This window comes from Equus asinus, chromosome 20 (genome assembly GCF_041296235.1).
Source record: "Equus asinus isolate D_3611 breed Donkey chromosome 20, EquAss-T2T_v2, whole genome shotgun sequence".
NCBI classification, from domain to species: Eukaryota; Metazoa; Chordata; class Mammalia; order Perissodactyla; family Equidae; genus Equus; species Equus asinus.
Window position 1 is genome coordinate 45,010,292 of NC_091809.1, and position 140,803 is coordinate 45,151,094.

The 140,803-nt window shown below is 54.6% G+C and overlaps 1 protein-coding gene and 1 long non-coding RNA gene across 6 annotated transcripts; one reads left to right on the plus strand and one right to left on the minus strand.

The window, feature by feature from the left end:
- The first annotated feature begins 6,971 nt into the window (after positions 1 to 6,971).
- On the plus strand, positions 6,972 to 98,808 carry NECTIN1 (nectin cell adhesion molecule 1). 5 transcript variants are annotated; one of them, XM_070490082.1, is made up of 9 exons: positions 8,491 to 8,831; positions 57,509 to 57,859; positions 58,414 to 58,716; positions 59,108 to 59,225; positions 60,708 to 60,859; positions 95,965 to 96,112; positions 97,172 to 97,247; positions 97,746 to 97,862; positions 98,166 to 98,808. In XM_070490082.1, the coding sequence occupies exons 1-9, from the start codon at positions 8,753 to 8,755 to the stop codon at positions 98,253 to 98,255; spliced, it is 1,434 nt and encodes a 477-aa protein (XP_070346183.1). In that variant the 5' UTR covers positions 8,491 to 8,752; the 3' UTR covers positions 98,256 to 98,808. The 5 variants fall into 5 exon arrangements, with proteins under 5 accessions (XP_070346181.1, XP_070346180.1, XP_044607666.2 ...); XM_070490080.1 differs by lacking the exons at positions 8,491 to 8,831; positions 98,166 to 98,808 and adding an exon at positions 6,972 to 7,281 and having other exon boundaries at positions 97,746 to 98,100; XM_070490081.1 differs by lacking the exon at positions 98,166 to 98,808 and having other exon boundaries at positions 97,746 to 98,052.
- Positions 98,809 to 103,175: 4,367 nt separating this feature from the next.
- LOC139041086 (uncharacterized) lies at positions 103,176 to 109,960 on the minus strand. The gene is made up of 3 exons (XR_011495667.1): positions 109,926 to 109,960; positions 104,067 to 104,259; positions 103,176 to 103,573 (listed from the first exon to the last, which is right to left on the minus strand). It is a non-coding gene; the product is annotated as an uncharacterized lncRNA (long non-coding RNA).
- Between the last annotated feature and the right edge of the window lie 30,843 nt (positions 109,961 to 140,803).

Consider the following 140,803-nt stretch of genomic DNA (forward strand, 5'->3'; position numbering starts at 1 on the left):
TCATCCCCAACAGGTGTGAAGATGGTGGAGTTTACACAATGCATTTACAAAGCTGCTGGAAGTCATCAACACCATTTTACAAATGAGGAAACTGAGGCACAGAGAGGCATGGTGGGTCATTAATAGGATGACCAACTCACCCCAGGTTGCCCAGAACTTTCCCAGTTTTAGCACTGAAAGTCCTGTGTCCTGAGAACCCCCTCAACCCCAGGCAAACTGAGACAGTTGGTCTCCCTTCTTGTGCAGTTAGTAAAAGGTGGATCCGGGACATGAACCTTGGACTCCCGACTCTAAAGCACGTGTCCTCTGCCAGCTCAGCTGCCTCCTGAGGTTTCTCGAAATTCAGTGACCCACCCGGGTGTGAGTGTTAGCTACCCTTTGGACGTCACCTCCAGGCCACTTGGCACCCGCCTGGAGCTCGTCTCCCCAGAAGCATGTGCTCAAGGAGTACAGAGTATTAATATCAACCTAAATACAATATAATTCAGAAACTCTGTTCTGGAGGAAAAGCACTTTACATAATATAGGAAAAGATTCAATCTATTAGTAAAGTAACTTTATAATGATATTAAAGTAAATTTTAAAATAAAAATCCCACACCCACAAATTGTTTTCATTTCTCCATGTTGCCTTCACAGTTTTCTCTCTCTAGGTGCATATTTTTTTTACAGAATTGCAATGCAGTGTGTGTATCGTGCTTGTTCTTCTCACTTCACATCACAGAAATCTGATTTAGATTTCCCTCATTCAGGCTCCTCCATGTCAGTAACATCCCTCATTAGCCCAGATCGCAGGGAGTCTGGGCTCGGGGCCGCCTCCCCCGTGAAGGACCCCTTCCACAGCAGGCCTTCTCAACTCAAGGGCCCGGCCAGGCTTCTACAGCCTGCCGGGTATTCACTGTCCTGTGCATGTGTGCCGTCTGCAGGGCACAGGGACATAGTTTTCATCAGACCCTGAAAAGGTCTGGGGCCCAAACAGGTTAAGAGCCACGGCCTCCCAGGGAAGGAGGTGTGGCAGCGTCTCCATGCTCCCAGAGCCAGCAGCCACCGGCACTTTCTCTGTAGGGCTTGGGCTGACCCAGGAACTTTGTTCCTCCCTTACAATAAGTTCCATTTCTTGGCTTCCATATGGCTCTCAAAAAAAAAAATGCCTGGTTCCCCCAGATGAGGAGCCCATCCTGACAATTATCATGACCACCACACCCCCGTCCTGGACCCACAGGACCATCGAAGGGAAGAGAGCATGGGAGGAAGGCTGAGTGTCTTCCTCTCTCTAAGTCCTTTTCCCTCTCACCTCCTCCATCGGGGATGCTCCGGGCTGAAGCCCTAGCCAGCCCCTTCCCACCTCTTGGGCTAAGCCCCCTGGTCCATGCAGATCCTCACTGAAACCCTCTTGTCAGTACCACCGTTGAGTTTTAAGTATTCCCATTGCAACTCAGGAATGCTGCCTCCAATCACATCCAGAATTCCTTAGGACTTTGGATGTGGCGATTCACAGGAGTATATGAAGGGCCTTCTGACCAGAGCAGGGCGTGGACCAATTTACCTTCTGGAATCCCTTCTTTCTGGAGAACTAGGTGATTCAAGATGGAACTGGGGCCTTTCTGTCATTGCTCAGAGCTCCAGCCCCAAAAGCCATGGAGATCCCTGGGACACGATGGCCCACAAGGGAGAGGCTGGCTGCCTGCTGGCCCTCCTGGTGTCACTTTGACATGGTAGATCATTGGACCTGGGGGGCAGCTGCGTTCAGCTCATCCATTGTCCCCAAGAGCAATGATCGTGGCAATAGGAAGGCTCTGCAGTGATCTCCGTAAGAACAACAATAATTAACAGTTGCTAAGCACTGTGGGATACAGAGGCACCATCATAATCACCACAGCCACCAGGGCGATGATAACAGTAATTAGGTGCTGTGGTTTCTCAACTACCCCCAGGAGCACAGCCCAGGGTGAGGTAGGCCCGTGAGGTTAGGGAAAGGGGCGCCCAGGCCAGTGGGTCCTCTCGGGGGCTGGGAAGGGCTTTGGCCTTATCTCCTCTGTGGGATTCCCCCTCCTCCTCTCCCCTTCCCTTGACCTCAGCCTCAACTGACCCAGATTGGGGCTTGGGGACCCAGGAGAGGGTGACCCCACTCAGCGTACCATTCTAATATATGTTCAAGTTGATCTTCTATCCACAGATTTGAGGCGATTGGGGAACGTTGGGGATTTCTTAATAGGGCTCCCCTCACATCAAAGTGAGCTCTATTAACCAATTACTGAATGACACAGAGGGGCCTGGGATATGGCCAAAGGGGAAGTCCTTATTGTATTGACTTTGGGCCTCTTCCAAGGCCAACAGCTGCCTCTCTGAAAGAGCCTGTGGAAGCGGAGGGACGGCTCGGGGACAGCTTCCTGGGGATGGCACCTTCCTCAGGGCTGGACTCTGTCTGGTCACTGCCGCCAGCTGTGGGGTAGGTGAGAAAGGTGAGGGCAGGTGCCTGTCCTGTGCGGGTGGTCACTCCGCAGTGGCGAAGTCTCAGAGCCAGGCGGGAGTGTGGATTTCATCTGGTCTACTCTCGATGCCAGGGCAGGAATCCCAGCCACAGCATCCCTGATAAACGGGGTCTCAGTCTGAAAGGGACGGGGAGCTCATCCCATTGTCGATTCCCCGACCAGTCTTCCCCAGGCTGAACTGCAGTCTGCTTCCCCAACACATACGCCCGTTGGTCCTGACTCTTCTCTCTGAAGGTGCACAGACTAGGCTTGTTCCTTTTCCCTTCAGGTTTTGGAAGATTGCTAAGCACGCTGCCCGTCTGTCGCCTTCGGCCTCTCCTTTATGAAATCTGAAGCCACCTTCTATCTTCTCTGCAGGTGACTTCAACTCCTACTTTATTGCCATGACCTTATTATTAATTTCCCTGCTTTCCACCCCACAACTTCCATCTTCACCACTCTCTTCACCTTCCCTCCAGGCTCAGAGAAAGGTGTGTCGTCTCCTTTCCAAGGCTGACCCCTCCTCCACCCTAGTCCCACCACCCATGCCTCCTCCAGGGCCTGGGCCGTGAACGGCACCCTGTTTCACTTCTTATACTTGTTTCTCCATCCTCACTGCCCATTAGCTCTGCTCCCTCTGCCTACAAGGTGCTCAGTAGGCCTGGATTGGGCCATGAAAGAAGGGGAAAATAAGTCCTTGTCCCTGTCATGCTAAACCTCTCTGAGCTTCTGATCCCGTTTGCTCATTCTGTCCGCCACCAAACTCCTCAAAAGCAAGGGGACACCTGCTCCTCTGCTTTTTCTCCTTCCATTCGCTTCTCTTCCCCTTTGATCTGGGTTGTGCCCCTGCTCTGCCACCAACACCACTCTCTCAAAGGTCACTGGTGTTTTGGCCATTGTTTCCTAAGATGCTTTCTGATCCCCACCTGCTTTCTGCAGCATCAGTCACTGTAGGCAACCTCCCCCTCCATGAAATTTGCTCCTGGCTTGGCTTCCATGACAACCCCATCTCCTCGCTCCCCTCCTCCCTCACTGACCATCCTCTTCTGTCCATGCTGCCCACGTTATTGCCAGACTCGTCTCCTAAAAGCACAGCTCCGACAGCTCCCAATAACTGCTTCTCTGTGCAGAAACCTTCAATGGCTCACCACTGCCTGCAGAAAAAAAGTCACAGTCATAAAATAATGCAACTATACACAATACACAATATCTAACGCAGTAATATGTCAGAGGGTTCAAACTTTTTTAAGCAGCAGAATCCATTAAGAAGAATCTTTCTCAGAGGCCTGATGTTTAAAAAGCATTAAAACAACATGCCCTTTAAACACAGCTCCTATTGAAGCAGGGAGTGGGGAACCCAGGAAATTCTAGGGCTTTCACAGCACAAGTGGAAAACCATGGAACAAATTAAACTTCTTGGTCTGCAGAGGAGAAAAAAGGCCCAGAGAGGAGAAGCAATTGGTAGAAAGCAGCACAGGATGCAAGTTAGTCAATCAGCACATTTTCATTAAATGCCTACTGAGTGCCAGGCACGTTCCAGGTGGGAGGGATAAAGTGGGGAACAAGACTGACATGGTCCTGCCTTGGGGGCGCTGACAGCCCGGTGGGGAATGAATCAACTATTATAAGGAATTACTGATGTGGTTACAAAGGGAGCTGTGAGAGCATCTAGGAGGGGACTTTCCTGGTCTGAAGGGCAGAGTGGGCCACCTGGGGGAAGTGACACATGCAAACAGCCCTAAATGATAGATAAGTAGCCAGCCAAAAAGAAGGGGAAGAGCATTGGTGCAGATGGAACAGCTTGGGTGAAGGCCGAGGAGGTGAGATCGTGGGTGGAACCTCAGGGAAGCCCAGCGGCTCCCACCAGAAACCCCAGAGCTGCATGGACAAGGCTGCAGACGCAGCAGCCACATAGGCCTTGCTGCGGACCTGGCACCGGCCCCAGAGGCTGGCAGGCCATGGGCGGGATCTCAGGGGCGGGGGCCTGATCACTCGCATTAGAAGACAGTCCATTGCTAAATGCAACATGGAATCGTGGAGTGGATCCTGTGACATAAAATAGACATTAGCGGAAAAATGAGAAATCTGGACAAATTCTGAAGTTCAGTTAACAGTGTTACAGCAATTCTGATTTCTTCATTTTGACAAACGTACCAAGGTTATATGAGACATTAACATTAGGGGAAGGTGCATGAAGGACATATGGAAACTCTGTACCCTCTTTGCAACTCTTCTGTAAATCTGAAACTGTTTCCAAGTAAAAAGTTTTAAAAGTACATATATCCCTCTGGCACAATGGCAGAGCGGAGCAAAACTGGATGTAGGGAGAGAGAGTACAGTAATAACGATGACTAACACTTAAACATGCTTCCTGTACACCAGGCAACTTTCCAAGCACTTAATGTGTTTAATGAATTTAATCCTCAAAACAGCTCCATGAGATAGGTGCTATTATTTCCCCTCCTTTTACAGATGAGGAACCTGAGCACAGAGAAGTTAAGTCACTTGCCCAAGAACACACAGCTACTGAGTGGCAGAGCTGGGGTTTAAGGATCCCAATCCAGGCAGTCTAGCACCAGAATCCCGTGTGCTTGACCATTACGTTTTACTCCCTCCCCTCAGTGTGCGCTGGCCATACTGTCAGAGGATATGGCAAGGATCAGGCAGAAATCATGAGTGCAAGGACAAGGGTGATAACAGTAAAAATGGAGCAAGGTCATTAGACTTAAGACACATATTGGAGGCAGAATCACCAGCGTTTGCTTTTGAATTGGGACATGGTGGTTGGAGAAGAGAGAAGCAGCAGGAATGGCTCCTGGGCTTCCAGCTTAAGAGCAGGGAGCAGAGCCTCGTCTCCCGATGATCCGGCCCTTGCTTCTTTCCGCCATGGAGGGAAACCTTCCAGACCTTTTGCCACCAGGCTGTACTTACCTGTCCCTTTCTCTTACACATCCCCACAATGCAGAACAAACCAGACCGCCTGCTGTTCCCGCACAGGCCCCGACCTCTGCCACCTCCATGTCCTTGTTGTACAAGCTGTTCCCTCCACCGAAACTCTCTCCTTGGCCTCCCTTCGTCCAAATCTGATCCACCCTTCAGAGCTCGGTCAGATGCCACCTCCTCCAGAAGCCTCTCCTGCTCTCCACAATGAGAAGCACTCACTCAAAAGATGCCAGCATTTTTTGGCTCTCTTTGGCAGTGGACAACTTCCATCCTATAATATAGTTATGTGAGTAGGGTCTTGGCTGTTGCTCACTTTTGTATGCTCAGTAGCTAGCACAGGAGGTACTCAAAAAGACATTTGTTGAGTGACTCGTCTTTCTGAGTAAACAAGTTCTGTCTTATTTTCCTTTGCTCTCTCTCTGGCTCCTTTTTCTGTCTCCTGCAACCCACGACAAACACATACACACAAACACATATACCCCTTGCCTGACACCCATGTTGGTGGTTTGCATGTTTTAGGAGCTTGTTTAAAGATGGTGAGTGAGTGACCATACGTGGCTCTATCTTCTCCACTAACCCATCCCCAGGCTGCTGTGCCAGCCCAAGACACAACCTTTCTGGAAGCCCATTTCAGAGCAGAAGATCAAAGAAGCCTTATCTAGGGTGGAGAGGTGGGAGGACATGAGCAGGGAACTAGCGGGCATTGGTCTATCTGGAATTGCCCCCTCAGACCCATCCAATCGGCTCCTAAAATATGCCAGGCAGAGTCTGAGACCAGAGCGATGAACCCAACTCAGCCCTGGCCATTGAAGTACTGAGGGCCAGAGAGGAGGTGCCTGGCTGCCAGACGGGGCTATCACAAGGCGTTCCCCAGCGTAAAGCCGTCCTGGTGGCTACCCAACCCGGCATTCACCATCTGCAGGCCTCTCCCTTCCCCAATCTTAGGCTCAGGCCACAACCAGCCGTTTGTGGGCCCTGTTCAGTCGGCTGTTGCTGGTCTTTGTGCCTTTCCTCAGCTGACCCGGGCCACCTGAAATCCAGTCCCCTTAATGCCTCCCCCTCCAGCACAGGCCTTTGTCTGACAGATGACTCAGCCAGTGGCCCCCTCTCTGCTACCTGGAGGCTGAACTGGGCACTTTCTCCCAGACCCACCAAATCCTGTGTGGGCATCTCTGGGACACACCACATATTAAGCGCTTGTTCCCAACATCCGTTTCTGTGGTTGTCTTCCTCCCTGCCCCCCAACTAGAATGAGTGCCTTTAGGGTAACGATGATGTCTCTGTATCCCCAAGCCTGGCACAGCGTTTGGTACAAAGAAAGCCCGGTTACATTTGTCAAATGTAGAAGATGTATACTCGAGTGTGTGAGTATTCATGTGAATGTCGAATTAGATCACTTCAGAGAAAAACGGAGAGTCTCGCCCCTCTCCCTCCCCAGATCCCAAAGAGTGGGAAAGTGGTGCCCTCCTGCCCATCCTCATGCTCCTCCTGCTCCAACTTACTTTATCAGGAACAGGCCACTTCCCCTCCGCACCTGCCAGCTGGGCAAAGGGCAGCAATGGGCAAAGGGAGCATTGTCTTGTCAGGCGTCTGGGGAGGACTAGGTTCTCTTTATGGGAAACCCCGTCTGTCTGTCTGCCTCATTCTGGAGGAGACATTCTGGAGCGGTACGAGGTCCAGAGGGAAGAAGCAGAGGACAGGCTTCGGGCTGCCAAGGACCCAGAGGGCCCAGCCGCCTTGGCAGGAAGCCGACCACACCCGGATGTGGTGGCTGGTGATCAGGACTGAGGGGAGAGTGCCTGCTCGGCCGCCGACACTGGCTGGATGGGTCACTTTCGCGGGAATCCCACAAATCACTCACAACAAAGGTGAGGGCGAAGGGAGCAGAGCTCGGGTTCACGCTCTATTCGGAGAGAAGAGGGGGCTTCAGTTTTCCGAAAAGGAACCCCCGAAGGGAGCGGGGATTAGAAAAGACCAGAAACCTCGGTGGCCCCATCTCACCCGCTAAGGCCCACCGCCCACTTCTCCGGCCGCTTCCGGTCGGTCCCCGCATAGCTGTCTTTCCATTCAGCGTCCGGCCGATGCAGAGGAGAGGGAGCTCCCGCTACTGGGTTCTAGTCCGAGCTCTGCCACTCTCTGCCCTTGTGCTCCTAGGCGAGTCGCCTTCCCCTTCTTTGGGCCTTTGTTTCCTCATCTGTAAAATGGGGCCAGGGTTGGCGTAGAGGGCCTCCAGAAGCCCTTTCAGCTCGGACATGGCTAGATCCAGTATTCTCCATACTGCACGCTCGCTCCTCCACTGCCCTCCCCATCTTAACTCCACCCCCACCCAGAGGCTTCTCCCCCGACGCCGGCCGCTAGGGGTCACTGCCTCCCTTTGTCAGCGACAGAGGAGGGCGGCCGGCCCTCCAGCCCTCTCCCGGCCCGAAAGGCGACCAGAGGAGCATCTCCCGAGCCAGCGGGCCTGAGCCGGACCCCACGGCCCCCGCTCGGGATCCGCCTCTGCCGCGGGCCGGAAGGTGTGAGCGGTCGGGCGGAGGCCGGGGCCGGGCGCGGGCCGCGCGCCGGAGCCACGACGGGGTTAACGCTAACCCCTCCCCCTGGTCTGACATCACGGGGAGAGCGGGTGAGAGGCTGGAGCGGGGCGAGTGAGAGAAAGAGAGGGAGAGGAGCGAGCGCGGCGGACTCGGCGCCCGGGCAGCTCCACATTGTTGCGATCGCCGGGACCGGGCGGAGTGAGCGGCGGCGGCGCGGCGGGGACGCGCGGAGCCCCCGGCTCGACCTCCTCGCGCGGAGCCGCAGCGCCCGAGCCGCCGGGCAGCTGGCCGCCGAGCCCCGCGCCCGCCGCCTGGGCCCCGAGCCCACCGCGCCGCCCGCCCGCCGCCTGGGCTCGTCCCGCCACCCTCGGAGGACGGCCGGCCATGGACGCCTGCAAGTTGGAGCCGAGCGGGAGGGTGTGAGCTCGCGGGGGGCCGGGAGCCCACGCCGCGCAGCCGGGCGGCCAGGCGCGCCGGGGGTGGGTCCCTCTCCTCAGCCCGGCTCTGCGTGGAAGAAGAGGGCGGGGACCGGCGCGGGGAGGAGAGCGGAGGAGGAGAAGGGGGCATGACTCGTGCAACTTGCGGCGGGCATCTGCCGAGCCTCTGAGCCGGCGGCGGCCCGGGGCCCGGATTGCGGCCGCGCCGATCGCACCCAGCCCACCCCGCCCCGGCCGACGGCTGCGGCTGACCTGGATCCTCGGAGCGCCCGCCGGCCGGCAGTGATCTACCTTCGTCTTCCGGGCTGGTTTCTGGAGCGCGAGGAGCGCTCTCCTCGCGGCCGCTCTCGCCGGAGCCCCGGCCCCCGATGGCTCGGATGGGGCTTGCGGGCGCCGCTGGACGCTGGTGGGGACTCGCTCTCGGCTTGACCGCATTCTTCCTCCCAGGTAAGCGCGTTGCGCCTATGCCTTTTTTTTTTTTTTTTTCATCCAGTGCTTCCCCGGGGCTGGGAGCTGGATGGCAGGCACGTCTGGGTTGTAGAGAGTGAAAGGAGCCAGAAAAGTTAGGTCACGGCTTAGGTAAGGGGGCGGGGGTCGGCTGAGAAAGAGAGGTTAGGAAGCCGAAGAGCCTGCCCTGCAGGGAAGCAGTCGGATGCACGTCTCTATGTAGCAAGAAAGCACTTTCCCCGCTCAGTTTTTCACAAAAATAATAATATGTAATAGCGTTCTATTTATTTAATAACCAGCTCTCAGCTCGGGAAGCAGTTTGGAAACACTGCATGTTACATAAATGCAAAATAATCACCATAATCACCATCGCGGGGTAAGAGACATCAGCCCCAGGGGGAGGGCGTCAGTCTCGGAGCTGGTGGGCTGTGGGTTTGGAGGATGGCAGGGGTCTGCGTTGCGTTCGCCGGCCCCTTGGCCAGACGGTCCGGGCGCTCGGGCCGCTCCCGCCCTCGTCGCCCCACGGCGGGAGTGGAGAGCCCGCTCCTGCGGCACAGGCGGCGCTCCGCTCACCTGCGGTTCCTCTCCCGGAGGGTGAGCACGGGGTCGCAGTCTCCCGGCCTGGCGTGAGGCTGGGCTTCGCCTCGGGACTCTACTCCCAGTTCGGAGGGCTGTCCCCGGAGGAGGCTCCGCGGGCTTCGTGCCAGCCAGGTGGCTGCACGACCCACTTTCCTGAGAGTGCCCCGCGTGTCCTCCCTCGAGATGCCGGCCGCCGAGGGGTTAACCCGACGCCGACCCTGGGGTGGCCCGCGGTGGCCCCTCTGACGGGTGGGGTGGGGGCGGAGGCTGGGACCGGCCGCCGTATTGTGCTGGGGAATGAACTGGAAAATGCGTTTAGGAGGCAAATCCGACCGAGTCCCCTCGCCTGGATTTAACCCCTTGTGTCCCTGGGGAAGCTGCCCGCCTCGCACGGTGGCTGGCCACGCCGACACGGGTCCGGGTGGGGGTGAGGGTGCACCCAGCCCTCTGGGAAGAAACCTGAGACGACCTCCGGCCCAGCTGGATTGGGGTTTTGGGGAGAGGGTGGGGGCTAGGTTGGAACACGTGGTCCTGGCCTGAGGGTGGTAGAATAAGGAGTCAGAGTACAGAGACAACAGCTCTGCGTGGGGTGAGAATATTAGATCGCAGGCACCCTGGCAGCGACCGGTAGGCAACACCTTCGATTCCGCAGACTCGAGGGGCAGTTTGTGATCGCGGGGCCAGCCTGGCTGCTGACTTGGGGGGCTGGAGTGCACTCCTGGAAGGACGAAACCTGGCCTCATTCACTTCTCTACCCCTCTGGACCAGCTCACTGCCAGGACTCCGTGCATCTCACTGAGTGGCCCATGGCGTCCAAAGCAGTTTGTAGGAGCCAAGCTGGCCCATGGTGCCCCCAACCCTGCAGCCTGTGGGTGCTGCTCTGCTAGGTGCTGGGGGAGGGGGAATTGCAGGGCACACGGGTGTCACTGCCCATTTTAAGGCGGCTTGACAGAGTCCCTCCCCAGAGGGTGGTCACGGTGAGATGGGGAGGCCTTCCTCTCCCATGGCACCCCCTGGCAAGCAGGCAGGAGATAGCAGAAGCTAGGGATCTAGTACCTGTCTGACCCTCCCCCCCACCCCCCCCCCCCAGTTTGGGCTTCTGGGAACCCTTCAGTTACACAGTGTCTAAAGCTGGAACCCAGCAAGAGAAGAGCTTTCTTGGGGGCTCTAGTTGGTCTGGCACACTAGGGGTTAACCTGATCCTGGGTGGACAAAGAGGGGGCAGGTTGGGGGGGAGGATCTACTCACCCCCATTTCCCCCTCTTTTCGTTTTCTCTTCCCCCAGCTTGGTAATGCATAGTGGGTAATTCCTTCTTTGGGGGGCTGGAGGCCTGCCCTGCTCCACCCTCCTCAGGAAGTGGGGGCAGGGAGGTGACGCTCTCACCTGGCTCAAGTGTGGACACTCCCCCCGCAAAAAGTCCAGATGGAGGGAGTGGGATGCAGAGAAGGGACCACAGCTCGACGGCACTTAGTAAAGCTCCTGGAGTGATTGGTTGCTGTGGCTCGGTGGCATCAGCGGCAGCCAGAGTTCCTGGACTCACCAGCTCCTCTACCCAGTGCCTGTGCCCCTGGTGCCTCTGTGAAGGGAGGCAGGTCAATATGGTAGTGCCCATCTGACCCTTGGGCAGAGGCTGGTAGGCCCAGAAGTTGCCTGCCCATGCCGCACTTTCCTCCACCCGCCAGCTCCCTCCTGATTGCCCGCTGCTGCTGCTTCTCTCTGGGGACTTGACAGCCGGATGCTCTTTTCTGGGTTCTCCTGGGCTGTGGCAGGGAGCATGGAGGGATGAGGAGAGGAGCCCGCTGGGGGGAATTGGGGGGCGGGAGCGCCTGGTGTGTGTGATGGCCCCCTGACTTCAGAACCCTCCAAATCTGGCTATTGAAGTGTAAACACAGAAGTGTATTTTCGACAACACAGACTTTACCAGTCAGGGCAGTGAAGGCCCACAAGCCTCTGAATTGACAATCTGTGGTTCCTACCGTTAACTCAGAGGAGAAGGGCAGGGGCGACAGGGGCTGCATCCCAAAGATGGACAGGAGGCGCCTGGGGGAGGAGGCAGAGAACCTGCCTTAGCAATAGGTACACTGGGCTGGTGTCCCGCCTACACCACACCCTCCCTAATTGGCTTCCCCAAACCTTTTGTCTGGAAAGAGAACACACACCCCAGGTGTCATGCACACCCTCGGAAGACCTGTTGGGCTACAGCACACCCCTTCTCTGCAGTCTGTGCAGAGCTCGCTGCCATGGTAGTTTCCTTTAAAACTCGGAGTGTCAGGGCTCTTGGCTTATTTTCCTTTCTCCCATTTCTCACAGACAGTGGTGTGCTTGGGCTGGCTGGGCAGGATGTTACAGCAAAACCGATTCTGCTGGCCTGGGTTTGCAGCGTATGTAAAGGGGAATCGCAGGGTCCGTTTTGGAGGCAGCACTGTGGAGCATGTCTCAGAATCCGATTCGAGGCCTAATAGTCAAGGCTGGAAGGGAGGAGGAGATATTGCAGAGCTTGGGCCCGGCACCCCGGCTGAGTGGACTAGAAGGTATCTCTGAACCTGCACGTCTGCGGCTCAAAGAGCCATGATGCATTGTTCACTCTGATATCAGCTCCCTTCTCAGCTACTCAGCTTTGCACAGTGAATCCAGTTCCTTGGCCACTGCCTGACCCAGGACACAGCTGTATGCTGCCAGGATGGTTGCCAGCAAGCACCCTAGTGCTGATGGCTAAGCAAGAAGGCCAGGCCCAGGGGACAGAGGCTCGGCCCCAGTTGCTCTGTCTACGATACCGCCATTGTCTAGCAGCTGACTAATGTTCATTGTTCGGCACAAACAAAACACCCAAGGGAGGTGTGAATGTACCTTCGATTTTCCCGATTGTATCTTTCCTGGTTAACCTGGCAAATTAAATGGCTCCTACCTACAGGAGGCACAGACAGAGAGGGTGTCTGTATATTCACCTGTTCTGCTGATTTTTTTTTTTTTTTAACTTCGAATGTTGGTCAGTGTGCCAGGCTAAAATGGACATTAGCCAGCCGTGGGCCTCAGCGTATAACATTCCTGACCATCTGCATGTAGTCTCACCTTCAGTGTAGAGTGGGTGTCTGCACAGCCGTGTGCAGGGCTTTGTGTGTTTGTGTTGGTTATCTACAAATCACTGTGCACGTGCAGACCCATGGGGACTAGGACAGGAGGTGTGTGCACTGGTATCTGTGAGTCACCATAGGACTGAGGCCATCACCATGTACCAAATGTATATTCACGTATAACTGGTTTCTTAGGGCTTTCCCACTAGGACTTTGTGAGTGGCCTTGATAATGCCCATGTTTATGTCAGAGTGCCAGTGAGGGTGACTTTGGAGAGACTTAGGATTTGCCCTTAGCCAGCCCCTTCTGAGATGAGCTGCTGGGTCCTTTGGGGTGGGAAGCTGGGACAGTGCTGTCTCTTTCTGCTCTGACCTTGGCTTTTGACTGGGCCTCTGCATCCTCACGGGGAGATGCTCACCTGGAGAAGCCTTCCACCCTCGTCAGCCTCCTGTCTCCCTGGCCGACAGAGCAGCACTGGAAGCTGGTGTTAACTAGGGCCTGACTTGCCCCATGGCTTCTCATGATCTCTGAACAGCTGGGAGGGGCCATGGGAGATAGGTTTTCAGCTACTAATTAGGAATCTTTGCTTCCTGCATGAGTACTGGGGGAGGATATCATCCGGGGAGAAAGGCGACATATGCAGGGCATTTAAAAAGGGGTGCATGTGTGGGCTTTGGTCCTCTGTGAATAACCCTGCAGAACCACGTGTGTGCCCAGACCGGCAGTGTACGTGTACCTAGAAGCATTCCGGGTTCATACAGCAGAAAGCGGGAGCCTCCTTGTCAGAAAGGAAAGTGGGGATGAGGGGCTGGGGGGGGGGGGGAAGAGGGCAGTCCTGGGAGCCCAGCACCCTGTGCCCAAGGCCAGCTGGCAAGTGTTTTCTCCCCGGTGATGCCCGCCCCTCTCCATAGAGACCAGGTCCGCAGAGCCAGCAGCAGATGTGCTGGCTGGGGTAGGAGGTAACTTAAGATCTGAGTAGGGATCACCTTGCAAAGGGAATGCCCTGAGCTAGAGATAACACCCCTTCGTCCAGTTAACCCTTTAAGCTCTGGATTCTGTTATGCACTTTAGGGCTGGGAGATGAGGAGAGGGAAATGGTGGGAGAAAACCCATCGGACCCATTCCACAAGGAGAGATGAGGTCAGGGCGACAGAAGAAACCCAAGAAGGACACAGAGAAAGACTTCCTGGCAGCTGAATGTAGTCTCTTGAGGGCAGTGGAGAATCCCAAGGTTCATCCTGGGATGGGAGAGTGGGGGGCAATAAATATGAATTCTCAGGGGCTCACAGGATCTGTGCGTTTCAGCCTTCCAAGGCAGAGCAGCAGTGGTCCAAGGCTCCAGTCAAGAGGGAGCCACAGGTATCTTGGTTCCTCTCCCTACAACCTGGAGATGACCCCATCTTGGCAACTCACCATAGTGAGACCACAAAGAAGGGCCCAGTGGACTGGGTTTGAATCCCAGGTCTACCAATTGCTAGCTGAGTGGACTTTCTTAAGTCACTTTGTGAGCTTTGGTTTTCCCATCTGCAAAATAGGTTTCTGTTAACACAGATTTCAAAGGAGCTTTGTGAATTAGATCAAGAATAACGTAAGCAAAGTGCTTTGCACATTGCTAGGCATGTGATAACTGTGCAGTAAAGTGGTAGCTACTCCTATTTCCTATGGCTTTCCTCTAAGTGGTCCTGGCCCCCTCTGCGTCTGCCAGCTGGGCAGTGCCAACTTTGTACTTTGTACTCCCTTGAGAAAGAGCCACTCAGCTGCCTGCCCACTGCTGACCTCACTTCCCTTGTCTCCAACCAGGAGCTGTGCAGGCCGTGAGCCCCTGCCCCCACCTGGAAATGACGGCAGAGGCTGTGGCAGCCCTGGGGGCTCAGGTGGCCTGGTTGGCTGCGGGCACCTGCACGAGCCGGCCCTGGTGGTCATGTACTGCATGAGCAGCAGGTGCTGTGCGGCCTTTGTTCTGCAGCATGTCGCCGAGGGCTCTCCCCGGCACCCGCCTCACTCCCTGGCAGCAGCCCAGCTGGGCGCCATTGCCCATCTGGAACGCTCGCTGTGGCAGCAGCCTGGGGCCGGCCGGGAGGGCCTGGGACTCAGCCCTGCCTCCCTTCAAACTTCCACGTTTGGGGGAAGGGTGGGCAGCAGGACCCTCTCTCCAGCAGTCCGCTCATCTGGTGAGATGGTGCAGCCAGAGAGATCGAGATAGTCCTTCTTTCAGTTTCTCCTGTTACAGATTGAATCTTTTTGCCAATAATAATAATAACATTTGTGGCACTCTTTTCAGCTCATAGTTTCAGCTGATCCCCTCAGTAACCCCCTGTGAGTGGTATTAGCACTTCTTCTATTTTACAGATGAGGAAAGTGAGATTTGGGTCTAGTAACTGGCTGACCATCTCATGCCAGTGCAGCCAAATTAGATGCCGGGGCTTCTGACTCCAGATCCAGTAGATGAGGACAATGCAATGGGCTAGGATGGACAGATATAGAAGAGGCTGAGCCGGGCCACGGTAGAATGTCCCATGAGATGGTCATTCACTTCACCAGCCACCACGAGCTTTTGCTCTCCCACACCAAGCCAGAGCGTGGCAGTTCCCTGGGGAAGTAGGTTGAGGACATAGGTTGGAGAGGGGCCCAGGCAGAGCTGACCACAGAGCCCAGGTTGGCACAGAGTAAAGACATCTAATAACACAGCAGCTGAAGGGTCAGGGGAACAATGTCCTTCTGGATGCTGGGGTTCTGGCCTGAGACGTGGGCAGGGCCCCTGAGATGTGAGCATGGAGCCCCAGGGCACAGGCAGGCACAGGGCCAGGACGTGGGCCAAGCCCAGGGGCAGAGTGGTGCTCAGAAAGCGTTGTGGACCTGATGGAGCAGCAGAGAGGGGAAAGGGGACGAGATTTGGCAGGCACATTAGACTCCCTCTCCTGGGCTCCCCCCAACCCGCTCTGGTCTGCACAGACCCTAATTTCATTCCCAGTTTATGAGGAGTCTCATTACCAAGCCACAGACAATAAAACCCACCCGGCCACTCCGGCCCGGATCTCATTAGAGGACATTAGTTCCGCTGGCTGGTGGCTCCATTGGGACACAGCTGCAGGCGTGGCCCAGGCAGCAAAACAGGCCAGTGGCCATGGGCACCAGAATGGCCCATTGGGAGTTTGAGTTCGATCTGTGGGCTTAAATGGAGTCCTCCCCCCACCCAAATTCCTGGAATGCTTGTTCCCCAAAGCTGGAAACATGGAGTCCCTCCTGCCCCCTTGGACCCTCTGTTCTGCCCCCTGCCCTAGGGAGAAAGGGACACAGCTCGCTCCAGGGCTGTTCATAGGAGTCCACCTTCTCTGGGAGGAGCTGGCTGAGAAGCTCAGCAAATCGTCATTCCATGGAGGAGGGCCTTTGGGTATGGGGGACAGCATGCCCACCCACACCTGAGTTTGGGGGTGTTCTCAGAGACATGTCCTAGCAGTAGAGATGGAGTCTGGAGTCCTCACGGCGGCCTTGGCCTGAATTTTAGCCCATCTTTCTGTCCAAAAGATAGGGGTAGAGACCTGGGGACCCCATGGTAGAAGCATTTTCCCTCCCTTGAAGATGCAGTTTCACCAGCTGGCAGCCTTGGCGGATGCTTCCTGGTCCCACCCGCGCCCCAAGGAGGAACAGCTTGCCCACAATCACTGTGATGGAACCTTGGGTTCCTTCCTGGGGTTCTTCCCACCAAAGACAGGGTTATTTCTCTTAGCAGATTCCAGTGCCTCTTGGCATTCAGCCTCCTCTCTGTCTGTACCCTCCCCTCTGCTTGATCTTTCTTCCCCTGCAATCCTGCGTACCTGCTGGTCACCAGCATACCACCAGGGCTCAGTGCATGTCACCATGGAAGAAAAGACGTGGGTGAAGGAAGGCATGCCCCTTCTTGTGCCTCCGTCTTATGGAGGAAAGTAAGTGCCAGGCCCCAAAAACTGGTCCTCAGCGTACACGGGCTCGCTTGGTCTGCTCCCATGGATGGGTCACACAGGCCAGCCCACGCTTTTGGCGCATGAGCTGGTGTTCCCGCCAAATGACTCAGCGGAGATGGGAGCACTGATCTGTTGGGGCAGACACAAGTCAGCCCTGCTCTGGAGAAAAGGGTAGCGGAGACCTATACTGCCCCTGGAGCGCCCCTTGTCTGCAGCTTGGCTGGAGTACGAGCCCCAAGTGGGATTGGCGAGGCCGCCCCGATGGGCTCCATTCTCTGGCCCCCGAGCAGCACCCTGGCGCCCCCTCCCTCCCTCCTGGTATCTTGTGAGCAAATGTCAGCTGCTAGGACAAAGGAAATAGAGAAGGTGCCACCGAGCCAAGCCAGCCCTGCCACTGCATGTGGGTCCCGCTGTGGGAGGGGCTGGTAGTGACATCCTCATTCATGGGACTGCTGCAGCAGCCTTGGCTCGCTTCTCTCTCTGACTCCTGGCTCTCTAGCTCCAGTCTGCCCACCCTGCTTCTTGGATGAATGTAGCTAAAGCACACCCGAGAGAGACACTCTCTGGCCCCGCAGCATTTGATGGCTGCCCTCTCCCTGGCTCATCTCCCACCAGCCTCCCCTGCATGCCAGGCCCACCCAGCCACATATGCCTCTATACATGCCCCATGCTTTCTCACCTCAGTGCCTTTGCACATGCCATTCCCCCCCCACAGTTCTCCCTTATTTCCCATATGTAAATACTGAGGTCGAGAGCCACTTCCATCAGTCTTCATGTACCCCACAGCTAGGGATGACCTCTCTCATCTCAAAGCCCCCCACCCCCCAGCACCTCATCCATGCCATTCTGTGGCACTAACCACTCTACATCTTGCAAAATAGTTATTTGGGCCTGGGATTTATCTTCTCCCCAAGACAGAGAGCTCCAAAAGGGCAGGGTCCATTGCTGATGGGGTTTGGTATCCCCAGTGTCTGGCACAGTGTCAGCCTCATCGTGGGCTGGTAGTACATGCGAGATGGATACATGGTTGCTTATTCGGACAGTTGATGATGACGATCATAGTAGCAAACTTTTTTCAAGAGTTCTTGGACGCTCAGACACTGTTGTAAACATCTGACATGTAATAACTTATTTAATTTTCATAACAACTCCTGTGGGAGGTACTTCTGTTCTCCCTGTTTTTACATAGGGAACGACCAGGCCCAGGCAGAGGTTAGGTAACTTGCCCGTGGTCACACAGCTAGTAAGTGGCAGAGCCAGGATTCAGATCCAGGAAGTCAGGCCCAGTGTGTGTGATCATACCACTTGGCTAAGCTGCCTCTCTTTTGGGTGAGTGGCTGATGGAGGAAGACAGCTTACTAAGCCGGGGAACCCAAGGCCTTGCCTCCAGAATGCCCAGCACCCCTGCGTGGCACCTTGTTGCCGCCTCCTCTCCTGCGCACTCTGATGGTGCAGGAAGAACCTGGTGCACCCCTGGAGCCTTTGGGGAGTTATTAGTGCTTACCATCGGAGAGTCTCAGCAGTCATCACTCCTGTATCTTTTGGATACTTTCCAGTTCTAGAAGTACGATCGTTATGCTTCTGGTATATTCCGCCACTGTCACTGTTGTGTCTTGGGAGTATTAATGTGGCTGTGCTGGAGGGAAATGTCTTGATAGTCATCACTCTTTCATCCCCAGAGCCTTTGGGCATCACTGATGCCATTTGGGGGCCTCCTACCGTGTTTCATTGTGAGTCTAGAGGCAGGTGTAATAGCTTCTCCCAGAGACTCTGCCTGGAACTGCCTGCAGCGGGTGTTCCCAGGCTGGCCCAGATTCTGGGTGGGTCCACCGCTCAGCAGGCTGATCCTATGCCAGGGCCTGTCCTAAGCTTCTGGAAGGTTCTGGTCCCGCGCTCACCCAGAGATCCCAAAAGATGGCGGGGCAGGGTGGGGGGGGCCCCGGGAGGAACCCTCCCTGGGGGTTTGGGGGTGGGAAGAGGATTTAAGGTGTTCACCTGTGCCGACTGCTTTGATCTCCTGGGTTGAAAGGAATGCTGCTTCCTCGCCCCAGGCAGGTTCAGGACAGGGAGCTGGGACAGAGAGGCCCCAGAGGCCCGGCTGGGGATGGAGAGCTATCTCAGGAAAGAGGGTCGTGGGAGCAGGAAAGTCAAAACCCTTTCTCGACATTGCGGCTGAGGAGCAGGTGAACCCCAGAGGGCCAGTGCAGATTGTCTCTCGAGGGTCACCCAGGGCCAACGCTCCACTCTGCATCCCTGACCCTGTAGGTCACCACGTGGGCTCAGGCCTCACAAACTCCATTGCTTAATTAGGAGGGTAACTCGGCTGCAAAACAGTCATCTGATATGTTTCGACGCCAAAGAGAAATTCCTCCTAGACCCTCTGCTGTTCTAGATTATCCATGCTCCGTTAGCTTGAATTACGGTGTGGCCTCTGTGGCCCAGACACAGGCCAGAGCTGTGCAGTCGGTTCCTGGGGCTGGAATCTGCCCTGCACCCAGGAAGAGCTTGGAAGCAATAGGAGGGCGGAGGGCATGAGACCCACCTGACCCCCATCCAAACCTAAGGATCGCTTCGTCAGCACAAAGGGACCAGCTTTGCCCGCAGCCTGCCTGCCCTGGGGCCTGCAGATGCCCCCGCCCTGTGCTCTTGAGCTAGCCACTTTCATGCCCCTCGTCTCTGCCCTCTGGGCCAGGTTTTGAGTCAATGGCAGGGGCTTTCTGCAGGGGCTCCTGGGTAAAAATTGGAATGGAGGCAGGGACAGGCTTCTACCCAAGTGTAAATGAGATCAGAGCACAGCAGCCACACTGCACTAGGTTATTTTATTGTGATTGCCCACCTCCCCCGCCCCCAAACTGTCCTGATCTCATTGGCCTAGATTGCTGCATCTCTCAGAGTGATGGATGGGCCGCCTCTCCCTTCCCAGGCAGGGTGGCCAGCCCTGCTCCCGAAACTCCCCCCCACTCGGCCCCTTCCCCGATTTATTCCCTGTGTTTATGGTGCCCAGAGAGTAATCAGTGTCCTGGGCCGGCTGAGCACTCTGATTATCTCCACTCGGTTGATGGATGGGCCTTTGGGGAACTCAGGCGACAGCCTCCTGCTTCCCTGTTCCTGCCGCTGCCAGGGCCCCAGCACCCTTCCAGCCCTCCTCGCCTCCCAGAACTCAGATAATGGGCCTCAGTACTGAAGGGGGGCGGTGATGGGGGAGGGGATGCTGCAACAACCCTGAGCACCTACCTCTCTGCACTGCCGCATGGGTAGCTGGGAAGGGACTGTGCGGCTCCCCCGTCTCCCCAGGGAACCTGGGGCAGGGGCAGACAGACCACCAGGCAGCTTCTCTGGAGACCAGCCCCCCAGCTCTGCTCAGAGACACCCTTCCTGGGAAATGGCCCGACTATCCTCCCATCTCACATCACTCCATTACTCCTATCCCCTCGGCACTTGTGTACACAGTTTGCTCTGTAATGATAATTTGTGCTGGTTTATGTGTTTCTTTACAAGTGTTTTTATGTCCTCTGTGTGTGTATGAGAGAGGTTTATGTTTTATGTGTTTGTATGTGCACATGAGGTCACGTGCTCTGTGTGTGTGCATGAGGTCATGTGCTGTGTGTACCTGCTCCTGATTAGACTCTGATCACTATCTTCTCCCCCAGGGAGGTAGGGGGCTCTCAGCCAGCTCCCTAGAGGGGGCAGAGCCTGACACTGGGGGACAGGGCTGGGGTCATGGGGGTGGAGGGGGAGTGGGGAGGGTAGGCAATCAGTGATGACTGTCCAGGGCAGGGTCCACACTGCCCGCCAGTTAGACAATGCAGAAGGTCAATCTTAGATAATTGTTTTGTCTATAGGATCACAGACAACTGGTTTGACTATTTTTTTCCCAGCAAATTGACTGAACCCACTGATTGTTTTGGAACCAAGTGGTCTTCGCCGTTTATTCCTTACACGTGCGTGTATGTCTGTGTCTTGTTTTCTCCAAACTTGAGTTGCCTTCACTGTAAAATGAGGAGGCGAGAATGGGAGGTTCAGGAGGTGCATAATCGTGTGGTGTGGTTAGCGCTCTGCCTGGTACAGAGCAAGTCTTCACACCGCTTGCCTGCTAGCTGCTGCTCGCCCAGGGACCCAGCATCCCAAGGATGCTGAAAAGCCGGGCCCAGGAGCCCTCCCAGCAGGTCATGACCTAGCACGCTTGGGGGAGTCACTCAGCTGGGCTCCTGACCTTTCCAGGGTGATCACCCCAGGCAGGGTACATCAGGGGCTCAGGCCCTTGGTCTCCTGGAAAACCATCCCCAACCCTAGATGGTCACCTGGGAAGCTGCCTGGTGGCTCTTTGGAGCCGTCCTGTGCTTCCTTACAGGTACTTGGAAGCAAGTGTTATATGCCCTCCAACAAGGAACCCCAGGTGCAGCATTCCAGCTGCCCCAGGTGCCCAGTGCTGGCACTCGTGGGAATCCCACTGCCCTGGGTGTGGTGCTGGGAGAGGGATGGCCACTGGTGCCTCCTGTGGGCCAGGCACTGAGCCGGGGGCAGGGGCTGCAGCAGTAACCACAACGTCCCAGCCCTCCCAGAGCTCCCAGTCTAGCATGGGAGGGTGTCCGCCCTCTGACATCACACACAGCAGGTGACACCTGAAAATGCTGTCACTTAATGCCCGCAGGGCAGTGCCTGGCTGGGAGGTGGAGAGGAGCTGGGGCCTTGTGGGATCATGCCCGCGTGAGCCCACACTCTCCCTACACCCTCCCTGCTGGACGTGAAGGGGCAGGGGTGGTTAGGCCGGCGGCTGCCTTCTCCTTTGCCCTTGAAGGTGGGGTCAACAGCTGAGCCCACTTGGTCCCCTCCCAGCCCCACGTCTGGAAGAAGCTTCCTGGCCCTGCAGGGGAAGGCGGGAGAGGATAGAAAGAGTAAGTCTGAGGTTCCTAGATTCTCCGCATTGGAAGGGGAGTCAAATAATGTAGTAGCCACTTACTTCTTAAAACCCCTCAACCACATCCCTTCCAGTTGGCTGATCATCCAGCTTCAGCATGAATACCTCCAGTGATGGGGAACTCACCACCCTAAATGGAAGCCTGTACAGCTCTGACTGCCCCAAATTCTTCCTTGCACTGAGCTGAAATCTATATCCCAGAAGCTCCCACCCATTACTTCCAACCCCATTGGAATTGTGTGAGCACAACTGATCTTGCACCTGATCCCTCAGGCATTTAAAGAGGCCCTCCAGCTGGCTCCCAGAGTCTTCTCTCCCATGAGCTCATTCAACAGAAGTCTGACACACCTCACCATCTCAGATGCTCTCTTTGGGACCAAGTTGCCTAGATCCCCAATAACAGGTGTGGTCCTCCAGATGTGGGCTGACCAGCCAGGGGATTTCGGCGTAGATTCCCTGGCCGCCACAACTGTCCAGGATCTGGGCACAGGCAGAGGGGGCTGGCTTCCCTCACCCCTCCCCACCACTGTTTTCCTTTGGATTAACAGTAAATTGCAGTGAAAGATCCGCTTATCTCCAGTGGGAATTAAGGAATTAAGTTGGTAATGTGGAGAGAGGGGCCTGGGAGAGGGAGCATATTGCAGAGATTTCAGGGCATGGTGAGGACAGTGGGGAGGGCAGGGGACAGCAAGGGCCCTCTGCCTGCAGTGCCTTCACCCTGGAGGTGGGGGAGGCAGCCCCCTAGTCCTCCCAGCAGCCTCTGCCCTAATGGGGATGGGTGGGGGCCGCTTGGAAGGGTGGGGTCACCTGGTGGGTGGCAGTGCCCCACAGAGATGCGCTCCTGGGGTGATGTCCAGCAGCCTCTCGTGTCTCCCATTAGTGCTCCATGACATGGTGCGGCGGCTCTGTGGCATGTCACGGCACTGGGAGAGTGAGCCACGGCATGTGGCCGGGTCTGTTTGACGCTGTGATACAGCGGCTGTAATGCAGAGTCCACAGCTGGAAGTCCACCGCTGAGATAACTCCTGGGCAGACTCTTGTGGCCCACTGTGGTTCTCTGGTGAGACTGACTTAGCCATGGATTCCTGTGGCCAATGCTTGGAGAGTCTGGGCTTCCCTATATCCCAAGGGTAACCTGGAAACCTCCTTCCTGAACCCCAAGGGGGTCACTCAGGATCTGCCCCCAAAACGTGCCTCCACCCTACTCAGCTCCAGGGCCGCTGCCCCCAAAGCCCAGATGGCTCTGCCTGGAGTCCTTCCCCCATGTCCCCAGGCTTGCTGCTCCTTGCCACCCTCCCAGGCATCACCCCTCCCTAGCAGGGGGTTTGGGGCCCCCCTTCGGTGCCTCCCCTTTCCTCCTCCAGGCCCCTCTGGCCTCCCCTTGCCAAACCCTGAGGCTGACCAGGGAGAGATAAGGAGCTGAGTCAGGTGAGAAGTGAAGAGGGGATGGGTCTCCCGGGCAGGGCTGCCCCAGGTCACCCAGACCTAGGTGGGGACATGCCCCAAATACTGTTTTACTCACTGTCATCCTGCTGTCTCCTAATACCCCCTCCCCAGGGCTGGGAGCATGAGTGGATATTGATCTTCAATGGCAGCAGCCACTGGGAAGGGCAGGGCAGGATAAAGAGCAAGGCCGGCTGGAGAGAGTCTGCTAGCGGGGGAGGGGCAGAGAGGGGGTGGGGAGCTCCAGAGGCCCTCGGGATTCAGAGCTGGTGAAGGGGTGAAGCCAGAAACTGGGCCCTCAAGTCCAAGCGTCTAGCTGGTTAATAATTAGTAACTCTAGTTAATAAATCAGTGGTGTTTTTTCCCCAATTTCAGATCGCCCACCTCCAACCCAGGAGGTCCTTCTAGGCTCTGCTCAGACCTCTGAAAAGAAGCCCCCACCTCCACTCCTGCCCTGGGCCGCCCCCTCCCCCTCTCCTCTTCCCCTAACAGATTCCTGGTCTCTGGAGCCAGCCTGGTGTTTAATCTCTAAGAGAGATTAGCGACCTGCTTTCGCTGGCCTCCCCCCACAGGCTCTTTGGATGCCCCTAGATATCTCCAGCTGGAAGGGCAGGCCCTGTGGCCACCCAGAGAGCGTCTCCAGGTACCTATTCTCCTTGGCAGTGCCCCCAGCCCCCACTGACTCACTTGGCTGGGCCCTTTCTGCTGGCCAAGTGGGGCCCTGGGGTGACCCTGTGGGTAACTCTTCCCTAATCCTCTCGGTGAGGTCGCTTAGTCAGTCAGCAGATGTTCTTTGAGCCTCTGCTATGTGCCAGATACTGTGTACCAAGAAAAAGTACTTTATGCCACTCAAATTGAGGTTATAGGCTTTAGTCAAAGGCTGATGTGCCTTGGGGAGACCAGGTAACTCCCAAGGTCGAAGCAGGATTGGAGGTTTGGGGTGAGGAGGAAAGGGGGCTACATGTCCTTGAGGCCTGGCCTGTTGGTGGGCATTTTTCATCTTCAGGGGCTGGAACACTTCCCGTTGGGGGCTGCTGAGGTTTCTGTGCCTCTTCCTCGGGACCCTGGGTGCGGTCCCATCCTGATGGCTGTCAGAACAGTTCTTTCTAGAGCTGTTTTGGACCCTGTGGTCAGGGGAGGGGGAGGTGGCAAAGAAAGGACGCAAAGGGAAAGGAGGCAAGGGTGGAAGCAAGGAAGTGAGGGAAGCGGGGGGAGCCCCCTTGCTGGTTTGAGCACTCTGCCAGAGCCAGGCTCGGCCAAGTAGTGGAGTACTGTCCAGAAACAGGGGTCACCCCTCTCTCAGGTGATGCACAGAGCGGTCCAGAGGACTGGCCGAGTTGCCCGAATGTGCACAGGGCTGTGAGCAGTCACCAGCCTGAACCTGGGGGAGGCTTCCCTGGGAAGTGACCTTGATGCTGACACCTGGAGGCTGAGGAGGAGTGGCTGGAGGGTGAGCAGGGCAGCCTGAGGGAGGCCAGACTGGACACACACGGAAGAAGCTAGCGTTTTCTGGCTGGGGAGTGGGGTGTGGAGGCGTGTGGCTGTGGGAGGTACTGGGAAGGCCATGTGGAGGATTTTGCACTTAAGAGAGCAATCCCCCAGTCTGTTCTGTCCGATTTCAGCCTGACTTGCGCCCCAGGCCAGCTTTTCTGACCGCCAGCTGGACATTCCAGCGTCGTGCCCTGTGTGGGATCCAAAACCGCCCTCATCCTCCTCTTCCCAGGATGCAGCCCTCGCTGGGCTCTTCCCGGTTCTGTACTCAGAACCCCAATTCTGCCCTTCACTGGGGCTGTGGCTCCTTCTTCTTCATCCTCTGCCTCTGATTTGCTGTCAGTTCCTATTGGTTCCATTTCGGCGGGACCCCTCCCCCGTCCCACTGCCACTGCCCTCTGAGACATCCCGGGGGCCTCTCCCCGTTCCTGTGTAGCCTGCACACCTCAGTCAGAGCCAGAAGAGGTTTGCGTATGTCACCCTCCTGCTCCGTCTGAGGCCCTCATGGGCTCCCCAGTGCTGCTGACTTAAGTACAGACTCCGTGATCTCGGCCAGGGGTTCTCAACCCCAGCCAGCACTCCTGACATGTTGGGCCAGATAATTCTTTCATGTGGGGCTGTCCTGTGCACTGTAGGATATTGAGCAGCATCCCTGGCTTCTACCCAGTAGATGCCAGTACCATCCTCCTGCCACCCCCCACCATGGGACAACAAAAAATGTCTTTAGACATTGCTGAATGTCCCTGGGGTCAAAGTCACCGCCAGTTGAGAGCCACTGGTCGAGGCTCTCGCTGTGGCCAGAACCTTCTTTTCCAAAGATATCTCCCACTACTTGACATGAGCACATTCTAGGTTCCAGCCAAGGCTAACTGCTTCCAGCTCCTCTGCTCTGGGCCCTGGGCCTTGGCTCCTGCTGCCCGCTGAGCCCAGAGCCCCCACCATACCTACCTGTGAAATACCTTGTTGCCAAATGGCCCCCTCCCATGAGACCTTCCCCCTGTCTCCTGGCCCTGTGTTGTCTGGTACTTTGTTTCTCTTCTCCTCTTCTAGGCCCTAAGGTCTGTGAAGGAGAGGACTCAGCCTTAAAATCTCTGCAGGCTCTTGTCAGTGCCTTGTACACAGTAGGCGCTCCATAAATGTACAGGAAACTGAGGGGAACTGGCTGGCTTCCCCTCCCTCTCAACCCCAGTAAACTAGAGGTTTCCTTCTTCTGGGCGCCTCTCTGTTTTCTTGGCATTTTGTTTAACCTCCGTAGCCAAGATGTGAGAATTTCTGACGTGTGCCTCTCTCCTGACACCTCCCATCCCCACCTCATGTTGTTCGCAGCAAACAAAAGCATCTTTTTCAGCCAGTCAACATTTACTAAGTACCTTGTATGCGTTGACTCCTGGGGACCAGGGGGCTCTGTGGTTGTGCGTGTGGTTGTGCATGGATGTGTGGTTTCGCAGGCAGGTGTGCTGGCACATTTCTAGGTGTGGGAGTTTGTGTTTGAGTCAGAAATTAGACCATGCGCGCCAGGGTTTGCTCTGGGGTCTTCTCGTCCATGAGCTGCTCTGCACTCCAGACCCCACTCACACTGAGCTTGTCCCCTCTGCCTGGTGGGCCCGATGTCACTGCCTGGCAAACTCCTACTCATCCTTCCAGGCCCTCCTCCTCTAATCCCCAACTCCCTCCCCGTATTGTCGTGGCACTTGTGAACTTTCCTACCATAGCACAATGATCATGTTATTAGCTAATTTATCCTGTGTCCTTGAGCCTGGGACCCTATCACTCGTGTGTGTGTGTGTATGTGTGTGTGTGTAATCCCTACTTTTAGGCACCTGATAGATTCTTGATACGTGTTTATTAAATAAATGGAAATAACTCGCTTATTTTGTCTTCTAAAGCCTTTTCTTTGTGCTGTTCTGAACGTGTCTCTGATTAATGACTTCGCTTCCCCTTCTGCGCGTGCGCCCCACGTTTCTGTGCATGTCAACCTGCACACACGTATACATATATACGCGCACAGCAGTATGTAGTTGCTCACGTGTGCTTGGGTGTACATGTCTGCAAGCACGTGTCTCTGTTTCAGTGTTTCTGTAGGTTTAAATGTGTGTCCCCCCAATGCTGCCCCTCTCCAAGGTGGCGTTCCCTCACCTCCAGCCCCCCGTCTTTGAGAATTGAAGGGGTGAGGGTGGGGGGGACTGGATGGTGACTCCCCCTGGGCAGCTTTCTCCACCCACCTGAGAGACCCCCTCCCAGGATTTCCTTCTGACCCCAGTCCCTGGTCTGCTGGAAGGGGTAGCCAGGGTGGGCAGGTTGGGTTAGGGGGCAGAGCCCTCGGTGGCCTAGTCACATCACACCCGCTTCCAGATCCATCTCTGCCCTGTTTAATTGGAATTTGGCTAGTGGAGACCATCTGTTCTATTCCGGCCTGTTTCTATGACAACCAAGTGGCTTGAGACTGAGGTTTGTGGTGAGAGAAGTGGCCTGGGGGATGCCGGGAAAAATCAGTGAAGTCTTCCCCCTCAAATCTGCTCTGCCTCACCTTCTCCTCTCCACCCTGCCCTCACCCCCAAGCCCAGAGTAAAAATAAAGCTACTGCTTGCCAGGGAGTCGGAAGGCCCCCAGCATCACTCTCCCGTCGCAGCCCTAGCCTTGCTCTCTCCCAGGCTTCTTTGGGCTTCCCACACACCGCTCCCTCTCTGTTCCATTCATAAGCTCTTGCCACCGAGCAGACTGGGGGGCTGGCCCTGCCTTCCACCCACACCTAGGATCAGCAGGGAAACCTGGGGCCATGAAAGCCAGCAGTTTTTGCCTATATATTTGAGCCTCAGCCACCCCTGCCTCCAAAGTCACCCCATCTGGGCATCTCAAAATCTCCTTCAACCAGGGATCTCACACACACACACACTCCACTTTGCAAGCATCAGAAATGTCAACCTCTGGTGACAGCTGATGCATTCCCCCCTCCCCCACCCCTGTCCAGGGAGCCTCAGTCCCCACTGACTTTCCAGGTGACAGGCCTTTGAGAGTGGGGTCCTTTGCTTCCCTCCCCTGGGAATGAGTGCCACCTCACAGCCTCATTACAGATACCCAGGACCCCACACAAAGGACTCTGTAGGAGCCCCTCATCCCCCAACCTGGGGCTCCCCACCCCCCCGACCCTGGTGAACAGCCCCCACAAGTGGCGAGTGCGTAGCAGAGAGAAGAGCTCTGAGCCCAGCAGAGAAAATGTGGCAGCTCCGCAGCTGGCTGGTCCCTGGATCCGCAGGAGCTCAGACAGGCCCTGACACACAGGCACGGGAGCGAGGCTTTTTCTCTCCTATTTCTGGACAAACAGTTCTGTTTTTGTGGTGTTATTTTCTGCCCTAATTTCCCCATCTATGGCAAAGCGTCTTCCGTGCCTGCTCTATTACCAGGGGACCCGCCTGTCTTCAAAAATAAGTGATGTGGCTTGTCAGGTGACCTGTCTGTCGCTCTTGGGTCCCAGGCATTACGCGCCGGCCATACCTCCTTCATGCAGGGATGGAGGGGGCCTGCCCAGAGGTGAGGGTCCCAGGATCTCTCCAGTGCCCCCTACCCCAGCAGAATCACTCCTGGGCGGGGGAGGGAGGAAGAAGACAGTCGCGGACCTCAGAATCGGCACTCAGAGCAGCGGTGCTGAGCCAGGGACCCCCATATTGGGGGGTGCTGCAGCCTTGTAGAGGTCTCCTAGTGGCCAGCATGCCTCCATCGGGGGGGGTCTAGCTCCCCACCATCCATCCTTCTTCACGTGCCTCTTTTTTTATTGAGATATAACTCACATACTGTAAAATTCACCCTTTTAAAGTGTACAAAGCAGTGGCTTTTAGTATATCCACAAAGTTGTGCAGCCATCACTGCTTCCTAATATAAAACATTTTCTTCACCCCAAAAAGAAACAATGTGCCCATTTGCAGTCACTCCCCATTTTTCCCTCTCCCCAGCCCCAGCAGCCTCTCGTCTACTTCTGTGTCTATGGATTTATCTGTTCTGGACATTTCATATAAATACAGTCATATACTGTGTGGCCTTTTGTGGCTGGCGTTTTTCACTGAGCATTCCCTGTGCCTCCGTCCATGTCGCTGTCCTGCCAAAAGCACATCAGTGGCTCCCAGTCACTTCAGGTGAAGCACAGACCCTTGTCCGGTACAGAGCCCGTTTACATGGGTGCCTGCCTTCCTTCCATTCACCTCTGCACCAAAGAGCCAACGCTTCAGCCACAGCCGTGCTTTTAGAGACGCTCTCTCCCCTTCCTGTCCCCTCTTCTCTCTCTGAGGGACTCCGGCTTATCCTGCAAGACCCAGCTAAAACTCTCGCTCTTCGGTGATCCCTGTGTCACCCTCAGAGTCACTCCTCCTTCTGAACTCCCATCGCTTCTGGTTCATACTTTGAAAAAACAAACAATAATACACAGCACTTACCACTCAGTAATTATTTGTTTTCATGTCTGGGTCCCCTGCTAGACTGAGCTTCTAGAGAAAGAGAAAATGCCTTGTTCTTTCTTGTCCCTCTGCCTTCCTACCTCTTACCACCACCACCATCAACTTCTTCTCCCCAAGTGAAGCTGGCATTGTGCTTGGCACAATAACGCTTCATAGATAAAGGCGGGGGAGTAGAAGAACCAGAGCCAGTGGGTCTCATCTGGGAGAGGTGACCCTGGAGAAGGACCTGCAGGGAGGGGAGGCTTTGGCATCCTGGTACGGCAGAGACTAGGTGGGTATGGCTGGGTCTGGGAGCTGCCTTTACGGATGCTCAGAGGTGAGAGAAGAGGGGAGGGGTGGTTCCCTCAGTTAGATGGCCTTTGTGGAGTGCCTAGGTGGTCACTAGTGTGAGAGACGGGGTGGAAGGTTTGGCACGGGGAGAGGCAGGCATGGAGCAGAATAGGGGAAGGCCAGCAAAAGAGAGAGTGGGGGTGACCTTTTTGATGGGGACAGGAGAGGAGGGTGCTTCCAGCGGACAGAACAGCTTGTGCCCAGGCCCAAAGGCTGGCCAGAGCCAGTGCCTAAAACATCCTGGAGGAGAGAGCCCAGCCTGGGAGAGGGACAGGGCAGCCTGAGGCTTAGGCTGGTGCGGCGAGCAGGAGCCCAGCTGCCCAGGGAGGGGTGGATGGTGGCCTTTACACCTGTGTCTCATGAAAACCTCCCCATCCTTCACATCCTTCAAGGGTCACTGAAGGATGGATGGGCTTTCCCTGACCACCCCAGCTGGCAGGGCTATCAGTGGTCCTCCTGTCCTTGCCTGATGGAAACTACTAGAAGGCAAAGGATGGATTCTAAAACCCTCTCCTTCTTCACCCAGCCCCATGGGGAAAGAATCAAGGGACAGGGATGGACTTGGGTTCCTTGCCACATACTGCCTTTGTGCCCTTGGACCAATGACACCACCTCCCTGACCCTCAGTTTCTCCTCCTGTAAATATTGGCCAGCTGGGTATAAAAGCAGGGTAATGATACCTCCTCTGAGGCTCCATGAGGATGAAAGGAGATGGGGCCCCTGATGCTCTGAAGGGGCTGCGTGAGCATTTCTTCTCAGAGGTACCGTCAGCAGAATGTGAGTGAAGGAAGTGGAGGCCCAGGGTCTCTCGTTTGAAGAAATTGCCAAGGCCCCTTCTCTTTTCTTGTCTTTTATGTCATTTCCAAGACATTAGAAACCCTGATGGGGGCAATTCCACGCTGTTTATTTGAAATAGGCTTGAAAGCAATAGTACTGTATTTTCTGGGGTGGGGGTGGGGGTCAAATTTAGCTTCCACTCTTACTCTGAGGGTTTGGGTTTGCAGAAGAAAGATATAGTGGTGCCTGGTTGGGGGATCCCTCCCTCTTCCTGGGCACCCAGCTGTCCTGGAGCAGAGGGAAGTCTGTCCTTCCTGCTGCTGGGGCATGGTGAGGGGCTGGGGGCCAAGGTGGGGTGGGACCGAGGTGAGGCCAGCAGCCTTCTCCATGGGGAGTCGCCAGAGCCACTGGCCCTCCCCACAGTGGGATCCAGTTCCCAAGGAGGGGCCCAAGCGGACCTCCTGCCCCTGCGGAAACAAAGCTGCCTAATTGCCTTTTAATCTGGGACATCGGTCCGCTGGTGTTGCTGCTGAATCCTAAGGGGAGATAATATCTTTCCCTTTGAGTGAAAAGTTATTTGATCTCTGTGTGTCAGAGGAAAGCCTGTGCCCAGGGAAGAGGTGGGGACGGAAGGGAAAGGTGGAAGGAGAGAGAGGAGCGAGGGCCTGGCTCCCAGCCGAGTGGAGGCATGCTGCAGAGGCCTTTATTTCTCCCAATAACAATCGTAAATAAAGGGGAACAAGCATCTCTCTTGTCTTGGCTCAAGGCCATTATTTTGTGCAGAGTCTCCTCCCCACCCCAACCCTCCCCGCCTCCCCTTCAGGCCCAGGATGAGGAAGACAGCTTGTCTGCAGGGAGAAGGGGTGGGACACCAGCTATCTCACCTGGAAAGGCAGGCGGAGGTGGGCTCCTGAGACCTGGTGGCACCCCTCCCCACCCCTGGGCCTCTGGCCTTGGCTCTCCCTCCCCACCTTTGCAGAGGCTGCCAAGATGTCTCAGATGATTGCAGTGGCCTCCTAACTAGTGCCCCTGCCTCCACTCCCTACAGTGTATTCTCAGCAATTGTCAGCAGTCTTGTTCAAACCTTGTTCCTCCTCTGTTCATGCTCTCTAAGGGCTCCCATCTCGCTCAGAGGAGGAGCCTAGGTCCTCCATCATCTGGCCCCTGCATCTCTCCTCTCCAGCCGCACCAGCCAAAGCTGCCAGGCACACTCCTACCTCAGGGCCTTTGCACCTTCTACTCCCTCTGCCTGGAATGTTCTTCTCCCAGACAGCCACATGGTTGGCACTTGGTTCTTGGCTCAAATGTCCCTCTCAGTGAGGCCTTCCTGGCCATCCTTGATCTACAATTAAGTAGTCCTGTCTACATACACACACACACACACACGCACACACACAGTCTCTGTGAAAATCCTGCTTGCCACAGCCTGCTCCAGGAGCTGTCCCGGCAGCACACCCTGATTCCTCTGAGATTTCTCCCCTCCTGCAGGGCCTTACAGCATCTGCAAAGTGCTCTCACCTCCTCCTCCAGCAACCTCTGGAGGTCAGGGTGGTTATCCCTGTTTTACGTCTCAGGAGAGTTCAGAGAGAATCCCACGTGTGGGTGGCAGGCTCGTGGCCGGAGCTGTCCGCATTTTCCGCAGAAGCTCCCCCTGGGTGTGAGTGGAGGAGTGTCCGGGCCCTCCCCAGCCTCAGGTCTGACACCCTGGCCTGGGCTGCATGCTCTCTTGTCCTGTGAGCAGCTCTCTGCCCACAGTCTTGGTGTTGGTCTGGCTCCTGCTGACCACCTGCTGCCCCGTGTCCCAGCTCATCCAGGTCCCCTCCCGCATCTCTCATCCCTCGATGTGCGCACAGGCATAGCTGACCTTTCAGCCCTTTTTCTGCATCTGTCCACCAGGCTGGACAGAACTTCCTGGGGTGTGGCAGGGCATTCTCAGTGCCTCCGGGGCCTGCCCTTACCCCAGGGAGGAGAGTCAGGCCTAGCCCTCACAATGCTTAGTAAACCAAGTTATAGATGGGAAGGTGGACGCTGGGAGGGCCCGAGGGACCTCTTCCTATGCTCGGGGAAGCCCTCTGTTCCCAGAAGTCCTTCTCTCACAGCTCTGGGCTCTCTCCATCTTGAGAAGCACTGGGGTAGTCCAGGAAAGATCTAGAGGGACGGGGGAAGCAGCCCTGCCCTCAGCCGGGGAGTACCAGCTGTGTGGCCTCAGGTGAGCTGCCAGAGGCACTCCTTCCGCCCCAGATCCATGTCCCTGGGTGCTGAGGCAGGGTCCCTGAGCCGGGAGCTGGTGGGGCTCACTGGAGCAGGCTTCCTGGAGGAGCCAAGCCCAGGAGGTTTGGGAGGAGCATTGACTGGTTGTTAGAAGAGGCACGATGCAGTGGAGTGGACAGTCTGCGAGGGCCGAGCGCATGTTTCATTACCTGGCAGTGAGCTACCTTGCACTGTACATGATTGATCCTTTTGGGCCCTCACTTGGAGCACTGGAGGGGGAGTTCCTTTAACAATAATCCCGGGCGACAGAATCAACTGCAGGAGTGAGGAAGCAGGATTGCTACTGTGGGCCAAATGGCTTTGGGGGAAGAGCATCAGCCTCGGAGTTAAGAGTGGCGCCTCAGCCACTTCCTGGCCAAGTCACCCTCTGGCCTCAGTGTCCCCATTGGTACAGTGAGAAGGTTGGAGTACTCGTTTCTGTGCGGTCTCTTCTAGCCCATCCTTGGTGCCCCGTAGACGTGTGTGGGACCAATGACTGTATTCCACCACTTGGCCCAGTGCAAGGCACTCAGAGGCCCAGAAGGGCACAAGAGAATGGGTGCTGGGACTGCCCAGGGTGCAGCTCTTCTCTGAGCTCTGGAGATGTCCGACTGCCCTTGCCATGAGACATTTCTCTGTCCCTTTGGTACCCAGAAGGAAGGCCCTTCTGACTATCTTTGGGCCTCAGAGTGGAGCCAGATGGGAGAAACTTGTGGTTGGAACTAGCCTCCTCTCTCCTTGTTCAGGAGCATTTCTCAAACCTGCCTGGGTCCCCAGACCCTTTCCCCTGAGGGGAGAGGGGAAGCTTTGAGGCCCCTTGGACAAGTCGTGCCAGGCATCAGTCAACTCTTGAGTGACTGATCACCTGCGTGCAGGCCCTGGCAGGACGCTGGGATCCGGCTTGAGCGGGCAGGTGCCGTCCGTGTTCCCATGGAGCCGATGGTCTGGCGGGGGACAGACAACAAGTTCTTCTGGGTGTGGCAATGGCCAAAGGGGATGACCTGGTGGGGACACACAGCGAGGGGGTTTAACCCAGTCTAGGGAGACCTAAAGGATGACAGAGCACTGGAGAAAGAGGGCAGAGGAAAGGGAAGAGCATGTGTGGAGGCCCTGCATTGACAGAAGCCATAGTACCTTTCGGGGCCAGGAGGCATGGTGGGCAGTAGCAAAGGCTGACCGTGACTGACCACTTCCGCCCAGGTTCTGCTCTCACTGCTTTGCTTATAGAAATTCATTTCATCTTCCCAGCAACCTATGAAGAAGTTACTACTATTGTCCCATTTTTATAGATGAGGAAACAGGCAGAGAAAGTCTGCAGTCACACAGGTAGCCAGTGGCAGGGCTGGGGTTTGAACCCAGGAACCTGCAGCCAGAGGTCCTTTGCTGTACAGCTGGAGAGAACGTGGTTCTCCAGCAAATGCCCCTGATGAGGTAGGACCAGGGTGGGGGCAGGTGGCAGGGCCAGGCCAGCGCAGCCAAAATCGAAAGGGGAGATACAGTTTCTGCCAGCGTCAGACTGGCCTGGCAGTACAGCAACAGCCTCTTTCCCCAACCCTGGACTGCCCTGGATGGTGTCTAGCAGTGGTTGACCCTCTCCTGGGCTCTGCATGAAAAGGCATGGGGAAATACACTTGCTTTTCAGCAAGAGGGATCAAGATCAAACAGCAGGAAGAATTTCCCAGCTGTCATGACCATACGCTGTTAAAACAGGCAGCCAGGGGAGGTGGAGGCCCTCGGAGGGAAGGTCAGTCCCTCGGTTGCTCAGAGCTGCAGAAGAGGTGACTGGAGGCCGAGAAGGTATAGGATGACCCCTCCCGCTGGGTCTCGGCTCGGCACTGAAGGTGAGGTGATGTCAGACGAGCAGAGACACTGTCCCGCAGAAAGAGGAGACTATCAGCCGTCCCCGTGCTGGGGCCACCCTCTTCCTGGGACCCTGTCTGCCCCAGCCCTGCCATTGGACTTCATTAAATTGCATTTTCCCAGAGCAGGGCAGGCCGGTGACAGCATGAGTCAATGCCAGCTTGCTACAACTGTCGCCCCTGGAGCCGGCGGGCATAGAGAGAGATAATTGGGAGTGGTTTGACAGCTTAATGTCTGGGTCGGCTTCCTGCAGCAGTGGAGGGTGGGGTGGGGTGGGCGCGGGGAGCCAGCCAGGAGGAGGCCGGCAGATTTGGGCTGCGCCTGTCTTCAGACTGACTCCAGCACCGCCACCTTTCCCCTCCTTTTCCCTAGCAGCAGCTTGTTGGGCAGGAAAATAAAGCACGGGGAAGGAAATTAGATCTGGAGAATAAATTAGGCTTTCTTTATTAATTTGTCAGAACTAATTAACATCTCCCCCAGATTCATCTCCTTTCCAGACGCCCCCCTGAGCAGGAGAAAGGGATGAGTCTGGAAGAGACCAGACTTTGGGCTTTGGGGTCCTATTCTAGGGACTGCAAGCTGAGAGGGACCCCACAAAGTCATCTTGTCCACTTAGCTGGGGTGCTGAGTCCCATCATGGATGACACAGCTCGGGGGTGGAACCCCAGAAAACTCCTAACACCAAATCTCAGTTACTTCACCTCTGAGCCTCCACCCCTTCTCCATGGTACTGCATCAGTGCCCACCTCATCCAGGGGCTTTGGGAGAATGTGAAGCAACGAGTCCCTGCCCGGCTCAGAGTCAGCTCTCTGTGTTATGTTGGGAAATGGAACTTCAGTAAAGCACATTTGACCTTGTGTTTGACCCTAACCATAACCTCAGGAAGTGTTAAGAAGCCGTCATTTGTATTCCCATTTCAGATGGGAATGAGGAAGATGGCAAATGAGGACAGATGATAAAGAGGAAGTACAGAGTGGTTAAGTATGTCATTGAGACCACACAGCAAATTGCTGCAAAAGCAGGATCAGAACTCAGCTGGGCAAGTGCTCTGCTCCCCGGCCTGTCCCACCCCACCCCATCCCTGGGCTCTGCAGAGACCTGACTCACTGCCGGAGTCTCACTTACTAACAGACACCTCACTTCCTGGCTGTGAGTTCAAGGTCTCCAACCCGGGAGCCTCCTCCAGCTACCAAAGCTTCTACAGGCTGCCCCTTGGGTTAGGCAAGAGCCTGGATTCGTTTTGTAGAGTTGGTGCCTTTCCCCAAGCACCCGCCCCCTCCCAAAACAGGACTCAGCTCTGCCCTTTCTGACAAGAACCAGCTCTGAGAAATGCCTCTGCACCAGGCACATGGGAAGGCCTGGGGAATCGGCCACGCCCTGTTTGCAACGCCTCAGAGAGCTGCAAAATCTCGTCTGCTCTCTATCCTGCCATGCTGTGATGGAATCCTCAAGGTTCCATTTCTGCCACCCTGCAGTGTCACCCTGAGCCCAGGAGCTTGTTGCCTTCTGCACCTGGAGCCTGTCTGGGGCTGGCTGCAGAGACTCCCAGACAGGCCAGGCCAGAGGGAACGTGCAGGAAGCGTCAGCTGACCAGCTCCTGTATTTTAAATGAGGGCACTGAGGCCCAGGAGGAGAAAGTCCCGCCCCTCACTGGCTCACGGCTGCAGCAGGATCAGAACCTGGGTCTCCTGACTCCAGCCCAGGCCCCTTTCGTGAGCTAGGTGTTAGTGCTTAGCAAATGACATCATAAAATGTATTTGTCACATCAGGGACCCTCAGAGCCAAGAACAGGCTGAGGGGCGGGTAGCAGCCAGACAATGCAATGTCCCTGGGGTGCGGGACATATGCCCAGTGGGGCCAGACTACAAAGCCCAGGTCCAAGACCACTACCCCCACCCTCTCCAGGCCTCCTGGCAAAGCTCTCAGGAGGGGCTTCACCCCTCGGGAGCATGCGGTCCTGTTCCATGACCTCAAATCCCAAAGTGGTAGTAGCTGGGCACCTCCTTGCAGGTAACACAGTTCTCTTTTCAAAGCTTGTCTCATTTGATGTCCCCAACAAACCTGCAAGTGTAGGCGTGGTAGTGGTTGTGATTCCCACTGTACAGAGCAGGGACCAAGACCCAGAGAAGCTCTGGGCTTTCCTGTCGTCGTGGACCTGAGAAGCAGTCTCCTCATTCCAGAGGCCTTGGAGAAGAGGAGAGAGCCAGCGAGCAGACCTGGGTTTTTGTCCTGGCTCGACCGCTAACTGACTTTGGCAGTCCTGAGTGCCTCTGAGCCTTGGTTTCCTCAGCTGGCTCTGGAAGGTCGTGCTGAGGACTTAGGAGCCAGGGCAGCCAGTGCCCAGTGAATGTGGCCAGTGTCTTTCACAAGGCCCTACCCCAGGCTCCGGCCACTCTCCCTCACACATTTGTGGGGGACAAGGGAGCAGAGAGAGATGTCGGGATGGGGCCCTCCCAGCCATCCTGTGACTCCAGCCAGGCCCAGAGGCCTGGCCACGCCTGCTTGTCTGGGGTGCCAGAGTGCAGGGGTGTGGCAGGCAGCTGGGATGGGGGCCTCTGCTCTCCAGGACTCGGGGCTGGGCACTGACAGAGCAGGGCGTGGGTAGCCCCGGGTGGTGGGGAGAAGGACGAGGGGAGAGGGAGGAGCTGGCAGTGTTGGCGTCTGCTGGCCTGACGTGGGAAAGACTCCCAGAGTTCCCTCAAGGACGCTCAGAAACTTTCTTAGACTCCTGGAGCTGCGGAAGGAGGTTGGGGGAAGCCCCTCAGCCCATGTCAAGCCTCTGACACCTCTGGTCCTTTTCTCTGCATCCTCGGCCCACAGTGTGAATGCAGGTCTGTGTGGGCACCCACCAGGAGGCCGGCTGGTAGAGACACAGGGCACTGCCCCTGACCCTCTGCGGGGAGCACACCCAGCACTTTGCTGAGCTCTCCTGGGTCCCTGGGCGGCTTGCCACAGGACTCTAGGACCAGGCCAGGCACCATAGGCCAGAGTGAGGATGCTGATTGGGGGTTGGGGAAGGGGGTGCAATTGAGCATCTGAGACCTGTTGTGGAGCTTCGAGGCTGCCCATTCTTCTGCAGGAGGGCACAGGGAAGCTTCTAGAATCCAGACAAATGAGAGTAGCCTTGACCTTTGGGGAAGGCCTGGAGCCCACTTTGGTCTGAGGCATAGTCTCAGCTAGCTGGCTCTGTTCATGTCCCCAAGGAATCTACATACCAGCTGCTACCTCATGAGCAATTACTCTATGTCACACTTACCATGTACATATATTATTTTATTGAATCCTTATAGCCATTTTGTGATTATTAAGCCCATTTTACAGATGGGGAAACTGAGGCTCACTGCCAGTGAGTGGAAGAGCTCAGCCCCGGTCTGTCTGCCACCCAAGCCCCTCCCTACCCTCCTGGTCCCTCCTTCAGAGGAGGCCCTGCCTGATCTCCAGCTCTGGCACCTGAACCCACAGGCCCTGGCACCCAGCAGAACAGAGTGTGCTTCCGTCGCAGCGAGGGGAATGGAGGACAGACCTCAGGAAGAACATCTCCGTCAGTGAAGGGTGTAGAACATTTCGCCATTTCCTAGGGGAGATGGTGGGATCTCCTGCTATGGAGACCTTAAAAGAAGGAGAAGTGATTTATTTAGTCACCCGAGTGGAGTTGTTTGGGGTAAAACCTTGTCAGAGGCAGAGGGTAGTTAGTGTATGACAGCCCCTCGCTTTCACCTCTGGTGTGCAGGTCAGAGCCCAGGCCCCAGCTCTGGCTGGGTCTGACTGACCTCTGCTGCTGCCACATGGCCGCGGGGTCAGGCAGGGATGTCGCCTTCCCAAGGGCGTGCTTCCTTGCCCAAGTCCACTTGGGAGCCCTTGCCAACTGGCGCCTGGGGTGGCATGTCGGGCAGGGCAGCGCCTGGGCCTGGGCAGGTGTGGCCCCATTTACCTGTCTGAGCACCAGTTGGCTCCACAGTGAGAGCTTAGCCACCCCTAAACCCCAATCTTTGCTCCCTTTCCCTTCCCTGCTCCCAGAACGGGGCCAGGAGGAGACCCGGACAGGTAGGTCACTGAGGGCTTCGGCCTCTGGTGCCCACGCTGTCCTCTGGGGAAACCCATCCTGTTCCCTTCAGCAAATCTGAACCTATGAATGTCCGCCGGAGAGTTAGGCAGCACCCTCCTGGAAAGCTGGAATCTGGCCTTGGGGGAGAGGTTCTAACTGAGCAGACAGAAAAACAGAGGGAGCTCTCATTCTGAAAGCGAGTACAGTGCACAGAAGCCAGGAGACAGCAGCTCAAGTTCTGGACCCGCGGCTTTTTAGCTCTGCACCTTGGTGAATTCCTCAACCACTGGGCCTCAGTTTCCTCCTCTGTAAATGGGAATATCAATATTTACTCTACAGGATGGAAGTGGAAATGATATGGGATCCTAAATGGGAAACACTTCCCAGTGCCTGGTACATAGGAGGTGTTCTATCAATATTGGTAGAAATAAAATCACTTGCTGCTAGAATTCTAGGGGACAGGAAGCACGAATGCCATCCACCAGTATTTATTTTTAGGGATGAGGGGCCTACAATGGAGGGAGATGAACTGTGTAAAAATTAGGGACACACTCAATCTGTCTAATCACTTTGAAGATGAAAAGTTGCTGTGAAATGCCCACCATTCTGATGGGACCAGGGCTAGAGCAAAGATGAAGAGACACAGCGGGGCAGATTGTGTAAAATAAAATGCATATTTTTAATTGCTTGAGTTCACATCTCATAAAAGAAAAAAAAATAAAGCACAGGCCCTGGCCATCCCCCCTTTCTCTGCCGTGAGTCAAGAACCAGGTCCCACCAGTCTGTCTTGGGTTCAAAGCGTCTCTCCACCCTAATCCTCACCCCAGCCTCCCCACCCCAACATCCACTGTGGGCGAAAGGGCCTTCCCCTCCCGGGCGGCCTCTACCTGCGGTGGGCAGCACCCAAGTTGTCAGGCCTGATGGGAGGCAGGGAGGGGGCTGTGAGATGGGAGATAAAGGCAGCTCCCCAGCTTCTGCCCCGCCAGACCTCCTGTTGATTGTCGCTCGTTGTCAGGGTGAAGTGGTGCAGCCATCTGACTATTATCGGGCCTCAGCGTGGTTCTTCCCCAGACAAAGGAGGCTGGCTGCCGCTTCCCACCTTGCCCCTATCTGCAGCCAGCAGCCTGCTTCCAGGACCTGTCTGAGCCTGTAACCAAGGAGGCTGGGGCCTTGGGCCAAAGACCCGCTGAGCCAACACTGTTTCCCTCCCACCCTGGGAACCCACCCTTTCCCTGGTTCCTGCCAGCCCTGGTCCCCATGTCCTCTGAGGGGGGAAAGACCTCCTAGCCCCCTGCCTATCCCTCTCTGTCCTCCTCTGCACTCCCCCGCCCCAGCCCTGACTCACCCTCTCACTTCCCACTCAAGCAGATCTCTGGGACGTGTCAGGACAGGGCGCCTGGGTTCTGGTCCTACAGGCTCCAGCTCTGCCCGCTCTCATTGGGGGTGGGGCACATGGGAAGGGTTTGCTCTGACCTGCTTCTTCAGGCTTCCCTCCCTCCACCACCCCTACCCCAAGGGGCCAGGTGGGGGTGAACTCCGGAGCACCTCCTGATTGCGCCCACAAGGGGCCCAGCCTGGGGCAGCTAAGGCCTAGCGTGCAGGGGGAGTAGGGAAGAAGGGTGCTGCCCGTCTTCACCTTGACTAGGCCAGCCTGGGTCTCTGAGCACTGGGCACAGGATGCCATCCTGCCCTCCAAAGACGCCTACCCAGAAGCCTTCACTCACCCAGGGGCTGTTTCTACCGCATCCCTCTTCCTCTTCCCTTTGGACCAGGAATGCAAAAGAAGGTCGAGAGACTTGGATTCTCTCCTTGGCTTTTCAGTTCCTTTCTTCTATCGCCTCAAGTAAGTCACCTCACCCTTCTGGGTCTCAATTTCAACATCTAAAAAATGGGCGGCACCTTCCTTTAGATCATTCTAGAATCTAGGATCATCAGGGTAAATGGGGCTGCACCTGCAGAGGGATGGGATTAGCGCTGGCAGGCTGGACTGGGTAGTAAAGGAAGGAGGGTATCTCATCTCCCACTGGGGCTAGAATTGGATGCACCTCCCATGTAAGGGGCCTCTCAGCCTCTTTCCTATAGAGAATTCGTCCTTTTTACAAATAATCATGACGTTCTCCAGGGAGTCTGGTCGTCCTTTGATCACGAGCTTCCTAAGAAGTCTTGATTAAAAGATCTCGGTGACTGGAGAAGCCGACAGTCCCATGTCCCCGAGTCTGTTCTCTGAGATTTGACTCTCCGGCCTAGCTCGCAGTTCATTGAGCAAAGACGGATCCAGGTCCTACCATTGCCAGGCGCTGGGGCCTCAGAGATGACGAGTCCCCTGGCAGAGCCCAGCACTGTGCTCTGGGGAGAGCTGGTTGCAATGTGGGACCTGAATGTTGGATGTGGGTAGGAGTTTTCCACAGGGGCTGGTGTGGAGGGTGGGGACATGGGAGAGACGGAAGAAGAAGCTGGGAAGACAGGCAGGGACAGATTGTGACGTCTGATAAGCAGCTCAGATTTACCCCAAGACCATCAGAGAGCTGGGACCTGTGTGACAAGATCTGATTTATCTTCACATCTACCTGCTGGCACTGTGGCTTCAACAGACCACTTCACCAGCCTGAGCCTCAGTTTCCCACCATTAACAGTAGGATCTCTCATGGAGGATTTTTGTGGGGATGAAATGAGATCCATTACCTAAAAATGCCTCTTAGATAATGAGTGCTCATTAAAGGTTCACTATTTGTTATTAGTGTTATTGGTGCCAGGATTCCAGATAAGAAATGGTGGGGCCCTAAACTCCCAGTGGAGCTGCAGGAAGCCTTGGGAGTTCAAGGGCTGTATTCTGGAAATCAGGGGAAGGAGAGTCAAATGGATATAATGAAGTGACTGATGTGGCAAAACCCTGGGAGGGACGGGGGTGAGGGAGCAGCTGAGAGAGAAGAGTTCAGTGTGGGCACGTGGAGGGCGAGATGCCCTGTTGGCAACTAGACACGTGGATTCGGGGCCCTCAGCATGAAGGCATCATCAAGGCCATGGGGGCATGTGGGCCAACCCTAGAGTAGACCAGATATTCACCAGTCCTCTCCCACCCCCTTCTCATCTCATATTCCTTCCCCCTGTCTCCTGCCTCCCCAGAATAGTACAAAACTTAGAGGTCACCATGGAGTTCAAGGGGCGAATGTCTTATCCACCTCGCCCCCTCCCCTCCGCATCGGCTGAGGCTGGTGGGTATGAGCTAAGCGGGAAAGATACAGGAGATACCTTAAGAGACACCTGGTCTGCCTTTTCCGTATGGACAAGAGAGGTGAGAGGTCACAGCTGGAGGTGGTGGCCTTCTTTCCATGTCTCACCCACCATGCTCTCTGTGTACACCTGGCTGCCTCCTGGCCTCATCTGCTTATCAGCTGGGCCTGTGTAACCACAGCAAGAGAAATAACCACAGGCCTTGTCTGTGGGCTAGTGTCTGACTGATAACCATTCCCCAGGTGCTCTTGGGTCCATCATCACATGACTGAGCCAGCCAGGCAAAGTCACACCTTCCCACCCCTTTCTTCCACGGCCCAGTGCTGCCAGCTCCTCCTTCCCCATCGCCACCACCTTCTTGGCAACCTTGGGTGAGTTGCTTTTCTCTGCACCTTCGTTTTCTCATGTATAAACGGGGAGCTTAGGCTAGATGGTCCCCATGTAAGGGACCCGCCAGCTGAAGGATTCTCAGCCTAGTCCTTCTTCCCGCCCCAGTGTCTCCCTGGGTCTCATTCTGTCCCTTTGACTTTCCTATCTATTTATACACAGAATTCACCCACAACATTTCAGTTTTCCAATAGAATCATTAATTACCCCAGTAATTAAACCCAATTAGCAGTTGTAGGGGCCTTTCTGAGCGAGGAGCCATTAGCCAGGGTGAAAATGCACAGGAGCCAGAGAGGAAGAAACCCACCCTTTCCCAGCATTAAAAATGAAAGCAGGAGACGGGGCTGCAAAGCGGAGGGCACCAATTAAAGCTGGGGCCTCGCTCATTAAGCTAATTTGGCATGCTATCCCAGCAGCCTCTGATGGGAAGCCCGGCGGTGGAGCTGGCTAGGAGATGTGTCTGAGCTCCCTGCTCACCTTGGGGGCTGGGCCGGCCCCAAAGTACCCCCTCCAGGCCCCTAGTCCCCTGCTCAGGGAGGGGGATGAAGATGAGTACCTGCTGCCCACTTCCTAGGCTTCCAGGCAGCTCCTAACCCAGAGTGGGTAGAGCTGGCCTGGGGGTAGGGGAGCAGTGCATGCCGTGTGGGAGGAGCAGGGGTGAAAAACAAGAAGGAAAAGAATAATAGAACCTTATATTGCTGGGGCCTTGGGAAAGGACGGGGCCCTGGGCTGAGGGGACTCCCTCCTGGGATGGTGGTGAAGATGAAGTGAGATCGTGTATGTAGATGCCTGGCACATCATAGGCGCTTAATCAACGGTAGCCATCAGTAGCCCTTTGCAGCTTCCCATGCGTTAGCCCTTCAGCTTACCAGGTCCTCCCACCCCCCGGAGGCAATGGGAGAAGATGTGACCACCAGCACTTCACGGGTGGAGCATCCCAGGGGCACAAAGATAAAGATCCACAGCCAGAGATTGGCAGTTTGGACTGGAAGTCAAGTATCTTAACTCCTGGACCAGGAGGAAAAGGGAGCAGGGAAGAATGGAGATTTATGTGTTTGGAATGCCCAATAATATTCTTGGGCCGGGGCTGCCCTGGGCTCAGCGAGCCCTGCAGTCCTAATAGGAGTGGATTTGGGGGGCTCAGCCTCATCCAGAGCCAGGATGGGAGGTGGAGGGGAAATGATGTCTGCCCTCCCCACAAAGAACCCTTCCCAGCCCTGATACCACGGCTGCCAACAGACAGGGTCCCATGTGTCTTGTGTACCCTCTCCCACAATTCTGGGGCACAGTGGGTGTGTGCAGACCACTTATCTCTCCAGGAAAGGGAGAGAGGGAGGCCATGGGCAGGTGGTGGGTGCCTCTGGAGCCAGACTGCCCTTGTCGAATCAGTTTTGTAGACTCTGTGACCTTGGGGAGGTTACTTGACCTCTCTGTTTCCTCATCTCTAAGATGGAGACAATAATGGTACCAACTCCAAGAGTTGTTGAAAGGATTGTGTGAGTTAATATCTATAAACATTCAGACCTGGGCCTGGCAAAGATAAGTAAGATACATATGTTAACTGTTCTTGCCCATTCGGCGTCAGGGGCCTAGCGTCTTTTTGTACCTTCTCTCCTAGGGTGGGAGGGGAGCACGCGAGACCCTGGGTTTCTGCTGCTAAGGGGATGAGCCCAGTCTTGGGGTGGTGGAAGGTGGCAGATAACACCCTTCCCAGACTCAGCAGAACATGGGGGTTCGCCCTCACACACACTCCTGCCACGGGCCACTGCTGGGCTTCCAGGGGCCGCTCTGGGCAGTGTGGTGGGCAGGGCAAGGAAGGCATGGGAATGGGAAGCAGAGGGAGGGAGGGGAAGGGAAGGGAAGCAGGTGGCCGCAGAGGCTGGGCTGCATCCTGCAGCTGGGCGCCGTGCCCTGCTGCCTACGTGCTAGCTCTCTCTGCAAGGCAGGACGAGCAGCAGGTCCCGGCATGCCGCGCCCCTACCCAGTGACTCCTGAAACCCCAACAAGTCTGAGCTGGAAGCGGGACTGGGTGAGGCTCCTGATAGATTCGTGTTGGGCAGAGCGATGGCGGGGAGGAGGGGCGGGGAGGATGGGAAAGACCCTGCACTCGAAACTCTGACACTGCCAGTGGCAGGTGAAACTGGGAGAGTGGGCAGGACTGGGGGGAAGTGACCAAGGCTTGGGGTTTTCACCTCCTGCCTCTTGGGTCCCCTCACCCCACCCACCCCTGCCTGGCGGGACAGGAAGAGGACAGGCTGTGACAGTGTCATGGACCTGCTCCTCTCAGCGTTTGCCAAGAAGAGGACGATGATTTCAGTGCTGTGGGGAGAGAGAGGAGAAGGGAGGGGGATGACAGCCAGTGCTGGGAGAACAGTGAGGCCCAGAAGGAGGTTGCCCAGGAGACCCTGGGGCCTCACTCCATCCTCACTCCAGCCAAATGAGGTGGCTGTGCATAGGCCCATTTTATAGGTGAAGACCCTGGGTTTCGAGGAGGTGGTGGAACTTGTTCATGGGTCCTGCTGCTCATGACCGCTGAGGCTGAAATTAGCAGCAGAATAAACTGGAAAGTGTGAGCCCTCTCACCACCCCTTCCACCCTCCTGGGCGCTGGGGCAAGGGACAGCCCAAGGAGGGTTTCTAGGGACCTGGATGTGTCCACAAGCCCATGCCATGGGGTGGCATGGGGAGAGAGCAAGATAAGCATGGCAGCACGGTGCCCCCAGTCAGGCAGAGCCACCACACAGGGGGAGACCTCTGGCTCAGCAGGCCTCTCCCTGCAACGCCATGTCAGGGCCCTTTGAAGACCCCCCCTTTCTCTGACCAGCCCAAGGGGGTGCACTACTGGGTAGAAAGAAAACCGTGAGCCATAACTGCCTTCCTACTGGGGCACCCCAAAGCTGAGGCTGCATTCAGAGCTGGAGTGAGGTGAGGTTAGCGCTGTCCTGACATAGGCCACACATCGGCTTCTGCTTCGTTCTGTGGTTGAGACCAGAAGGAGGTTAGCACCAGGGTTAGGTCATGACTCAGGTCTTGTGGGCTAGGTTGGCATTGACATTGAGACAGGGCTGGGGCTAGGATTGGGGTTTACACTGGGGAGGATGCCATTCGGGGTTAACGTGGAGGTGGGTAGAGTGAGTTGAGGCTGTTACAGCTAGGGCTGCTATTATCAGAGAAGTTAGGGATCCAGCATCTGTTGCTTATATTAGGAGGAGAAATGTTCCCTTTCACTTGAGCCTTGGACTGGGGAGAGAATCGGGGCTGGGGGTGGTCTCTGAGCCAGAGCAGGTTCAGTGTGGGGGTATGAAAGAGAGCTGGGTTCTGAATGTGACTGAAGGACTGTTGAAAGACTCTCACCTCCCTTTTCCCTAAGTTCAGCTCACCTCTGTTGCCTCCTGTGATGCGGTCCACCCCGGCCCCACTCAGATGCTACCCAGATGGGAGCCTGAATTTCTGAGGCACTGGTGGCTCTCCTCCCTGGGGTTTGGGTTCTCCCGTCAGCCAGGCGAGCACAAGGACTAGGGTTTGCCTCTCCTGTCTCCCCGGCAGGCCCGAAGCCCTGGTCTGCTGGAGCTGGGGGCGCCTGCTCTCCTTGCCCACCACCAGCCCCTGTGAGAAACCCTTTAGGGGAGGCTCTGGGGCAACATTAGCTGAGGAAGGTCAGTCAGAGAAAACGTGACCCCGAGCCTGGGCCTGCTCCCTGTTTCCTGCCCATTAAAGAGGTTTAATGCTGTCGCGAATGGGTCAGATAAAGACTGCTACCCTCCCGCCTGCAGTCCCTGGTCCAGGAGCAGAGCGGTGGCAAGGAAGGCATTTTCAGGTAGAGACAGCCCTGAAGTAGAGAGGGAGGCTGACCTGCTGGAGTCTGGGACCAGGTTGTGGCAACTGAGACATTCCGGAACCAGCTTCACCAAGCGGGGGCTGTGCGAGGAGAGGAGGTCCTGCTGCCATCTCCAGCCAGCATCGCTGCTCCCCTGCACTGCAGGAGTCCAGCTCCAGAGAAACGCCTTGCGCAGGCCCCCGGCACCCCATCCCTATGCCCCCTGCAGAGTCTGCAGAGAAAGCCGCAGCCCACCTGGCCCTGCGTCCCAGAAGCTAGTCCCCAAAGCTGGGTTCAGTTTGGCGTCACCCGTGCCGTGAACGGGGTCAGCAGAAGACCTAGGCCTTCCAGCCCTGCCTGGGAATAGCATGTCCAGCATGAACCTCAGGCCGCCATTGGACTACGGGATCTCTCTTTTGGTCCTGGCCAGGGAGTCCTGCCAGGAAACGAAACAGCAGTTTGGTGCCTGTGGCATCCACCGTCTCCCTCTTCAGCTGCTTCGGAAGCAGGTGAAGGGGAAGAGATTGCCTTGGGCCCCGATCACTATCCCCTCCCTGTCCAAGAGTCCAGAGTCACCGCTGTGCTGTGGCTACAAAGCATAGTCACAGAGGTCACTGGTGAGATGAAGACCTTCCTGCAGCAGCAGGGTCAAGAGGCAGCATCCGCCCCATCCCAGTGCCCCTCCCTCCAGGGACCCTCCACACTGCCCCAGCAGTGCATGTCGAGCCTTGGTCCTGCTGCCTCGTTGGCTGTGTGGACATGGCCTCCTGAGCTGTAGGGTTGCTTTCTCATTGGCCAGTCAGCAGCAGTGCCCCAGCCCACACCCTGAAAGCCAGCCAGTCCCTCCCACTCTAGCCCTAGAGCCTTCCTGGCAGGAAGAGTTCTGACCCTAAAGCCTTGCCTAGGAGGAGCCCCCAGAGGCAGGAGGTAATGGGGCAGGAGGCAGAGCTGCCAGCCCACGTGGAGGAGCCTAGGGTGTGGACGGAGGTGCTAGCAGTGACAAATGCCAGCCCAGGGTGGGACGGGCCAAGGGCTGGTGCTGTAGGGTCCGAATGCCACAGGGAGGGGGTGGTGTGTGTGTGTGTGTTGTGTCTGCGGGGGCCGCGAGGCTGGAACAACCTGCGTGGCTGCAATCAGGCTGCCCGCGCTAGAAGGAAAGACAGAGGAGAGCCAGGCCCGGGGTGAGAAGAGCAAACGGCAAAACTTAATGACTTTAATATGAAAGAATTTGCCACTAATTAAGCACAAACACTCCACTAATGCAGAGAACACATGTTGTGGATTTCACTTAAGCAGGAACCAAATGAGGTGAAAATCCTTCCGAAATGATAGCAGTTTACCAGCCGAAAGAAGACGCTGCCGGACCTGGTTTCTGCTCTTTGAAACACAGCCATCCCCCTCGTCTTGGCCGCCGCCCTGCTCCCTGGCCAAGGGTTCCAGTGTCACTTCCACTGTGTGTCTCCTTGACTGTGTCTCTTCCTCAGGCTCCCCGTTCCCCATGTGCTTCTGTCCTCAGAGGACACGCTCGCTACTCTGTGACCCGTGTTCTGACAGCAAACAACAGTCGGGTCCAAACTCCCGGGGCCTCCTGGTCTCTCCACCTGTCTTCCCCAAACACACAAGTCACTGCCCTCCTCCTCCAGCGCCGAGAACAAGCTCTGCACACCCACCCTGAGCCACCTCTGGGCCTCTGCCCCAGGACAGATGAGGACAGGTCCCCTCTGAGCGCCCCCAACCCTGTTCCCCACTCCCCTCCTGCACCCAGCTTGCTCCGGTCTGCCCTGTCCATCCATCACACACTCCAGCACCAATGCCTGAGTTTTAAGCCCTTCCCTCTAGGTCAGTGGTCTTAACTGGAGGCTGTGTTACCCCCCAGCGAACATTGGGCAATGTCTAGTGACGTTATTGCTTGTCACAACTGGTGGGGTGCTACTGGCATGGAGCGGGTAGAGGCCAGCGATGCTACTAAACATCCTGCAGTGCACAGGACAGTCCCACAACAGAATTTTCAGGCCCCCAATGTCAACAGTGCCAAGTTGAGAACCCCTTGCTCTGGGAAAGTGACCTTCTCCTAGGGACTTGCTGAAGATCACAAGTGGCCTGTTGAGCTGGGATGGAAACCAAGACTGTGTGCCCAGCACTGTGCTAAGAGCATACATGAATTACCTCCTTTCATCCTCAGATCAACCCTGGGACATAGTACTATAGTTGTCCCCATTTTACACCTGAGAAAACTGAGGCATAGAGAGGTTGATGCAACTTGCTCAGTCACCCAGCTAGTCAGTAGTAGATACAAACCCAGGTCCATCTGAATGCAGAGTCAGTGCTCATGGGTGAATTACTTTATATACCCCCACCATATTCCTTTGAACCCCTTCACTATCCTTCTCCCACCCAACCCTTCCGTCTGAGAAGAAGTCTTCTCTGGAGCAGACAGCATACGCCCACCTGACTGCCTTCCCCTCCGCGCACAGGCCGTGCCCCCAGCCATCAGTCCGGGCAGCTGCCAGGAGCTGGACAGGGCATCAGCACAGCTGGGCGCTGGGGTGGTCTGACAGCCCCTCCTGGTAAGAGGCAGATCGAGAGTCCTCCACTTCCAAACAGGTGGTGAACGTCGGCTTGGACCCACAGGGCTGAGACAATGCATGTGTCAATTCTGAGCTTTTAGAAGGTTCCCCAGGGGCAGCCTGGGGAATTCTCCCTCTGCTCCCTCAGCAGCCCTCAGCCTCTTCCACCCCCACGCTAGCCTTCCAAGGAGGATGTTGCCTACGCTCCCCAAAATGTGTCATTAAAAATGCACCCTTGCCGAGGGGAATCCAGGCTGCCGCGTGTGTCTGCTGCGAGACTGTGTCGTCCGCTGCCGCTGCCGTGGAGAGTCAGCGTCTGCTGCAGAGGCGGGACCTGTCTGAATCCTGGCCTTCCAGCCAGGTAGTCCAGGTCTTCGAGGCTTCAAAAGGCCAGGCCAGGAGAAACCTAGACTGTATTGGGAGGGGTGTGGAGCTGGGGGATGAGCAGGCTTTGTAGGGCTGAGACCTTGGCAGCAGGGCCTGAGGGCCGCAGCTTGCTTGGGTGAGAAGATTTTTCACCTTGTGGTCTGGAGTGAGGGAAGAAGCAGGGTTGGGTGCTAGGAACTGGGGCAGAGGGCAGAGGAAAGGAACCCAGTGGGAAGAAAGCGGGAGTTGGTGTCGGGGGTGGGCAAGAGGTCAGGCAGACCTTCACTCTTTTGGGGTGTAGCTTCCTGGTTTCAGTCAAGAAGGGGAAGATTCAGTCCCTGATCTCTGTAGGTATGAGGCCTCTTCTTGCATCTGTCTTCCTGCCCTACATGCTGACACCGTGCTGTGTCCTCCTGCATAGGCCCCGCTCCTTGGCTGATATGCAATTTCCAGAAAGCTGCAGTCAGACCAGAGAAATGGCTAACCCTGGCCCAGGACCCCAGCTGGCTCACTGCCTTTTCCACCAATCACTTGGGGCCGCCTTATGCTTACTGTGTTCCAGGCACTGGAACAAAGTCCCAGCCTTTCCCCTCAGCAGGGGAAGTGCTAGGACAGATGAATGCTCAGGTCCTGGGGTCCTCAGGGGACAGTAACTCCTCCTCATGGGGTGGGGGGGCTCCAGGAAGCCTCCTCCTCAAAAGTCAAGTCTAAGGTCATAGGGGAAGGATGAAGAGGACCAGAGCAGGTAACGCGGTACATGTTTTTAGTGGAGGGAATAACATGGCAGGGAATTGATGGTATTGTTCCATGTGGCAGGAGGGAGAGCAGGAGAGGAGGTGTCAGGGGGCTGGGGATGCCCAAAATGAGGTCCAGAGCCCAAAAGGACTTTGGACTTGTTCCTAAGGGCTCCAGGAAGCCATGGGAGGATGTAAGTAGAGAATGACTTACATTTTAGAGCATGAGGAGTGGGTTGGAGGAGGGAGACTGCTGACTTGACATTATTCTACAGGAGACGAGCCCTGCCCCAGGGACAAGGCTTGGGCAGCGGGAGGGACAGTGGGAGGGATGAGATGGTGGGTGCTGAGGCTCAAAGGAAAGGGGTTGGATTTACTTAGCTGGGGTAGAGTCCCAGCCCAGGAGTATTAAGAAAATAAGGAAGTGAGACTCTGCTGGAGGTGGGGGCGGGGAAGGGGCTGAACTGACCGTGGGATGGAGAACAAAGAGGAATTCAAAGGCATTTAGGAGCCGGGTCAGCTGCACTCGGGATTGTATGGCTGTTGAAGACCTCTGTGCGCCCAGCTGTGCTGCTGTGCAGCCTGGATTTTCCTGGCATTCCACTTAATCTGGGAGGTCTTCCTGGAAGAGCTGGGCAGTATACAGAGGTAGAGCAGCCACGTGGTAGAGAAGTTCCAGAGGCTGATCCAGGGAAGATGCAGAGCTAAGGCAGAGAGAGAGCTGGACAGGTGACATTCAAAGTACAGTCCTCCAGGGTCCTGGGGTCCAACGTGCTTATTTTATGGAAAAGGAAACTGAGGCCAGAGAGGGGACCTGCTCTACCTAAGGCCATACAGAAAAAAGTGACCAAGTAGTGGGGACCAGAGCCCACCTCTGCCAATTTCCAGTAGGTACGCTTCCTCCCCACCGCTTGGCCAGAAGAGAGGTGGCAGGTACAGGATGAGCACCACAGAAAGGACCAAGAGATAGAGCCTGAAGGCTGGCAACGGAGAGGGGCAGACCTGCAAGAGGCTCCTGTTCCTAGGATGCTGAGGTGGTGTCACGGGCTGCTCAGGTCCAGCCCTGCCCTGGGCATTGGGGCTGGGGCAGCCAGCATCAAACAGGCCTGCAGGAGAGCAGTCCAGGTGTCTCTGGCCACTTGCTCCTCGGTGGGAGAAGGCAAAACCCAACTCCCTGAGTCATCCTGTCTCCCAACCTGTCCTGCTGGGTTTCAGAGACAGACAGGACTTGCCAAAGCAGCCCCCACCGCCACCACCACCCCGGGGCTCCACGCTGCTGGGGAGCAGCGCCGGCCCAGCCCATCTGGAAGATCCTGGGCTCCCATTCCAGCTCCCTCTCGGGGCTTTTCCCAGGCTGCCGCGCCCCCTCCTCTCCCACGCACTGTGCTCACCCGCCCAAGGCGCCAGGCGCCAGCCCCACAGCCCATCATTAACCAGCTCCATGTGGGGAGTTGGGGGGGAGGGCATCAGCCAAGAGGAAAACATCGGCAGTTTCTGTGACCCCAAATGAGGGGTGGAGGCGCCTGGGTTTGGACAGTAGCAATTAGCCCCTGACTGTGGGATCATGGGATGTTATCACCTCTGCTGGCAAGGTGGATGTAGAGGGGACTTAAGGCCCCAGAACACCTGGAGCCGTCCCAGCAGGCACTGCTCCGAGGGAGAACTGCCTAAGGCCCACTCCCCCTAGGTAAAGCCCCTGCAGGCAGGAGGTGGGGGATGCGTTAGGGCTGGGCCAGCAGTGGCGCAGGGCACAGGTGCTCCGCCCAGACTCAGCCCTCACACCTTCTTGCCATACCCAGCCCCAGAGAGGGGTGGCCGGGGGTGTAGGGACAGGAACTGGGTCAGCTGCTGCTTCTCTGTTTCCTCACTGAGCCCTCTGACTTGGGTCACCCTAGACCCCATCCCAGGTGTGGAGGGGAGGCTGGAGGTGCATCCCGGGCACTTGGGGAGCTCCTGGACTAATGGGGAAACGTGCCCAGGGCATAGGTACGAGACAGGACAAGTTCAAAGGACTTCAGTGAGAGCCCTGCTCATGTGAGTTCTTGCTGGCAGAACAACTGGGTCCAGGCGACACTGATTGGCAAAACCTTCCCAGAGGAGGGGACCCTGGAAAGGGGATTCCCTCCAGATCTCACCCTCTTCCTCACCTGGCTCTCCCCAGGTGGATCAGCCTGGGCATCAGGAAATGAGGAGCTGGCCAGCCCTGGCAGTTGGCATTTAGGGAAGTAGCTGCACTGGGAGGAGGGGACCCATCACCTTCAGGTCACTGTGCTGACTCAGCAGGGTTTTTGGCTGGAGGCCCTCCCCCCTCCATGGGTGAGTCATTCCCTCTTACCACTTAGCCTGTTTCTCACCGGATGTCCTGTTCCTTTCTGCCAGTTCCAGGGAGGGTGGGGGAGCATCCCTGGAAAGCCCTAGAGATGGATCCCAATGGATATTGGTTTCAGAGAGGCCCCTATTGGGCCCAGTGCACACCCCCAGTGTGCTCCCACTTTCCTCCAGGCCAGGCCTGCCACTTCTGCCCACCCAACTGAGGGCACCCAGGCAGAGTCTCAGGAAAGGAGTGGGGGATACAAAAAGAGGTGGTTCATGCCAGAAATCCCCAAGCCCCCCTCTCCTGGGCCCTCCCCTTCACCCACCCACATGGGCCCTGTCCCAGCCTACTTGGCCAGGGAGAGAGGGGTCTGAGGTTTCAAAAGGCGGGAAGAGAAACTGCTCGAGGTGGGTATGGGGAGCAGAGCACCTCCCCGCTCTGGGCCGCACCCCGCTGCGTGGGAACTCGTGGCCCCAGCTTCGGATTAGCTCCCTGGTGGGCAGGGCAGGTAGGCAGGGCCCGGGGAGCAGGTTTGTCGGCCACAACTGAGGAGCCTTTGTGTTTTGTTGCTGAGCTCGGGCTTTTGCAGGTCAGTGACGTCTCGGGGGGCTGGGCCGACGCCTGCCTTGTTGGCTCAGCACTTCTGGGAAGCCCCGAAGGCAGCCCGAGCTACCTAACCCGAGCTCTAGTGGGGAAACTGAGGCACTTGCATGCACGCCCCAGGGGCCTGGATCTCAGACCCTAGAGCTCCTAGGGTAGTCAGGGAGGCTATAGGTAGTGCTTGAGGTCAGGAAAAGAAAGAGACTCGTTCTTTTGATATCCCTGGGATGCAAGAAGCCCTCTGTGGAGGACACAGGTTCCCACGGATCTCTCCACCCTTTACTCCCCGCCTCTAGCTCCTTCATGCTCTGCACATAGCAGCCTCTTACAGGTGCCCCCAACCTGGGCTCCCAAAAGTCCCTGTTTCTGACCCATCACCTAGCATCCAGCCACTGGACTCCAGCTAGGGCTTCATCCTCGGCCCCCTAGCCCTTGACCCACCCACCTGCCAAGCCCAGTGCAGGGTGGCCTGCCTGTGCCGTGGCTGCAGTGTTGTAACTGGTATTCGCGCTGTTTCTCAAAAGGAGCAGTGGAGGCACTAACATTACGTTCCAGGAGGAACGCCACGCGGAAAGGGATCCTGAGGAGTTAGATTGAGAACCTGAGTCTACTTTTATGGCAGAGTGGGAAGAGCACTAGGCAGGGTGCTGCTATTCTGTATCCCTGAGCAAGTGACCCGACCCCGCTGGACCCTGGTCCCCTCCTTTGTAAAATGATGGATTGCATGTCCGCTAAGCTCCGATACGCTACCCTCTTAGAGGTCCAGGCTCCCACGTCTGGGATAGCCTCTGCTTCTCAGGTAAGAGGGAGCCTGCAGGGAAGGGGAGATGGGGCCTCCTGTGAACCAGCCTGCCTGCTTAGGGAACCGGAGAAAGTCAGCAGAGTACTCCCCAAGCCCTGGACCCTGTGAGCATCAGCCATGTCATGATCAACTCAACCCAAGGCCAGCCCGCTCCTTCCCTCTCTCACAGGGACTGTCTTGGGAAACAGGGGGCAACACACTAGACACACATGCCAAGAAACAGCAAATAAAGGGGCACAGATTCATGTTCTGTGCAGCTGGGGTTTGAATAGAGGTGTCAACTGAGTAGGAAGGGATGAGAGTCAGAAAGGGCTTCCTGGAAGAAGGGGCCTAGGAGCACCCAGTACAGTGCCTAGGACTGAGTAGGTGCTCAATAAATATTTGTCGAATGAAGTTCCGGGAAGGGAGGCCTATTGCTTCATAAATGAGAGATGATGGTGGTGATGATGGTGGTGGTGATGATAATAACAACTAACATTTATTGAGCGTTTCATTTTGTGCTAAGTGCTGCTCTCTAAGTTTCAAATGTACTCATTTAATCCTGACAACAGTTTTATGGGGTAGGTGTTATTATAATCCCCATTTTACAGATGTGCAACCTCAGTGCAAACTGAGGCACAGAGAGGTTAAGTCATTTGCTCAAAGTTTCACAGCTCGTAACACACAGAGAATGCAAGCCCACGCTGCCCGGCTCTTCGCAAGGCCGCCACACTGCCCGAAGGGGATGGTGATGGAACAGCCCTTCAGAGGGCGGGCAGAGCATGGGCAGTGTAAGGGAAACACAAGCGTCAGTTTTTGGGTTGTCAGGGCTGGAGTGGTTGGTGGAGAAACTTAGACCACAGAGGAGAGGGGCTGTGTGGTCTTCAAGGGCCTCCCCTCCTGCTGTGCGCCCTTCCCTGGGGGCACCCAGAGGGATTTGCGGCCCACCTCCCTGCACAGAAGGCTTTCTTCCTGGGTTCCTGCCCCCATGCGGCCCTTTCTCTCCCTTTCAGTGGTGAGCCCTGCCTGTCAGAGTCACCAGGGTCTGCCCCTTTCTGAAAGTCTCCCAACCTGCCATCTAAAGAACAGGGATTCTCTCCCCGACCCTGCATCCTTGTACCCAGCCAGGCAGCCTGAGCCAGAAGCTCAGGTTCTGGGTGCCTAAGCCTGGAGCGGAGGGAAGGGGTATGGGGGTGTCTTCAGAACTTGCCTGTCTTCTAAGCCCCTCCCAGTTCCAGAACTCTGGGATCCCCACCCTCAGTGACCGCTGACCCCATACTCTGAGAGCTCCCTTATGCCCATCCCCAGGGCCACTTCCCCTGGGCCTGCTAACAGTGGGCTGTGGGCAGAGGGGCCAACATCAAAATGAGTCTGCCTGCCCCTCAGAGGTCCTCCTGCCCTGCTCACCCATCTCTGGGGCAAAAGGGGCACGGCTGCACAGACTGCTTCGTGCACAGTGAGCGGGCATGCCAGGCACGTTCCTCACTGCCCCACGTGGGGATGCTTCTGGGAGAGCCACACAGGAGAGGAGAGAGCAGCCTCAACCCCAAAACAGATGTGGGGGGGAAGGCTGCCTCTGCCTGCTGAGCTTTGATAGATGAGAGGGGGCCTCCTGGGGTCTGAGCCTCTTGCGGCACCCTCCCCACTGCACACCCAGGCCACTATCAGCGATCTCCCCTCCTGGCACTCACAGCCCTGAAGGGTGAGATCACTGCTGAAGACACGGCCAATGAGTGTCAGCCTGTCTACCAGACACTGAAGCCTGCCTGTCCCCACACCTTGGGGGGGACAAGAGAAGATAAGGGTGGATTGGTGGGCTGTGTCCTACTATAGACCCCACCATGCCCTGGCACCAATCCCAAGGTGGTTCCTGGTGCCCACACCCCTGCCCCCTGTGGCCCAAGCCCTCCCAACTGGCTTTTCCTGTTCCTGGTTTTGGGTGGTGAAAGTTCCCCAATTACCCACATTATCTCAGCTCCTGGGCAGCCTCCAGCAGGCTCAGTGAGTAGAGGCTTGGGGGGAGGGGAGGGAGCACCCATTTATCCTGCTGGGAGGGCCAAGGGTTTAGCTACTTGCCAACTGGCCAGTCAGCAGGACTCCTGGGCTGTCTGGCCCACTGACCTCACTGTGGGACTGTTTCTGGGGTGGGGCCACAGCTGGGCTGGGCTGCAGTTCAGGGAATCAGACAGTTAGGGCCAGAAGGGACCATTGAGACTGGGGAGTCCAGCCTGCTCCCTGAGAGAGGAAGAAAATAGAGCTAAGGACAGGGGAGTGGCTGGCCAAGGTCCCAAGGCAAGCTCAAGGTGGTGCCAGGCTGGATCCCAACCCTCCTGACTCTCTGGGGGGGTGCTTCCTCCATTGTGCTCCTGCCAGCCCACAGTGTTCTCTGCCTGGGGCAATGTCGGAACCCCGCAGACCGGCCAAGGGCCCCACTGGAGGGGCGGGACTGGAAATACCCAGACGGGCCTTGAAGGGCTCTGGGTGTGAAAAGGCTTAGAGAACCGGGGAGCATCAGGGAAGGGCCTGGCTTGGAGACGCCAAAGATGTATATATTCAGCAAGCTTTCCTTGAGTGCCTACTGTGTGCCAGACACCAGGGATACTGCAGTGACTAGAGAGACCTGGCTGGTACCCTCTTGAGGGGAAGAGTGGGAGAGGGCAGCATACTTCACTGACCATGGTCTTTAGAGCCCTCAGGAGTGTGCCCTGCTCTGTGTCTCCATGGTACAGAGGCAAGTGTAAGCCCAGAGTTCCACCACTTGAATCCCAGACTCCCTTGGGGGACCGCTTAGGCCCTCCCCCTGCCTCTGGGTCAGTACAGGGCCTGGCATTGGTGTTACTGATGAGGCTCAGTAACTGAGTGAAGTAAGGATGCAAGGACATGCAGTGCACAGTGTACAGCTCGGCCAGTGACAGAGCTCAGGAATGAGGTCAAGTGGAAAGAACCGAACATGCCCACTAGACGCAATGGCTGCCCCAAGTTAAGGGGGTGAGCCAAGTTCAGGGTTAAGGAAAAGCCCAAAAAAAAGCCATTCTACATGGAATAAAACAACCAGTGGGAAGACTAGAGGGAATTTATTCATCCATTCGATGCCACTGATCACTCCCTCCTTCTTACACATCTCCACATCTCCATCGTGGCTTCCATTGCAGTTTATCTGGCAGCAGACATTTCTTGAGTGCCTACTGTGTGCCAGATGCTGGGCTGGGCCCTAGGGATACAGTCATGGTAGACACAGGCCCTGCTCTGGAGAAGTTCCCTCTGATGGGAAGTCAGAGGTGTGAACAACCACATGCCAAGGCAGAAAAGAGCTGCCATGGAGCTGGCTGGGAGGACCAGGGAAGCTTCCCGAAAGAGGCGGCCTGAGTAGGATGTCCACAGGTAGAGACGGGGAAGGGCCTTCCAAGGAACTGCATGAGCAAGAATCTAGAAGTGTCACATTGAGAGACTCTGTGCTCCTTGGGGGCTGGGACTGAATCACTCGTTGATATGACTCAAGTGCCGATAATAGACTCAGCAAATGGTGGTTGAATAAATGGGAAGAGAGAGGGAGGAAGGAAATGGAAACATGGCTTGTTCTGAGGAGGGGCCCAGTCTGACATGGCTGGAGGGGCTCATTCATGGAGAGATGTGGACAAGAAGGCAGGGCCCAGATGACGAGGACATCAAATGCCAAGTTAAGACATTTAGACTTGGGGCCAGCCCCGCAGCCAAGTGGTTGCGCACTCTATTTCGGAGGCCCAGGGTTTCCCCAGTTCAGATCCTGGGCACAGACATGGCACCGCTCATCAAGCCATGCTGAGGTGGCGTCCCATATAGCACAACCAGAAGGACCTACAACTAGAATATACAACTATGTCCCAGGGGGCTTTGGGGAGAGAAGAAGAAAAAAAAGAAGATTGGCGACAGATGTTAGCTCAGGTGCCAGTCTTGAAAAAAAGAAAAGAAGACATTTAGAGTTTACTATGAGGGTAATGGGAGCTAGAGGAGGCCAAGCCTTGTGCAGCGCCTACTCCTGTCTGCCTGGCTGGGTAAGAGGGACCAAGCCAGTGCCGCAGGGCCTGGGACTCGGCGTGAGGGAGAAGACAGTGGGGGTGGCCATGATGACAGTCACTGTGGGCCCTCGTGGTCACCCAGCACTTCCTGCCTCCCAACACACTTTCCCGTCCATCATACCATTTGGTCCTCCTAGCAACCTGTGAGGGAGAGAGGACTGGATTGTCCACCCCATTTGTCAGACAGGGGAACCGAGGCCCAGGGAGGGGAAGCAGCTGGTGGCTCCTAGGCTGCGGCTCTACTCGAAAAGCAGAGCATTCGACCCTCATCATCAAAAATGAAGGTGTGGACATATATGTACTGCCATGGAGCAATATTGATAAGCTATCACCAAGTGAAAAGACAGCTTATGGAACAATACGTACAGTATGATTCTGATTTTGTAAAAAAAAAAAACCAATGATTACATAGATATACAGAGAAGAAAAGTAAAAGGAGATTTTCTACAAGATTATCAGTGATATTTCTAAGTGGTGGAATCATGCATGGGTTGTTGTCATTTTCTTCTCAGTATTTTTCAGAAGTGCCCAGAGTATTTTTATAACAAGCAATTATTATTTTTATAATCTGAATAAAACGGTAATGACTGCTAGAAAAGAAAAGACCGGCACACAAGGGGTTTGCGTGGGGCTTGCGCCCGTCACTGACCACTCCCTGCCATCTCCCTCGACCAGGCGCCCACACCCAGGTGGTCCAGGTGAACGACTCCATGTATGGTTTCATTGGCACGGATGTGGTGCTGCACTGCAGCTTCGCCAACCTGCTGCCCGGCGTGAAGATCACCCAGGTCACGTGGCAAAAGGCCACCAATGGCTCCAAGCAGAACGTGGCCCTCTACAACCCAGCCATGGGCGTCTCCGTGCTGGCTCCCTACCGCGAGCGTGTGGAGTTCCTGCGGCCCTCCTTCACTGACGGCACCATCCGCCTCTCCCGCCTAGAGCTGGAGGATGAGGGAGTCTACATCTGCGAGTTCGCCACCTTCCCTGCCGGCAATCGAGAGAGCCAGCTCAACCTCACCGTCATGGGTGAGCTCCCCGGACCCTTCCCTCCCCGCTTGTGCAGAGGCCTGTGGCCTGGAGGGCTTGGTCATCCTTAGTCTGTGCCTCAGTGGCCCCAGACATTCTCCTTGGGTTGTCGTGCTCCCAAAGCTCCAGGCATGGTGCTCCCAGTTCCTTCTAGCCAGGCTGCCCCACAGTTTGCTAGGGGTTGGGGGCAGGGCCTTAGCTGTGGGCTGAGGATTGGTATTGAGGTTGGAGCTCCACAATGGGGCACTTTGTGGGTGGCCAGGAAGCAGGCAGAATCATTAGACACCGTGGTAAGGAAAAGAGCCGCTTGGCTTGAGCATGCCAAGACTCCAAGAAGGCCTCCACTTGACAAAAGGGGGTACAAATAGAGCAGGAGGACATAGGTTAGGCATGAAGATGTCCCTGTGAGAAGTGCTGGAAGGGGCTTTGGTGAAGCCTAGCTGAGAGGCAGAGACGACCAAGGTGACATGAAGAAAGGCCTGGAGGGTACATACTTTGAGTATCTTTGATGAGGCAATAGAGCCAGTGCCATGGCTCTTTCTGGTTCCCTGCAGCCAAACCCACCAACTGGATAGAGGGCACCCAAGCAGTGCTTCGAGCCAAGAAGGGGCAGGATGACAAGGTCCTGGTGGCCACCTGCACCTCGGCCAATGGGAAGCCTCCCAGTGTGGTATCCTGGGAAACTCGGCTGAAGGGCGAGGCAGAGTACCAGGAGATCCGGAACCCCAACGGCACGGTGACCGTCATCAGCCGCTACCGCCTGGTGCCCAGCCGGGAAGCCCACCAGCAGTCCCTGGCCTGCATCGTCAACTACCACATGGACCGCTTCCGGGAAAGCCTCACCCTCAACGTGCAGTGTGAGCCAGGCCTCCTGGTGTGGGCGCCACTATCCCTACCACCCTACCCTTACCAGCCCTCCTTCCTCATCTGCTTCTCCTCTCCTGTCACTCTCCCCGCTCCTTCCTTCTCACACGCCCCTTCTCCTTCTTCCTCCCTTTCTCTTTCTGGGGGTCATTCGTCCTCCCCTCCGCCGTCTCCTCCCTTTGCTCATTCTCTCTCCTCCTTCCTCATTCCCTCTGCTGCTTCTGTTCTGAGAGTCTGTGATCGCCACCCTCCCTCTCATCTTCCCTCTCTTCTGGCTGTTTTTATGTCACTACCCCTTCCATCCCTTCCCTATCCGAGGCTCCCTCACCCCAAGTCTTGCTCTCCTGACCTCACCCTTTTCAAACATCCTCCCTTGCCCCACAGATGAGCCTGAGGTGACCATCAAGGGATTTGATGGGAACTGGTACCTGCAGCGGATGGATGTAAAGCTCACATGCAAAGCTGATGCTAACCCCCCAGCCACCGAGTACCGCTGGACCACGTAAGTCTGATCACCTGGCAAGGTACCTTGCTGGTCACAGGGAGGCCCACCTACCCCCCGTCCAGGAGCCTTAGGCAGGGAGGAAATTAAGGTCTAGGCTCAGGTTTCTCAATGAGAGGGAAAGGGTCCATGAGAGACCCCCGCCCACACACACACACCCCCATGTTTGACAGCATCAGGGTCAGTAGGACAAACCATTCTGTAAGAGGAGACTTCCCTTGTGATCTGCCTACCTTCTCCCTAAATAAAGAATTTTGTCGTTTTCCTTTGGTGATTCAGTCTGAGTCACTCCCACCCAGCCCCCAGTATTTATTTTTATCGAGGTGTCCCCAAGGAAGCTGGCTTTCTGGAGCATCCCAGATCTTTCTTTGTTCCTATTCCTTCTCTCTAGCACCCCCAGATTCTCAGGGAGAAGGCAGCAGTCAGCCCAGAATGCCTGTGTTCCTGGAGTGCTCGCCCCACATCCCATCATCCCATTCTTGGCTTCATGGTCTTCAGGCCTGGTCCTCAAAAGGTCCCGTCCCCTTTGTAGCCAGCTCTGATGGCCTGAGCCAAGGTTCCTCCCAGAGAAGAGCTGGACGGAACACACAGAAAGACAGGGGCATGGTGGGAGCCAAGAAGAAGGTTGACACGGGTGGCCCGAAGACAGCTGCCCAGCTTGGGTCCACACTCTTTTTCCAGCAAGTAGAGGCACACCCTAGCTGTTTATTCCCCTCGACTTCTTGGAACCAGAAGTGCTTCTGAAGGTGTGAGTGGGCAGGGCTTGCTTGCGGATTATAGTTCTGTGGACCAAGGAGCTGCTAGATCCAACAGAATAATAGCTTTGTGGCATAAGGGATCAGGAGGAAGGAAGAAGGTCCCCTGTGTTCAGGAAACTTCCAGGATGCTCCCCACGTGAAAAAGGGCTGTAACATCCCCAGCAAGAAAATGAGATAGTGAAATGGAACACAGTCTGAACGTGGGTCACATCTCCTTACCAGAGTAGCTTGTTAAAATACAGATTCCCAGACCATGGCCCCACGGGTTCAGCTTCAGTAGATATGGAGTGAGGACCCCAACATCTGCATTATTAACTGGCGACCCAGGAAATCAAGGACCAATTACCAGGAACCATGAGTACTAGAAAGAGCACTGTGTCCAAAGATCAGGAGTCCAAAGATCTGGCTAGAGCCTCAGTTCTGTAGCTCACTAGGTGTGTTTTCTTGGCCTTGAACCCCAAGTTCCTCATCTGTTAAGTGGGACCAGTCTCTACCTGTCCTTTCTACATTTCAGTGCTGTGATGGCCAATGGGAAACACTGAATCATACAAAACTGCCAAATGCGAGAGATTATTGTTCTGGTTGTTGTTACTCCATCCAAGGCAGACACTGCCTATTAACTCAGCAAAAGGGCTGGTGGTCTTGGAGTCAGATGGGTGACACAGGGGCAGCTTCTTGGGGCTGGAGAGTCATAACCCTCTGCCATGCCTCCCAATCCCTGCAGGCTGAACGGCTCTCTCCCCAAGGGCGTGGAGGCCCACAACAGAACCCTCTTCTTCAAGGGACCTATCAACTATAGCCTGGCAGGGACCTACATCTGTGAGGCCACCAACGCCATCGGCACCCGCTCGGGCCAGGTGGAAGTCAACATCACAGGTAGGAAGCTGCACCCTCCCCTGCCTCTCCCCACCCGCTGCTTCCTCCACTGCCGATGTCCCCCGCCTTTGGGTTGTGTCACTATAGGAAGTTTGTGTCTCCTCTTCCTGCTCCTCTGGTTCTCCCTGAGTGCTGGCCATTGGTCTTACTTTACTTTCCTCTTTCCTCTGTCAAGGCAGCACGTGTGAGACAGGGTGAGCCCCAATCAGAGAGGGGCAAGAGGGAGGCTCCTGGATGAAGGAAGGAAGTGCTGTTGTAGCAATGCTGTTTAGTGGGGAGGGGGGCATTTAGAGCCTGCCCATGGGTCTGCCAACAGAACGCACCCTGTGACGCCAGCGTGCTGGGGGTGAGTTTGCAGTGAGAGCTCATCTCCCTCAAGCTCTGCTCCTGCAGCTCAGGAAACCCCCATGGGCGGCAAGGTGAGGCTTATCTCAGGCAGGAGTACTGGGGGAAAAGCAAGGATACAGCCCAACGCCATGGCGGTGTGTGTGTCCTGTGACTGCGTTGCTCTTTTCCCTGCATTTTTCTCTCTGTCAGTGCGGACGAGGAGACTCAGCCACCAGACCTGTCAAAGCAAAGGGAGCTCAGGGGCTAGGATGTTCCAGGGGGCACTTCACATGGGACAGGGACAGGAACAGAGCATGGGGTTCAGTGTCAGACGTCTGGGACCCTGAACAAGGCTTCATCTGCCAAGTGGGGCTGGTGTAACGTGCCTTGAAGGCTTCTTATCAGAATTTACACAATGTAGGCCAAGCGCCTGGCACAGACCAGTCTGCCAATAAAAGGCCCGTGCTCTATGGTTATTATCTTGACCTCTCTCATTACCATTATTAATGGAAGTATCAAAAGAAGCCAATAGAGGGATAAGCTGCCATCATAACCTCACAACCGGAAAAGGGAGTGTCCACCATTGCACCTGAGCTAGTTGTGGGGTGAGAAAGTGACAGAAAGAACCTCCTAGGACAGGAAGTGGTGTCATGCGGCTGCTGAGATGGACAGGAAGTGACAGCAGAGGGTGCGTGCTCTGCACAGGAGGCGACCTCAGGGAGATGGTGAGCTGGGCTCAGGGATACAGGCAGTTGGGCAGTGGTCACTGGGCTCCTGGCGCAGGGCCTGGGGAAGGCCTGAGGATTCATTAGCTCTGAGCCCGTGACCCAGAAGTGGGAGACCTCATTTGTGGGTACATTCAAGACACAGCTGCAGGAAGAGCAGCCCAAAGCTGCCCAGGGGCTGCACCTACCTGTCCTTGGAGCCAATTGTCACCTCTCTCGCCAGGGCTGGGGGGAGGGTGGAGTCACTTGTCACCTGCTGTTTCCGTCAACTCCCTGCCCTTGGCTCGCAGGCTGGTTAAGGTAATAGAAGTGTCGGAGGTGGAGCCTGGGGAAAGCTGAGGCAGCCCCACCCCCAGGCTGGCGCTTGGGGGTTCCCATAGGTTGGCAAGGATGGGAGGGTCAGAATCACACACTTCTTCCCTCCTGGAGGAAGTCTGAGCAAAGCTCAGTAAGAGCCTCAAGGGGCCTGAGCTCTGGCCCCGGGGCCACGGGGCAGGCGAGTGTGAGGAGCGTCATAAGGGAGCATGAGCACTCTGCAGGGAGGCCTGTCAGATGGGGGACAGCACAGACTTGGCCTGAGTGTGTCCACTTACGGCCTCTTCCTGGCTGTGTGGCCTTAAGCAAGTCTTCGCCTCTCTGAGCCTCAGCTTCCTAGTCTTTAATATGGAGATAACCATACTTATCTCGGGCCTCTTATGATCACACCAAATCTATATTCCACTGCCTGGCACATGGTGAGTCCTCCCTGCGTGGTGATACTTTACCCTGATGTTGGACCACCGACGCCACCACTGGTGTCCTCCCCCACCTCTCAGGCTCTCCTGGGCAACTGCTGATTGGGAAATCAGGGGAGGAGGCCAAGAAAGCCAGGAGCAATGACCTCCCGTTGATCCTACTCCACAGCATGAGTGGACCAGCCAGAGGCCTTGCTGGGCTTATGGGGCTAAGTGGTGATGCCCAGCCCCAGAGGCAGGGCTGGGACGGGAGAATCAGGGCCTCCCTCTCCCAAAGCCCAGGAGGATGCAGGACCACCATGAGCGCAGGACTTCTCTTCAGGGAGTCACACCAGGTCCTGGAGCCGGGAGGAGGGGAAGGAGCACTTCTCAGGCCCCAGCCAAGCAAGGAGAGGAAAGGAAGAGAAAGAAACAGGCTGTGGAGGGGGCCGTCTTCGTGCCGGTGGTTGCTGCAGTGATGGCCTCCATGAGATCTGTGGCCAGGCCCAGGTGGCCTTGTGGGCAGGTGGGCTGGGGCCGCCCAGGGCTCCAGCAGGAAGAGGCACACGGCATGTCCTCCTGTGCTCCCCGGAGGTACAGAGTGGGATGGGGGTGGTAACAAAGACACACACATGGTTGGCAAGGGGGGCCCTCCATAAGGGGCTTTGTTGTTGACAGCCCAGTTAGGCAGGAGCCAGGAAGCGTGACGCTCACTGAATCATTGATGGGCCCAGGAGCTGTTTGGCTGGCCGTCCTGAGGGAACGTCTCCCAGCCCCGCAGGAGGACTCAGCCAGACAGCCTGAGCCTCTTCAGAGCTGTTTGTTTTTGTGCTCACGGGCAATTTCCAAGCAGCAGCCAAGCCCACCAGCCCTTATCTCGCATGGGCTAGTGCCGGTCACGTTCTCCGGGGGCCCACTCCGAGGCGCACAGCCTTGCCCTGTGCTCCGAGCTCCCCTGGTCTGGAAGGAATGCATGAGCGAGACGAATAAGTGGAAATTTAATTTTTCATTCGGGCCATCCGTTCGGGTAATAGCTTTGCCCTGGGCGCATCTGGAGAGGGAGATGAAGAGCAGCTGGGGCAGAGGCAGGAGAAGGCATGCGGCAGGGTGTGTGCCAAAGACATGTGCGTGTGCAGGGCGTGCATGTGCAGGGCCACTGCACCACCTGCACAGACACACTTGGGCACAGGCTTCTTGAGGTCCTGGATCCCAGAGGAGGTGGCATGTGAGATGTTCCTACAAGGATGAGTGAGTGGGCAGTGATGGAGGGTCAGGGTTCCCAGGCAGGGGAAGCTGTGGGAGGCAGATGGCTGGGCAGGAAGGGAAAGAGTGGGGCCTCCCTCTGTTGGCCTGGGGGAGCTGCTGAGTGGAGAAGCAGCACAGTGAGGCACGTGGTTTAGACCGAGCACTTAGGAGGCTATGTGGATGGCACTGGGGACCAGGTAGGGGCGGACAATGAGGGTTCCCCTAGTGGGAAACAACAGGCTCATACTATGGCTGTGGGGATGCAAAGGAGAGTAAAGGAGCCACACTCACCGGAATTTGTGTGTCCATTTGCCCAGAGCCCAGGGCTCTCAGCAAAGCCCTCATGCTGAGGAGCAGTTTCATAGGGTTGACCTAATTCACAGAACAAACCAGTGAGCTCCTCCCTTCTCCCTCTGGGGGTAATGCTGAGGGTGCAGAGGGGAGCCCAGGGTATGGCCTTGACCAGACTAAAGAAGCCAAATGAGGCAGCATCTGTCCCTGGGGCTGGAGATGTCAGGAGGATGTCCAGGCCACTCCCAGGAGAAGGGCGGGAGGCCACTGGGTGTAGGAAGTCTGTTTCAGTTCCCATTTCTGGTGAGTCCCAGGCTCATCCCTTGGGGATAATCACTTGCAGGTGAAAGTAATAGGGTCTGCCCATTAGGCCGGGAGTTCTTCAGAGCAACCTTGGTGGGGCTACAAGATCCATCGGGAAGGGAGGGGGTATGTGAGCCTGCAAGTATGCGTGCCCAGGTGTGAGTGTGGGTGTGTGCCTCTTGAGCATGCAAACGTGCACCAGGAAGCAGGCGAGCAACTGCATGCTGAGTGTGCAAATGGGAGCCCGTGGCTGTGCTCTGGGCCTTTCTCCAGGCTGGCGAATGGCAGTGGGCTGGGGCGTCTGTGAGAAGGCAGCTGCGTCTGCACCCCTGGGAGGATTGGGTTCTCCTCCAGCTTGACGAGGTCTTGCCTGACGGTCTGATGCCGTGCACAGCTGCTGCAGCTGCAGGAGGAAGAGAAGGGCTCTCCCGAGTTTGACCTCAGGCCTCCCACTCTCCCTGCGGCTGGCTGCACTGCACACTGGGAGGTGTAGTTCTCCCAGCTTCACGGCCTCATCTTCTGATATCGGACCATTTCCTGCCTGAGGAAGCACCAGGCGCTGGTTTTAGAAGCAAGTCCAAACACTCTCTTTTACCCCAAACCTCCTCCGGATCCTAGATCCACACTGTGAACCCTAACCATCACTCCACCTCAGATCCATGCAGAGTGCCCACTGCCCTGGGGTCCTGGCCACCCGGGATCCCAGAGCGGAGGCTGCAACCCTCCAGGAATGGAGGCTGCGCTGCCCCCTTTTGTAAGAGGATGTAAGGGAGGCCGGCTGGGGCCCCTGCAGCAAACGCAAATGACCCCACCAGCCAGCTCTCTTCTCCCCTGCCAGCTGCAGCCCTTGAGGCTCTGCTCCTGGCACAAAGAGAAGAGCTGCTGGCTAAATGTGACAGCCAGAGGGAGAGAGGGGACGGAGCTGCTCCACTCCACACCAAACAGCCCCCTCTGCCTGCGAATGCGTTAGGACCCTGTGTCTGCTCCTTTCTCCTGCAGCTTCCCTTGGCGTCTTCACTCGGAGGTCTGCAGAGCTGGAAGGGCGTCTGAGCCACTCCTCTGCCTCTGGCCAGGCCTGGCCCTAAAGTAGCCAAAACAACCAGCGTTCCCTTGGGTCCCAAAAGATCCCCAGGGAACTGTACACCTCCTTAGAATTTAGAAAAAAAGAAAGTTAAACAGACAGGCCTAGAGGGGAAAGAGACCCAGTGTCATCTGTCCCCAAGCCACTGCTACACTCTTCCTGTCCCCAGCTCCAGTGAAATGAGGTCCACAGTGCACCCCATCCATGTATTTATCTGAGTGTCTCCTAAATACTTGCACTGCCTAGAGCAAGGCTCCCCTCTCAGGCACAGCCTTGCCTTCATAGAATTCATTCAACAAATATTCTTGAACTCCGGCCACATGCCAGGCAGTCCAGGGGCTTGGGGACACACCAATGAGCCAAACAAAGTCCCTGTCCCTGCAGGGCTTACATCCTAACACAGGAGGACAGACAACAAACAGGAGATAAAATACCTTTGAAAAATCACGAAGTCATTTTGAAGGTGATACGGAGAAAAGAAAAAGAGCAGGGTAAGGGGTCACAATGCTGGGAATGGGGGTTTGTGAGCTGCGATTTTAAACAGGCTGCTCAGAGAAGGCCTCAGTGAGCAGGTGACCTAGATGGGAGTTTGAGCCAAGCCCTGACGGAGGTGAGGGAGTGACCACGGGACAGTGGGGGGATGCCTTCCAGGGTGCAGAGCAGCCAGTGCAAAGGCCCCATGTGTGCTTGTAGTGGAGGGAGCTGGGAGGAGAGCAGGAGGTGAAGTCAGAGGTGGGGGTGGGGCACAGAGCGCGCAGAGCATGTTCAGCCCTCCAGATTTAACAGGACCTCTGTGGCTGCTGTGTTGAACATTGTATATAGAGGAAAAGGGCGGAATGAGGGAAGCCAGGCTGGCGGCTGTGGCAATAATCCAGGTGAGAGAAGACGGTGGCTTGGATGGGGGTGGGAGTGATGGATTGGTGAGAAGTGGTCAGGTTCTAAATTTATTTTATATTCGAATTAGACTAGTTTGGGACACCAGCTACTCTCTGAAATAGGTAATACTCTACCGTACCGTGATTAGTAGGGTCCAAAAAATTGAATCTAGTTGAGTAAAATATAGGAGAGGTTTATTTTTCATTGGGTCTCTGCTGTCACAGAAAGCACAAAGGAAAATATAGTGAAACTTACATTGTCCTCAGGGGTAACACACCGAATTGAGTCAATCCCAAATTGTCATGAGACTGCCACTTCCTCCACCCCTCTCCTCATTCCATCAGAAGAGGAGAACTTTAGCCATTTGAAAACTGGCAGGAGGACCAGAGCCAATCATGGTGGATCCTAATTTGCATTTAGTGCAGGGTGTTTTAGCACAGGCTTTACTATAATGCATCAGTGTTTGAGTAATGCAATGGGATTACCTATTGTTTATACCAGAGGTGCAGAATGAGAGGTGCAGACCATTAGTACGCAAAAATTCTAAAGAGAAAAGGTAAGTGTGAGCTGGAGAAGAGAAGGCTGCTCAAAGACGGGACTGAGGAACTGAAATGGGCAGAAGGGGATGAGGAAGGGCATTCCTGGAAGGGTGAAGAGCGTGAGCAAAGGATTAAAGTAAAGAATCAACTTGGACAGCAAGGATGGTGAGTTGGCCAAACCCAAGATCAAGTTGCATGATGCAAGCTTTGAAAGCCAGCCTGATACGGTCCAACAGGCAGTCGGGAAGTCATTGCTAATATTTGAGAAAAGGAGTTGTCATGTCTACACAGTGAAAATTAACCTGGTGACTGAATGGAGTGACTACAGGGAGGCAGAGACCAACTGAAGGTGGGAGATGCAGGAATCTACGACGACAGTAAAACCTGGCATAATGTGATGAGATACTGAAGAGGAAGAGTCAACAAGATTTGGCGGCATTTTTGACTCTAGAGATGAAGAAGGAAGAGTCAAAGATACATGAGATTCTAAGCCGGAAGAGTAGACAAATGGTGGTGGGAGTTGTGGTGTTGGATGGAGAGGGTTTGAATGGAGGGATGATGGTGAACCAGGTTGGGACAGATGGGTTTTGAGGCACTGAAGAGAATTCCAAATGAGAATGTGCTCGAGAACTTTTCAGAGAGTGTATCCAAATACTAGTCCTGTGAATGTCCTTGAGTCAGGAAGGCAGGTTCATGCTCCAGTAGGTTGAGGAACACTGCATCCTACATGTTCCTCTTATGGTCCACAGTGTGCATGAGAAGATACAGGGCTCTGATGCTTTGTCTAAACCAACATTTCCCGAAGTGTTTGACCCCAGTATTTTTGCTGACCCTCTGAGCCAATGACTTGAGGTTCCACGGACCACAGTTTGGGAAATGTTGTCCGAGAAGCCTTTGGAGATAAAGTCCCAGAGTTGGGTGAGAGCTAGAAACCCAAGATGGTTTGGAGAGCCAGCAGGACAAAGGTAACTCATGACAGTGAGACCAGGTCTGTCACTAGGAAAGAAAGCAGAGGGGAAGGGCTGAAGGTACAAGAGCAGAGCCCCCAGCCAGGTGGCTGGAGCAGAGGGAAGGCCCAGCCGTGCAGCCAGAGACAGAACCCTCAGGAAAGTCAAGGATCAGGGGACCTTATATTGGAAGGCAGGGGAAACGGGTCAGAAAGGAAAGGCAGGTCCCTCCACCTGGATGCCTTCCTTACTCTCTTGGCCTCTGCAGGTCCTTGCCATCCTTCAAGCCTTGGCTTAAGTCTTCTCCAAGAAGCCTTTTCTAACTCCAGGCCACAGCACTCTCCTTCCCCTGCACTCCTGAGGCACTTCTCTGCCAGTGCCCTTGATGTCCACATGCTGCTTTGTCTCTAAGAGTGTCATATGGTTCCCCAGTTAGGCTGTGAGTTTCTTGTATCCTGTGACCAGCAAAAGAGATGCTTGGTACATGTTTGCTGAATAGGTGGGTGGGTAGATGGCTGGAGCCGTGAGACAGGTGAAGAGAGGCAAGAGCATTCAGGCACTGAAAGTACAGAAGAGGCCAGGTTCCTGCCAGCTGCCTCTTGGGCACCTTGTGGAGGCAGCTCCCACCTCATCGGGAGCAGATGTGCAGCCTTTTTAAAGGCAGTAAATAGATGGGACCTGGTGAACCAGGAGAAGCTCGAGGTTCCAGGGAGACTGTTCTGGAAGTAGGCAGTGAGGACAAATATTCAATAAATATTTATTGGGCAGCCACTCCATGACCTGCACTGAGGACACACTGGTGACAAGTGGGAAGCTGAGTCTTCAGTGGTTATGCTTCTCTCTGCCAACTCCTGCATGTGGGGAAGCCAGGAGCAGGAGCATCTGGGTGGTCCCAGCTTAGCCATGTGACCGTGGGCAAATTGCCTCCCCTTCTTTGGCCCCACTGTTTTCATTAGCCCTTCCAGCCTGAACTCCTGGAAGGCCTTTCTTCTCTTCTAGAAGCTTCTAGAATCTCTAAATTCTCTTCTGCCTGCTGCAGACAACACTCTACACATCACACACATGGGCCGGCTCTGCCTTTGGGAGGAGGGAATGTTCTCACAGGAGGAGCAGGATTCCCATGGAGTGAGTGATGCTGAATCAAGGAGTGAGCTGGCAGAAACCGATTCCCAGAGGCCAGAACATATGCCCAAATCAACCCTTTACCTTGGCCTGAAGAGAGGAGGGACAAGAGCATCCAAGGTCACCCTCAGGGCTAGCCCTGGACCTGCCCACCAGCTCCTCCTGACCAAGGCCAGCCATGGTCTCCGGTGCCACCCTGTGGTGGTGCCAGGAACGGCCTCCCTCAGCCTCACCTTGGGACCCCTTTCTGGCATGGCCCTGAAAGGACAGGGAGAGGCAGCATTGCCCAGAGCAGAGCAGCACTCCAGCCTGGCTCCACTGGCACTGGAAGTCACCAGCCAGCCTTCTCTCCCCTCCCACCTGCTTCCTTTCTCTTCTTTTCACCTTTCCTGCCTTCTTGTTTCCACTTTATCCTCAGTACGTGCATATCTCCGCACACACATTCATCACGTCAGCACAGGCAGATGGGCTCACCGTGACGACAAGGGTGTGTGCCCAGGCACACGCTCTCTCGTGCATAATCGTCATCTTTGCTACGTACTTACCTGCTCTTGCCCCCACTTTCTGCATGGCCATGCTGAGTGGTTTCTGCTCATAGCCCTTGGCACCCGCCTTGCCCTGCAGGACCATACCGCAGCCAAGAACCACAGCCCTGGTTTCTGGCATTCACGGGGCATCTACAGGGCCAGCATCTGGGAAGCCATCCTCCTCCCTGTACCCTGGGAGCAGATGAGATCAGGCATGGGGCACCCAGCCTGCTCTAGACTCGGAGTCTAGGAAGCCCAGGTGTTGTGCTGGGGCACAGTGACCAGCAGGTGTCCAGCGTAGTAGTGGTGACGTTTGCACAGGCTTTACATGCAAGAGAACCAATGCTGCGTCATTGGCTGGTGGTCTTAGGCAAGTTATTTAACCTCTCTAGGCCTCCTCTGCTCGTGTGTTGAATGGAAACAGAACACCCACATCACAGGGTGTTGTGACGGTGACTGGCGTCTAGTGGACACTGGGTCAAGGGTGAGCTGGCACCACATCCATGGAGGAAGTCAGTGTGGAGGCTCTGGGGCTGTGGACTGTCTCTGCCTCTCCTCTCACTCCAGCTGCCAGTGCAGCACTTGGGGCTGGTGGAGGGGTGGATTGCTGAGGGGCCTCTGCAACTGGAGCTGTCCTTGGCCCTTTTCCTGGCCTTTCCCTCCCCTGCCTCCCTCCCTGCCACTCCTGCCAGCTCCCCAGGAGCAGACACTGACACTGTCCCCCTCCATCTCTTTTCCTTACCCAGAATTTCCCTACACCCCGTCTCCTCCCGAACACGGGCGGCGCGCCGGGTCGGTACCCACGGCCATCATTGGGGGCGTGGCGGGGAGCGTCCTGCTGGTGCTGATCGTGGTTGGCGGGATCGTGGTGGCCCTGCGCCGGCGCCGGCACACCTTCAAGGGCGACTACAGCACCAAGAAGCACGTGTATGGCAATGGCTACAGCAAGGCGGGCATCCCGCAGCACCACCCGCCCATGGCCCAGAACCTACAGTACCCAGACGACTCGGACGACGAGAAGAAGGCCGGCCCACTGGGCGGGAGCAGCTACGAGGAGGAAGAGGAGGAGGACGGCGGTGGAGGGGGTGAGCGCAAGGTGGGCGGCCCCCACCCCAAATACGACGAGGACGCCAAGCGGCCCTACTTCACGGTGGATGAGGCAGAGGCCCGTCAGGACGGCTACGGGGACCGGACTCTGGGCTACCAGTACGACCCGGAGCAGCTGGACTTGGCCGAGAACATGGTTTCTCAGAACGACGGGTCTTTCATTTCCAAGAAAGAGTGGTACGTGTAGCCGTCCTCTCCACAGCGTCTGTCTGCGACCCCCTCTCCCCAGCCCCACCCGCACGCCCCCTGCCACTCCCCACCCCACTCCTCCAGGAGCCCCACAGAGACTCACCCAGCTGCCCAAAGCCAGCCCCACACCCCCAGGGAGCCCGGAGCCCAGGGCAGACACACCTGACTTTGATTTGGTTTCCTCCTGTCCCCAGCCTTCCCCGTGGTGTTGTGTTCACTGTGGCTTCGGTGTTGCTGTACCTCTCCTCCCCTGACCCCACCCTCGCCCTGTGTGGGTACCTGGGCACCCCTCTAGGCTTTGGGGAGCCAGCCCTCCCCCACCCCCCAACACTGGAATTTGTTTATGTTCTCTCCATGGGGGTGGAGGGCTGAGGGGCTCCAAGAGGAAAAGCCCTTCCCCCCCCCCAGATGCTGCTCCTCCTTTCCCCGGGAGAGGGAACCCCACAGCCCCCACCATGAGCTGCCCCAGCCAGGAGTTCGGACCCCCCATCTAGACAGCTGTTGTGCCCAAGAGGTAGGGGGTGGGGGGGGTGGGATCTCCAAAGCACCCAGGGTTGTCTTTTTGTTAAGTGAATCCAGTCTAGGTCCCTGCCTGGGGCCTTGGGCGGTGTATTTTCCTGGTGAGGTTGGTTTTACATTTTTTTTCCTCATTGGCCTACAGAGAGTGAAGTTGGCCCAGCTCTGGTGTGTCCTCTTCTTTACCCCAGTCTGCTCCCCACACAACGGGACTGCAAGGGGACCTGGCCCACAGCTCCCACATGCCTCTGCTGACACATCCACATACGTACATGCACACACACCACTCGTGTCTACCCCTGTGCTGCCCCTGGGGTCAAAGCCTTACCCAGGCTGGACACTGCCCAAGGCCTGCCCCTCTCTGCCCAACCTCTTCCCCCTTCCCAGCTGAGGATGGGGGCAGCCTTCAGAAGCTTCCAGGGACTGCTGAGACTAGGCCCCCCTGGTGCCTCCACTCTAGGATCTCAGGCTGGCCCTAAACTGCTTTTTACAGCATGGAAGCTTCTCGGATTTCTCCCTTATCTATGAAGTGCTAGCAACTCCTGATTCTCCTGGGGAGTCAGGGCTGGGATCCCCAAGGGGAAATTCCTCCAGGAGTTAGCAGTGAAGAAGTATCAAGGTGGAGGGCAAGGCAGAAGGCAGCCCACGAGGCTGAAGCTCTGCACACAGGCTGACAGACCCTAAGGAGTGCAGGGAGAGCCTCCCCCACGAAGGCCAGTGTCGATGTCCCGGGCTTGCCAGAAAGCGCAAGGAGAGCAGGGTAGCCCGGGGTCCTGAGTCAGAAGCTCCTGCCTGCCCGCTCTCCACTCCCTGCTCAGCTATTCCTGGTCTCCATTCTGGATCGGGGGAGGGGGCCTTGGAGAAGCTCTCCCTTTGAGTTGTAGATTCCCTCCTTGAAGGGGGCTCTGGGTTCCTGCCAGTCACCCAAACCTCGGTCTTCCCATCCCCCAGCTCAAAGTGCCTCAGTTCCTGCGTCTGCCCACTCCAGTCCCCCGGCACTCTAGATGGGAAAGAACCTGGGATGGGAGAGGCAGCGTCATGCTGCCCATCAGGATTCCAGTTAACTCAGCCCAGGTGTCGGGCTCTGTGGCATGGCTAGTGTTGGGGGCAGGGAGGCAGACCACTCTGTGCCCCACGGGCACTGACCTACCCTGCCATAGGCTTCCCAAGGGAGCCCCAGTCCCCCGCCCTACTCCTTCCCTCCCTGGTGCTGCTATTGAACCCCCAGCCAGCTCTGTCCCTGCCCTGACAACCCTGGGCCCACCAGCTGGGCCGCCCTCGCCTGGCCCCTACTGCCCTAGCCCCAGCCCAGGCCGCCCAGTAGCCACGTAGCAGAAGTCTGAAGCCATGCCAGCCCTGGGACGGTTCTCTCCTCTTGGCATTGGGGGTACTAGATGAGGTGGAACTGGAGGAGAAAATTCTGGGGTCTTTCTAGCCACAGGGCAGAGGGAGGTGGAGGAGCTGGGCTGCTTCTCCCAGCAGTATTAGTGTCCCCCCCAAGGGCAGAGGACCTTTTCCATGTGACATCACTGCCCCATCCCACCTCATGCCACTCTGGCCCCTCTGCTTGGTCCCCTTGCCCCAGGCAGGAGGCAATCCCAGGGGCCTGCCTGATAGAGGCATTCTGTATCCCCTTGAAACCATGAGACTAAAAGGACTCATCCTCCTGTGTCTCCCTTATCCTGCACTGCCACCCACTATTCCTCACTGTATGATGGACTTAAGAGGCCCCTGGGCCCAGCCAAAGCACTGAAACCCTCTTAAGACACCTCCATGCCCTCATTCCAAGCAAAGCACAAATTGTGGGGTCCATGCCGCATGCATGGGCCACGTGGGAGGCTCCTGCATTGCTAGATGCCCAGCATCAGTGTGCCCGGCAGGGCAGCAGCTACCTGGAGCCAAGAGTGGGCATGAGGCAGAGGTCACTTGGGCCTGGGGAGATGGGGTTTTCTGTGCCCTGAGTTTGTGGGGAGGTCGGCACTGCTGCTGGGCCCACAGACACAACCAGCTAGCAAAGGGGAGTTCCAGCCCAGCAGAGAGATGAGGACATTTTGCTTCTCCTCCACGCCCCCAGCACGAGCTGAGTTTCTGCCTTTGCTGGAAGTGAAATAAACTTGGTATTAATTGTGCCAAGGCCTCCCCAGTTGTCATCCTGCCTCTTGTTGCCCTCCCTGTCCTCGCCCGCCCCCCACTCCACTTATCCCCCTATTTCCTTAAGATTTTGATATCGTTCTAATGTGTAACAGAAGCAACCATTCAAGTCCCCTTCTACAGAAGGGTCTGAAAAGCAGCAGCTGGGAATCAGTGAACACAGCATGTGTGCAGCACCTCAGGCCCAGCACATGCACGTACAGGGCACGCACACCTCCGGCAGACCCAAGCACAGGTGCACACGCACAGACACGGCAGCGGCAGGGGGCGGGTCCTGCCAAAAGAACAGTGAGTGTCTGGTGCATGGGCCATAGAGAGACTCCCAGGGGGCCCTCTCTCCCAGGCTCGTGCCCCCTCTGCCAGCCCCCTCCTGTGTGCTGGAGTCACTGGTGCAATAACTTTCCTGCCATCCTCCAAGCTGAGGAATCAGGAATTGTGCTGGTGGGTGTGGGCAGCGCACCTGGGAGGAGGGGCGCGCTCCAGGCCTCTGTGGGGCCAGATGGAGACCTCTGGAGCCCCACTGACCGCCACCAGCAGCCGGCTCCTCGAGAGGAGCAGTAGGTGCCTCCCTGGCCCACACCCCGACGGGAGGCCCGCTCTGGCCCGGGCACCGGGATGTGGCTCCTGAGTGGTGTCCCAGGCGGGGACCGCTGCTGCTGCCACTGCTGCTGCTCTTCCGACTCCTGCTGTGAGGAAGGAGATTCTTGGCTGGAAAGAACAATGGTTTTCTCTTTTTGTACAAATGGACACAAAATCCAGGAGAAGCTGCCACCCTTCACCTCTGATTGTGACCCGCTACTCTTGCTTCAGCTTCTTCGTCACCGTTTTCATCTTTGGTCCCGGGGACGACCCAGCAGATTCTCCTGGTTCTGACCCAGGGGGTGTTTGCATCACCCCCTTTTACTTGTATAAAAAAAAAAAGTTGGGTTGAAAATGTACTGAGGAAAAAAATGTACTTTTTTATAAATAAAGTGTTTAAAACAACCCTGGTTGCCTCGTGTCCTCCTGTCATCTCCCTGCAGTGGCCGTGCCCTTCCCCACAGCCGTGGGAGTGGGACAGGGTGAATCTGGAACTGCGGCCAGCACCACTGGGAGAGGAAGGGAGCCTCAACCCCGTGTCCGGATTCCATGGGTCTGGGACAGTGACATGGATCCTGCAGGAGCCCCCTGCACAGAACAAAAGGAACCCCAACCCACCAGTTGTAACAGTCCCAAGGGAGAATGTGAGGGTCCTGCCTGAGGCCTCCCCCACAGCCCACAGGCTGCCATGGAACCATTTGCACACAAGCGGCAAGACCATGGACAGCAGCATTGGCAGGGCTTGGCGTCCCAGGCACAGGCAGGGAGGCTGGGGGCCAACAGTGAGGGAGGGCCATGTGCTGGCTGGAGTCTCCTGCCCCACTGCGTGCAGGCCCTCCTGCCCCAGAGAGGCAAGCTCCCACTCACTCAGACCCTCTCTGATTTCTCTTCTCGCCCCACACCCCACTGTCCTGCTCCTTCCTGCCAAGTCCCCTCCTGCGGCTGTTTGGAGAAGAAAACCAGCAGTGTCACACCTGTCGTGTTAGACAGATCCCTGGGGACAGAGAAGAGACGGGGAGCTTTATCCTTTCATCTTCTGTTTGGAGGATCCTGCCAGGCCCCATCCCCTGCAAGCTCTCTCTCAGACCCAGCCCCCACATCTCTCCAGGGGACTAGTGGAAGGCAAGGTCTCCTAGTTCCTTGGTTACCTCCCCCCTCCCTACTCTAGCACCATCTGCTTCCCATCTCCTGGGCTGGAATGCAGGACAAATCGATCCTGGGATGGGAGTGGCAGGGGCTTCAGTAGCCGCCCCCTCCCAACCACCCCCAGTAGCATCTCCTTTCACTGAAATCCACACCATTCACCCCTGAGAAAAGGGGGTAGGGATACTGCAAGGCAAGGTGGCTGCCAAGCAGAAGGCCCTCCTGCCCATCTGGGGCAAGACCAGGTCCTCCACACCTAGGACTGGGGCGTGATGGAGAGGCCTGGGCAGGCGCAATCAGGCGTGGAGAAGGAGACAGCAGCTGTTGGCAGCTGGCTGGGCCCCTCACTGGAAGGCCAGACCCAGCACCCTAGACTGTGTTTAGATGTTGATACTTGAGTGAGATGCAAATTGGTTGTTTAAGCGGTCACTTCCTCAGTTTTCCAGGCTGTCCATTTAAGTTAATTTTTAATTTGCACAGGCAATAAATGCTTAATTACAGTATTAATATATTGAAAGAGAGCAGTGGACAGAACATCCTAATTGGCATTTAACTAGAGCGTTCCGGCAAATTAGCCAAGACTTTCTCCAGCAGCGGAAGGAGGGCAAGCCAATTAGTCCCAGGCACAGCCTCTCCTGGGCTGGAGAAGCCAGACCCAGCCCTTCCCCCAGGATGCCAGGAGTCCAGGGCACACCCACCTGCCTAGTTGAGCTAGGCTTAGGAAGAACTTTTTGCTAGTCAGGGCATGGCTTCTTCCACCCAAACCTCAATCCTTGCCCCTGTCCCCCCATCCCACCCTCAGCAGAGCGGAGGACCAAATGCCGAATGGTCTGGAGAAAGGACCCACCGGAGTGGCCAAGGCTCCCTGGGGTGTGCCCACCTTTGCCCTCCTTCCGCTGTGGACCCAGGACTAAGATGGCTGGGCAGCCAGACCTCCCTCTGGATGCCACTGAGGCCTCTCTCCCACCCTCCTTACCTTACCTCCTCTGGTTGCAGATGGTTAAGAGAATGAACTCGCTGAATCAAGGAATTCAGCCATTTGCTCATGCATTCATTCATTCATTTAGCCACCCTGGGCCAGGCACTGTGTGATGCTGCGATAGTACCACCGAGAGTCCCTGCTCTCAAAAATTCAGAGCCTCCAAGGGTCCCAAATTCCAGTGCCCTGCTGGCCGCAGGCTGAAGCAGAGCTGTGTGTAAAGTGCTGTGGTAGCACAGAAGGGGAGTGGCTAGTTTTGTTTGGGAAGGTCTCAAAGGCTTGATGGAAGAGGTGACATTCCCCCTGGGCCTTGAAAGATGGATAGGAGTTCTCCAGACCAGAGGTTTGTTAAGAGTATTCCAGGGGCTGGCCCAGTGGCACAGCAGTTAATTTCTGGTGCTCTGTTTCAACGGCCTAAGGTTCTCCAGTTCGGATCTCAGGTGCAGACCTATGTGCTGCTTGTCAAGCCATGCTGTGGCAGGTGTCCCACATATAAAGTATAGGAAGATGGGCACAGATGTTAGCTCAGGGCTAATCTTCCTCCAAAAAGAAAAAAAGAGGGGCCCGCCCCGTGGCCAAGTGGTTAAGTTCACGCACTCCACTTGGCAGCCAGGATTTCGCCCATTCAGATCCTGGGCGTGGACGTGGCACTGCTCATCAGGCCATGCTGAGGCAGCATCCCACACAGCACAACCAGAGGCACTCATAACTAGAATATCCAACCATGTACCAGGGGGCTTTGGGGAGAAGAAGGGAAAAAAAGAAGACGGGCAACAGTTGTTAGCTCAGGTGCCAGTCTTTAAAAAAAAAAAAAAAGAGTATCCCAGGCTAGCTTGAGAATCTAGCATCTTATGTTGGTTGTTCTAGAAGAGATCATTCTAGTCCAACGCATTCATTCAGCCCATGGAGAACTGAAGCCTAGAGAGGAAACTGTAAGGTTGGCAATCAGTTCATCGGAAAGTGTGTGCTAGACATGCTCAAGGGCAGGGCCACGTCCTGTGAACAGAAGGAGGGGGAGGGATCCTGGAGAGGGGGGTCATACCAACCTAACTCTTGGGGGCATGCTAGATCTGACACGAGTTTCAGTTCACCCACAGAGCAGTGCGAAGCCCCGTGGGGTATAAACTGGGCTTGCAGGAGCCACGCTTGGTGTTGAGTGGAGCCATGAGAGTCAGACAGGGCTCATGGGGCCCTGGAAAAGGTGGTGTGATTCTGACACCCATCTCGATGTGGGTTTTTTCCACACCACCAAGCAGTAAACTCAATCCTGACCCTACCCACCTGGAGATAGCATCAGATTCCTCAGGTTAAGGGTTCCGTCCCACAAGACTGCCCCCACTTCAGATGCTGATCACAAGTCCAGGCTGTTACCTGGGCTTCTGACCAACTGGCTACAGATCAGAGCTTCCCACAGCCCCCTCCTTGGGTTCGATTAATTGGCTAGAGTGGCTCACAGAACTTAGGAAACCAGTTGCTCACTAGATTGTTATGGAAGGATATAACTCAGGAATAGCAGGTGAAACAGATGCATAGGGAGCATCCGCACCCTCTCCGGGCACCACTCTCCCAGCACCCGTATGTGTTCTCCAACCCAGAATCTCTCTGAACCCCGTCCTTTAGGGGTTTTATGGAGACTTCATTCTCTAGGCATGACTGATTAAATTATTGGCCATTGGTGATCAAATTCAATCTTCAGTGCCTCTCCCCTCCCCAGAGATCAGGGGTGGGGCTGAAATTTCCACCCCTCTAATCATGTCGTTCATTCCCCTGGCAACCAGCCCCATCCTAGGGGCTTTCCAAAAATCACCTCATATGTTAAAAGAGACTTCTTTTAACATAACCTCAGGTGAAAAGAGACTTCTGTGAATATCAAGACATCTTTATGGCTCTTATCACTTAGGAATTCCAAGGATTTTAGGAACTCTGCACCAGGAACAAGGACAAAGACCAAATATACACTTATCATAAAGCAGCATATCACAGATGGTATCTGACATGGTTTTGAAGAATGGGAGGCACATGGGTTGGTGGGAAAGGTGGAGGAGAAAGGCCTCTGGGAAGGCTTAGGGAGTGCACCCGCCAGACCCTGCTCCTGGAACCGCCTCGGCCCTGCCCCTACGGCCAAACACTTCTGGGGAGCAGTCCCTGGGCTCCACCTTGGTGCTGGCTTCTGTGGCCCCCAAACCCTGTTTTCTCCCCTGCTTTATAGGCTTGATGGCAGAGCCAGGGCAACTCCCACTCCTCATCCCCACTACCAACTCTGGGATGAGAAGCTGCAGGCGCGGGCCTCTTCCCTCCCTCCCCTCTGCCAGCCTCCTTCCCCAGCACACACAGACACTGCTTGCTGGGGGCCTCATCTAAGCTAGTCCCTCCAGCCCTGCTGTATCCAAGCTCATCTTGAGCTCCTTGCTAGGAAGGGTGCAGGAATAGGCTTGCTTGGCTGGAGAACTGGCCCAAGGGCATCATCAACAGACATCACAGGCTCCACGGAGCCAGAGATCCAAACCCTGGACACACACCAGAACCACCTGGGGATTTTAAAAAGTCAAATGTGCAGTCCCCACCCCGGGCCAATAGGGTCAGAGCATCCGGGGTTGAGGCCCAGACAGGTATGTTTTCAACAAGCTACCCAGGAGATTCTAATGAACAGCCAGATTCAGAGCCCCCACTGTGGAGGCAGAGGCCACCCCAGGTGTCAATCATGAGGAAGAGGCGGGTCCTGAGATAGGAAACTGGGACCGAGGGGTGGGTAGTTGGTTGATTCCCTGAGTTAATGCACATAAGAGCTTGAGTGCCAAATATGCTGTTTATTGTCATCTTCATCAATCATCTTCATCATCACCATCATAACCTCTGAGATTTGAGATCCCAGATGACAGTGACTGCAATGCAGGCCAGCACCTACAGGCAGATGGAGGGCCAGGATGAAACCCTACCTATAATCCTCATGAAGCAGGTTTTCTGGGTTTAGACCATTCCTGGGCGCTTGATCTCTGGGTACCTGCTGGAAAAGAAAGCAGGATTCTGAGTTAAAAGGCCAGGCAGGAGGTCCCACAGGCCCTCCCCGAATGGAGATTCTTGCTCCATAATGTTAGAGCCTTGGAAGAAGCGAATGTGACAGTCCCCTTAGAATCCTGTTAGGCAGATGAGGGAGGACCCTCTGAGAGAGGCGGAGGGGAGGGTGGCAGGGCCTGTGCCCTGTAAGCCCTTTGCTCTCCCCAACTGGCCCGAGGGCCTCTAGAGAGCCTTCTCTGAGGAAGGTATTCTCTCCCACAGGGAGCAAAGACCTTTTGGAGGATGACTGGCTCAGAGGCCAGCAGGCCAGGGTCCTCTCAGCCTGAACTCCTCACATCCACTCTCCCCTCCATTAGTGGCCAGCTTCTTTCCATTTTACAACACTCCTGGGACCCTCAGCCCTGAGAGAGCCTCCATGGGTAAGAAGAGTCAGAAAGTGACAGAACCACACAAGCTGCCTTGAGTAGGCTGCTAGACTGTAAGCGCCTTGAGGGCTGGGATCATATCTGATTCATCCCCAGCACTTAGCCCAGGGCGAGCAGAGTGAGTGTTCAATAAAGGTTGAACTAAATTGAATTTAGCAACACGAGAGTCAAGAGACCTTGCAGGTGACATGGCCCAACTTCCCCCAAGGCAGGGCTTTCCTCCAAGCATTCCAGTTGCTTCCGGTGATGGGCAACTCACTACCTCTCGAGTCAAGCCCTACCACCATAGGGCAACTCTTCTATTCAGACAAAGTTTCCCTCCCCTAAGTTTCGCCCATTGGTCCATGTATTTCCCTCAGAAGCTACGTGGTCTGGCCCCCCTAGGACAGTCCTTCAGATATCTGGAGATAGTTACTCCTCGCCAAACCTCTTTTTCATGTGCTCAACCCTCTGCCCTAGTCATCAGGCCACTTAGCAACACATCCATTAGAAGCCTGGACTTGGGAGTCAGGCAAGCCTGGGTTCAAGTCTTGGCTCAGTTGGCCAGCATCTGTGGAAAAGCCTTATCACAATGCCCAGTGCAGAGCAAGCTCTCAAACCCACATCAAGAGTCCCAGTTCCCTACGGGCTCTGGGTGATCACGATGTGTCAGTGGCGATTCATCGATGTAACAAATGTACCACTCTGGTGCAGGGTTGTGGTAGTAAGGGAGGCTGTGCGTATATGTGGGAAATCTCTGTACCTTCCACTCGGTTTTGCTGTGACCTAAAACTACTCTAAAAAAGTCTTTTTTTAAAAAAATTCCCAGTACCCCAGCCGTTCCTGAGAAAAATAATTAGCTTCCTCTCCTTCCAAGGGCCTGGGACAAAATACTGTTCCCTGGAACTGATCTGACCAGCAAGGGATGGGAGTGCAGGGACAGGGGATTATCTCAGTGTCCTCTCTGAACTTGGCCTGCTCCCTCTTACACTGTGGGCACAGCCAACCCAGCTCACCTCATAGTGGTGGCGTGGAACACAGAGGAGCTCAATCCTGGAGGTTAAATTTCTGGGTGTGTGGATGGATCGGTGGATGGATGGATGGATGGGTGGGTGGGTGGATGGGTGTATGGATGGGTGCGTGGATGGATGGATGGATGGGTGGATGTGTGCATGGATGGATGGATGGATGGATGGGTGGATGGGTATATAGATGGATGGATGAGTGGATGGATGGATGAATGAGTAAGCCTTTGAGACTTTTTCATGTGCGCTACCTCTAAGCAGGTCTCTCTCACCCTGTACTGGCCTATTTTTCCCCTAAATGCTGTGATTTCATGTATCACTGCTATGTTTCATCTTAATGATCCAGGTCAGCATTTCAGCCTGTTGTGGTCCTTTTTAGATGCTGATTCTATCATCAGTTCAGTTCACAGCAGACATTTATTGAAAATCTGGTGAAAGCAAAGAGGCAGGGCCTTAGGGTCCAACTGACCTTGATTCTATCCCTGGTTCTACCACTTATCAGCTGTGTGGACCTTAGGCAAGTTGCTTGCCCTCCCTGAGCTATATTTCACCATCTACGTGAATAGACTGCTGGGATGAGTAAAGAGAGGTGTGTATAGAGACAGTTATTTGTAAAGCAGATAATAGTGGCACCTACCACAGAGGGCTGCTGTGGGGATTAAAGGAGAGTCGTCCCTTTGTAAAGTACTTCCCACAATGCCTGACACAGTGCTCAGTGGAGTTAAGCTAGGGTAGTGTTATCTCTTACTGTGGCTTTCACCACTGCCTGTCTGCCTCTGCCCCAAACTGCAGCGGGGAAACGAGCCTGTCACAGAAAACGTATTGGGTTTAGGACGCTTGCCAAGTCCCAGGTGGGAGCCCAGCTCTGCACCTTCCTGGCTCTATGGTGACACAGTTTCCTCCTCTCTGATTTGCATCATCCCACACAATGACCACCAGCTGGAGGAGGGGCGCGGGCATGCAGGAGCTGAGACACGTCCCTCAAGGGCATGGCCCTGGTTGGGATCCCTGCACTAGGCCATCCCCCCCCACCCCATGTGGTGGGGGCCTGGGGCCAGCCTCAGGAATGTGAGGCTGTGTTTACTCCAGAGCAAAGCCTTCCAGGGTATCCTCCAAGGTTTCATCTGCAGAAATGCCCCAGGAGCCCCCTGAGGTGGGAAGCGAGGGGATGGGTCCCAACTTCCATCTGTTTTATACCAGGATTCCGTGTAAGATTTTGGTACTTGTTATTTTTAACTTAATTTGTTTTTAATTGAGGAATGCCATGCAAACAGTAAAGTGTATAAATCTTAAAGGTACAGCTCCACATGTATACCCCCCGTCACCACCCCCAGATCAAAACAGAGACTCACTCAAGCTCCGTCCCAGGCAATATCGCTACTCTGGAACTTCACATAAATGGAATCATACAAAGGGTGCACTTACTCGTGGATCTGCTTCTTTCACTCCACGTGATGTCTGTGAGATATAGCCATGTGGTGTGCTTTTCCTTGCTGTGTAATATGCCATTGTGTGATCATGCCACAATGTATTCCTCTGTTCTGCCACCAAGGGATATGTGCCCGGTTTCCAGTTTGGGGCAATTACAAATGAAGTTTCTACAGGCGTTCTTGTATGTAACTTTGGGGCACATAGTCCTCATTTCTGATTGGTATATACCCAGGAATGAGTGGAATGAGGATCAGCAAATACAGCCGAACAGTCTTCCAGAGAGGTTGTGGCAACTTATGCCCCCACCGGCAGTGTATGAGAGTTCTAATTACCCCGCTTCCTCGTCCACACTTGATATCATCTGTCCTTTTTGTTTTAGCCATTCTGGCAAGGGCATAGTGGTATCTCATTGTGATTTTAATTTGCAGCTCCCTGATAACTAAGGATGCCGAACATTTTTTTCACATGACTATCAGAGATTTGGGGTTTTGAAAGAATCCTAGACTCAAAAAAGAGGAATGTTGAAAACCCATTGTCATGCATTTCCTGGAGCTCAGGAGGAAGGGTTAGTGTCCACCCAGCCATGCTGTGGTCCTCCTCTGAGAGCCTGGGAGGTACTGGGGGAGCTGGGGACAGGATGGGTAGAGCCAGAGGAGAAGGGAGGATGGTGTGTGCTCTGGAGGAGTCCCAGAGTAGCAGGAAGTAAGGGCCAGCAGTCAGGAAACAGGAATCCTGACACCAAACCCAGAGCAGTGCCCTGTGGCTAAGATGAGCTGTTGACCACACTGGGTGGAGTCAGCTGGAAGAGCTTCCTCTCCTCCTCAGATCTTTCCTAAGCAGTGCAGATTTCCTGAGGTTTCACAAGGAGGGCAGGGGACGCTGAGCCACACCCAGATGGGGCTTTCACTAACAATTGTAATGGATTGGCAGGGAATGGCAGGGGCTCAGGGCTGGCCCACAGCAGGTAACATGCTGGAAAGAGGCCAGCTCTGCTGCTTCTCACCTGGTGACCTTGAGCAAGGCCCTTGGCCCCTGATTCCATGACTGCGTAGGCGACAAAGACCCTGGAGAAAGGAGCTTGGCGGCCTTGCCTGGGCTGCTCCAGATACAAAGCGACAAAACGGGGCTGGGGTAGCAGGTCCCCTGAGCTCCTTGCAGCCCTGACAGTGATGAATCACCACGCCCCATTCCATCCCTCTATCTACAGCAGTTGATCCGCAGCCCAGGTGCCTGGGGTGATGGTGGCCCGAGGCGGCTTCCGGAGGAGTCCAGCTTGCTGCACAGTGGGAGTGTGGGGGAGGGTGGGCAGCAGCCTGTCAGGCTGTTCTCACACCCTCACTGGTGAGAACGCCCCACACCCACCTCCTCTGCAGAGAAGTGCCCTGCTAACAGAGCAAGCACCCAAGCCCCGCAAGAGTTGAGCAGAGAAGGGGTCCCCACAGGGAAAACCATGGTGGGCGTGGGCTCCCCACGTCTCCTCCGACAGCCCACTTCAAGAGCATCAGGTGGCAGAGGGGAGACCAGACCCCCAAGAACAGCTGTGGCTGCTGTCTCTCTCCAGGGTTTCCCTCTGGAGAAGTTCACCCTGGGAAGACTTGGGGGTTTCATCAATGAAAAATGTAGTTCTCCTCTACGCAGCACTTTCAGGAGACGTCCCCAAGCCCATATGAGAACTGGGCCCGGCTGGCTGGTACTGGCCTTCCTGCAGGCTCTGGATAAAGACGGCACACAGGGCCTCCCTGATTGGGAAGACTTGCCGTCCAGCATCTGCGGCCTCCTCTCGGGGGCTTTGTGCCATCACCTCCAGCGATCAGGTTCTCCCTTCCGAAGCCTGGGCCCTGAGGTGTCCCGCGGCGGGCTATTCTTTTGCCCCTACAGCCGAACCCAAGCAAGACATTTATCCACCTGTTTTAGAATTACAGACCATTAGAACCAGAAGGAACATCAAAGATCATTTGCCCCAACCCTCAAATGGGGAAACTGAGTCCCAGAAGGCTAACGACAGTAAGAATTCCACACATTTACACAATATTTGGAAATTACAAAGCGACTGCAGATCTTTTAATAATAGTTGGGACTCGCAGTCTCCCTCGCTAAGTGCCAGGCACTGTTCAAAGTACTTTACAGCATTAAACCCTCACCTGGGTCATAGGAGGCAGGAATGATTATTACCATCATCCCAAAACACTGGGTAACGAAGAAATGAACAGAGTCATCCAAAGTCGCACAGTTAGCTGGTGGGGGGCTGGGCTTCAAACCGAGGCAGTCTGGCCTTAGAGGCCATGCCTCTAACCACTGTACTACCCTACCACTGCCTGCAACCATCGAGACCCTAAAGGGCAGAGCCATGTCCTGACAACAGGATGGAAGGCAAGCCAGGAGAGGGGGCCACACCGGGCATAATACAAGTTTCAGAACACCCCCAAAGCAGCAAGCGCCCTGGGGTACAACTGAGATAGTAGGAACCATGTTGGCATCAGAAGGAGGCATCCGTGGCAGGCAGGGCTCCTGGGAATAGGCTTCCTGGAGAAGACAGTATGGGAGGTGATTCTGTAAAACGGAAGTGATCTGGAAAAGCTGGAGAATACCCAGCAGTGAGGAGGGTCTCCTTGTAAACATTTGCGGCAGGAAGTGGGGGGACCTCGCACCCCAGGATCCTCACAGCCAGCTGGGGAGGGAAGCAGGGGACAGGTCTTCCCAGCCCCATGTAGCTGATGCTTAACCCAAGGCTCAGAGATGTTAAATGTCCTGCCCAAGATCACACAGGTGGCAAGGAGTAGACACACCTTGGATCCAGGCATTGTGACTCCAAGCCAAGGGCTCTTTGCACTTATTGAACCTCCCATTAAAAGGACACAAAATGCCGCCACGGCTCACAGTTTTCCATTGGCTTATAACTTACAGAACACATTGAACATACACAGTTCCGTTCAAGGTTGTGCCCCAGAATCTCAAAGCACAGCCGAGACTGTGCTAACATTGGTGGCTGTGCTGACACACACATTGGTGGGTGGGCCCAGTTTTGGAGTCATACAGACCCGGGTTCAGTCCCCAAATCTGTCTATCAGCTTGGTGATTTGGGGCAAGTAGTGTAGAATGGAGACGATAATGCCCGCTTCCAGGGCTGCCCTGAGGGGCAGTGAGATAGGCTGCACACGGCCCGTGCACAGGAAATACCGTCTCCACACAGCCCCCCACCCAAAAGCTCACCCCCAACCCAAATCAGACCTCTTCCAGCGTTTCCCCAAGAAGGACCCAGAGTGCAGGTGTCCCTGTTTCTCTCCTTGAAGTTGTTTTCCCCTCAACTTGAGAGGGGTAAATCAATTGGTTAAATCTTCTCTGAGGCTTCCCATGGCGCTGCTCACAGAACTTGCCAGAACTAAATCACCCCACTCCTCTTTACCTCCCTAGACGCATCCAGGTCCTGAAGTTCCCCAGATTTCTTGGGTCTTCGGCCCCCCAGAGTATTGGAGCTCATCCCCTCCCCACCCAGCACACCCCATCTTGGAACAGAGCTCTTCCTGAGGCGGGTGCATTTGCACCTTCCAGCTTGGCAGGGCCCAGAGAAACGCCATTGCATTTAACTGCATGTTATCTTAAGCATCTCCATATCTAAACCCCTCTCATTTCCATCACTCCAGACCCCGCTGAGGTGACTCTCAATATATACTTGATTTGGGGGATTTTTTGCAAGGAGTGGGGTCCTGCAGAGAGCCCTGGCCCAGGAGGGACAGACACGAGATCATTAACAGCCATCACTCTCAGGGAGATGGCCCTTTGGCTTCCAGCTCTTGGCTTCAGGAATTCTAGCCTTTTGGGGTCCCTTCCCCAACCTAATCCCCGCTGGAAACCTCAAGAGCCCCCAGTCTGAGTCTGTCTTGCTCATGTGTCCCCATGGGAGGGTGAGGCTTCCACTCTCCCTGTGTGGGCTCAGTCACTCCAGAATCACCTCTGGCTGCCTCCGAAGCACCCTGCAGATGTGGACCAACCCGCAAGAGGAGGCAAGTTGGTGAGGATGGGCTCCCTGTGAAGGACTGAGTAAGAAAAGAACCACAGACGTCCTGAAGTTGGACCAGCTCTGCCCCAGGTCGGGGCTCAGAATGTGAATCCCAGCAAGTGTCGGCACCACCGCTATGTGACTTCAGAAAGCCACTTCTCTCCTGTGTCTTGATTTTCTTTTGTGTGTGTGTGAGGAAGATTGGCCCTGAGCTAACATCTATTGCCAATCTTCCTCATTTTGCTTGAGGAAGATTCGCCTTGAGCTGACATCTGTGCCAATCTTCCTCTGTTTTGTATGTGGGATGCTGCCACAGAATGGGCTTGATGAGCCATGTGTAGGTCCATGCCCAGGATCTGAAACTGTGAACCCCAGGCCACAGAAGTGGAACACACGAACTTAACCACTACGCCACAGGGCCGGCCCCTCGATTTTCTCATCTGTAAAACAGTGATATTAACCCATGCTCTGCCTGTTTCCTAGGATTATTCCAGAGACATGAGAATGCAAGGGAAAACCCTTTGTAGACTGTGAAGTTCTGTGTGAATGTAAAGGATCGTCATTATGTAGGGAACTTTCAAGGTCATTCCCCACCAAGGAGACATCAAAGCTGTGCTAGAATACCTCCAATGACAGGGACCTCACTTCTTCCCAGGGCAGCCCAAGCTTTCTGCTGGCAGCATTGACCTTCAGACATTTCCAGTGAGTTTGCGACTGCATGGTAAATGACATCAGAAGAAATAGGTTCTCTATGAACTCAGCCATTCCTGTGTTTTCGTATTTCCTGTTCTTATCTTCCTAGTAACATTCCTTTTGAAAAATGCTCATCTAGTCCCAGATGAAATAAAGTGGGAGAACGACTTGTCCCTGTGGGCAGTGACTGTCATGGCAAGAAGTTCACGCAGGTGTTAAGGGGGTGGAGGGAGTTGAGGACCCCCCAAAACCAGAGCCTGTTGAGAGGGGAACCAGGGGACAAAGAGCCTGAAGGAGCTGGAGGTGCAGACTCTCCTCAGGCCACCCCCCAAACCATGCGGGGAAGGCCTGGGGTTTGGGAATGGGTGAGGGGCTGCTTGAGCACCCACCAAGACTGAGAGGGAGTGACAGGGCCCAAAAACAGGCAGCAGGCAGCTCAGAGGACAGGCTGTTTCTGAGACCTGGGGCAGTGTGTATGTCGGGGTTGGGGGAGGAGCAGGGAGGCTGTGTTCCCTCCTCCCACCCCCCACTTACACCCTGGACCATGCCCTGTGGGGTGGAGCCTGCTCTCCACTCCACTGCTGTCGTAGCCTTCAGTCCAGCTCCCAGATGCCTCGGGATTGTCTCGGCTGCCCTTGCCCTCACATCTCTCTGCTCCACACGCACAGCTCATACCACCAGGCCACAGCGAGGCAGCGTCCGACTTGACAGCTTTAATGCTGCTGTCACTCACGCCTTCCTACCCCCAGCCTGAGACCCAGCCCCACGGAGGCAGGCCACAGTGTAAGAGCCCTGCCAGACCAGAAGAGAGAGGGCCGTCAGGGCCACAAAGACCCACTGGGCTCCCACCCGTGGGGGACAACAGGGGCTCCATCAGTGCAGGGAGTCACTGCACCATGCCCGGCAGCTGAGAGCGGGATGGTGGCTGGAGGGACCTGGCTGAGGCCTCGGGTAGCACTGATGCCAAGCCAGTGAGTTTTGGCTTCTAGGGGACAGAGCACTGGGCCCCTTGGTTTGCCCAGCTCTCCTGCTGGGTGCTGGATCGGCCCCCGGGAGGTAGCAGTGGGGGTGATGAAGGAAGAGCCTCCTGGAGCTGAGAGAATCCTGGAGCCCTTAAACACACAGCCACGGCCCCCCCACCCCCACCCCCACCCCCATCCAGGCAAAGAGGAGAACTTCCTCTCCCCACCACACTGTCCTTTAATATGGGAATACTAATAATGCCAGGAAGGTTGGAATCCTACTGCCGCTGCCGCTGTGATTTATGGAGGCCGCTCTGGGCCGGGCACTTCACGTGCATTATCTCACTTATTTCTACTGTTTCTCAGAAGACAAAACTGAGGCTCAGAACAGTGAAGGTCACACTGCCAGAAAGTGGAGAATCCAGGCCATTATTTTTCCCCGCTGCACTGTGCACCTTCTCAGATTTGGTCCTTCTTTCTCCCTTCAGAGCAGCCATTTGTGAGAAGGAGATGGGGAGGGGAGAGGGCGCCCAGGGGAGGCGGAGGGAGTGCCCCACCCACAGGGTGTGTGACAGACAAATGGTTTCCCTGTGCCCCCCAGCCCGCCCCACCTGGCTAGGCAATACCCTGGCTCATCTCCCTCCCTCAGAGAGGGCTGGGGGTCAGGTTCCTGCCCGGCAGGGTCCCCAACAGGGAGATAGGCCCTCTCCCCCCAGGAATGTGCATGAAATCCCAGTAACTCTCTCCAGCTGGGCCTGACCTGGAGGGGGCTCCGAGAACAAACCCTGTGGACAGATGCTGCGGCAGGCGAGGGGCAAGCTTCTGGGGAAGTCAGCCTCCTTCAGGTTCCTTTTTCCTCCTAACAACTCAGGGTTTGAAGGGCTGTGTGGGAGGGGCTGGGAGGCCTGGTGACATTAGGGAGAGCATTCCAGATGGCGGGAAGGCTGCTGTGTGAAAGCGGAAAGTGACTGCCCTCAACGCTCCTCAAGGAGTGTCACAGTCTCTCTCACACACACACGCACACACATGCACGCACGCATACACACACGCACTGGGATGCTCTGACCCCTTGTCCTGAGGCCCATGCAGGCCTAGACAAGTTGGGGTTTGTGGATCGTGACTAGCAAGGCACGAGGGAAAGCTGAGGGCAGGGATGAGAGAGGCCAACAGACAGGACTAGGGCAGGGGCCCGGGCCCCGGCTACCTGGGGTTTGCCCAGGAACAGACGTGTCCCCCACCCTACTAGAAACAATGCTTACTGAGCACTGAGCAGGCCCAGGCCCTGTGCTAAGGGCTCTCACATGCATGACCCCATCGACGCCAGACAACAACCCTCCTGTGGTTCCCATTTCACAGATGAGGACACTGAGGCTCAGAAGGTTTGAGTGACTTGCCCAAGATTATACAGCCAAGTAAGTGGCAGACTCAAGAGTGAGTCTTCCTCTGCAGATGAACTGGAACACGGAGGCAGCAGGAGGCATGGAAATGGACCCAGGCAGGATCCTCATGGAGGCCACTCAGAGCTCTGCCCTGAGGATCCGGACGCCTGGGTTCCCATCTCACTTCCATCATCAGTGAGCTGTGTGACCCTGAGCATTTTACTAAACTTCTCTGAGCCTCCCGTTACCCATCTGTCAACAGAAGAAAGGGGTGAGGGTGTCAAATGAGATAATTTTAGGAAAAGCACATGTAAGATGTAATTGATACTGTGATAATGTGGTCACAGGTGTAACTTGGCCTGGAATGCTATTGTAGGTGAAGAAGCCAAGCTTCCAGGGAGGGGAGAAGCACTGACACCATCACCAACGGCAGCAGCAGCAGCAGCAACATCATCACCACCATCCACTGGCGCTTATTGAATAGCTAATAACAAAAATAGCAACCATTTACCACATATTGACCATGTGCCAGGCCCCGTGCTAAGCACGTTCCATAATTTACATCTGCTCCAGACAAATGAAGTCAATTCAAGGGGAAACCAGGGCAGATCCGCAGAGCCCGGCGCCTCCGACCTCCACCCAGGAGGTCTGAAGAAGGCGACTGCACAGGGACCACCACCTGAGTTCAGAACCAGAGCAAATTCTGTGGCCAAAGAGAAAAAGCTTTTGCACTAATACCAGTACACCAGGGCAGATACAAGGCCAAAGTGCAAGCCAGCCCGGGGCAGCGGGAGGGACCAGGAGCCCACCCCAGGGAAGCGCAGGCAGGGGCTCCCAGTAGCTTCAGCCTAGGTGGCAGCCAGGGCCGTGTCAGGCTGCAGACTACAGGGTCGCCTCCTCACCCTGCAGCCCAAGGGATGGAGGAGGCAGAGGCTGGCCACATCCAATCCATGCTGGCCCGCAGTCACCGGCTGCCTGCATTGACCAAGGAAAGAGCTCTGTGACTCCTTCGGTCCCGGGCTGCTAGGTGGGTTTCGTCACCACCCTGGGTCCGAGGAAAGTGCCTGAAGGAGCCCCCTTCAGTAGGGGCTAAACTGGAGAAGACAGGGATATGTCCACTCCTGGGCAAGGGGAGAGGTGGGTCCCACAACCCCAAGTGCAAAGGTGCAGCCACCACTCAGCTGGGAATCCTGGGAGGAAAGAAGTGAAGCGAGAGACAGACAGACAGAGAGCTGGAGCCAGAGAACACACAGCCCGACAGGTGTGGGAAGGGAGGTAGGGCCCCCTGGGGAGTTCATGCGGGGCCTTGGAAGGCAGGTGGGGAGATTAGTCTCGATGAGGCCACAGGACTGCAGGGATACTGCTGTTGGTCCCCGAGCGTGGAGAGCCAGCCATGCCAGAACCGTCCTGACACCCACTGTCCCCAGCTCCAGGTTGGTGCTGCTCAGGCCTGTGCAGGCAGAAGCCCCTGCCACCTGTGGGTGGGTTCTGCCTTCTCACAGTTGGCCTTCTATATAACAGCAAGATTAAGATGGGTCTTGGGAGCCCTGCCTCCATCTGGCACTTGGAGATATGGGGTACCCAGTGGTGCTGCTGGACTCTGCCTTCCGACCTTGTGGAGAGAGGAGAGTTCGACTCAAGTCCTTGCCGCCTGCCTCTGGCCAGCAGGAAAGAGGCATTCCTGCTGCAGCAATGGTCAGGTGGACTCTGACCCGCTGGGTGGGCCCTGGGCAGAGAAATCAGCGCCAAGTCCAGACATCCAACCCCTTCTGAGCTCTGGTCCCCCAGAAACACCTGTTCCACCTGTGTCACTGGAAGGGGGCAGACTAACCCAGGACAGCTTTGTGGGCAGAAGGGCCAAGCACTGCCCCAAGGAGCTCTGGAAGAGGCAGCCTGAGGAGAGCCCCGGTCAGCCCAGCTCTTCAGAAAGAAGCATCTCTCTGAGCCAGCCATGATGGTCTAGTGGTTAAAGTTCGGCGCTCTCACTACTTCAGTGGCCTGGGTTCATTTCCCGGTCTTGGAACCACACCACCCATCTGTCGGTAGCCATGCTGTGGTGGCATCCCACATAGAAGAAATAGAAGGACTTACAATTGGGATAGGCAACCACGTGCTGGGTGGCTTTGGGGAGAATAAAAAGAGGAAGATTGGCAGCAGGTGTTAGCTCAGGACAAGTCTTTCCCTGCAAAAGAAATTTAAAAAAAGCAGTGTCTCTGTCCCCAGGCAGGGCGGGCAGGGGAGAGGGTGTCACATTATCTATGGATAAAATCTAAACCTCTGAGCCAAGTCTGCCCTCAACTTACTCCCCACCCTACATTCCTATCCTGCCTATCTTCCCTTGCACCCCATTTCCCAGCTGTATCCAGTACTTGGAATTTCCCCCATACACCCCACATTCCAGCACATGTCTCCGCAGCACTCCTCACCCTGCCTACAATGCTCTTCTCCCTTGATGCTCCTGGTGAACTCCTATTATGCTTTCAAAACCCTGCTCAGAAGGCACCTCCTTGGAAAAGCCATGAACTCCAGAGCTCACCACTGTCTTCTCTATATCGTGCTGGGCCTCCGACAGACTGCTCTTGAGGCATGAACCACACACTAGGGGGGGCTCGTTTGTGTACATGTCTGACTCCCCATTAGCCAGGAGGTAAGACCCCCGGAACCTGGCACATAGATGCTCGGGACGTGTCCATTAGATTGAAGGAGGGGCAACAGCACAGGACCCCCGATGTCTGGCTGTGAGTGGGGTGGGAGGGGGAAGCAGACTGGGGTCTTTGGATACGTGGCTGGGACCCACAGCTCACCACAGTCCCCACCACGGGGCCTCAATGCAGCGGGCAGGTCTGGTTCCACGAGAAACCAAGAAGCCCCTGACTGTCCCTGGCTCACAGTCCCCCAAGACTGGAGCCCAGCTCTGTGTTTACCTCCTAACTGGGGATTTTGCTTTCTCAGTCTGAGGTGTGCTATGACCATGTGACAGGTGTGACACGTGAGAGCAACGAGCCTTAGGGCATGGCACTGGCATGGGAGTCAGTCGGAGGCCCTTCTTGGGGCCCGAGCCAGGACAGATGTAGGCTCTGCTTGGAGAGGGGACCTCCTGGGCTGCAGGGACACCAGGTCCTGCTAACACAGTATGAAAAAGAGACTTCAAAGTTGATCTGGATCCAGTTCCAGCTGTGCTGTTTCTGGCTGTGGGACTCTGGACAAGTGACATTAGCCCTCTGAGCCTTCTCAAAGCCAACACGACCATCTCGGTCCAGCACCCAGCCTGGCTCACAAGAGATGCTCTCGGAAGGCCCCTGGCTCCCCTCCCTCACACACTGACTCCCAGCTCTCCCGGGTCCCGCACTCCAGCCCCAGCCAGCCCGGCTGGCTGCAGGTGACAGTCCTGCCCTAAAGCCTGTGGAGCTGGGGCTAGGGGAACAGATTCGTCCCGGTGTAACCAGAGAGCGTCTGGGGGCTCGATGCCAGGGCTCCAGCTGGGGCCAGCGCCAGGCCCCCTCGTCACAGCTGTCAAGGCGAGGCTCAGAGACAAAGGAACCAAGGGAGGAGGGTAGGTAGGGATGTGTCGGGTAAGAGTTGGGGGCAGCAGCTCCATGCTATCTGAGGGTCCAGGACGATGAGGAAGACCCCACAGCCCGATCAGGGAACGCCACCCAGATGCAGGTTCCGCTGCCTGCTCTGCCACTGACTAGCTGGGTGACCTTGGGCAAATTACTTTACTTCTCTAAGCCTCATTTTGCTCATCAGGAGTAACGTGATCTAACTCTGCAGGCTTGACGTGACCCCCAAATCAGCCGAGGTACCCAGCCAGTGCCTGGTATGCCATAGGCTCAGGCCAAGTTCTCCTCCTCATCTTTCCCTTTTCTTGTCCCCATTTCTCATCTTCCCTCCACTGGTGTTTCTTCTACCAGGATGGGGCCCTCCAGGTGGACCAGGGGCTCCAAGGGAACTTGCGCTTAGACCTTAGGAGGGTGGGACTGGGAGATAGGGCAATTTGGAGGGAACAAAATCAGTTATCCGCTCTGGCCCTGGCACCTTGGAGGCCTGGCCCACAGCTCCCACCCTTTTTGCCCCTCGATGTCCCTGATGCCCACATGAGTGCACTCACAGTCTCATTTGTCAGATGCTATCGTTTGCACTAGAAGCATGATTGAAGGCCCCTGCTAAGGGCAGCGGCCTCCTTCTCTTGCTGAAATGGCCCCGAGAGAGGTTACCTTGAAGCAGGGAGCCGAGGAAGGGGCTCAAGTGAAACCACCTCTCCCTCCGGCATGGACCCTGTGTGGGGTGGCCCCCTGAGCTGAGCTGGCCCTGGCAGGAGAGAAACCCGAACCCCGTGAGTCGGCCCGGGTATGTGTGCTTGTGCCTCTTTGTTCTTTCCCTGCTGCTCCCCCCGCGCCAGCCCTTCGGAAACGCCAGCCTGCCTCAGCTGTGCTGAGAGGAAGCAGGGATATCGGTTTGGGTTGGGTCCAGGAAACAGAATTCCCAGGTCCCGCACAGAGGTGCTGGGACTCAGCACCCCCTGGTGGAAGGTGAGATTCCAGGGCAGAGGTGGGCCTCCAGAGCTGCCCTTCGCACACTCACTGAGCCAAGCACTCTTTGATTCATCAACACGGACTGAGCACTTCCTGCAAACAAGGTGCCGTGCCAGAGACGAGGAAGACAGACAAACGGGCATGCGCTCATCGTCACATTAAAAGAGGAGGATGCCCATTCCAGTGTAGGAAGCAAGGAGGGCTCCCTAGAAGCCTGTCCAGCTTAAACCTGGAGGATGCGTTGGCCTGGCAAAGAGGGTGTAGGAAAGAAAGCCCCTGGTAGTGGGAGCAGCTCTACTGAGAGCCGAGGATGAGAGCAAGCAAGGACTCACCGTCGGGAACTGCAAGTAGTCCAGGTTGGCTGCACAGGGAGGGCAGTGGAACGCACAGAGTCATTTCCTCCAGAATGCATAGGGCCCAGGTCGACAAGACCTCAAAGCGTCAGAGCCCACACACTTCACTGCGGGCCACGAGGCTCTCTTGGAAGATTTTAAGCAGGGATGTGGCCTGATTGGATTTGTTTTTAGAAAGACCATTGGGGCTCAAGGGTGGAGAATGCCTTAGACAGGAAAAGACTGGGGGCAGGGAGGCTAGTTAGGCTGTTGCAGAACTAAGGGGATGCTGGTGGCTTGGACCAGGGGGGTGGCGCTGGAGACAGGGAGGAGAGCTGTCCAGAAGGCAGAAGTGAGCCGGATGGGAAACAGTGGCGTTCAGAGGCAGGGCCTGTGCCGTACGCACCTCCGTTGCCCAGTACCGCAACAGGGCCTGGAGCACAGTAGATGCTCCGTCAATGCCTGCTAAACAAAAGGAGACGCCAAGCTGGAAGGTGGCAGAAGCAGGAGCAGAAAGGCTTGAGGATAAAGAAGAGACAAGAAGGAGGTTATGGTGGGTGCTAAGACGCTAAGGTTTAGAGAAAAGGGGACAAGGTTTGTTTAACTGACTGCAGTATCCCAGGCCACGAGGTCTGGAAAGGAGAGGAGAGACAGTGCTGGGCAAGGGGCAAGTGTCCACGGAGGAGTCTGGGGTTCCTGAGTCCCTATGATACACACACACAGATGCTGCCTTCCCAACGGGATCACAGCCCACTGGCTGTGGATGGATGGATGCTGGGGCCAGAGCCTCTGCAGAGACCTTAGGGGCTGCGGATTCACTGGGAGCCAGGCTGGTGCTGAGGTCTCTGCCAGACACACTCCCCATCAGGGCACTGGGATGGAGCAGAGAGAGAGGCAGGTGCTTGTCAATCCTGCTTTAGGAAAATTGGCTCCATGATGTTTATTGCAAACTGCAATTTAGCATCTCTATTCAGGTGCTCTCCATGTTTAATTATATATAATATGGTGTGGGGAGGAAGGAGGGAAGGGAGCATATATGATTTTCTCCCCAGTCCCTTCCTCCCTGGGTGTTGTAAAGGTCAGAGGTGGGTAATGGAACCCAGTCCAGGGAGGGGAGGAAAAGACCTGGCCAGAAGGGCCGGCCAGAAAGCAGCGTGTGTCCCTGGCTACGGGCTCAGTTCCAGCCGCCTCGTGGTGTTCTGGTCTTCAGGCTCCTGCTCAGACTGAGAAATCGTTCAACAAACTCTCACAAACCGCCCAGCCTTTTTCTTTCCGAGGCCCAGAGAGATTAAGTGACTTGCCCTTCCCACCACAAAGCAAGTCGAGGAGGGCTGCCCGAGGCCCAGACCCAGGGCCCCCATGAGGCTAACACTCCTGGGGCAATGGTTCACACGGAGGGTGGGTTACTCAGCTTCTCTGGGTTTTTCAGCTTCTCAGTCCTGGACAGCCTTGGTTTCCCTGAGGATCCCCTTCCAGCCTCCCGGTCCCGGTCCCCATCTTCCCCTCTCCAGATCCTCACTCTCTCCAGAGCTGGGAGGGCAAAGCACCAATTAGTTCATTTGCTTGTTTAATTGGGTAGGGAGGGGAAGGAAATTAAACTCCTCAACAGGAATCTTCCCTGCAGGGCCAGAGATGCAATGAGGGGGTAGGGACCCCCATCTCTGAGCACCCCTCTGCCTGCCCTGCCTTCCCCATCCCCCACCCCCACCTGCATGCCCCAGATCCTGAGATCAGAGCAAGGTCTGGGATTATAGGGCCCCAGTGAGCCAGAGTAGACATCTATCGCCCCCTAACTGGGACAGCCCATCCCAGAACTGGAGCAGGATGGGGGAGGGGAGCAGCAGGGGTGGGGATGGGGTTAAGGCAGGGCACTGCCTCAGGGCAGATTCTGTTACTTTCTGCCCATCTCTGACTCCCTGAGTTCCCTCTCTCTCCCTCTCTCTCATTCTCTGCCTTGGTCTCTTGGTTCCAGAAAAACCCCTTCCCCAACGGGGCCTAGGAAGTGCAGCCAGGTTCCTGGGAGGTATGGTGGCCCTGGTCCTCATCCTTGGTGTGGCTCTTGCTGTCTTCTTTCTGTATCACCGGCAGCGGAAGAGCTGGCTGGAGATGGACAGTGGCAGGTGAGTGTTGGCAAGCCCCTTCATCTGCCTCCCCAAACTCACACCCCCACAGGCTCCCTGCTGAAATACCTGGACTTTCCCCACCCCCAGGCCTCACTCCCTCCCCCTGCCACCTGTGAGGTGGGAGGGGCATTAACCCTTTTGCAGGAAGAGCTTACCCTTCAGAGTACTTGGTTGTGCCAGGCACCACCCAAGTGTTTACACTGCGTTATAAAGACACACTTTATCCTCTCAGCTACTCAGAGAAGTAGGTGTGCATTATAATCCCCAGTTTACAGATGAGGAAACTGAGGCACAGAGCCATTAAATACCTTACATAAGTTTACCTTCTCCCAGCCACCACCAAGCAGTGAGGGCAGGACTCAGACCAGGGTGACATGAGTGGGGCACTCGCCTCTGGCACAAAGTTTAATTGAATGCCAAAAACCTCATCAGCTTGATAAATAATATTTTAAAGCAATATTTTTTAAAAATCAAAATTAATGCAAAAAATCCATGATGAACAAAATATCAACATTCTAAATAAAGGCAGGATCGGTATTACTGATTTTTCCTTTTGCCTCAGGCTGCAACATGGTGCGGCATGGCGCTATTACTGATCCTGTCTTTATTTAAAATGTTGGTATTTTGTTCATCATGGATTTTTGCATTAATTTTAATTTTTAAAATATCACATTAAAATATTATTTATCATGATGGCTGAGACTTTTGGTGACCCCATTAGCCTTGCACCTGAGGCCTTCCTCCCCTCACCCTGGTCCTGGCCCCATGTGAGGGCCCCTGTGTATCCACTGTCCTCCAAGCTAGGACCCGTGAGACTCACACAGTTGCCGTAGTACCCAGGCTGGGGGGAGGGACCGGCTGGGTTGGGCTGGGCTAGGAGCAGAGACACTGGGAAGATGGGAGGGCCCCCTCAGCCCCTCCCCACCGTGAGAGTAACCCCCCCTCAAGCCTGGGAGCAGAGTGCTGGGGGGGGGGCGGGGGGTGCTCAGGGACCAGTAACTGTCAGGTGGCCTGACTGGGGCAGACCCCCATGTGAGCCTCATTCTGTTCCCCCAGGACTGCCCAGTCCCCCTCCCAGAAGCTGGAACCTCTTCCCAACAGGCAGAGCCATCTTGCCCCTGAGGACATCCAGGTGAGTCGGAGTCCCTGGAATGAGGGAGCGGGGAGAAAAAAAGGGAGATGGCCCCAGGAAGGGGGCCCAACTGGAAGGCAGAGCCCTCCCACCTGCATGGGGCCCTGAACAGTCCCCAGCACACTGCTGGCCCTTGTCAGTTCCCACAAGGCCAGGTCAAGGCTGGAGACTATGGTTTGGGTCTTCTCCCTCCCTCACCCTGAGAAATGACAAACAGGACCCTCCCTACCCAGGGGCCCCAGGGAAACCTCTTCCACCACCTCCCGTGCATCCATTCACTAAAAGAAATCATTGGCACCTGGCCCAGTGCTGGTCACCAAGAGCCTGCAAAGCGAAAGGCTGCGCTTGTGCCTCCCAGACAGCCACCAGTGTGGGGAAGCCAGGATGGGGTGCGTGGGAACTGAGGAGGGGAACCCCAATAAAGCTGGGAGTCCAAGAGGGCCGCCTGGAGCAGGAGGCATGTAGGAGCCTGTGCAGACATACCCCCTTCTCTTCCAGATTCTCCACCTGGAGCCGGGGACGCAGCAGCCACAGCAGGAAGAAGAGGAACTGCAGAAGCTGCCCCCACAGACCCCCTACTATGATCTGGGGGCCTCCCCCTCCTACCGCCCCTCAGTAAGGACCCCTGAACCTCAAGGAGGGTGCCCCCGGCCCAGTTCCACCAGCCTGGCCACGAGCCCAGCTGCCTTAGAGGGAAACAGGACAGAGACAGGGAGGGGAGGGCACAGGGCGGCTCTCCCCGGGGTGGGGGAGGCCCCTGAGTTGCACCGCTCCTGGTAGCCTCGGCAAAGCGCTGTTGGGCGCTGACAGACCAGGGCAGGGAGGTGGGGTTTCCAGAGAGGCAGAGCCCCCACCTGGGGGAATGCCCAGCCCTTCCTCCCCAAAGCCCCACCCTCAGCTCTGTACCCCACACCCCAGGTCCCTGTCCTGTCAATGACCACCAGGAAGCCAGCCACAGCCGCTTCCTGGCCCTGCTCCCAGCTGCTCAGAGGGCCAACGTCCACTTGAATGGCTGCCACTTCTGCCCGCAGCCCACGCCTTTCAGCAGACTGGGGGACTGGGCGGGACCCAGACCGTGCCAGCCCTGAGACCCAGGCCAGACCGCCTGGGCCCAAAGATAACACATCCTCTCCTGGCACTGGGGGGAGAGCCAGGCCTTTGTCTCCGCAGCACAGCCACCCTCCCTCTCAGCTGGAAGTGCCAAAGTGAGCCCATCTTGAGATGCCAAATCCTGCCCCTGGGGAGGCAGCATTCCTATCGGGGGCCCTGAGCCCAGACGACCAACCCGGCCCCCACCTTCTGATTCTATGGGGAGGGTCAGAAGACCACCAGCAACCTAGAGACTTGGAAGTGAGTTGGACTCACTGTGGACACAGTCTGTTCCTCAGACAGCAGCTGGACAACCCCTTCCCGTGTGAGGGTACACACACCCCCACGTCCCAGGCTGCGCCATGTGGCCCTGCCAGCTCCAGCAGAAGGGATCGTAATGGCCCTGCTGAGAGCCTACAGTGTGCCAGGCACTTTGCTGAGCGCTTTTCAAATACTGTTCTGTTTGATCCTCACGACAATCTGTGATGAGTCCATTTTCTAGACGAGGAGGCTGAGGCTCAGTGGAGTTAAGAGGCTCGCTAAAGGTCACCCAGTCAGTAACCGGGAGAGCATCCTTCAAGCCCCTGGTCCTCTGGCTCCCACATCCAGGCCCTGATCACACAGCAGCAGGATGATGGCCAGACCTGCGGGGAGTTTACCTGAAGGCAGGAGCCTGAGACAGTGGGCAGAGCCTCAGGGTGGGCGCCAGCTGCGTAGAACCCTCGGCGAACCCAGGCTTCCGTGCACGGCGGGGCACCCAGCTCAGCCGCCCGGCTGTCCCTCAGCTCCAGGGGGCCCAGAGAACAGGCCAGCTGCCCTGGGAGCTCAGGTTTGGTGTCCTGAGTTAGGGGCCAGGTGTCACTTTGCGCCAGGCAGGGTGGAATCTCTGGAGAGCCTCGCCTCATCCCCTGCCTTGGGACAGTGAGAAAGAACACGACCCCCAGGCCTGAAAGTGGGTGAGGTAGGAGGGGGTGCAGAGACCCCGACATTCCAGAAAGGGGGAAGACGCTTCATTCAGCATTCTCCAAATCAGCTTCTCCCTCAGCTCAGCCCCCACCGGAGAGTCAGTAATCTTGTCAGAACCTGGATAGAAGGAGATGGGGGGCCGGGAGGGGGAAATAAGCAGGAATGGGGTGGGGAGGGGGCCTGAGGCACAGAGGGAGAAGTAAGATGATAGAAGTTAGTGATTTGGAAAGTCATGGAAGACTCCAACGGCATCCCCTGAAGAGCGGGCCCGGGCTAGGCATAAAAATCGCTATGATGTAAGGGGACAGCTGCAGCTCGCCCTAATCCCCGCTAACGACTTCTCCGTCCGCACTCTGACTGCTGCCCCCTCAGCCTGGCATGCACGGCCCTCCCTGGGGGCACGGCAGGAGCCCGGCCAAGCCTGGAAGCTCCAGCTCAAGGACAGCTCCGCTGCCTTGGCCCCCCATCATGAACACTGCCCCCGACTTCTCTCATACAAGCCCAACCCCAGCACATGGCTCTGCCTCTGCCCCCTCCCTCCCAGCCCTCCCTCCCCGGCCTCTGCGCCTATCAGATTGATGGAAACCCCCCAACTGAGCTTATGCATTCAAGAGACACAACAAGACCACTTGGGACAGAGTGAGCGAGCCCACCTCTACCTGCCAGCCGTGGGCAGGAGGGGCTAAGTGGTGGAGACACTCTGTGTTCTGAACCCAGGCGCCATGTGATTAGGGCATCGGGGTGCACGTGAGAATGGCCTGTTGGGTGGTGTACGGAGGTCGACTCGCGTCCTGGGAGGCGCTGGTATTGTTGCCAAGAGAAGTGTAATTCCTTTTGGCTTACAGAGCAATCACTGGTCTAGGAGAGGATTTATCCCCAGCACTCGGGTTCATTGGCGGTGCAGCTTGTATACAAGTCACATTATTGATGTTGTCATCAATTCTCCTTCCCAACAAGTAGTGAGAGGGAGCCAGGCAGAGAGCATGCACCATTCACCAAGGCAGGGCTCCGGAGGGGAGCGGGAAGGCTGCAGGGGGCCTGGTGGGCCAGCAAATAGAGGCCATCCAAGCTTGGGGGCCCATCCTGGTGGTCCCAGGCCCCATGCTGCACACATACCCTGGGACACTAACGAAGGCTGTGGCACAGCCCTCAATTTCTGTCAAGGTTTCTGGGCCAGGAGTCCACTCAGGTGGCAGGTACCATTTGAAGAGCTGGTGGCTCTAGTCTAGATCTCAGGGAGGACTTTCGGAGGATCGAGGCAGGTGTCTAGAAGAGCTGGGAGAAGAAAGCATTGCCTTCCCCTTAAGGAGAGGGGCTCCCACCTCCTCAGCCTTGTGAGGACAGACAGCCCAGGCTAGAATTGGAAGATGGCACACAATGACCTTCGGAGGGATGGAGTTCTGAAGCTAGTGTGTCAGTTCAGGTCTCTCAAGAAGGAGATGCCAAGATGAGACTAGATGTCCAGAGTCATTGGGGGGAAGACCTGTGAAGGCTCAAGGAGGGAGGAGGAGTAGACAGGGAGAGACTGCAGCCCACCATGCGGGTCTGACACCTGGGAGAGGAGAGGAGGAAGGAGGGAGGTTGATAGGAAGAGTCTCGAACTGCAGCACATCCTACAAAAGTGTTGGGCAGGCCACGGAGAGTCCTCGGGCCACAGTGGCCGTTAGAGGAGGCCTGCATGCCACAGGAACGGGCCTGCACCAGACCCCATCACGTTGTCGTTGGGGGAGCAGCCTGGGGTCAGTGTGGTCTCAGCACAAACGCTGTGGTGGATCCAGAGGGGAAGTAGCTGGGGCTGCAGTCAACCATGCTGCCCACAGCAGAAGATCTAAGCCGTGCACGTCCACGGCTGCCACGGTCCACCCTGGCCCCACAGGGAGCTGCTCCTCCATGATGTGGTGAGCCTCTCTTCCTGAAGGGTGTCGCCCCTGTTGTTCCAGTAGATCTTATGGCCACAACTGATGCTCCTCTTCTCCTTTCCATATCCCTTCTACACTCCCATAACTCAGCCATCACCTCAGCAGGTCTTGGTGGCTTACCCGGTGCTATGAGCCAAACCTTCATTCCAGAGGGGTTTGAGCCCTTGATAATCATACCCTTCTCAGGCCAAGGGTGTTACATGTGTCCATGCACAGTTAAAGCAGAAGAGGCCCAAGCAGTCACCTGTGCCCTGCACATATCCCTCCCTACCCCACTGTGTGACAGCAGCCTGACCTTCTCCTGCTGATCAGAGCCAGTTACCCGTGCCAAGATGCCACTCCTTCTTGCCTGCTGGCCCCAGAACACAGGAGCCCAAGTGCACCCTGCAGAGCCCAGAGTTTCAGGAATGGGCAGCCTAAGATCCCCCCATTGTGTCATTGGGAATGATGGTGAGTGAGGCCACACCTGTTTTCATCCCTTGGTTCCTGGACCCGTGTGTTCTTCCTGTTGGGGACACAGCACCATATAGAGGCCCTTCAGAGTTCTGCCACCGAGCTAGCCCTTCAGCTGGTGTTTAGAAGACTGTTCCAGTAGCTGCAATCGGGGCTGCCATTTGATTGAGCCTATTGTGGTCGACAGTCATTCTCTAGGATCCATCTGGCTTCTGCGGTGCCAGACTGATGAATTAAATGGAGATAAGATGGGGACCACCACCCCTGCATCCTTTAGGGCTTTCATGGTGACACTAACCTCTCCTCGAGTGCAATATCACTTTTGCTTGACTCTCTTGGCTGGTGGAGCAGCTTCAGAGGTTTCCACATGGCTCTGGTCCCACAGACCAAGGGCCCAATGTGGCGTTAGCATGTCAACCCCAGTTCTGCGCATGTGACTGGGGAAATGCCATGCCCCCAGCAGTGAATCTGCCCTATTCTCTGGGGTCCTTGCCAGGGGTTCAATCCCAAGTCCTGAGAAAGTGCCCCCAAGTCAATGCTCTGTTGCTTATCCAGTCTTCGTTCTGGCCTCTTGATCAGGAACCCTCAGCATCTCCCCCAGCAACGCTCACCTGGCTTCTGCGGGGGCCTGCTAGCTAATTCCTGCCACTCCTTGCTCCTTGGGTGTAATCTCTCCTCCCTCATCAGGTCCAGCTGTCCCCAGCTGGGTCACACTGGGCTGAAACCCTAGTTCTTAGCCTGGCAGCCAGGAACGGAGGTGGAGGCAGCTCCCGAGGGGGTGCGTGCTGCCCTGCAGGCGAGAGGGTCCTGCGGGGTCTTCCAGCACGGAATGGTGTCAGCTCTTATTGGGGAAGGGCGGGCCACCTCTAAGTGCTCTGAGGGTTACATCCTCAGGGCTTCTATCCATTTGCCCTCACCTCGGTTTCAGGCTCCAGATTTTCCCAGCCAGAGCCCTTACCTTAGTATAACCACCTCTGCCTGGCTGAGCATCTCTAGAGCACTGTCGTTCTTTCTTTCAGATCGTGCATCTGCTCCTCCGCTGTGTCCACTCTTCCACTGCAGGAGGGCACGGGACCTCTTTGTGAGCTACCAAGAGGGTCTCTGGCTCTCACGTGGAGCCTTTAACTGTTGACGGCCCTAGTTTCTCATTATCCCTCTTTAGGTGCCAGTATACCTAAATAACACCCAGCACAGTCTGCATCCCCCTCTGGCATTGTTTCTTGTGCATCTCAACTGCCTGAATCGCTGTACCAGCAAGAGCGCTCCCCTCCCCCGGGATGTGCTCCAGGCCCCGCTGGCGAATATTCACCATAGGCTGCCATGCTGTGCCAGGGACTCTCCTGCCCTACTTGCTACTTGGGGTGGGGTCATCCTTGCCACGGGGCAGGGAGTGAGCAGGCCCAAATCTCATTTTACCTTTTGCCTCCTGTTTTCTCGGCCTGCTCCTGGTCTCACTTGGGTCAGTTCGAGGCCTCCAAGAAGAGACAGCAAGACGAGTTTTGATGTACAAGAGCTGCATTGGGGGAAACTCCTTTGAAGGATAAAGGAGAGGGGACAGGAGGCAGGGAAGGGCTTCAGACCTCAGCACAGGTCTGGCCCTGAGAGAGAGCAGGCAGGAAGGAGGAGTGTGCCAGAAGCATTGCAGACTGCAGCACAGCTCTGACAAAGCTTTGGGCAGGCCCGTGGGGAGTCCACCTGCCAGCGTGGTCCATTGGAGGCGTCCTGCCCCACAGGAATGGGTCCACACTAGGACGCTGGCCAGCCGCGCTCAGTCATTGCAGGAGCAGCCAGGGAAGTGTGGTCTCTGCAGATGCTGTGGAAGATCCAACCAGGCGGCTGCTGGGTTGTCATCCAGTGATGCTCCTCATGGCAGATCTGAGCAGTGCATGTCCGTGGCTGCTACAGATACGGATCAAACAGGGGGTATGGGAACTCCAGGGCATGGACGACCTTGGGATGGAACTGATGGTCAAGTTTGCTAAGGGGCCAACTCAGGGTGCAGCTTCGGCCAGTTCCCTGAACTTGTGCTGGGAGGTCTGTGCTTTCTGGGATGAGACGCAGGCCAGAGCCCAAGCAAGGCTGGTGCCCAAGGCCAGAGACACACCTGGCCTACAAGGTGCTGGCTCTAAGACCTGTCACCAAGGCTTCCTACTCTAAGCAGGAGTCTCAGGTCACTGCTCACTTTCCATCTTTGAGACAGATTAGATCAAGGCTGAAGGCAAAGCATCCAGGGCTCCCTGGGCAGTTCCTACACTGTGGAAACCCATAGAATGAACTGGAGAACTCCCCTCCACCCACCAGGATGAGATGGTCCCTAACCACCTTTTGCCATTACTGCCCCCCACCCCAATCTCCCAGGCCTCTGTGAGGTCAGAACAAGGTTGCTCCATACCAGTGGTGCTCTGTTGGGAAAGGCCCATGAAGAGAAGTTATCTGGACACCGATGGTCTCTCAGCAGACAGTCTCAGTGGGAAGCCATCGAGTCTGGGCAGCTTCAGGACACCCTGGCCTCCCATCCACCTGACGCACCTGTCCCCAGGCATCCTCATGATGATGGGAAGGACAAGAAATGGGGTCTGTTCATCCTGCCACACCATTTGTGTGTAGAGTGAGGACAGAGTCATTGTATTTCGTCCCCCCGCCTCTGCCTCCACTAGATGGTGGTCTTCATGCCATCCTAGACTCCCAGCTTGTGGAGTCCTGCTCCTCCTGCTTCCAGGGGCCCTCGGGAACGAGGCCAGTCTGGGCTGCCTCCAGGAGGCCTTCTGCCCTCAGCAGCTCCTCCTCGCACACTGCCCTGCTTGCCTTGAGTCCACCTTCCCGTCCCTCTCCACCCTCACAGGACCTCCAGCTCACAGCTGGGAGCCAGACGTCCTATCTATTTAGCCCCTTCCCCTTCCCTCTGTCTCTGGCCTCCTGTAACCCCAACCTCCTCCCCAGGCCTCCTTCCTTCTGGAACGGAGGTGTTTCCTCCACCTTGACCTCCAGGTGGGCTCTGGAAGCACAGGGACTGAGGAAGGAGAGGCATCAGAGTGTGACTTCCACTTCTGAGAAACCAGGGGCTGATTGCTCTCATCTCAGCCCTGCCATGTGTCCCTGACCGCAGTCAGTGATGGGCATGAGATGGGCGCCGCTGAAAGACGACTGAAATCAGGATACCCACCCTCCCTACGATGCAGGCAGCCTAGCCAAGGGGAAGGGAGTGGGCACAGCCTAGGTCACAGGGGTCTGCCTCCCATCCCATCATGCAGAGCCCTCCTCCCTGCCCCAGCTTCCTGCCCTCCTGGCTGGGGAAGCCTCCACTCCTGCTCTGCGGACAGGTCCATCTGTCTGTCTGCCTAAACATGGGCATCGAGCTGAGGGGAAGGATCGTGAAGAAAGCTCCAGAGGTAAGAGCTGGAGGCCCCAGTGATCATCGAGCCACCCTCTCATTTTGCTGAAGGGGAAACCAAGGTGCAGCGAGGGGGCAGGGCTTGGCACAGCCACGGCGGGAGTCATCAGAAGGGCTGACTCACCCGGAGGCAGGTGGGGCCTCTGCCCCTTCAGCCTCCTGGCAGCCCCTGCCCTCAGAGCACTGCCATTCTAGTAATTTCCGAGTCACACTGAGAGGCAGAAGTAATACAGCGCCACCAAAGAGTTTCGCGTGGAAGGGGGAGCCCTGGGTTCTAACCACGGTGATAATTCACGAAAGCCGCGTTCCTCTATTTTACAAATGAAAAACTAGGCTCAGAGGGGTTGAAGAATCTTGCCAGCCAACAGCAAGTGGTCTGGCTAAAATTCAGAGCCAGGTCTTCTGACTCCAAGTTCCATTTTATGCCACAGCTGCTCTGCCAGCAACTTTCCTGTGACACCAGGCATGTCACTTCCCCTCTCTGGGCCTCAGTCTCTTCCCTCTGCAAAATGAGAGAGTTGACCCAAGTAATCTCTCGGAGCCAAGTGCAGTGGGGCCAGGAGTGGGACCCACCCTGCCTCTGCCTCCCCAGAGCCCCCCCATTGGTCTCTGGGCACACAGCTTAGCAGAGCATATCAATGCTTTGTGGCCAAGTTTGTAAACACATTTGCCAAACCCTTGTTTTCTCTGTTGTCACTGACTGATTGCTTTTCTGGTTCTCTCTGTCCCTCTCTCTGTACCTCACAACCCTCCATGGTCCCCTTTTCTCCCTCACGCACCCACCTCACTCCCATACCTCCCCATCTCATCCCGGCACCTTGCCCTGGGGCGCTTTGTCCCGGTCCTTACCACTCGCCCCTTCCTGCCATCTCTCCTCCTGCCTAGGGCTCCGATCAAAAGGACGCTGATGTCCACTACGCAGAGCTGGACACCTCAGCCCTGGAACTTACGCCAGGGCCACGGACCATGGTGCCGGGGCCCAGAGAGGTTGTGGAATATGCCACCATCCAGTTGAGCCCACCCTAGCACATGCCCCCTAGCTGCCCAGCCTGTCTCTGGATCACAGGTACGCTCTGCAAATGCCCAGCTGCACGGAGGGCTGGGGGGATGCAGAGCTGGGGGGATGCAGAGCTGGGGGCCTTGGCAACAGAAAGGGTGGGAGAGCAGGGCGGGGACCAGACAGGTGCAGGAGAAGGAACCTGATCCAGAGCCCAGAGGTCTGGAACATCGTTTCACTTCTGCCTCCAATTTACTGTGTTACCTTCGGCTCATCATTTCCCCTCTCAGAGCCTCAGTTTCCCTACCTGTGAAACAAGTAGGTTGGACCCAATCATCTCTAGGGCTCCTTCCTGCTCCAACAGTCCCTGTTCACCCTCCGATGGCTCCAGTGGGCACAGCCCTCTCCTAGAAGTTGCCTCACTCCCTGCATCACAAATGGCCCCTTGGCCCTCACCAGGCACCTGGCTGCTCCCCTTTCTTTTCTTACCAAGTGGCCCCCAGGGTCAAGGCTGCACGCTGACATTTCCTCTTGACCTCCCTTGGCTCAGCTGAACACTTTAATTCAACCAACCTCTACTGAGCATCTGCTCTCCGACAGGCACCATGCTGAGAGCTCGGAGTTCAGAGAGGGATAAGGCAAGGTCCCTGAGCCGTTGAGGGGCTCCCAGCGGAGTGACAGCTCAGGGCCCCGGAGCCCTTGGCCTGAAAGGGGAACTGCAGGGCACTGCTGGGTGGCAAGCGCAGCTCTCTCTCTGCACCCTGGGGCCTGGAGTCACGTGGAGGCCACAGGGCAGAGAACCCAGATATCGACTCAGGGATGATGAGCTCAGAGGGGTTTCAGCAAACATGTGAGCCTCCCTGAGGGGTTAAAGGGAGCCGAAGACCCCTCAAATGGGGCCACTAGAGTCAGGGGCTGGAGACTCAGGCCAAAGGGGCTACAGATGAGGAAACCTGAACTCGAGGCCCTGTGCTGGAGCTGGTTTGGGGGATGGCCAGGGGGAGAGGATGAAGAAAAGGACAGGATGGAGGAAGCAAGGACTGGCCAGGAAGGACATGGCGGTGCCGAGGGTGAGAAAAGTCCCACAAGGCCCGTGAGCCGGCAGGTGCTGCACGGGCTGGTCAGGGGAGGACCAGGAGGGACTCACTGGTGGCCCTTGCAGAACATTTCCCCCAGACAGGGAGCCAGCTGGGTCTGGAGACCCGTGAAGGGCCAGGACTCTGCTCCTCCACATGGCACAGTTGTTCTCCACCCCGCTGCATCTCAGCATCGTCTTGTGCTCCCACGATGTGTCATTCCCCAACCACCTCTACAGACAGAATCTGGCTCAGCCCCAGACGCCCGCTGGGTATGAGGGTGCAGACCCAAGGGGAGGCAGGGACGGCCCCAAGGAGAACCTGGCACTGGTTCCCTGCACCTCGCCAAGGAAGGGGTGCTGCAGGCGTAAGGAGGGAGGTTCCTGGCCTCTGCAGCCCCTATAACCAGGGAAGCAAGCCTGGCTCCTGCAGAGCCTTCTTGTGAGGTCTGGGCCCCTGAGAGAGGCCCACTGGGAGGAGGGTGTGAGGATTGCAATGAGGGAGACAGGCGGGGAGGAGGGGGGCAGAAAAAAGCCATTAATCCCATAAATCCTAATTTGGAAGCCCTCCCGGCCTCTCTGAAGTACAGAGTCGGGGCGGGTATAATCCTGGGCGCTCCTGGCAGAAACCCAGCAAACGGAGGGCTTCTGCTGCCTCCCTCATCGGCCTTCCTCGGCTCCTCCTCCCCACCCAAACTCGCCAAACCTTCCCACTGTCAGCAGAGCTAAGTGGTGCCATCCTGGGCCCCAGGGAGGCCCTTCGAGGGCCAGGGTGCCCAGGACAGGGGAGAGGCTGCAAGAAACCTGGGGGTGTGGGGTCTGGGGAGCCTGGGCAGTGCAGGGTGGGAGTGCAGAGCAAGGCGCGGGGCAGGGGCGGGCGGAGCTCTGAGCTGGCGGTTTGGCGGAGAGGAAGGAAGCTGCCGAGCAGGAATTAGCCGGCTCCCAGGCTCCCAGCCGCTGGCCCCGCTCCACCACGTGTTCTCACTTGCCTGCTGGCAGCAGCCCCGCAGGAGGAACTCGGATGTCAGACAGGAACAGGTGCACGGCCACTGGGGCAGAGCCTCCTGCTTCTCTCTCCCACCCCCTCGACTGGGGCGCAGGCCTGGCCCACGGACCCCAGGAAAATCCTGGATGTGAGCGCCTCACCTCCCCCGCACCCCATTCCTTGGGCCATTCGATGCCATCCCTTGGCCCGAAACTTGTTGGAACCTCTAGCCATTAGACACCAACAACCAGCCATGGCAGAATGAGCCAGAAAGAGGCGCCTTCCTTTAGGGGGAGGATGGCGGGTGAGGGACAAGTGGGCTCCACTGTGCTGGCTCACCCTGCAGCCCAGAATCCTGGGCAGAAGAGCCTGGAAGCCAGAGCCCACAGCCTATCCCTGCCCCCGGCCGCTGCCTCCCCTGCCTCTCTGCCCACCCCCTAGACACACGCAGTCCGTCCCCTTCTCTGCCTGGGCCTGGCCAGTCCCCTGTCTTTCCACAGCATTCCCTGCCCCCTGGTTCCTCTTCCCTACCATCCTCTCTCTCCCTTCGCCAGCTACCTGCTTCCCTGTCCTCCATCACACATCTGTTTCTCTCTCCGTCTGCTCACGCCTCCCCCACTCCTCCCCTTCCCCCTCTCCCCTGGCTTCTCCTGCCCTTTCATCTCCCCCTTCCCAGCGCTCTCCCCACTGAAGTTGTCAGTTCCAGAGGCCGGGACTTCAAAAGGAGATCAAAGCTGGGGTCCCCCATCAAAGAGCAGGCTCTGCCATGAGCATCCCCCCCTTAGACTGTAACTCTCCCTGACAGGCCAGAGTCCGGCATCCCAGCACCCCGGGAAGCACATTCTTTGCCAGAGCCTGGGGCTGGAAAGGTCCCTGGGCTTGGTGGAAAGCTCCCAGGACTTGCGATTCAAAGAGCTAGCTGGAAACCTAATACCACCAGGTCCTTACTGGCTGTGTGACCTTGGGCAAGTCACTGAACCTCTGTGACCCACAGCTATATTATGTTTAAAGAGGACTATTGTCTACCTTATAGGATTGGTGAGTGGACTAAAGGAGAGAATGCAAGAATAGTATCTAGTACTACACCAATCTTATAGTAGGTGCTCAATAAATTGTTGCTGTTAATATTATTGCCATCACAAAGCCCTCCAGAGATGGGAGCAGGTAGGGCTGAGAGCAGGGGTGTCGGTGAGTAAGGCCTGCTGCTGCCCCGATGGAGGGGTCCTAACACCCCAGTTCCAGGCCCCCAAGAAGCCACTCCACACAGAGGCTCCACCTGAACCCCGTCCTCCAGGCCTGGGCCTCGACACCATGTAGTGGCCACTTGGAAGCCATCTCTGGCCAACCCCCCATCACTGCTGCCAGACACTTGCCTCGGTCGGGGCTCTCCCAGTCTCTGCCCAGGCGGCCGCCTCTCCCCAGGCCTCGGGCCCAAGTCCTCCCTCCAACCTCGGCCCAGCCCCACATCCCTCAAGGGGATGATGGCGTCTGGATGGGGTGGGAGGTGGGGCTGAGAGGCTGAAGCTGCATTTATGAAACTTTTCTTGGCTCGGAACATCAGGGAACCTCAGTGACTACGTGACTTGAGTAAGTCCTTAAACCTCCCGAAGCTTGTTTTCTCATTTGTAAAATAAGGGGTTAGCTGCCTCTAGTCCTCCTTTGGCAGCAGACTCCGCATACATTATAATTTTAAAGAACCAAGGAGGTAAAGCTCAAGCCTCGAGGAGGCCCCTTGAGACAGGGAGCCAGGAGCCCATCTTCGGTCTGCGCTGCTTCCCACAGCCAGCAGCCGCGGACACTCACCGTCTGTCCGGAGCCTCTGTTGGTCCTGTTCTACCAGGAAGTGACTAAGGCTCGGGGAGGTGAAGGAACCTGCCCCAGGCCACACAGCCAGTGGTGGCAGAGCCCCAAAGCCAGCCCAGGCCTCTCTCAGGCCCTCTTCCCCACACCCTCTGATGCGATTCTTCTCCCCAGGTTGTAAATGGGCATACGGGAGCTCAGAGCCCCCAGGTGGGCAAGAAAAGCTCCCCACCCCGGGGCAGCCTCCTTGGTGGCCAGACGCAGCGCAGGGTGGGCAGGTGGAGTGGGTGCTGTTCTGAGAAGCAAGCTGCCACCCTCGGCAAAGCCCCAAGTGGTGGTGTGCAGGCTGGAGCCCCGCGGCCCGAGCAGCCCTCCCAGGCCTCTGATTAGCTTTCCTTCCCTTCCCGGGGGCGCCCTTGCTCCGGGGCCCCTCCGCATCTCAGGTTCTTCCTTCTCCGGAGACCTAGAGGAGGCCGGAGGCCCAGCTCACCCCTGGAAGGGGCTTAGGAGCCCAAGGGCCTGAGTCTTATGTCCGACCTCCTGGGAGCCCGGAAGCCAGGCAGGTCAGGAGGGCCAGAGGCAGAGGGCGGGCAGCCTCCCCCAGGCCGGCTCCTCCACTCCTTAGGCGGAGGAGCAGCGGCCTCCCCTGCTTTTAGAGGGCAGGGTGGCGGCGGCTGCCTGGCTCTGCGGCCCGCAGACCCTCGGAGACGTAGGCTGATGGGGAGGAGGTCCCCCTGCTGGGCGGCCCGGGAACAGCGCCCCAGCCTCCCCCGAGGCGCGCTCCCGGGAAAGCCGCCCAGGACTTCAGGTCCGGGCGAGAGGCAGGATGGAATGACAGGGGACCCTGAGACATCCCAGCCAGGGCTCAGGGGTGTGGGAGCCAAGTGAAGATCCATTCAGGATCCCAGGAGTGAACTCCTCACCTCACCCCCCCCAGGGAGAACCCCCTTCTTCTCCTGCCTCCCCTCCATTCCTCGAGACCCCTCCTGTGCTGCGCGGGTGGTGGGGGAGGTCGGTCCTGGACAGACCTGAGTCCAAACCCTACTCTGCCACTGACTTGTGAGTGACCCTGGGCGAGTGGGTGAACCCCCTGAGCCTGTGGAGTGGGAATACGGACCCCTCCCAGCACTGTGGAGAAGACGGGCGGACGAATGGACCGAGATGGACTCTGAGGTGCCTGTCACGCAGGAGGCATCGCCGTCACCAGTCCCTCCCTGCCCTCCCTCTTCCTCTCCTCTCTTTCCCTAGAACGCCAGGATGAGAGCGGCGGGGCCCCTGGCCCTCCAGAGCCACCCTTCCCTCTGGGAAGACCTCTACCTGGAGCAGGCTGCCCACCTGTCGCCCCCAGGACCACTTCCGCCAGCCTCTTTTCACTGGCCTTCCTCAGCTCCACACCTGCCTCTAGTGGCCATCCATGTAGAGGACACTGCCCCCCTCCTGTACGCACCCCAGCCCCCAGCTCTGCTCCAGGCCAGCCCAGGACAGAAGCCTCGTCCTGCATCCCAGTGTCCTCTCCCCAGACCTCCAGAGCCCCCAGACCCCACTTCCCTCCAGCCCCACACATGGTGGGGGGGGGACATGTGGGTGAACAACTGAGCGTGACCCTCTTGGGCACACATGGAGACCAGGCGAGAATAAGTGGGTGTGCCTCAGTGTGTGCAGGTGAGCACCCCTCCCCCCCACCACACACTCCCCATCCTCTCTCTGAAGCTGCCAGAAAGAGCCCCAGCCCTGACTCCCCTCGGCCTCCAGAGCCCAGCAGCTGCCCAGGCCGCCAGGCCCGAGACTGCCACCCCTCCTCTCCTGCCAGGAAGCTGAGCATCAGGTCACAGGAAAGGGCAGTAGAGCTGACCCCCTGAGGCAGCTCCCCCAGCTTTCCAGCACCCCCCAAATCACCTCCAAACTCAAATACCCAGCTTCTTCTTCCCACTCGTTGCCATCTCAGGCATCGTAGGCACATCCCCTCAAAGGCTCAAGCAACTCAGACCGGACCACAGCTTCTGCTGGCCACTCAGATCCTGGAACACCCCTCTCTAGCCAGGTCCCCTTGCCCACGATCAGGGATGAAGAGGTTCAGGAGGCCCTCTTCTTGCCGAAGCTTACAAAGCTTCTAGGCCAATCCTGTTCCAACCTGGCTCTCCTCCAACTGGGCAAGAGCCAACGCAGGAAGCCCCAGCAACCCCAAACCCTCCGGCCTGGCACAGCTCTGCATCTCCAGAGAGCGCATGTGAGCCACTGATGGAGAGGGCCCTGGGGACATCTGGGCCAGGCCCAACAAGACTGCCACCTGGCTCACTACTTACAGATGCCCAGAGACCAGCAGGCCCTGGGAGAGGTGGGATGGACCGGCTGGGCCTGGCAGCCACAGGCCCCAGAGCACTGGACCAGGAGGCAGTCATCTCAGAGTCAGGCTTCTCCTTGCTCCTGGGCCAACAAGGGGCCAAGGATGCAGGGAGGGGACCAGACCTGCTCATGGGGGCAATGATGAGTGGGGAGCGGGAACAGGTCACCCCCAGGGCTGCTCAGGAAAGCCCCACCTCCTGGGTAGGATCATCTCCACTCCCGGAACTCCCAGGCTCATATAGGCCCCATGAGCTGAAGAAGCTTCAAGGGGCCTCCATCTCCCCTGCCAATGTTTCCCTTCCAAAGAGCCCCCTCAAGATCTAGTTTTCAGATCAATAGGAGATTGAGCCAACCCTGACAGTGGTCAGGAAGCTCTGGAGCAGAAAGGCCCAGTGGAAGGCCAGGGAAGCAGAAGTGAGTGTGTAGGTGAGGAGGCCTAAGAAGGAGCTCATCTGATCGGGCCACTATATAGCCTTTCCAGCCTCCGACAAGAAAAGCGGCTCATGGCTCATCTGTGTTTCCAGCCGACTTCCTCTCCTCCAGCCCTGCCTCCTGGCAACCGGAGATCAGACCTCATCCCCAAACCAGAACTGTAGATCCAGCTACGAGAGTGTGGAGAAGGGCCACAAACGGGCCATGCCTCCCCACACAGACATGTCCAGAGAGGGTCCTAACCCTGGGGCTGCACACACCCAGCACAGGTCTGCTACCTGTGGTTCCATTTCTATAAGGCAGGTGCGTCATTCTATCATAGCCACTGTATCCTGCTTTCAGCAAGGCGTTTGTTCAAATGTGGACAGGATAGAGAAACAGGGGCTGCATGGTATGACTCGGTGGACTCAAAATGTCTGTACACTGGTGCCCTGAGGTTTCCAGTGTATTTTTACAGAACTCTTTCTTTGGCCTGGTTCCAACTCCCTTATTTCTTTGAACGAAGAAATTCTGTTCATTGAAACTTCATGGGTGAAAGAAATAGAGTTGAAAGGAATTAGGAATATTCTGTAGAATTAAATTTGTAATCCCAAAGGTCTATAAAAGATAGAAGATTAAATCAAAACCCCAAAATAAACTTTAACAGAGATGAATGTAAAGTCCTTTATTTAAATTCAAAACTCAGTCACATACATTTAGGATTAGAGATTCCTAGTTTAGTTGCAGTTCATGCGAACTATTTCATCCACTGCATGTTTAAAATGAGTTAATAGCTTTTGGAATTTGCTTAAATTGGTAGATGCAGCCCCATGGCTGGTTAACTGACCTGTACAATGACTATATCAATGCACTCAATTTGTTTGTTTGCTTGCTTGCTTGTATTTTTGTTTTGTTTTGTTTTATTTTGTTTTTACACATTTCTGCTCTGTTAGCCTCAGTCTATCCACCTTGTCTTCAAGTTAGCTCCCCTCATGGTCGTAAGATGGCTGCCACAGTTCCAGGCATCACATCTAGGCTCAAATTTCTCAGAAAATTAGGCCAGCTCTTCTTCTGTCTTTTTAAAAGCCTAGCTCTTCTTCTTCTGAGAAACCCTAACCTTTCTCAGAAGCCCCCAGCAGGCTTTTCCTCCACCTCATTAGCTAGAATTGTGTCACATGCCCATGCCCTTGCCTAAGTAATTCGTTGGGAAGGGAAATGGGCTCACCACCACTCCTTAGCCCAGTGATGGTTCTCCCTTTGGCACATGGAGGAGGGTGGGTACTTGATTAAAATCAGGTTGTGAGTTAGGAAGGAGGAAAAGGGATGACAGAGAGAAGAGAGATGATTAGGTAACCAAAAGTTCCTGCTCTGATGGTAGTAAACTTTCCATCAGCAGAGGTATTCAAGCAACTGTATAAAACCTGCCAGAGATGTAAGAGGAGAGCCTGGCAGTGGGCCAGAGTTGAATGTGATGACCTTGAGGTCCTTTCTAATCCAGAAGATGTCAATCTTATGTAATTCAATAATTCCCTGTGCCTCATGAAGTGGGCTTTCTGACTGATGAGGTACACTCTCCAGGCCCCAGGGGTCTTGCTCGGTTTCACACTGCTCACCCTTCTTTCTCGAAGACCCCCTTCTTTGTCTCCTTCTCTCTACCACCACCGCTGGGCAGCTCAGACGATCTCAGGAGACGGGAGTGAAGACACAGGCAGACAGAGCAGGGGCTTCTGGGCCAATCCCAGCCTCCTTCTGTCGAGGTTTGGGCTCTTGGGCTCAGCCAGGGACAGAAGTAACACCCACTGTAGCAACAGACATCCATGGAGCCACCATTGTGCATAAATCAAAGGGAACCAGAGAGAAGAGAACCATCCATTCAATTTCTGACTCAAAGAGCTTACAATGTAATTGGAGGAAGGAGACAGAATACATGCTGGAACCAAAAACAGTAATTCTATTTCCACAAACCACACATGAAAATTAGCCATGTTCTTTATATCCAAGTAGAAAAATAGTCAACTAAGATGGGCACTCAGTAACAGAGCTGTGGAGACAGACGGGAGATGCTCTGGGAACACACAGGAAGAAGAGTGTTATTAAAAATAATAGTAGCTGATGATAACAACAACAAAAATGACACTGCCAGATATAATGAGACTGTCGCTTGCATGGAGAGTGTCACCAGCAGCTGTGCATCCCCACCAGGGAGACGGGGTGACAGGGACGATACAAAGAGATGCAGTACACCTGCCTCTGCAGACATGTGCCCGCCTCACTCCCGATGAGATCTGTGTATCCTTGCTATCTGTAAAACAGGACATTATAATGTTTTCTAAAAATAGTAACTCCTAAATTTCTGAGAGCATCCTATGTGTTGGGCCCAGTGCCGGGGAGCTTTAGGTACATTATCTAATTTAATTCTCAACAATCCACATGCTCTCTTTAAGTCGCTTTAAGGCTTTTGGAGTCACCCTTTCCTTTAATATTCAGATAAAAGTGGTTCCGCTCCGCGTGCTCTCCAAGATCCCTGAGAACTGGCAGGAATTACCTGGCGTGTCCGTGATTCCCTCCCATTCTGATTTCCTCTTCTCTCTCAGTCCTGTTCTGACTCAGTTCTGCCGTTCATCCCTGACTTTTGTCTTCTGGTTGATCGACAGGAGGGGGGACCCTAAACCAGACTTGGGGTGGGGGCAGGGAGAATCCAGCGGGGCTTCTTGGAAGATAATGATAGGTGGAGTGGCTCTGCTTTTTCCTTAATTTTCCTCCAAACATTACTAACGTAAGGCAGAACTTACAAGAGAATTTTACTGAAAGTGGGGAGGAACCGAGGAAGTGGTGGAACCTTCTTTTCTGAGTCTGACTCAAAATGTTAAAACCAGACCTCCTACTCTTGCAAGTTCCTCCTCCATCAGTTCTCCCTTCAGTCTCTGCCCGCCAGGCCACGCCTGACCCTCCCTCACAGCTGCCCCCATGTGCGGCCCTCTCTTCCCGCCTTTCACCCCAGGCGTCAGGGCTGGCAGGAGAGCTTGATCTGTCGCACCGAAAAGGGTCATTTTCCAAAACAAAGATTCCCGTCTCCCTGCTGGCGATTAGCCTTTCTCTAGAACCCAAAAGCAGCTGGAATCACACACTCGATTCATGACAATCTGTGACACAGTGACCACCATTTACACAGGGGGGGCACTGAGGCTTACAGCCACTAAGAAACTTGCCCAAAGTCACAGAGCTAGTGAGTGGTGACATCTGGATTTGAACCAGGTCTGTCAGCTCCAGAACCACCCCTTTTAACTATGACACTCATCTTCAAAGAGGACAGGGCCATGCCAGCCCAAAGGCAACGGCGTGAGACCAGCAGAGCTGATGAGCAGGCAGGAGCAGGCAGAGTGAGCAGAGGCGGGCCTAGAGGTGAGGAGGCTGGGAAGAGGCTGGAACAGAGGAAGGCCTCCATGCTAGGGCAGGGGCCATGGGAAAGGAAGGAAGGCGGTGGATTGGGAAGCTAATTAGGAGAGAAAACCCAATGGACAAGAGGGTCAAATCCAACAGAAGGACTGAACTCGGAGGGTGAAAGAGAGAGAGGAGCCAAGGATCGCATCCAGATCTCTGATGGGCAACTGGGTGGATGTTGACGGAGGTAGTTGACAGACCACAGCTGGAAGGCAGGAAGGGGACATTGACGATGGTTCAAGTTCGTACAGTGTGGAGATGTAGGTGCCCATGAGGCATCCAGGCAGAGAGGTTCATAAGCTGCTCCATGTATGGTTGCTGCTCCCCAGACAAGCCTGCACTGGAGAGGCGGCCATGGGCCTGGAGATGGTAATTAAAGCCACGGGGAGGATGAGCTCACGCCTGGAGAACGTGTGGAAGGAGAGGAGGCAAGGACCTTGGATACAACCCCAGGAGCACCCCCAGGAAAGGGAGGGGCCCCAGGAGAGCAACCCACAAAGGAAACAGAGAGAGGCCAGCCAAGTCAGAGGGAAGAGAGGAGGGGCAGGGGCCCCAACAGGGGGGCTGCCACAGTGTCCCGTGCGGCTCAAGTCAGGAACCTCTTGAGCACGTCCACCAGGTTTAGAAACAGGGTGTAGGGTGCAGGGGAGTTATTAATGACTTCGGAGACCATGGGCAAGTCCACTCAGGAGTAACATCTAGAAGCCAATTTTTATTGGTTTGAAAAGTGAGTGAGAGGGGAGAACAGAAGAGAGCAGGCTAGAAGGGAAAAAAGATAAGATGCTATCTGAGGAGACAGGTGGGGGCAGGGAGACAGGTTTGTTTGTTTTGTTTTGAGAAGGGAGAGAGTGGAGCAAGCCTGCAGGACCTTGGGAAGGAGCCAGGCAGGGGGTGGAGAGGGGCTGTGGAAGGCAGAAGTGAAGATTCAGACTGAGACAGACCAGAGACTCCCACCAGTCTCTCCTAAAGACAGGCTCCATCAAAAACATCTGACTCCAGAGACACCCATTAGGAGATCTCGGCCTGGGCGTAGACCATGGTCCCAGGAGGTCCACAGAAGGCGCGGAGATGGCTCCTCATGGAACGTCCTGGCCTGTGTGAGGGCCGGACCCAGGCGGGGTGTGGGGAGGAAGTGCTCAGGCCATGTGGTAGCAGCCTGGGTCCTTCTGGGCCATCCATGACCCCACCCCAGCGCAGGGGCCACAGCGAAGCTCTCTCCGCCCACCCTGCGGGGAGCTGTTTGCATGGCCTTGGACCACCCACTCGAGCTGCCCCTGTTGGTTTGCACAGACTTGGGCTTCTGTCTACCTCCGCCCTCTGGGGCTTAACTGTGTGCCTACAACTTCTGCCTGGGTGCAGGGTATCCTGGCTCCGGCCCCTTGATTCAGAGCAGAGGGTGTCCCAGAACCCTGGTACCCAAAGAACGTGAGCCCTTCCTTGAGCCTGCCCTCCCCACAACCACCTGGAAGATGTCCGCAGACCCAGTTCCTCCATCCTCCCTTCCATGTGCCCAGCCTTGGTTAGTTCCACCAGCAATCCCATTTCTCCATCGTGATTACAGTAGTGGCCACTTATGGAGCACATGCTACTCATTCGTTCAGGTAATGCCTACTTAGGGCGCGCCCACCATGCACCCAGCGCTTCACCGGTTGCTGGAGACATGATGGTAAACAGGCCAGCTTCGTCCCTGCCCTGTGCAGCTTGCAGCCTCTTCCTCTAGTACGGTGCTCACATTTGCTTATTTTATCCTATTTATTCTTATAGCAGCCCAATGAAATAGGCATTACTATCTTCACTGTGTAAAAAAAGAAACAGAGGCCCAGTGTGGTGAAAAATCACACAGCTTGTAGACAACAGAACCTTAATCCACACCTGGGAGGCTCTGCCTCCTTCGAGCAGAGCAAACCCTGAGCTTCTCTGAGTTTGGGGTCTCCAAGCTCCCTTCTCTGGAGCAACTCCTTCCCTCCTTCCCTTTCCTCATCCTTCCTTCTCTCCCTTCTCTCGCCCTCTGGAGGAAAGGGTGCGTCGTTTGCGTTCAGAGACCAGGTCAGACGCCTGGCTTCCTGCTCAAGCTGTTTATTTCACTGCTCAGAGCCAGGTCCCTCCTCCGTGAAATGAGGATGACGGTCCTGGCCCTGCCCTCTCCAGGAGGCGCTGGGAGGATTAAGTGAGGTCAGGTTGGAGATGTGAAAATACTCTCAAGGCACTCGCAGGCAAGGGGCGGTTCCTATCAAAGCCTTCTCGCAGCGGAAGCCAGCCGTGGCATCAGCAAATTACACGTTAAGGGGCGTTGCAGTCACTGAATTTCCTGTCCCAGGCTGTTTACACCACAGGCCCTTCTCTCACCGTGTAATGAAAGGATCTGCCTCCTCTAAAGGAATTTCAGTGTCATCCAGCGGGGAGAAATAGGAATTGCTGGCCTTCCTTGTGCTTCTGAAATCCCGGCCAAGAAGGCACGAGAAAACTAACATTTACGGAGCATCTGTCCCATGCCAGGCGCCTTGTACACAGCACCTCACTTATTTCTCACAACTCCTCAAGACTCAAACACTAGTGTTTTTACTTTACAGATAAGACAATTAATTTATCTGAAGTTATGAAGCTTTGAAGTGTTGGATTCAGAACTTGGACCCTGGCCTGTCTGATTCCAAAACTCATGCTTTTCCCACTAAGAAAAACCCAATCCTGCCTGAAATCCCTACTGGAAGCCACCCCCTCCGATCGCAGCCTCAGCAATGTCACTCGACGATGATCACTGATTCCGCCCCTGCCTGCCTCTGCACCAGACAGCCGGCTCTTCGAGGACACAGACTGTGTTAAAGTTATCTTTGTATTCCCAACCGTCAGCACGGTGCCTGGGCCCTAGAAGGCATCACAAACATTAGCGAAATGACTGAATGATCAAAGAATAATTTTTGTCTCAAGGATAAAATCATGACTCTCATTTACATACATGAAAGCAACCTGTGTCAAAATATTATTTAACTCTTTAATTAACGGGGGAACCAGTAAGATGTCATAATTGGTTCAGAGGAAAACTCAAAGAACCTCAAATACAGATGTCTTAGTCTGCTCACACTGTCGTAATAAAATTCCACAGGCTGGGCGGCTGAAACAGCAGAAATTTCTTTCTCACAGTTCTGGAGCCTGGAAGTGCAAGGGCAGGTGCCAGCATGGTCAGTTTCTGGTGAGAGTCTCTTTCTGGCTTGTACACGGCTGCCTGCTCACTATGTCCTCATGTGGCCTTTCCTCGGGCTGTGGGTGTGCAAAGGAGGGGGAGAGAGAGACAGTGAGCTCTCTGATGTCTCTTCTTATAAGGACACTAATCCTATCCTATCAGAGCCCCACCCTATGACATCATTTAACCTTAATTAATTACAGTTCTGCCTTGGAGGTCCCATCTCCTAATACAGCCACACTGGAGGTTAGGGCTTCAAATATGAATTTGAGGGGAGGGGAACACATTCAGTCCAGGCAAATAAGGAATGCTGGACTGAATTTACAAATAAATGTAAAATGGGTCTATCCACAGGGCAATAATCAATTGCATTCCACTGAACACAATGCAATTAAGTTGCATTTTTAAAGACAACGAGCATTGGCATTATTACCAGTATTCTACAATTTCCAGAGCTGTAAAATAGCTTAAAGACAATTAAAGTTTGAAAAAAACCCAAGAATGTGCTAGACAAGACACCCAATGATCTTTTCGGTCTATTTCAGTCTTTCACAATGTTCCTCTATAGAATGAATCAATGTATCAACGCCAGCAGTTGTCTGGGCTGCCGCAGGAAGTGTCCACTCCCCAACCATCCCCGAATTCCGTCTCTCCTGGGTTGCACATTTGCACACTTCTTTCATCACTCTACCGCCACTAGGCAGGGGGTGATCCCACAGCCTGGCCCTGAGGCCTTTCAGCTCCCACCCACAGTGAGACTAACATCCCAAAACTCACAGTTACGGCTGCCTGTGGAATATCTCCTTTGTCTAGACTGGGGAAAAAAGGTTGCATTACCAGATGTCCCCAAAGGAGAGGGGACTTTCATGCTGAACAGTCAACAGTAAGGGCACAGGTGGGCTGGGGAGAGGAGGGCCCTGTGGGGCTTGGACCCCAGGCCACTCACAATTGGCACTGGCCCACGGAAGATCTCTTTGGCCCAGGAAAGAGGATGTGTTACACAGTCCTACAGGAAAGGGGCGTCTACAGGGTGTACAGGCTCCTTTACCAACGGGGCACTATTGAAAAGTTTCAGGTCTTGCTAGAAACTGCACCTGACGGGACTGAGAGTGTAAGCGGAAGACCAGGGGTATGAAGGAGGTTCCCACTGGAAAATAATGGAAAGCAAGCCCTGGGAAGTCTAAACGCCATGTGGAGCCCAGCTAGCTCATTGGGAAATTCGGCCTTGACTTCAGATCCTCTGGAAATCCAACCTTTGCTCTTGGAAAACAATTTCTGATGTCTTCCTCTGCCTTCCTTTTACACGGATCAAGTTGTACATGCAAAACAGTGTTTGTGGTACAGGTCTATCCCGGAAGAATAGTCCAGGCAAACTGGACAAGGTCCCATCAGCAGTTGACAGCCTCATATCTCCAATCCAGACTAGCACCAGTTTGCTGGTGTCTTCGTCTAATCAGGCTGCTGTAACAAAATGCCATAGACTAGGTAGCTTGTGAGCAACAGAAAGTTATTTCTCACAGTTCTGGAGGCTGGAAGTGCAAGATCAGGGTGCCAGCATGGTCAGGTTCTGGTGAAACCCTCTTCCAGGTTGCAGACTTCTTATTTTACCCTCACCTGGTGGAAAAAGAGGGTGAGAGAGAGCTCTCTAGGGTCCTTTTATAAGGGCACTAATCCCATTCTTGAGGGCTCCACCCTCGTGACCTAATCACCTCCCAAAGGCCTTACCTTCTAATACCATCACATTGGATGATAGGATGTCAACATAAGAATTTGAGGGGGGACACAAACATTCAGTCCACTGCAGCTGGCCTCCAGTCTCACCCCTCCAGCCTATCCTACACAGATGCTAGAGTCATCTTTCTAGACGTATTTGGCCTTATCATTTTCCTGCCTAAAAACTTTCTGATGGCTTCCAATCACCTATAGGACAAGGCCCATGACATACAAGGCACTCCACAACCAGTCTTGCTCACCTCACCAGCCTCACCTCTCATCACTTCCTGACTCCCCAGTTTATGCTCCAGTGTCACCAACTCCTAATAGTTCTCGGCACACCCCAGGCCATTTCTCCGTGCCTTTACACCATCTCACATCCTTTCCCTTACCAACTCCTGTCTCCTGGGAGGCTTGGTTCAGATGTCCTCCTTCCCTCTTCTCCCACTCCCCTCCCCAGCACAAGCTCCCTGCTCCGCGTGCGCTTCTCTCCATCACTGCATCGCTCCTGCTAATATGTCTACTCCCCCTCCCACTAGACTGTGGGCTCCTTGAGAGCAGGGATTGTTTCTTGTACTGGGTTAAACAGTGTCCCTCCAAAATTCATGCCCACCTACAACCTGTGAGCATGACCTTATTTGGAAATAGAGTCTTTGCAGATGTAATTAGTTAAGATGAGTAAGGATAGGCCCTGAACCCAATATGATAGCATCCTTTAAGAAGAGGGAAATTTGGAAACAGACACACACAGGAGAGAATGCCATGTGAAGACAGAGACAGATTGGAGTGATGATTCCACAAGCCAAGTGTTAAAAAACAAAATTCAACTGAGTACATTTCAAAGATCTTATTGGCTTTACTCAGTGATTCATGAATTGGGCAGCATCCCATCTAGCGGATAGAAAGGAGCTCCAAAGAGCTGGACAAAACGGAAGACTTCTGTAGGCAGAAGGGGGCAGGACAAGGAAGTTACTAGCAAAGAGTGAATTGTTTGTGGCAAAGTCACCTTCTTTCAGTAATTTGCCTTCTGTCAGGCAAATTACTCACTGGTGCTAACCACGTGATTCTAGATTGTCTGGTTTAAGATTCTACTCCCAGGAGAGGTTGAAATTGTAATTAAGTTAGGTAATAAGTCTTGGTTCAGTGACGTGGGCTTAGCATAACTGACTCCATTTTGGACCTGTTTCTCTTTTTTAACACAAGGAAGACCAAGGATTGCCAGACGCCACTAGAAGCTAGGAGAGAAGCATGGAATACATTCTTCTCTAGAACCTCAGAGAGAGCACAACCCTGCTGTCACCTTGATTTTGGGCCTCTAGCCTTCAAAGCTGTGAGAGAATAAATTCCTATTGTTTTATGCCACCCAGTTTGTGGTATTTTGTTACTACAGCTCTAAGAATCTAAGAGAGATTTTGGTACCAGGAAGTGGGGTGCAGCTGTAACAAATATCTAAAGATGTGGAAGTGGCTTTGGAACTGGGTAATGGGTAAAGGCTGGAAGAATTCTGAGGTTTATGATAGAAAAAAATCTAGACTGGCTGGATGACTCTGCTGGTAGGAAAGTGGACATTAAAAGTGATTTTGGTGAGAGCTCAGAAGGAAGTAAGAAAGCTGTAGAGACAGTTTCTATCATTTTAGAAAATACATATATTGTCATGAACAGAATGCTGCTATGATATCAGTGTTAAAGGTGCTTCTGGTGAAGTCTCAGAAGGAAAGAAGGAAGACGTTACTGCACACTGGAGGAAACGTGACTCCTGTTATAGAGAAATCTTTTGCCAAATTGTGTTCTACCATTGGGTGGAAAGTAGAACTTGGGTATTCAGCTGAGGGGATTTTCAAGCAAAGTGTGGAGCTGAGGCCTGGTTTCTCCTTGCCACTTACAGTAAAATGTAAGAGAAAAGAGATAAATTGAAGAATGAATTGTTAAGCAAAAAGGAACCTGGAACTTGAGGTGGAAAATTCTCAGCCTATCTAGACAGTATGCTCTAGAGATAAGGCCAAGGGTGTGACTGGACAACTTTTGCTAAAAAGATTAGGCATGTGACTTATGGATCCAATCAACCATCTCAGCCAAGCCAGGAATAGAGGTATGATTATCCAGGAAGGATCTGTGGAAAGCCCTCACGGTTAATGGGTGGGTCCTTTTGACATACATAGGAGACCCACAAGGTTTTTAAGAATTTTATATCACTAGAAACTCTAGCAGCCTGGACTGAAAGGGACAGAGATGGGACAAAATGAAGGAAGAACAATTTGGGGGGTAGAGTCATAGATGTAGAGGCCAGAGAGGGAGGGCCACTCCTGAGGGCCCAGAGGGTGGATCAAGCCATAGAGAATTATTCTCAGACCTTGAAACCTAATAGAACTTGCCCTGCTAGATTGCAAACTTGCTTTAAACCAGTGACCCCTTTAATCCTTCCATTATTCTCCCCTTCACAATGAGAATTTCTATCCTATGCCTGTCCTACCATTGTACTTTTGAAACAGATAACTCATGTTCTAGTTTCACAGGTCCACAGAGAGAGGGGAATTCTGCCCCAGAAGGGTTCATCCTGAAAGCCTCATCCATACTCAATTGAAATGATTTACATGATGAGATCTGGAACTTTTTGAGTTGATAATATTTAGATGAGATTTTGGATTTAGAGTTAGTGCTAGAATGGGTTAAGACTCTTAAGGATGTTGAGATAGGGGAATGTATTTTGCACATGGGACAGATACAAATTTTGGGAGGTCACAAGGCAGAATATACTGGATTGAATATTGTCCTCCCAAAATTCATGTCCACCCAGAACCTGTGGATGTGAACTTTGTTTAGAAATAGGGTCTTTGCAGATGTAACCATGTTAAGATGAAGTCATGCTGGCTCAGAGTGGACCCTAAATCCAATATGATTGGTCTCCTTTGAAGAAGAAGGAAATTTGGAAACAGACATACAGGAGAGGATGCCATGTGAAGACAGAGACAGTTTAGAGTGATGGCTCTACAAACCAAGGAGCATCAAGGATTGCTGGAAGCCTTCAGAAGCTGGGAGAGAGGCATGGATTAGATTCCTCAGAAAGAGGATGACCCTGAGGTCACCTTGATTCTGGACTTCTGGCCTCCAGAACTGTGAAAGAATAAATTTCTGTTGTTGTAAGCCATGTAGTTTGTGGTACTTTGTTACTGCAGCCCTAGGGAGAAAATAGATTTCCTATTAGAGCCCCAGCCCAGTGTTTGCTTCACCACTACATAGTCAGTAAAGGTTGAAAGAATGAGTGAGTGAATGATCCTATACTACTACTGTCTGCCTCATTCCCTGGTCTCAAGAAGCCCCTGAGGAAGGGAGGAGGGACTCAGGACTGGAGTACTCACTCTGACCAAGAGAGGCAGGCCTAGTCAACACGTATTTATTGGGTACTTACCATGTGCAAAGGGCTCTACAAGGTGCTGTGAATCGGACACAGCTCCCATCCTGCCAGAAATGACCTAGAACCGTGGATAATCCAGCCGTTATCCGTGGAATGGATTTGCCTCGCAAGGATGTCTAAAGGAGGCCCACAGCAGCGTGGGTGACTGGAGCAGAGCAGCTGAAGGAAGCGGGGTTGTTGAGTTCGCAAAAGAGAAGCTTTTAAGGGGACAGACTCCAAATGTGAAACAGACATTATGGATGAGAGAGACGTGTTACCTGTGGCTTCAACACCAATGTTTAAAATTCACAGGGAAAGAGATTTAGGCTCAATCTAAGAAAGAATTTTCTAATAGGAAGAGAAGGGAACTAACATTGCCGAGTATTTGCTCTGGGCCCAAAAAGCAATCCTGTGAGGTGGTTTTACTACCTAGTCCCAATCTGCAGATTAAACTAACTAACTAACTAATGCTCACAGAAGTTAAGGAGACCTGCCCTAGATTCCTTAGCTGAGGGCAGAGCCAGGATTCCAGCCCAGGATGGTCTGATTGCAGATAAGCACACCACCCCCTTTTCCCAAAGACAATGTTGAGTGTCCCCAGAGTACTGGTTTTGCTGTCCTTGGTAGTACCCAGGGACAGGGCAGGCTGCGTGGGGAGGCTACAGAGAGGCTCCAACTTTGGGGCAGGAAGTTGGGCTAAATGATCTTTAAAATCCCATCTAACCATGAGGTATTTACTGCCCGTCTCGAATCCCTGGGATAGTGTTGCCGTCAATCTCCACCACCTCACTATCATCATTAAAGGACCAGAATCCAGGTATCTCTCAGAGGCTGGGCCCTGTCCACAGGCCAACACTCAGCCACAGAACCTGTCTGCAATCACCATCTTTTTAGCCCCCAGGGAGGGGCCTTAAGTGGAAGATGAGTGGACATTAGCCAGGCAAGAAGGGAGAATAGTGTCTGGGTAGAGGGAAGAGCATCTGCAAAAGGCCAGTTGTGATAGAGAACATTTCTTGGACAAGGGAGCGGAAAAAGGTTAGCAGTGAAAGGAAGGGAGAAGCTGGAGATGGAGCCACAGGAAGGAAACCGGGTTAGATCAGCAAGGGCCTTGTAGGCCAGATGAAGGGGGCTGAGCTTCATCCTGTGCACAAAAGGAAGCCATGGATAAGGGTGCAGTATACAGACTATGTATGTATTTTAAAAACCCTTACAATTCAGCAATAAAAAGACGAAAAAAATTTTTAAATGGGCAAAGTATTTGAACAAACATTTCTCCAAAGAAGAAATATAAATGGCCAATAAGCACATGAAAAGATTCTCATCAGAGAAATGCAAGTCAAAACCACAGTGAAACACAACTTTATGCCCACTAGAGTGGTAGGGTTCCTATATGACTCGGCAATTCTTCTCCTACGTATATACCCAAGAGAAGGGGAAATACATGTCCATACATAACTTGTACACTGATATTCATAGCAGCATTACTCATAATAGCCAAAAAGTGGAAACAACCCAAATGTCCATCAACTGGTGAAAAGACAAACCAAATGTGGTTTCTGCACGTAATGGAAGGTTATTCAGCCATAAAAAGGAATGAAGTACTGAAACATGCTACAACACGGATGAACCTTGAAAACAGTATGCTACATGAAAGAAGCCACCTAAAAGGCCACATACTGTAAGATTCTATTTACATGCAATGTCCAGACTAGGCAACTCTAGAGACAGAAAGTTGGCCAGCGGCTGCCTAGGACTAGGGGTGTTGAGGGGAACTAGGGAGTGACCGCAGATGGGCACCAGGTTTCTTTCTGGGGTGATGAAAATGTTCTAGAGTTGATTGTGGTGATGGCTTCACAACTCTGTGAAAATACTGAAAGCCACTGAATTGTATATCTTAAATTGGTGAATTTTATGACACGTGAATTACACGTCGATAAAAAAAGAAGTAAGGGGCCAGCCCAGTGGCACAGTGGTTAAGTTCACACGTTCCACTTCGGCAGCCCAGGGTTCACCGGTTCAGATCCCGGATGCTGACCTATGAATCGCTCGGCAAGTCATGCTGTGGCAGGCGTCCCACATATAAAGTAAAGGAAGAAGGGCACAGATGTTAGCTCAGGGCCAGTCTTCCTAAGCAAAAAGAGGAGGATTGGCAGCAGATGTCAGCTCAGGGCTAATATTCCAAAAAAATCAGTAAGCCACTGAATGGTTTTAAGCTAGGAAGTCATAAGATTTGTCTGCATTTTAGAAAGAACATGCTGGCCACAGGTGGAAAATAATGGAGGCAGAGAAATCCTGACAGTTATGAGGCCGTTACAAGAGTCTTAGTGAGAGATGATGGTGACTGATACATAGGAAGTGGCAGTGGAGATGGGGACAACAGGTCTGATCCAAGGAGCATCTAGGATGGCTAGAGCAGGGTCAGACAGAGACAGTCATAACTGAAATGTGCAGGAATGTGACTTTCTTTATCACTCTATAATTGAGCTTAACTTCATTCTTGTGGTGGTTTTAAAAAATGTCCTCAGAATATTTTGACAATCCTTCCTTCACAAGGTAGAGTATAACTCTCCTCTCCTTGACTGTGGACCAAACTTAGTGACTCACTTCTAAGAGAATGTGGCAGCGTGATGTTACGGGACTTCCAAGGCTAGATTACAAAGGATGCATCTGGCGCCCTCTCTCTTTCTCTCCTTTTTTTCCTCTCTCTCTTTCAGATAGCTCACTCTGGGCGAAGCCAGCTGCCATGCCCTGAGGACACTCAAGCGTCCCTGCATAGAGGCCCACATGGAGAAGAATGAGCCCACCCATCAACAGCCAGCACCAATTTCCCAGCCACGTGAGGGCACCACCTTGGTAACAGATCCTCAGACCCAGAGAAGTCTTCAGATAAGTCCAGTCCTGAGCCTTGGGTTTTCCAGCGGTGCCCAAAGTCAGCACGGAGCAGAGACAGGCTGTCCGTGCTGCACCTTCACTGAATGCCTGACCCACGAAAACCTTTAGAGACAATAAACGTTATTGCCGTCTAAGCCACCGAGTTTTGGGGTCATTTGTCATGCAGCGATAGATGACTCATACAGTTCAGCAGCCCGATTCCTACTGATAGCAGAGGGCATTTAATCTTGCCAAGTAAAAGTAACTGAGTCACTTCCCTTTTGACACTTCTCTTTGGGGTCAACACTCAGCTGATTCCAGATTCAAACTGAAAGTCCAAACTCCCTATCAGGGCTTCTGGTTGTCTCTATCCTCACCTCCTTCCCAGGACACCTCATTCACGGAGGGAGGCTTACGTAACACCATGGCACCAAACAAGAGGTCCCCCTGTCCTCTACCAGGGGGTAGCTTGTCATCCATGGACCCTGGGCGTTGGCTTCTGTCTGTGCTGCAACTGCCACTGAAGTGGGCGCCACTGAAGTGTGGGTGGTGTGACCTGTGGTCTGTTCTCTGGATGAGGCCACCTCATATAGCTGTGCAGAGGGGTCTGCTGAGGGGGTGAATGGGAACTGAAATCCAGCCTGCGTCCTGCTCACCAGGCCGTGCACGGTCACCAAGTCAGTCCAGAGGAGAGGGCGCCTTTGGTAGTTTATCCTCCCAGAAGGGGTGCCTTTTTGTAAATCCCACAAAGGTACAGTTACAGACGGCAGCCTGTAATATTTTTTAAAAATCAAAATTAATGCCAAAAAATCTGAACAAAATATTGAAATTCTAATAGAGGCAGGATCCAACCCAGCGCTTGCACCATCCTGTCTCATTGCCGCCCTCTAATCCTGGCCCTGGTTCCAATAAAACTTTATTTACAAAACCAGGCAGCCAGCCCAAGGGCCATGGTTTGCCAATTTGATTTTTTTTTTAAGTACGGCATTAAAATGTTATCTATCTTGATTATTGGGTTGCTCCCCCTGCTAGTCCTTGTTTGTCCTACCAGCCCTCATCTCTCAGATTGGAGGCCACTGTGGATTTCCTGGGTACCAGCCACAGTCCAGGACCAGAAGAGGCAGCAAGGAGAGGCTGTTTCGAGGGGCAGTATCTCAGGCCCTCTCACTGCCTAAAACGCCCCCTTCTGCTCTGCGCATCTATTCCCTGCTGGTGCAGGACGTGCTGGGAGTTCCAGGGGGAAGCAGGGCACAAACTGCCTTCAGACTCACCTGGTGGTCTCTATCACCCCTTAGGGTTCTAGTCCCTAAGTGAACACTGGGGCCAGGGGTGGCGGGTGTGAATGAATGCCCAACTGCTCCTTCTAAAAAACTCTGGCTGTCTGCCTCTTCGGGCTCCCCAACTTCCCAGGAATGGGAAGCAGTGCCTTCCTGTGTGGTACGGCAACAGCCCTCGACTCCTTGCCCTGTGGTTAAATTGTTTTCATTCACACTTTCATTTAGTCATTTGTTTCACAGTCAATCCTTGATCTCGACTATGCGGCAAGCCTTTGCCAGATTCTAGAGATACAGAGAAAAACCCCACTATTCATGGAGCGAACAATAAGAGGGACCAACATGCACAAATAACTACAGTGAAGTCTGGCATATAAAGTACAAAAATCAAAGTGTGCACAGGTCTAGCTATTGCATGGAGGAGGGAGTAATTACCTTTGAAAGCCTCAGGCTGGGGCGATTGGATCTCCCCAAGCTGATAAGCTGTCAATAGATATTCCCTGAGGGAAGAGCACACGCAAGAACCTGGGCTGGAGGCGCAGCGGTGGAAATAGAAGTAACAGGATTGATTACAGAGAGAGGTGTTGTGATAGGATACAGTACTAGACATCTTACATGAGCTCATCCGTAACCTGGGGATGATCATGATACCACTCATTAAAAAAAGAAACAACTGGCCCAAAATGGACTCACTTGTGCTGAGCCCATGTCATCAAACCAAGACTTACTACCTAACCTAATTACAGTTTCAGCCTCTCCCAAGAATGCAAACTTTTTTTTTTTAACAAGCATTGAACCATTCTTTTTTTTCTTTTTTTTTTTTTCTGCAGGGGAAGATTTGCCCTGAGCTAACATCTGTTGCTAATTTTCCGTTTTTTTTTCCTTCCCCAAAGCCCCAGTACATGGTTGTATATCTTATTCATAAGTCGTTCTAGTCCTATGTGAGCTGCCACCACAGGATGGCAACTGACAGATAGGTGGTGTGGTTCTGCAACCGTGAAGTGAACCCAGGCTGCCAAAGTGGCAAGCGCCACTTTAACCACGGCCATTAGGGCTGCCTCAGGAATGTAACCTTTAACCAGTCAATCTGGAACTACTTGGTCAGCACTAGTGAGGTAATCTTCCCAATAGACCTCTTCTGTCCCCCAAAGGAAGGGGACCTTGCCACAAACAATCCACTATTTGCTAGAAGCTTCCTTTTTCCACCCCTTTCTGCTTACATAAGCCTTTCACTTTGTCCAGCTCCTCGGAGCTCCTTCCTATTTGCTAGACGGGGTGCTGTCTGATTCATGAGTTGTTCAATAAGACCTTCAAATTTACTCAGTTGTATTTCGTTTTTTAACAGATTTGGTGGCAGCAATGGGATCAAAAGAGACTTCTGACAGCTTCAGGAACAACAAGAAACACAGGCGTGGTCCCCATGAACCCCTCTGAGTTCTGTCTTTCTCATTGTTTCCGAAGGCCGTGGGTACATTCCTCTGGGTCTGAGCTCTGCGCTCTTTGTGCTAACCTCCCGGTATAACTGGCTTTCCGCAGTTCCCCATTTTGAGTGGAAAACCTCAGCCTTTGGTTCTGTCCCCAAATTCCGTGTTAGGACCTGCTGGTGGTTCACTCCACAGTTCACCATTGTGTGGAACCCCAGCCCACAGTCCCCATTGCTCGGGGTCTGCTGGTTCAGTCCTTTCCCCAGTGCCCAGATTCCACATTGGGAACTGCTGGTTCCCAGAATCACACTGGGTCTGACTTAAAAACCAGACTGGGTCTGGACTGGCTCCAGCGTGTTTTGTGCAGGTAAAGGCTATTGCTAATGGGAATCTTGGAAACCAAAGAGCCACATTTCCTGGTGGGCACAAATCAAGCACTGAAAAGCTGTTAGGATAAGCTGGTCATGGAAAGGGTTAGATTGACACTAGGTCACCTGCCAACCTCAAGAAAATTTCCGTGCAACAAGGTACACAGTGAAACACCACACAATCTCCAACCCAGTGGCACATCCCCCTTAAGTATTAGTTTGGCTCTGAGAGACCCAAAGGCTTAGCTGAAACAGACTGGAGTCCTTAACCTCCAAGGAGTCGGGCGTGCCACCTTCCGGCACACCTGCCTATTTTTGTCTAAGAACTATGGTCCTGAAAGCTATAAATAGCTACAAAAATGGCAAAATCTTACTAAACACAACCTAGAATGACAATAGCCATTATGGAGAATGTTCCAATTAGACAAGATCATTCATTTAAGAAGTGCACTTGAGAGCAAGGGTTCCCAAATTAAACAAACAGAATAGGATGCCTGTTTTGATTGGCACGCAGAAGTTTCCAGAAGGCTTCAAGATTCCAAAATAGCTTCACTGAAAAAATTCCTTGCAAAAGGCTAATGAAAAATTAAAGATGCAGGTACCTAAAACAAAAGATAATAAGATTGGCGTGACTCCCACTGCTTCCCTCTGTCCTCCTTTACCTGCGCACTTGTGGTCTGCTAATCCTCTGTCTGAACCGCCTTTCCAGCCTGAAGTGACTATTAAACAGTTCCTTTTAGAATCAGACCACCTGGGGCTGCTGGTGATCCTTTTCAGGTATCTTTCACTCTTTGGTCAAAGACCAAACTAAGGCACATAAAGAATTTCCTAAACCCAGGGAGGATCCTGAAAAGTTTTCTGAAGAATTTAGAGTCATTATCAGGCCCATGACCCCCGGCTGCCAGATCTTTATCAGCTTGTGCCACATGCTGGTAGGACCCGGTAAAGCCCAAAAATAGATGTGGGAAGCAGAATGGTGTAACCCCAAGGATGATATTCGAGATCTGGGTCTTCAACATGATGCCCCACTATCTGCTTCCAAAGGAGGACCCCTATATGAGCCCCTCCCAGAGTTGACAGGGCTCCAAGAGACCCTCTGGTAAACTACTAACAGTGATTCCCTTAAACAGCCAAAGAGAAACTAAAATTAAAATTAATGGCTGGGGCCAGCCCCATGGCCTAGTGGTTGAGTTTGGCATGCTCCACTTCAGTAGCCTGGGTTCAGATCCTGGGCACAGACTTACACCACTCATTGGCCGTGCTGTGGCGGCAACCCACATACAAAAAATTTGAGGAAGATTGGCACAGATGTTAGCTCAGGGCGAATCTTCCTCAGGGAAAAAAAAAATTAATGGGAAACCTTGCCAAATTCTGGTAGATATCAAAACTACACTTTCTACTTTAAACCCTACTCTCACAGGACAATAAATCCCCTAGAGTGAAAAAAAAAAAATGTTTCCATAGTGAGGGTATCTAATAAAGTTCAAAGAGAATTTCTTTCTCAACCAGTACAAATGACTCGGGGGCCTTTCACTGAAAACATTCCTTCTTGCTCTGCGGTACAGCTCCAGTCGGTCTATTAGGTAGACATCTCCTTTCTAAAGTAAAAGCGCTAATACGTTTTGCCTCCAATGGAGACCTCACCTTAGAATTTCCAGGCCAACCTGAACCTGATCTTTTATGTTCCTCACCATCTGTCCTTGACATAGAAGAGAAAGAAGTCCGACAAAGTCCCCTAATTTAATTGAGGTGCCCAAAAATCTGTGGGCTCCTTCCGATACTCACATTGGGAGAATAGAAAGTGCAGAACCTATAAAAATTCAGGGGGACACAGCTAAACCACTTCCTAAATTGCCTCAGTATCCACTAAAGCCTGCGGCCATACAAAGCCTCACACCCAGAGTAGAAGACCTAATAGCCCAGCGGCTGATGATTCCCTGTACCCACCAGCCCCTGCGATGTGCTGATCTGGCCAGACTGGAGACCTAATGGATGGGGATGGCGATTTGTCCATAACTCAAGAGCTGTTCACAAGACAACTGTTCGCCATTTTCCAGTTGGCCCAACCCCAAACACCTTTTGGTCACAAGTTCCAACGGACTCAAAACGGTTCACGGCTGTGGACCCATGTTCAGCCTTCTTCAGCAGCCCAGTCAATATCTACTGGCCTTTGCTTGGAACAATCAACCATAGACCTGGACTGTCAGGCCTCCAGGGCCCACTGAGGCCCCTTCTCGTTTCTCCCAAGGGCTCTACCAAGATTTCAGCACCCTCCAATTCCCCAGGAAATGGACCCTTTCACAATATGTAGATGATCTCTTGCTATGCTCAGCTATCAAAGAGGCGTCCACAAAGGATTCCATCTATTTGCTGTCACAGTTATCTGAAAAGGGGCATAAAGTCTCTAAAGAGAAATTACAATTATCTCTAGACACCGTTCATCACCTAGATCAGAATCTCAGGGCTGAAGGAACCCAGCTATCTCCAGAAAGAGGTAAACCAATCCAAGAATTCCCTAGCCCCACAACTAAGCGACAGCCTTGTGGACTCTTAGGCCTGGCTGGCTCTGGTAGACTTCAGGTTCCTAATTTTTCTTATTGTCTTCCCTACTCTATGAACCCACTAAAATTTCAGTCCTCGAACCCCTTCCTTGGGAAGATAAGCAGGAGCAGGACTTCCTGAGATTAAAACGAGTACAGCAAGAACAGCCTGCTGGGGCTACCTAACTCTTCAAAAGCTTTCACCTTATTTGTGCATGAAAGAGATAACCAAGCCCTGGGAATGCTCATGCAAGAACATGGCAATAAACGTGGGCCTAGTGCCTATAACAGCGTACGACTTTATTCAGTTGCTCGTGCCTACTCCACCTGCCTTAAGGCTATAGCTGCAGCTGCAAATTCAGTGGAAGCCTTAGCGGATTTAACCCTAAATGACATTTATTTACAAATTCCACATGCTGTCCAAGGTCTTCTTAATTATGAACTAACTCAACATTTCTCTGCAAGCAAATTAACTTCCTATGAGATCCTTTTGCTCTTGCCGCCTAATCTGCATCTTAAACGTCGCAATGTTCTTAATCCTGTTATGTCACCACTCCTGCCTGACGATGGCAAGCCCCATGACCGCGAGGTAATAATGTCCCATTTTGTGACACCGTGTCCTGATTTACAAGGCGTCACTTTGACTAGTCCCAGTCTAACCTTGTTTGTTGGTGGGTCACACTGTAAAAATGAAAAAGGGAATTTCCAAGCTGGTTTCACTATTACTCCCCAAGACGAATACTTGAAAGGGGACACCTCCCACCAGCTAAAGCAGCCCAGCAAGCAGAGCTCCACGCCCTTGCAGAGCACACTAGTTACCAGAAGGACAAATTGTCAATATTTATACCAATAACTGGTATGCCTTTGGGATTGTCCATGATTTTGGACAATCAATGTTAACAACAATGTTAATGGAAACAAACGGGTTTTCTTACATCCACTGGGACCCCAATCAAAAATGAACAAGTAAACAAACTTCTTACTGCTATCCTGCTACCACCTGAAATTGCTGTCGTCAAAATTAAGGCCCACACTAACAAGACTGAACCTGAGTATCAGGAAAACGCTCCACCTGCTTTTCATGCAAAGGCAGCAACAACAGAGTCTATAGAGGTTGTGGCTCATGCAGAGGAAGCCCACCCTGCTTCTGTGAAAAATGACCCCTTGGGGCCAGACTTTTGCCATCCTGATGTCCTTGCAACATGGCAACGGTCTGCACCTGAATCAGAGAGATCACGATGGGCAAACAATGGCCTTAAATTAAATGAACAGTCAGGGCTATGGAAACACCCAAGATGGTTACTTGATTCTTCTTGGCTCCCTGGAAACCCCATTTTTCAGTTTTTGCATTCCTTCACCCACCATGGTGCAATTAAAATGACTCAAATTGTAAATAAACATTGAACTTCTATAAAATTGCAAAAACAGTTTACCACCAATGTCTGACTTGCCAGGTCTGTAACCCTAGAAAAACTATTTTTGCTTCTAGAGGATCAGACTTCTTCCCTCTGGACCCTTTGAACACTGCAGCTGGACTCATTCAACTGCCTCTTAGTATGGGTTATTGATATGTCCTTTTTGTATGCGTGTTTTCCGGATGGGTTGAAGCTTTCTTCTGCCGCAAGGCTGATGCCCTCACAGTGGCAAAGAAACTGCTGAAAAACATGTTTCCCTCTTGGGCTACACCTTCCCTCATCTCCAGTATGGAGGTACCCACCTTTCTGGGCAAATCATACAGCCTTCATAGAAACCTTGCAGACTTCTTGGAATTATCACTGTCTTACCACCCTCAATCCTCAGGCAAGGTTGAGAGAACTAACGGGATCCTCAAACTTAGCATCTCTAAACTTGCTGAAACTACTGGACTCCCTTGGCCTAAGGTGTTGCCTCTGGTTTGCTGACTGTTTGCAGCACACTCTTTGGGAAATATTAACTCACTCCATGAGATAGTCACCAGCAGGCTAATGTAGACCAACATCTATTGGTACACAACTTTCTGCTGATCCCTTGTTATCTCACACTAACGTGACCAGCCACTGTAAGTCCTTAATGTCTTATGCTAAAGCCTATCATCAACAGGTTAAAGATCCCAACTTGAAGGATCCTGTTGGTCATAGTCTAGACTGGCCACTGGGTATTCTGGAAACGTCATCAGAGGAAGACAGCCCTCGAACCCTGTTGGAAAGGACCTCACCAAGTACTCCTGACCACTGACACTGCTGCAAAACTAGAAGGCATTGAGCGTTAGGTACACATCTCACAGCTAAAGAAGGCTCCACCTGCTCTCTGGTCCCATGCAGACACTGGAGACCTCTGAATAAAATGGATGAGGAAGAGAAGTAGCTAACCTCACTGTAGACTGCTTCCACGGGAGATACTGGATCAAGACTTCATACTTTAATTAAACACGAAACCCTTTCTTCTTCTCTTTCTTTCCCTTATTCTGGCATTGTCCCAGAATGATAACAGCATTATCCATAGCCTCCCAGGCCATTGATAAGGCCATTTCAGACTGCTGGATGGGTCGTCAAGGACTCTGACTTGTCCTTGATGCTAGAGACCCCTGGTCTTCCCCGTGACCAGTTTCTCTTCTACTCCCAATATCACACAAACTACAATCGGCCTCCCTTAGAAGTCTCTTACAGAGTCTGACTTTTACACCAGAACATCCAGTGCCTTGTTTTTACCTTTCTCCAGTTATAACTGTACTTGCCCAATTAGACACAAATACCTACATTCGCAACCTCACCTTCTCAGGATTAGCTAGATTGGATCTGCCCCAATCATGAAAAGATCTCACCAGCGGCACCCATCTTTGCAAGGTGTTTGGAACAACTCTATTTCAGACCAGGAGATTTACTTCCCAAATGCGCTGAAAACCTAACTGACCCCTAGCTTGAATGGGCAAATGTAACAATACCTGTGAATGAATCCCTTAACAGTACCACCTCGACAAGCATGGCTTGTCCTTGACAGCGTTTACCTTTATCCGTGGTTGTTATCATTCTCCTGGGCCTATGAATGCCTGGATGGCTGGTGCATAACTGGGCAATGCCCCTTAAGTGTCTAACTGTGCCCCTAACTGTTCACAAATGAACTGAGACAGCTCGCTGGTCAGGTCCCCTGAGTTTACATCACCGAGTTAGAAAGGACTGACCAGCAGGCTTTCATGACTCAGGATTCCCTTCCTTTGGCAGGTCCCTACTTTCATGGTTAGGAGTAAATGCGGATAAGACTATGGTCAGGAACCTCTCCTTAACTGTTAAACAAACTGCAGAATCTGCTGCAAAGACAATAGCTGCTCAAGAAAACTCCTTAGACTCTCCTGCCAAAGCTGTTCTTGATAGCAGAATAACCCCTGATGATCTCTTAGCTGAACAAGGAGGCGTCTGTGCTGTGGCCAACACCACCTGCTGCACCTGGATTAACACTTCTGGAGAAGTTGAAATTCAGTTACACAAGATCACTGAACAAGCCACTTGGCTAAAAAGGTGACTCCTTTAAAAGAGCTTTTCTTTCACTTATTTGATTTTAATTGGTTTGGGTCTTGGGGACCATGGCTCTGAAGTGCACTCCAAGCATTGGGAATTATCCTGCTTGCGATAATCATAGGAGTCCCCCAGTGCACTGTATTCTCTCAAAAGCTTTCCACGCATGTTTGCAGCCGCTAACACCAAGCAAAAGATCTCCCTAAGACTGGAATGCCAGAAAAGGAATGAAGGAAATAACCGGCTAATAAACCGTGAGCCTGAAGTCGCTACCTGTGAATATCACAGAGATTCAGAAGAAAAAAAGATAATTATGACTTGTGAATATCACACAAAGGATCAATAAAGCCCAAGAACTATAGAGCGGGAGGTGGGAGTGGCACTGATGCCTTAAATTTTGATCACATCTCTCAGGGAGGCTGAGAGTTCAATCGAAAGGGGAGAATTATTTAAAAAAGAAACAACAGGCCCAAAATGGAGTCACTTGAGCTAAGCCCATGTCACCAAACCAAGACGTAATACCTAACCTCACTGCAGTCTCAGCCTCTCCCAGGAATGGAAGCCTTCACAGCTGGGCTGGAATTACCTGGTCAGCACTAGTGAGGTAATCCACCCAAAAGAGCCCTCCCATACCCCAAAGGAAGGAGACGTTGCCATGAACAATCCACTGTTTGCTAGACACTTCTTTTCCTGCCCCCTTCTGCCTATAAAAACCTTTCATTTTGTACAGCTCCTCAGAGCTCCTTTTCTATCTACTAGGTGGAACGCTGTCTGATTCATAAACCATTGAATAAAGCCAATAAGATCTTCAAATTTACTCAGTTGAATTTTGGTTTTTAACTTTTTCTTCCTCCCCAAAGCCCCAGTACATAGCTGTATTATTCTAGTTCTAAGTCCTTCTAGTTCTTCTACGCGAGCCACCACCACAGCATGGCTACTGACAGATGAGTGGTTGGTTCCGTGCCCAGGAACCAGGCCCAGGCCGCCAAAGTGGAGCGCGCCAAACTTTAACCACCAGGCCATCAGGGCTGGCTCTTTTGACGTTCTTTATGAGGTTGTTGAGTGTAATAAATGAGATATATCAAACACTTAGCATGGTGCCTAGCACATAGTAAGCTGCTGTATAAGCACAATGTTAACTACTATTACTCGCTAAACCTTCCATCTAACATTAGAAGCATTGCAGGGGAATAAAAGTTTAGTTACATAGATAGATTTGTGCACACGGAACAATGTTAATTCAACCAACACTTTAGCATCTACTAGAGCCCTAGACACTCTATGGTTAACTTTTAAAAACTCAGTGAGCAGTCCTGAGTTTAAGCTAAGCCTTTTTGGAATTTAAAGCTAAACTGTTTCTCTCTTAAGCTCCAGATCTTGCCAATCAAAATCGCTTGGCTCATAGACTATTATATCTGCGTCTGCCTCGGCTGAAAAACCCATTCAGCAACTCAATTGACTTCTTTGTTCTAGGCTGGAGTCGCCCTCCCCGGAGGCATCGATGCCATTGACTCCGTGGGTGCAGGCTGTCTCACAATAAAACACATGGGTTTAATATTTCAAAAACAGCATTCAGCCTCTTAGGAAACCGGCAGGATTTAAGGATGAGGCTTGGGGGATGGGGATGAGAAAAGGCTGAGCCCCAAGGGGCTCGATGTATAGAAAGGTTTGTCTTTGGGGGGACTTTTTTCTTCCTGCTGGGGGCAATAAGACATCCTGCTAAACTACCGCCCCCATGGAAAATGGGATGGCATATATTTACTGAACACTGACTCTGTGCCGGGCTCTGTCGGAAGGGGTTCCCCCAAGGGCCCAGACAATTCTGCTTCCGTGAGTTCCACCTGAGGCACTTCACGGGGACCTCGCCGTGGCAGGTAGAAGAATCTACCTCTTGGCTCTTGGGAGGGTAGAGTGAGGTTATTGTGACTTGGAATTTTAAAAAGTGAGCCTATACTTCTCCCAGGCTTCCTAGCATTCAAAACCGCCCTTTGGAAAACTGATTCTGCTATTTGTACTTTCTATTTCTATTTTCTATCTTTTAAAAAATGCAGTTAAAATTTGAAAATACCAGCCTGTCTTTGGCTGCATTCAGATAACCAAAGAAAGGATTTAATTTTAGCCTGAGCTGAAGTTACAAGAGAAAAGCTGTCCCCTCCCTCTCGGGGGTGGTCCCCAAGGGGGTGGGAGACCCCAGGCAGGAGTCCTGGCTACTGGGGAGGCCTCAGGAGATGGAGAGATCCCTGATGCGCCTGGTTTCCCTGTCCCTCTGCTGCGTGGCTCAGCCGTTTTTCCCTTCCTGCCTCGGGGGATCCACGAGAGCCCCCTCCTTGCCCTTTCAATACCTCCCTCGTCACTTGAGCCACTTGAGCAAGTCTGAGAGGCTTGCTTTCTGTTCCTTGCAAGTCGCCATCCCTCACTAGAAGAACATCTTAGCCCAAAGGCATGATTCTAAGTGTCAGAATTCTTCTGGGTGGAGAAGCAAAAAGAAAAAAGGACACACTCAGAAGCTCCTGATCCTTTCCTCTTCCTCACAGCAGGCCACTTGCTCCTTTGTTCGTTCCACAAATATCTATTAACTGCTTACTGTGCACCAGGCACCAGGGATAAAAACGAATAAATAAAGACGCAGGGCCCGTCCTGAGGAGCTCCCTTCTGATGGGGACTCAGACCGGTAAGTGGGCCGGGCAAGCGTTCCCGGGGATATCAGCAAGAGCCCCGATTCTGGAATTCCCTCCCCCAAGGCACTGGAGAGGCCCGTTAAAATTAACTCCACGGATTAAAGGCATCGTTTGGACACAATGTTGCTTGTCTTTCTCTTTATTTTTAATTACAGGGCCTGGTCTAAAGTTGTCAAACCATTTGTAATTAGAGCAGAGCTCTGAGCAGGAGGCCTGGAGAGGGGAAGAGAAGAAGGAGTGAAGAAGACTGGGGCTCCCTGCCCAGCCCCGCCCCCGTCCCTGGGCCTGACCCCTGCTCATCTGCCTCCTGCTGTGACAGGCTGCTGCCCCACTAATGGACTGGGTGGCTGGGAAAGCACTCTCCGCTGGCCATCCCCCGCCTCACCTCGCAGCGCCAACCCTGATTATAGTCATTAGGGAGTCACCCTGAGCGTCGGGAAGACAGGCGGGGGTGCCTCAGTGGCCTGGCAGACAGGAGGCGGCTGCAGGGGGGCAGCCGGACCAGCTCAGGCTGCAGAGCAGAGCCTGGAGGAAGAGCAGGGGGTGAGGCTCCCTGCAGGGAGGCATCCATCTCACCCGTAAAACAGCCCACAGTTGGCCCAGCAAGAAGTGTGTGAGGATGGCAGTGAGAGGCCGGTGTCTGGGGCTCTAGGCAAAGAGGGCACCCCGCAATCTGCCCTCATCAAGGCGCCAGCTCGGCTTCACTGCACCCTGCGGCCACAGCCGGGCAGCAGGGCCGACTCACAGCCAGGGAAAGGGCTTGGGAGGGCAAAGCCTAAGGAGACCTGCTCCCCAGACTCAGAGCAGCCTGCAAACTTGACGTGGTGGGACGTGGGCTCCCACCTCCACGTCTGCTCAGACCCAGAGGGATGGGGCTCTGCCTCTTCCTCTTGTTCAGGGAAGCTCATGTGGCAAATATGGAGGCTGGTCCAGGCGTGGCCAGACTCCTGAGCTCTCAGCGCCCCCACTGTCCACCTAGGCCAAAGGTGGGGAGGTGCCCAACGCCACAGCCTCCATCTTACCAAGCAGGACCAGGATCCAAAGCGCCCCCACCCTAACCCCTAGCCCTCCCTCTTCTAAGATGGGGACCAAGGGAACCAGGAACCAACCAACCACCTCTCTCCATCTCCCACCCGAGCCTGCAGTGGCCATGACACGGTTACACTTGACTTAGCCCTGTGTTCCTGGAAAATAGCAACAGTTCAGAAATCCCCTGCTCATTCATGTTCCAGGAAAAGGCTCGCTGCGGAGAACCACACTTCCCCATATGACTTAGATGAGACTCGAAGACGACCTGCTGTTTACCTGTGACAACACCAGACGCCCGGCAACTTCCCACTCTTGTCTCAGAAATGATGAGCCCAATCTGGACAAAACGTCCACCAACTTGACCTGATTCAACTTTAGTCAGGGGGCTCTCCCCTAAACTTGGACCCGCCCACAGCCTGAGCCAGCTTCAGAACTCCAAACAACCCCTCCTTCGTGACCCCTCCCAGGAGCCTGCAGGGAAAAACACCCCGTTCAGGCCACCTGTTCATCCCACCCCTCCACACCTGGTTCCTTCTAGCGGGGTTTACTTTTCTCTATTTAAAAAACAGTCCTTTCTGTTTGACCTTTGAGTCATTGACCTCTCCTCCTCCTATTGCAATTGTCTTTTCCAATAAAGTGTCTCCTCACTGAAGCCTGGCCCAGGAGCAAAGACCCTTCCCCCTTGAAATTGCCTCCCGCAGGCCGTCTACCCCCAGTGACCTTCACATGACT

What these genes read in the sequence shown, in the direction of transcription:
- NECTIN1 (XM_070490079.1), top strand. Translation starts at nt 6,972, where the DNA reads ATGGGCAAAGGGAGCATTGTCTTGTCAGGCGTCTGGGGAGGACTAGGT. An exon ending in CCTCACCCTCAACGTGCAGT is followed by an intron (nt 58,717 to 59,107) that starts GTGAGCCAGGCC and finishes CTTGCCCCACAG; the next exon opens with ATGAGCCTGAGGTGACCATC. An exon ending in GGTGGAAGTCAACATCACAG is followed by an intron (nt 60,860 to 70,301) that starts GTAGGAAGCTGC and finishes TTCCTTACCCAG; the next exon opens with AATTTCCCTACACCCCGTCT.